Source organism: Macrotis lagotis, chromosome X (assembly GCF_037893015.1).
Source record: "Macrotis lagotis isolate mMagLag1 chromosome X, bilby.v1.9.chrom.fasta, whole genome shotgun sequence".
In the NCBI taxonomy this organism is placed as follows: domain Eukaryota; kingdom Metazoa; phylum Chordata; class Mammalia; order Peramelemorphia; family Peramelidae; genus Macrotis; species Macrotis lagotis.
The window spans coordinates 395,883,864-396,028,042 of record NC_133666.1 but is presented as its reverse complement, the minus strand read 5'-3'; the positions used below and the strand labels follow the sequence as shown (position 1 = coordinate 396,028,042).

At 34.8% G+C, this 144,179-nt stretch overlaps 1 long non-coding RNA gene across 1 annotated transcript; it reads left to right on the top strand.

Annotated features, from left to right (window-relative positions):
* Positions 1-57,464: 57,464 nt before the first annotated feature.
* Positions 57,465-121,027, top strand: LOC141498565 (uncharacterized). Its single transcript, XR_012471688.1, has 4 exons — positions 57,465-57,576; positions 81,058-81,221; positions 95,698-95,752; positions 120,993-121,027. It is a non-coding gene; the product is annotated as an uncharacterized LOC141498565 (long non-coding RNA).
* The last annotated feature ends 23,152 nt before the right edge of the window (positions 121,028-144,179 follow it).

Sequence of the window (144,179 nt, the reverse complement as noted above, 5' to 3'; positions counted from 1 at the left end):
AAAATAAAATCATTTTTGATGTCAAATGCTTCTCCAAATTAGACATTGTGTGATAACCCAGGAATTGACTAAAAAGTCAACTTCCAGTTCTCTTCCTACCCTGTGTTTCCTCAAAGCAGTTGCCAAGGAACTCTCAAGCAAGCAAACCTTTTTTTATAGATTTTTATATACCACACTTAAATATCCAAAAGAAGTTTCTTAATAGATATTCTTTGCAGCTGACTAGACATAGGAATGGAATGTTATTGACCTATAAATCTGAGTCCAGTTTGAGGTGTTGAAGTTTGCTATGGTGGTGGGGCAGGTCTAAAGATGGCCTCCCAGATTACACATTTTCCAAGAAAAGTTACATGTCTGAGCTATGTTAGAGGTGACCCTTCCTTTTTAGACATTCTAAGAAGGTGATTGATAAGAAAACAAAATATTTTGTGTGTGCTAATAGTTTCAGTTCTATAATTTAGGATTTTATAGCTTTCAATTAATTTAAGGAAATTGTCTTATGAAATTTGAATGTTTTCCAAGTGACTCTTTTCTATTTTGTCAGTTGCTATGGAGATATTTGGACCCAGATGGACCCAAACATATGAAGCTATAACTAGAGAAAGAGGAAGAGTTATTTTCAGCTTATTTTGAGGGTAAAGATAAAATAAAGAAGAAATGAATACTTATAGAACACTAATCAATTGCTTTGACCATGAATCTTCTCAGAGAGTTTTGACTTTTAAATGCTTGGTCACTGTTTGGAGAATGATATTGGGTTATTCTTTTAGAATGAGGATCCAATGCTTTAGAGGATTGCTTTTTCCCACTTGGGATTCTATGTATGAATACTAATTCAGATTATATAGAAAAGAGAGAATCAACTTTCAATGGATAAAGATATTAAAGAGGAAAACTTTTAATTAAAAGTACTAGATAGAAATTTGTGTGAGAAGTATATATTTTGTATATATGTTCTAATAAGCAGAATCAATATATTTACTTTTCCCAGGATGAAGACTAGTATTTACAAAATTCAGAAAAGCAAACATATCCTAATGCATACAATAAGAAAGGGCAGTAGAAACCATAAGTTAGGCAATATGAAATAAATAGGACAGTCATAAAGTCATAGCAGTCACAAGCATTCCAATAAATTCCTATTCATTGGATTCCACAATTTCTTTTATTTTTTTTTCTTAGTGGCCTTAGTGATTGAGGTAATTTAAACAAACAAAAACCCAGTAGCATAACAAAACAAAACAAAAAACTATTAGATAAAAATATTAGCTGCAGAGTTAGTATTACAGGGACGAACCCTTCTTTCTCTGTCATCTCCCCACCCCCACTTCCCTCCAACCAGTAGAAGGGGAGAAAGAATACAGAAAAAGGATTTGCCTACTTGAGAGTTCTTTCGCAAATGCTTTGAGGAAACATAGTCTTAGGGAGGGAACTGGAGTTGACTCTAATTAGTACATATCACCCTCATCTCTCTGTATAGAATTCTCTCCTAGTTGGTCCATTTTTTGTTCTGCTTTTCCTTGTCTTCTGTGCTGTAATGTTCCAAGACTTCACGAAGATCTCTATAAGAGGGATCTCATTTTACACTTTACTCTACCCCATCTGGCTGTAATAGCAACACTGCCTAGTAGATCGTTTAAGTAGCATAGAGGAAAAACTAAAGTGAAACAAATGGAGTACAGGTCCTCTTTTCTGCCTCAAGCCCTTGACATACAGCAGGAAGTTTTTTCAATGGTCAAAGAAATAGAAGTGAATGAATGAATTGAATGCAAAGTCTTCCAGTTGTGTTAAGAGTATCCAAGAACATTCTATTTCTTAGAAAATCTTCTCTCCAAGGACAGAACTCCAGGATGCTTCTTTTAACTTTCCTTTTGCATTCTTTTTTTACATTCTTTGGCAACCACCACCAAAATCTTGAGCAGCAATATGTAAGATTATGCTATAGCAAATTTGATAAGGAGAATACAGAAAATTTCAACCTTAGATGAATAAATGAGTGAGTGAATGAAAAAGCATTATGTTGTTCTTACCATGGACAGAATAGAGTGCATGGAAAAACAGCTTGAAGAAGAGTCATTGCTTATTTTCTCTCTGAATTAACATGCCTTTATTATATATATATATATATATATATATATATATATATATATATATATATATATATATATATATATATATATATTGGATTTCCAACATTCATCAATTTTCATATTCTTTCAGGGTTTTCCCCGGGTCATTTCCTCCACCTGAGTAGATATTTTTTGTTTTTCCACCTTCTGGAGAGTTTACCTTATGTTTTAAAAAATCTTGCTCGGTAGTCACACTACACTAGTCACTACTTTCCCATAGAAGCTATTCCTTTGTGTTTTAATGAAATACATTCACAAAATATAAAATTGCTTTGAAAAATAGCACATTTTCAGAGAAGAAGAGGCAATTATTTATTAATAGGCCCTAACTGGGGTTTTGTTTCTTGTCCCTAAGGTTGAGATTAAACATCACTATCCCTCTTTCCATAATTAAATGAAAAACTTATATCCAGCTTTTTTCCTTTTTTTCCCCTGAAATGTACCATAATGCCTCCTGGGATTTATAAGCTGTTTGTTGATGCAAACAGAAAGAAAATCTGCCAATATTTTAATAATTGCTTCCTACTTCCTGGCAAAGTCTTAGAGAAATACAATCGATGTTTACTTGAGAAAATATAAAGTAGAGCTGACCTTGATTTTTTCTTTTATGTACCCTATTTAGTTGGCAGCATCATCACCCTTCAAGGTTTTTCTTTCTGATTATGATCACAGAAAGGGAAAAAAATCCACTCAGTGTTAGTTTAATTAAATTCTAATTATGAAACAAAATTGTAGCATGGGAGCCTTGCAAACAAGTGAGATGTATCAAATGGTTGAATGAACCATACAAGTTGCTTCCTACTTGAGAAAGGCACCTGGATAGTTTGTCATTTGCTAAACTGTGCTGAAAAATAAATCCATTTACCTATACCAAGAGTCTTTGTCAGAGAAAGGTAGATGTTAATCATCTCCAGCTGGTCATGAAGAAGATATTGAAGAATTTCTTTGATTCATACTCATTTAGAAACATTCTAGGATCTTTACCCCAAAGTGCCAGAAATATCAGTGTCCCCCAAAATACTGTTCCTGTTTCTGCCTTGGTCCAGTAGCTATCATCTAGAGATTCAATTTTTGTGGAGAAAGGGCCTGTGAACTCTATCAGTACCAAAGCCAACTATATACTGACTGCTGCTGATGGACTGATAAGACCAAGAGCCCCAAGGAGTTTCTAGGTTTCTGAATCTACCTTTGTCAGCAGCTATTGTCCAAGTAAGCAACCTTTGTATTGCCACTGCTAAGACTTGTAAAAGTTCTTAATTCCCCAATACTTAACATTGACATGAACTTGAACATCAGAAATAGTGAGAATGGGAATGACACTAAAGAAGATACATGACTATCTGCTTTGCCACTCTGTAAGGGCAATTGGAGTTCTTTTAACTGGCAACTGAAATCTCTTATATGTACTGACTCTTCCACCCCTACCCACCTCTTCTTAGAATATGAGATTCTTGTTTACAGGGATTATCCTTTTTATTTGTATCCCTACACTTATCACAGTGCTTTGCATATGGCAAATATTAAAATATATGGTTTTTTATTCATTCATTAATTCAAGAGAATAAAAAGTAAGTGATTTTTGAAAAATGTGTTAATAATTGAATTCTTTAACTTGGTGGTTTTCAAAGTGGAGTTTGAGACTTGAGCTCATGGAGAATGTAATTAAATAATTTGAGGATGAGATGAGTCAAATTCTCCTCTGCTTTCATAGAAATCATGGGACTTACTTTCAACACAATCATTATTCTTATCCCTCAACCATCTCTCATTCCATCCTCTCCTCTCCTCTGCTAGCTTGATGTCAGCTTGTCAAAGCATTTCTAATTAAATCTCTGTTTAAGCACTCATAAAATTAGCTGTGTCCCACTCCTCATCCCTCTAGAACACCCAACTTTCCCCCAGATCACTAGGTGGATGATGCAAGTGGACCTCTGAATCTCTCTTTTTTTTTTTTTTTGTTTGGGGTAGGACAGATTATTACACAAGTTGTTATGGCATGGATGGAATTTGAGCTTCATCTTCTGACATCTTTTTCCTCAAACTAAGCTCACTTTAGACCCTCCAAGATATTATTATAGTCAATTGAACCCCATCCTTTCAGTCATCCAGATTCATAATTTGTAGTTATCCTACTTTCCTTACTCTCATTAAATAAAGTGCGTAGCATGGGGTCTGGCACCTAGGCCTTCATATTCCTTATTCTACATATACTATTAGTTGCCAAATTTTGTCATTGATTCTTCTATGACTTTTCTTACACATGTTCCCTTTTCTCTATTTGCATAGCCAGCACTCTATTTCATGTCTTTAGCACCTCTCTATTAGATTTTTACTGTCATCGTTTAACTGTCTTCTTACCTTAAGTATCTCTATTCTCAATTCTTCTTCCATGTAGGTGACAAAGTGATTTTCTTAAGGTACAGATTTGCCCATGTCAGTTCCCACAGTTTCTTCAACTCTAAGATGGTAGAAATAATGTTGCCATTTTTAAAAAGAATTGTTGACATCATGGGTGTTTTCTTGACTTGCACAGAATCACTAACCTCACTCTCTTTTCCAGAGTTATATGAAAGTCCAATAGCAAGACAAAAAGTCAAGATGACTGGCGATGGGCTAGGATGCATTGGATAACCTTGTAGTTTTCAATGCCTGACCAAACTCTAAGTAATCCACAGTATCTGCTTCAGTTGTCTTTCAGGGCCATTGGAATACTTTGTTTTGCTCTACCCATTTTGCTGGAGGAAGTCTTCATATGCTTGGGGTAGACATCCCTGTATTTTGCCAATGAGTTTGAAGTCTTCAGTTACCCTCAACCTGGTTTAGCCCATCTACCAAGATAGTTTTAGTGTAACTGCTGTGCATGCTACAATTTTTTGGAGCCACATGTCAAGAGTTTGGTAAAACCAGTCACTGTCTTTTAACTCTAAGGTCATTTCATCATCGTCTCATTCTTTTTAAATTTCTATCATATAAAATTTTAGTTATAATTATTTATATAGTTGTATCTTGTCCTTAGTTATCAAAGAAGACCAAAATGACATCACTATGTTTGAGACAAATTACAGTGTACCAGACTGTGGCTGATAAGACCACCAGGAGCTCAGAATGCTCTACCACAGGTTGGACACAAATAGTCCATGTGAACACCTGGGATGGGTACTCTAAACTTACTGATGGCATGTTTCCTTTGAGTTGCTTCAATTCTTCTTTCCTCATAGAATACAATACCCTCACTTATGAGGGCACACCATTTTGTGCATTCATGTGCTGGTGTCTCCTATGTTATACAATCAATTATAAAGTGTTTTGGTATTGCGTCTCACCCCCTTGTGAGTGCTTGCCCTGTGTGAGTACTCCATAAGTTTTTTTTTTGCAAGCATATGTCTGGCATTCTAACAATGTGTCCAGCCCATCATAGTTGTACTCTCTTTAGTAATGTTGGAATGCTTGGCAGTTTAGCTCAAGAAAAGACCTCAGTGACTGGTGTCTTCTCCTGCCCAAGTGATCTCCAGATTCCTCCTAAGACAATTTAAATGGAGGTGATTCAGTTTCCTGACATGGTGCTAGACTGTCCAGATTTCACAGGCACATAGCAGTCTGGTCAGCACAGTTCTTTCCTACTTGTGCTAATTTTGGTCTAACAATTAAAACCAAGAAAACACAGGTGCTCCATTAGCCAGCACCACAGCATCCATATGTGGAATCATCGATTACAGTAAATGGAGAAATTTTGAGTGCTGTGGACAAGTTCACTTACCTTGACAGTGTCCTTTCCAAGGAGGTACACATTGACAATTATTTATATAGTAGTACATGCATGTATAATATAAATGAATAAATAAGAACATTCTGGGGGACCATGCCCAAAATGTTTTACTGAGAGGAGAGGCATTTCAAAAATATTTGAAGTCATTGCTCTAGATTACAGAATTTTCAGGCAATCCATTCTTTTTACCATTTCTATTTATCTGCTTTATCTCCACCCACCCCTTTTAATTTGTTTTGAGTAAAAGTATTGAGAATTTTTTTTGTAGAATCTTCTAGATTCACCTGGAAAATGGGGAACAGAGTCACAGTAAAATATACCATCCTTAGCTTTTAAACTGAATGGGCACCTATAGTTCATGATCAGTGAATGTAGCTAATAGACCATAGAGAAATATTTTGGACAGTTTATTTGAACTAGATTCTTAGAGTATCTTTCATTGAAATGAATATGGTATTCATCTCTAGACCTGGCTAACTTTCATTAAAGTTTTTTTTTTAATTCTTTACCTAAAATTGATAGTTAAATAAATTCATGCCCTCATTAATTTTCATTTTCTTCTTCTTAAAAGCAATGTAGTCATTTTTGATATTAACAATTACAATCTTTTTCAGTTATTCCCACCAAGATCTACTAAATGCTATATAATGAAGGGAAAACACAAGAATAATCTGAAGATATGAGTTTATGGAAAAACCCTGAAAATTGAAGAAAATAAGGGAAACAAAAATTAACTATAATCTTATATTACTGCAGAATAATACTATACTTTCTATATTCCCCAAATCTAAGGTGATATAGTCAACAATGATTGAGCCAGAGTGACTTTCAGTATCAGCATAATGTGTCTCTCTAGAAAGGCAGGCAGAAAAGCAAGACCTTCTGGTAAGGAAAGGCCTACTAAGGTGAACAAATCAGCAACTGTTTTTGCTTTATACCTCAGACAGTTGCACAGCACACTGAATTGTGACTTTCCCAAGATCACCTAGTCAATATCAATGAGAAATTGCATTTAATTCAGGTCTCCCAGATTCTGGGATTGGATTTTTATTTATCATACTATATTGCCTCTTGGTATTTAAAAAAAATCTAAATTTGAGTTTTACCATCTTGAATTCAGAAGAATTAAAGAATGAAGTAGAAAAAGGGTTAAATGCACTAGCAAAAAAAATACTTTTAATCTGGAACCATAGGAGAGTAACCAGTAATGTGATGACTGTGTATCTCTACTGATGAAAAATGACCAACCGGTGAGGAGCAAATGTACTGGCAGAAAACAGAAAGCAGACACATAATTCACAAACCAGACAGTGAGAGAGATGCTACTGAATAAGAATAAGCGAGAGAGAGGGTATGCGTGTGAATGAGTACAGCCCTATGGGATGTGAAATGTCCACATCTTTGCTGTGAAAGGTTCATTTTAGTTATCAAAGAGTAACATAAAATGGACTTGTGCTTGTGTTCGGAGGGGGGGGAATGGAGATAGCAGATTTTGGAATGACTTCTAAGAAAAATAAAGACTAGGTGGCTAAAAACTATGCTATATAATATCTAAATGGGGGCATTTAGGTGGTGATGGGGATAAAGTCCTGGAGTCAGCAAGTTGTTATTATTATTATTTATCAGTTGGGTCTGACACTTCATTTTCACTTGAGGTTTTCTTGGCTAAGTTCCTGGAATGTTTGCCATTTCCTTCTCCAGTTCATTTTACAGATGAGGAAACTAAGGTAAACAGGGGCAAGTGGCTTGTCCAGGATCATAACTATTAAGTGTCTAAGATTGAATTTGAACTCAAGTCTTCCTGACTAGGGATGATAATAGAACCTACTTTGCAGGGTAGTTTTGGAGATAATGCTTGTAAAGTATCTAAGTGTTATATAAATATTTATTATGATTATTATTATTAGTCATCTAAGGTTCCTATATCTCAACTTCTTATACTTACACTCAAGGCTCTCTAGATATAATTCATAAAAGATATAACTGACTAATTCAAGATGCAAATTTATTCATTGATTCACCCTTGGGTTCAGATCCCACCCTATATTCTAGCCCAGATCACCCAATGTCCTTCCTCTTCAATCACTACATCTGTGAAAATGAGACTCTTGGGCTATATGGCCTCTGAGGTTCCTTCCATCTCTAAATATACTCTACTATCATGTAAAGTTCCTTTCCAGAGGAAGGTGCCACAGGGATAGGAATTATGGAGTAAACAAAAATGAATGAGTCACAGTTCTGGACCTTAAGGGTTTTATAATATTGGGGAAGAAATAAAAGATGTACATAAATAATTATTAGACAAATTGAATAATGAACTGAATGATGCAAAGGGGGAATTAGAGGTCAAAGAAGGGGGAAATTCACTCAGATGATGGGAAACAGTTCTTCAGATGAGGAGTTGTGGAAAGATTTCATGAAAAAAGTGGTGTTTTGAGCTGGATGCTAAAGGATAGCTGGTACATTAATAGGCAGAGAAGAGGAGGAGGACACATCAGGTGATGGGGGATGATCTGAGCTTAAACACAGTGGTGGTGAAAACAGAAGATGCATTGTAAGAAGCACAAAAATTCAGTCTAACTGAAGCAAAGAGGATTTGATGTAAAAAGGAAAATTAACCTGGAAAGGGAAGTTGAGAACAGATTGTATCAGTCTTTATATTGATTTAAGGAATTTGATCTTCCTAGGAAGATATATTTAGATCCACAAGGGACTTCAAATGTCACCTAGACCAGCTTTCTTATTTTATAAATAAGATCACAAGCCCAATGGAATGAGGTAATATAGACAAATATAGACAGGACATAAAGATGTCTACTGACTCTAGATTCTTTATCTCAAAAGAATTTTCAATTATTATCCATGATGTAAACCTGAAAATTCAGTCTGATTGACATTCTTAAGTCAGAATTTTGCCTTCTTTGTGAGTACTCAAATGGTCTATTTTGACAATGAAAACAAAATAAAAATGAAAAGGACTTGTGGGAATGATATGATTTGCCTGACTTTTGAAATGTAGCCAATTCAAAGACCAATTACCATTCCAGAGAACTGATGATGAAGCATACTACCCACTAGATGGTTCAAAAGTTGTGGACTCATGATGTTGAATGATACATATGTTTCTGGAGGTGGACAATGAAATAAATTGTTTTGTTTGATTTTGTTGTAAGGATTTTCTTTTTCTTTTCTTTTTCCAATGAGGGATGTGATGAGAGAGAAGATAGATTTTTATTAACTGAAAAAAATTAATCAAACAAAACTAAATTATCAGTGGAGTCACCATGTATTAAAGCTAAAATGGAACAACCTTTAAAAATAGGAGAAACATGTTTAAAATTTTAGACATATATATGTTTTAAATCATAAAGGCTAAGGCTGCACTGAACTAGGAGTCATAAAGACAGATTCAAACTCTTCTCTGACACAGAATAGCTTTGTTGTCTTGGGCAAATCCTATCATATTAACAATAAACACAATTATAGTTATAATAATAATAACAACTAGCATTTATATTGTGCTTACAGTTTTGCAGTGTCTTCAATATTTTTATTTGATTTTTGCAACATCTTTATAAGGTAGATATTATTTTCATTTAATAAATGAGAAATCTGAGGTTGATAGAGATTAATTAATTTGCAAACATTAAACCAACTTTTAAATGTTAGCTATTGCTAGTTACATCTTTAAAAATGAATAAATAACTACAAAATGATTTTTTCAAACAACTTGATGGCACAATATTTTTTCAATCAAACTGTTCAAATTTGACTGAGGATCCTTCAGTCTCTAGAGATAATGTTTGTAAAGTACTTTACAGACCTTAAAGTAATATATATGAATGTTGGATCTTATTATAATTAGCCATTTCATTATTATTAGTAGTAATGATTATGAGGATGCTGATGAAACCTTGTTCTAGTTTTCTGTTTTCATGGACTTCTTTGGGATATAGACCTAGTTGTGATACCACTGGGTCAAAGAGTATCAATTTTATAGCTCTTTGGGCATGGTTCCAAATGACTCTCCAATTTGTTTGGATCAGTTCACAAATCCAATATTAGTACAATAGTATCCCAGTTTTACAGAATAACTGTAATAGTTGTTATTCTCTATTTATGTCATATTAGTCAATTAACCTGGTACCTCAGAGTTGTTATAATTTATATTTCTCTAATTAATAGTAATTAATTTTGATTTGAAAATCAAATTTTTTATTCAGCTCTGGTCTTTTTTTTTAAATCATGAATGTGTGAAAGTCCTTCAATTCAATAAATATTTTTTTTTCCTTCTGAAGGATTATACTCAGTCATTCTAGCTCCTTTCCCTTCTGGAATATAATATTTTGAAACCTATTATATTGTAATGTAGAAACTGCTAAATCTTGTTTTATCCTAACCACAACTCCATGATATTTGAATTGTTTCTTTTTGTTGACTTGCAATCTTTTTTTTACTTTTCCTTGGAGCCCTGAAATTTGGTTATAATATTTCTGGGAGTTTTCATTTTGGATTCTCTTTCAGGAAATGATCAGTGCATCTTTTTCAATTTTTATTTTATTCTCTTTATTGATTAGTTTTCCTCAATAATTTATTGAAATATGAGGTCTAGATTTCTTTTGATCATCAATTTTGGGTAATTTGATAATTCTTATATTTTCTCTCATTAAGCAATTTTCCAGATCAATTGTTTTTCTGATGAGCATATCTTTCTCTATTTTTCATTCTTTTGATTTGCTTTATTATTTCCTGTCAGGACATGACCTGAAAGGTACTATCCTCCAAGTCTTCACTCTAGAATATGATTTGAAGCATTATTTTTAAAGTTGTTTGGAGGGGAATGCGGAAGAGTTCAGGTGAGTTTCTGCCTTTACTTTACTCTCTTGGTTCCACTTCAAGATGAAATTATAGTTATTAGCCACAACCTAAGATGGAGGATCATTTGCAAAGAAGACTCAAACATAACTTACTAAGTTATGAATGATAAAAGCATGTATTTCAGAACTGTGTTAAAGAAAATCTGTAGCTCTTTCTGTATACTATTTGCTGCTGGTTAAAATGAAAGCACAATTTGAGGCTAGAGTACTCTTCACTCCCTCTTCCTCAAAAAAAGATGGAATAGAAAGAATATGTGCTCTTTCATGATTTTTTCCTGAGGACAAAACTGAAAACAGGAAGCTATTTCTCTGTTTTGTTACCTATTATTTTTAAGAGATGGAAAAAGAAAAAAATCTTGTAAAGGAGAAAAGTTTGAGAGACTTTTTGTCCACTTATGGAATAAGAAAAATGTAGTACTTTAGTTGATGCCAACTAAACCTCAGTTGGAAGTGATGTACTCTACAGTTTCTATTGAGTAATACAGCAGCCCAGTGTAGAATATCAGAGTAGTTTTTGAAGTAGAGTATATGTTGTCAATATGTTGACTAAATGAAATATTGTTTCCCAGGCACTTCATTGATTAATTCAATTTAGCTATGGAAACATCTAAAGATCATAGTTACCTCCAAATACATGATTAGACCTAATGAAATTGCATATTAAAAAAAAATGTAACATTTGCATGCAGAAACATTATATATGAACTTTGTATAATAGCATGGTCATATTATGAACTAAAATGCTATGGATAGTATGAATACATATTTAAATATTGGTCACAGATCTATATACCAGGATTATATGGTAAAATATAATATCAGCATATATATATAGACACTTCATTCACATTAGTTAAGCATTGGTCCAAAGCAAACCTTCATTTGGCTGTTTGAACAACCAACCATCTCTCCAGTTTTTCTTGAATCATCATAAGAAAGACGGTTCACTGGCTAAAATCTCCTGGCAGACATGCATGAATTGATACTTGGTTGTGCTCTAATATTTGCTGTATCTATCTCAGTAATGTCCCTTTCAACTAGGCAAGTCTCTCTGTTGCAAAACACTATGATGGAGGAGAGAGAGATTCTCTTTTACTCATTCCCTGAAAAAGGTAAAGTGTTAGTTAGATTGACCAGAAGTAGGCATGCTAACTTTTAAGGACCATCACGGTCCTGGTTAATCTCTGTCCAACTAGTAGCCAGGATTCTCTTTCAATTTATTTAGAAGTTTTTCATACTTCCTAAAGAAAGGATAGTGTATTATCATGTTTTTTTCATTTAGTTTAGCATTTCATTTTCTCCACTTTATGTGATTATTACAAAAAAAGGATTAAATTGTTCTTTTTTTAGAAAATGTGGGTATTCTCTCACTTGATACTCAAACATTCACAGGAAGTAGATAGTTTTATTATCCCTATTTCTACAAATGAAGAAACTGACATAGATAAGCCAAATATAAGATTCTCTTGCTAGCATTCAAAATCCTTCAGAACTTTATCCCCTCCTTCCTTTACAGTTTTCATAACTCATTTCCCCCACCACATTTTCCCCACCACTCTTCATCCAGTGACAATGGCCTTCTGGGTGTTTCACCTATAGATATTATATCTCTTGACTCTGGTTGTTTTCCCTGGCTCCTCTCCAACCTGGAATGCTTGCCTTCCTCATCATTCCCTGATTCATAGTTCTTTTTTAAATTTTATTTATTTATTTTGAGTTTTACAATTTTTTCTCTAATCTCGCTCCCCCCCCCCCCCACAGAAGGCAATCATTTAGTTTTTACATTGTTTCCATGGTATACATTGATTCATAGTTCTTACAGTTTTTTAAGTTGTTTGTTTTAAACATATTGCTAGTATATAAATTGTTATATTGGCCCTGTTCATTTCATTCTTCATCAGTTAATTAAAGTCTTTGAATTATTCACTTTTGCAATATTGATGTTATGTTAAATCAAGTAGATGGTTTTGATTGCATAAAGTTAAAAGATTTTGTACAAGCAAATCCACAAAAGCAAAGATTAAAAGTGTAACAACTGAGGAAAATGTAATAAATTTTTCTAATAAAGGGCTAATTTCCAAGACATATAAGATGCTGATTCAGATTTATAAGGATAAAAGCTATTCTCCAACTACAAATGATCTAAAGCTATGAATAGGCAGTTCTTCAATAAAGACATGTATTTTCTAAATCATTAATAATTTGAGAGAGGCAATTCTCAGATTCTATCTTACATCTGTCAGATTATCAAAGATAGCAAAAAAAGGAGAATTATAAATATTAGAGGCACTATGGAAAATATTTACTTTGATGGACATTGGCAGACTTGAGAATGAAAAATTTTGGAAAGCATTTGTAATCATATGATAGAAATTATTTAAATGCATGACCTATTATCCAATTATATTGCTGTTTAACCAATATTCAAAAAAAAACCCCAACAAAAGAGGAAAAATCCCTTTATATGTAAAACTATTTATAGCAGTTCTTTTAAAGAGCTCTATTTTGGTTCTTTTGTAGAAACAAAAAATACATCCTCAAATGGTTGAATAAGTTGAGGCATTTGGATATGATAGAGTTTTATTGTGCTTTAAGAAGTGAGAACACAGATGATTTCAAAGAGATATAGAGATATTATATAAACTGATGCAGATAAAGTAAGCAGAATTAGAAAAAATCAACAAATTAATTAAATGCCCACTATATGCATGGGGGTGTACACAGTTGGGAGTTAAAAAACTAATCATTACCCCATCACTTTTGTCAAAGAGCTTATGCTCTAGATGGAGAGGGAATATGTATAACAGAAAATATATTTCAAATGCCACAATTTCCATAAAATGAGACACATTTGTGTCTATTGCAAAATAGCAATGAATACCATAAAAAGTGACAAATGAAGTCTTCTGGGTTTTCAGAGAAGTGATAGAAGGGTAAAAGATCAGAGAGAGGAGAGAGAGTTTAGGATAGAGGGGAAAGGAGTAAGCAAAGCATAGTTAATGGAAAACATAGAATTTATTTGGAAAACAATAAATAATTCAAATTGATTTAAGTATAAGACCGGTAATGGGAGACATTTAGGCTCAAAGTGTGGAAAAATCATGGATTAATTAATTCATGCATGCTTGCATGTATGTATTCAGCAAATGTTTATTGAATACATGCATAAAATTAATGATTATTTCAAAACCAGTACAATTATTATTTTAGGTGGCAATGTTTCCTTGTTGACACAGTTCTAGCTAGTTTCTTCTGATTTCTGCTGCTTATTTTTTTAAAATGGAAATTTTAAGTACCTTTTCCCCTCCATAGCATCATTATACGTAACTTGTTAATTTCAAGCAAATCCATTTCTCTGAGACCTGGAATAAAGAGAAATAAAGAAAAAAGAAACCATACAGTATATTCTACTTTCCTCTTTCAAAGGGATGATTTCTAAGGTTCCTGGGAAACAGAAAACCAGTAATTGTTCCTGGACACAAAATTTCTCTGATGTTTGCCCTCTTTTTCCTAAAAAAGTCTTCCTTTTTCAATGTTATTTCTATACCTCCATTTCTTTTCTCTAGAAAGACTGATTTAGGTCCTACACGTCTATAGCACTGACTACTCTCCCTTTAAAATTTTGCCTGGCACTCAGGACTACACACCAGGCATAATTAAGATAACCTGGTATGAAGGTTTATGAAGGAAATGTGAAGGGAGCAGGAAGGAAGTGGAGGCTCTAGTTTTAGATCTTCAAAGGGGAGCAAGAGGGAACTTGATTTTTTTTTTTTTTTGTATTTTAAATACTAAAACTTCAGATCAGTTGAATTTCTTTGGCCAAGAAGGATGTTCCCTCATTTACTGTTCTTCTGAATCATATCTATGACCTACCTTTTTTCAGCTTTTATGAATCCATAAGCCTATGAGTTCTGTGACCTGCAATGAATCTTTCTATATTAGAGATGTATTCTTATTATATGAGGAAAAAAGTCCTTACCAAAATCATCATGCTTTCTTATTCCGTTGCTTTCAGTTAGTCATAAAATTGATGGTATAATTAAGTGTCTTTATATTATATTTCTGCAGATTAGATTTTTGAATGTCAAAGAATAAAATTTGCATATAGTGATAGTTTTAATTTATGTGGTACCTTCTAGAAGCTCTGAACTTTATTTTAGAGATTAGGAATTTATAGCCACAGTTTTCATTTATTCTTCATTCATTCATTTGTTGGATAAATTTATTTAAAGTCTAATATGTGTTTAACACAATGCTAGGTGATGAGGGACATATAAAGATAAAACAGATCTGATTCCTTTCCTCAAAGATCATATAGTTTGGGAAATAAGAGAAATGGGCTAATTATATCACATAAAATAAAATGCAACATATATGGAGTTATATAATCCATGAGAGGTACAAGCATACTCAGGAATATTGAGAGAGGAGGTGGAGAATATTTTTGTTTGGGGGAGAGTGAAAGGCAAGGATCAAGGAAGACATTTTGAAAGCTTTGGTATTTGAAATATATCTTTAGGGATGGCTGAGAGGAAAGGGCATTTTAGCTTTGGAGAATGGTATGAATAAAGGCACTTATGAGGAAGGACAACTTATGTTGTATTTGAGGAAGCCTTTCATTGGAATCATTGATCTCAAGAGGAGCAATAAAAGAGAACAACAAAGTTGACTCTGAAAGGCATTTGCAAATAGGTTAAGAAATATAAAGGTGATTTGGTAGACAATGAGGAACAATATTTCCAGGCTGTGAAATAACATGATTAGAAATGATAATATAAAAAGATGTACAAATAAAGAGCACATAACATAAAATGCAATGTATTTGGATTTACATAATCCATGAGAGGTACAAGCATATTCATGAGTGTTGAGAGAAGAGAGAGAGAGAGGAGAGAGAGAGAGGAAGACTTTTGTTTGGGGCAGGGTGGAAGAAAAGGATCAAAGAAGGTTTCATGAAGATGCTGGCTCTTGAACTGGCCCTCAAGAGATAAAGGAAAAAATTACACAGGAGCAGTTCTTTGTGGGATGGCTTGGAGCAGGAAGACATTAATGGTGGTTAGAATAACTTTGGAATAGGATCATATATTTAGAATTGGAAAAGACCTTAGAAATAATTTCTTTAACTTGTTTTCATTTTATGGATGTGGAAGATAAAGTCCAGAGAGGTTTAAGAGATTTGAGCAAGATCACACATATAGTCAGGAGTATAATTAAATTCAGACCTTGTTTCCTTTCAATAGCACTTGAACAATCTAGGCAAGAGATGATGATGACCCAGTCTAAGGATAGAGACTTTGTAAATAAAGAGTGGACAGATGAGATGTTTTTGTTTTTGTTTTGAATATATACTCAATAGATAATTGAATAAAATTCTTTTGGTAGATCTGCCCAACAGTTATATCATATAGGGAATCTTATGTGACATTTACTTGCTATTGCCTCTAACTTTTTGGAAGAAAATCTTCAGGGCAATACTTTACTAGATGAAATCAAGCTATCTATCTAGCTGCCTATCATTGAATTGTTTATCCATCTGGTTATTGATTATTTGTTTCTGTCTATCTATCATCTCCATATCTCACTACAACTGCATCTATATCTAATTTATATCTATCTATCCATCTATCTATCTGTCTATATATCCATATATCTATTCTATCTATACTTATCTATCTATATTGCCATCTAATCTTATACATAAATATCAGTTTCTGTTTGTATTTATATCTAATCTAGCTCTCTATATTTCTAGCAAAAGCCATATGGAGTACTCCATAACATATGGGATTTGGAATGAAGAAGATTTGGTTTTGAATTCTCTTTAAACACTGATTGTGTGACTGAGCAATCTTAAATCTTTTTTAATTTTACTTGCCCCTTCTGTAAATAGAGATAGTTTCTAGAGATGGAAGAATTAAATGACATTATATAGCATGCTCTTTCAAACTTAAACCAATCTACAATTCTTAAATATTTATAATCCACAAGCATAAGCATTGTGAGATCTAGTATTCTCTGCATTTTTCAGTCATTTGTTTGACACAGATCTGATTATAACATGACTTACAAAAGCTTACCTACTCCTTATGCATCCTTTCATTCAAGATGCTCTTTGTACCAGAATTTTCAAGAGACATGTTAATTTTGATTTCCTAGTACTATTTTAATTGATTCCTCACTGAAGACCTGAATGAATGAAGGAGCTTATGGGAGACCATGGGAGACAAGAAAACTATTTCTAGTGTTCTACTTCCCAGAAAAGAAGGGTGATGATGATGATGATGACACCAACTAATATTTATACAGCACTTTACAATTATTTTCTCATTTAATCTTCACAATAACCCAGGAGGTAGATTCTATTACTATTTCATTTTACAGTTGAGGAAATAGAGGGAAACTTTTCAGAGTCACAGAACTTAGGGAGTATCTGAGACTAGATTTGAATGTGGGTCAATCTGACTCCAGGCCTGGGTTCTGTCCCCTGTGTAGTAGTCATTGCTAGTTCAAACCTCTGTTGGTGAATGTAATTTATCTCAGCTTGTCATTGGTTTCTGTGTATAGAACAGCTCTCAAACAGTCCAGGTCAGTCTATGTGGAGAGCAAAGAGTTTGCTGGCCCTTTGGTAATCAGGATTAAGTCTATATAGCCTTTTTCCCCTCTTATCTGTCAATTTATTTCCAAAGACTTTGTAGATTTCAAGTCCATTTTACCTTTCTTGCCTTTTTGTCTCTGGCTCTCTATATTCATTTTGTTATTGCCTAGGGCAACACCACTTTTCCAATCTTTAGGGTTCACAACTTACGAGTCATCCTTAATTCCTTAACACATTTTATCATTTATATTCAGTCTGCTACCAGGGTCTGTCAACTTTACCTTTGTAACATCTCTCCAATATGCCCTCTTCTCTTCTAATACATTGCCACCATTCTGGTGCAGGCCTTTCTCTCTTAATGTTTGGACTATTGCAACAGCCTGATTATGGTTCTGCCTGCCTTTCTTGCCCATCTTGCCCATCTTTCCCAACTGCTGAAATGATTTTCCCAAATCACTGATCTGATGATGACACTCCCCACTCAGCAAACTCTAGTGGTTTTCTATAGCCTCCAGGATATAATATAAAATCCTCTTGTTTGGCATTCAAAAATAACTCACTATCTACTCTCTTCTCCCCACCATAGCTCCTTTCCAAGTCTTCTTATATCTTATTATCTTTGATCCAGTGATATTGGCCTCCCTGCTGTTATAAACAAGACATTGAATTTATCAGCTTTAGACATTTTATCTGTCTTCCATGCTCAGAATGTTCTTTTCCCTTATCTCTACTTTCTGAATTTCCTGGCTTCCTTCAAATCTCAGCTAAAATTGTCATTTTCTCTAGGAAGCCTTTCTCAATTCCCCCTTAACTGTAATGCCTTCCTTTTGTTTTTGCCAGTGTATCCTGAAAATAGCTTGCTTATACAAACTTGTTTGTTTCTTTTCTCTCATATGAGATTTTGAGCTCTTTGAAGACAAGGACTGACTTTTTGCCTTCTTTTATATATCTAGTCCTTAGAAAAGTGTCTGGTCCCTGACTAATAAATGCTATTGAGTGATAAATGAGGTAACTTAATGATTTGGAAAGAACTTTGTAATTCTTACCAACCCATAATAATTATCATCAAATCCCCAAAATGTTCGTGACTGATTAGGAATGCTTTTGCTGTCTCTGATTCAGTGCTCACATTTGTTGGGGTCAAAAGTAACCCATGTAGTAAATGTGTATGTTCACCTGGGCTGATTGAATATAGATCTTGGGTTAACAGAAAAATATATTTAGGGAATCTGCCTACATTTATCTAAGGCAGACTTTGATTCCTTCCAAGAGAGGAACCTGAACAAAGGCCAGGAGGTGAGCGGTTCTGTTATCCTCAGAAAAAGGGTATCAGAATCGAATTATATCTGTCTCCCTAAATATTGCTACTCTAGGGAAAATGATTTTTTGCAAACTGAGTGGCTGGTTACTATCACATAAACAGGAAGACTTCAAACTTATTTTGGCAAGTTGGTTCCTTTTTAGAATATACTATTTATAGCAAACACCTTCACAAAGAATGGATAGCAAATAAACACATTTATCCAAGAAAACAGCAATCAGACAAGTTATGCAGATAATAACATACCAGTTTATATAAAAAGTAGATATATTCTTCCCTGGGATATCTCAAATCACCAAAAGAAAAGGTCCCTGATTTCACCCTGATTTCAATGAGAAATTCCCTGAAATCCTTGGGAGGCTAACTGGAAATGAGTGAATTGCTGAGGTGCCTGAAATTCTACATGTCTCTTGCTTTCCAAAATTTTTCTTTTTTATTTCTGGAATTCTCTCTGAATAGGGTCTCAAACTCTGTGTGTCCTATCAAAGGAGGACACTAAAATTTTCTCCTTCTTCAAGTTCTTATACAACTTCAGACAGCCACAGAATGAGTAATCTTTCTTTCCACCAACTTGGAAATGTGCTTAGGCAAGAATAAATAAAAACCATCCCTGGTCTATGTATTTTCCCATAAAACTTTAGAAACTAAGTATATATAGATCAGTAGATGTTACTTCCTATTTTTCTTTTAAAATATTTATATTATTAAAAATGTTTTCTATATCTTTGGTATTTTCTTTTCCTGGCATTTTCATAATCAATGCTCTTAAAATTGTGTTGCCTCCACCACGGTCCTCTGTTGTGTACACTTAGTTTAATTTATCAAATTTTCCCATCTTGTTCTTTTCAGAACAGGATTTCATAGTATAGGAGATGTGATATGCATGGCAAGAAGTGAAGAATGACTATTATATTTTGATAACTTGGAGAATAGAAGCGATTTACAGAAAGGAAAACTACCAGGAGAGATTCACAGGGAGAATGTTTTGGTTTGAATTGAGATTGAAGTAGGACATAGTTAAAATGATGTGTTTTTCTAGTTGTGCCTGGCTTCTCATGATTCCATTTGTGGATTTTTAAAATTTTTTTGTAAAGATACTAGAGCAGTTTGTCATTTCTTTCTCTAACTCATTTTACAGATATGGAAATTGAGGCAAAAAACCCAACCTTTGTTAAGTGACTTGCCCAGTAAGAATCTGAGGCCAGATTTGAGCTTAAGAAGATGAATTTTCCTGATTTCTAGGCCTGGCTCTTTATCTCCTATACTACTTACCTGCATTACAGGGATAATGAGAAGACATATGAAAATGGGAGAACAGGCCTTGTTATATCAGTAATTGAGATAGTCATATGCATAGATGTTATAATAGAACTATGAGAATGACTAAGATGCTCAAAACAGAGAGTGTAGAGAGAGAGCAAGAAGAAGAAAAGGGTCCAAAGGCCAGAACCTTAGAGAATGCCTACTCTTCAATGGACAAGAAGGTTAAAAGTCAGTGGAGAAAACCACCTCATATGATCCTAACTTTATTCTAGAAGTCTTTACTATTAGGACTTTTGGCAGAAACAGATGTGGTTTTCAAAGTTATTTAGGTTATTATCCTTACTCTTTTCCCATTTCAAACCTAGGTTTAGAATAATTAATACCAAGTTTATTTGCTGCCCAAAGTTGAAGCAGTTTCAATCTTTGTAGAATAAAATTCCTTTATAGAATAATTTCAGCACTGGTTATTTAATTTTTTTAGAATTTTATTAATATCTTGTTTTTACATTACCATTATTCCTACTGGCCAGTCTTTATAACAAAGAATAAATAAGAGTAAAAACAACAATTCAACAAGCCTAATCAACTCATCAACCAGATCCCGTATTATATTCAGAGTTCCATTATCAAAGGCTACCTTCTTAAATTATGGCAGCAAGCTTGGTCAGTGTAATGCTGCATCATTCAATTTTATTTGTTTTCTTGTCCTTTCTATTTACATAGTTATAGTCACTGGGAATATTGGTTTCCTGTTCATTTTCCATCAATTTATCCATGCTTCTCTATATTCATATTGCTCATTGTTTCTAATAATATGAAAATATTCTGTTCTATGTCTTGTAATTTGTTGAACATTCTCAGTTTATGGGTAGCTGGTATTTTTATAAAAAAATGTTTTTCAGTAATTCCACTCATGCCATTAGGGATTTTTTTTGACAAAGACTGGAGTGTATTGCTATTTCCCTCTCTAGCTCATTTTACAGAGGCAAACAGTATTATGTGACTTTCTCAGGGTCACACAACTGGTAAGTGTCTGAGATTTGAATTTAGTAAGATTAGTCTTTCTGATTCCAGCACACTATCCACTGTGTCACCTAGGTGTCACAGTATAAAAATGTAGTACTATAAAAAATTCATCCATATGAAACCTTTCATTCTACCCTTTCACCTTTTTGACCAAGGATATTTGTGGTGAAGGTCATTTATGGAGAAGATTGGTTCAGGAAAAGGAAAGTTTATTTAGTGGCCTCTTCTTACGTTTCTGCAAAACTTGCAGTGTAACATAAAATTTCTCTCATTTTTTTTCTCAGATTATATTGTACTTGGTTGACCAGTGAAATCATAAGGTAAGTTACATTGGTCAGGCTTTGCAGAAATATAAGAAAAAGCCACTTTCTAGAAAAGATATTGGGCTAGCAATAAATTCTGTTGCTCAAATGATACAGACATTTTATTCATTTTTTCAAATTACAAATTACTTTCCAGAAAAATTGTATCAATTAGTGACAACACCAATAGTTTTTAACAATTAGAATCTACGAATTCCAACAATGAGAAAAATGTCCAAGATGGGGAAAAGTAGAAATATTGTTTTACTTTTTAAACAAGTTTTATTCAAAGCATGAATTCAGTTACTTTATATTCAATTCTCTACTTACTCTTCCAAGGAAGTAGGAAAAAGTAATTTAAAGTGATAAAAGTGTCTAGTTCACAGTGGAAACTTTTTTAAATGTTCATATTTTATATAATACATATATATTAATACTACATGCTAATCATAAATATCTTAAAAATAATATCTGGCAGTATAATACTTTAGAATTTGTAAAGCTCTTTATATATAATTATCTAATTTGAGCTTCATATCTACCTTGTGAAATTACTACATGTGTTGGTTTTAAGTACTTATTCTGAAAGTTTAAATACAAAAATCGACTTTCATTATCTGAAAGGGAGTATTAGTGATGAATGATAGTGATAGAAAGAGTGTTTTAATTGACCTCTGACATAATTTAAATGGTGCTGGAGGACCCAACTCATAATAAATTACTTCATTTTGTAATCAGAAGAGGATGGTATAAGGACATTGGACCTAGAATCTGGGAAGACTTAGAGTTAATTTTACATTGTGACACTAATGAGGTCTTTTCAGTCTCCCAGGATTCCAGGTTTCTCATCTGAAAAATGAAGAGATTGAATTTGATACCTATAAGCTTTTTTCTTCTCTTTTTAGAGAATTATATATATATATATATATATATATATATATATATATATATTTATTTTTTTTAGAGAATTATATATATTTTATATGTGGTTTGAAAAATGATGAAATTATTGGTATACTTTAAGTATTTAGTGATGATGTATACATTTCTTGAAGGTAGATATAGTCCTATAATAATAGAACTAAGTGGAATTCAGGCATTGCCCATAATATACTGACTCAACATATTTATGGTAAAGATTGCTTCAGAAAAAGGAAGCTTTTCCACTCTCTGACCTCAGTTTATGTTGTACTTGGTTGGCCAATGAAATCACATTTTACGTTACACTGGTCAAGTTTTGCAGAAACATAAGAAGAGGCCGCTTTCTAAGATAGAATTTCATTAGGGATTTCAAGTGAGACGCCACAGAGCTATCTACAGCAGAAATCTCTGAGGCACTTTTCATTATGTCAGAATGTAACAGTCATAGTAATTGAATCTTTATCCTGAATAAAGATGAGATGGCTTCCTATCCAGGCATAGAGCACTGAAAAGCATGTCATGGTCAGCACAAACAGTAAAATTAGACAATCTGAGCAGGAAGCACAAACTAGCTTTATAAAGCTGAAATCCAATCTGTGGCTTTCAGAAAGTTAACACAAAGATCCACAAACTGGAGTGGTTAGAGTGATAATGCACATCATAAATATGATGTTATATTATTTGATATAAAACAATGCAACCAGAGACCCTAAAATGGAAAAGAAAAGTAATCTCACTAAATTGTTCATTCCTTAAATCCCTGGTGAAAATTAAATGGAAGTGAGGAACAAGGACTCAAAACAATTTTGAAAGGAATTAAACTAGTAATTCTTCTGATATGGCTTTGTCTTGCCACCAATAGTTGAAGTCAGTCTTTTCCCCTAGAGTCTTTATTATGTAATTGTAAAATGGCTATGGGATGAAAATTATTCATTTTCTCAGGTTCCTGTGGATATTGTCCTATAGTACTTTTTGGAGGATTTAAAAGTAACTTTAATATTTCTAGTTTTCCTAATTGAGGAAGCTTGATCTAGCTAAAGGATTAAAACTAGAGATGTCAAGAATAGTATTCTTGTGATAGCTATTATGGATCATTTTTATAAATTTTCTGTTTATTCTTTCTTTACAAATCCATGGGGTGATGGTTAGAGAACTGACTTTGAAACCAGAAAGCCCCAGAATCAAGTCCTGCCCTACAGAAATACTGGAGCAAGTCATAACTTCTCTATCTTGTTTCAGAGAAGGTTCATACATTAGTAGAGGGAATTTCCTCACTTGGCAATAGAAGTCTATTTTCTAGCCCTATCTAAAATGATAAATTTCATCTAAGGCAAAGTTGATTTAATGAAAATTCCATTCTAAATATTTGCTGTATATCTCTCTAGAGCACATTGAAAAGTGTCTGTGAATATAGTCAATGATATTTTACTGTTAAGATTTGGTTTTTAATTAAGAATCTCAAAATTAATTGACTTCTTATAGAATAAATCATACTACTTCTGGTAATGACCTTGGGAAATCATTTTTGACATTTATCATTTTGAGGACATCAAGAATACTGCATATGGTTTTACTTTCTATTCCCTACAGGTAGATCTATAAAGAAGACTGACCTCTTTCCCATCCAATTCTCATAGGGAAGAAATGTTTAAAATTAATAATGCTTTATCTTACCTGATGCTGTATCCTTTTCAAATTACTTTCATATCTATTATCTCATTTTATCCTCATAAGGTTCTGTAAACTCTTTTTTAGCATATAATTATTGACCAGGAAGGTTGAGTGAATTTCTATGGGTCATATAATTTGCAAATCAAAGCATCACAGAATATCAGAGTAGGAAGAGTTTTCATAGATGATCTAGTTGAACCCATGCCTATCCAGCACTCCCAATAAACAGTCATCCAGTCTTTGCTTGATCCTCCAGTGATTTTTAGACCATGTTGTTGATGATTATTAAAGATTTAGAGATTGAAGACAGATGAAGATGAAGGAATTTTCATGCTGTTTGGGAATTTAAAACTGCTCAGGATTTTATTGTAGCAAATTATTACAAATTATTTCAAATATACAGGTTAAAACTCCTAAAACTCCTAAAAAAGCAGTAACCATTTTTAAGAATAGGTTAGGTGAAGTTTGAGTGAAAGTAAGAAAGAGAAAGAGATAGAGAGAGAAAAAGGCAGGCATCCATGGGACTTGGCTTAATGACCACATGCCATGGGGGAGACCCATGGTGCTCCATGTGGCCTAAGAAAGAGCATGAGAAAAACCCATCCTGCTAGAGTCAAAAATGAAGGAAAGAAAGGGAAGAAGCAGCAATGCTTCCTGTTAAAGACTCTTTTGTGGTAGGTTGGGCAAGGGTTGGTGCTTGGGGAGTAGTCTTACATCTTGTGCCAAGTATCTTCCAATGGCAAATTACATACTGGTCCTTCCTGTCTCAAGGTAATCGACTCCCAAGTTCAAAATGTTATTTCCTGTCACACCAGCGACTACTGCCAAGGTTAGGTGAAGGGAAAATGGAGGACAAGATACAAAACAACAGGGTCAAGGAGTGATCGGATACATTCAACAATCAAGGTCAGTTTACATCTCAGGAGCAAACAACCTTCCACAATTAACAAGATTTTAACATCCTTAAAACTACTTTCATAATTTTCTTTATCAATGTGATCAGTAAGATGGAGGACTGTTCTCATTTTCTCATTAACTCTCAAAAGCTCCCTAAAAGAGCACTTCTGCACCAGAAGTAAAGCAATAATAACTATCTGAAAAGGTCAAGAAATTAAGAAATCTTATGACTTAACAGCAGAGAATGTTAATCTCTAATGCAGTCACTCAATACCACTACCTCTTCAGCATTCCCTATGCTATGGAAGGTGTGCACAACCTAAACCACTAACCCAACAATACATTGACTCATCAGCTTCTCCAGGATCCACTGATTTATTTCCATGCTGCTGCTGCAGTCTTTACTGTTCACCTCACCGAATTGTGGCAATAAGAATAACCTTCAGGGGCAGCTAGGTGGTGCAATGGATAGAGCACCAGTCCTGGAGTAAGGAGGACCTGGATTCAAATCTGACCTGAGACAATAATTATCTAGCTGTGTGACCTTGGGTAAGTCACCCAACCCCATTGCCTTAATAAAAGAAAAAAGAGAACCACCTTCAATTTTGCCCCACTGCCTGTAGACTATGAGACTTATAGGAATACTAAAGCATTCTCTTCCAGGGGTATTCAGCTAGAAAACTATAAACAAGAGGGACCTGGGACAGATTGACAGCCTACATTTGAGGAATATTAATTTCTCCAGAGGTCACACTTCTGACTCTCTGGACTTTCTTTTCCATGCCACAGAAACATCTTCATCCTGGAAGTTCACTTTGCTCCTGGACTTTTCTCTGCTCTTCATAGTTTCTCCCTCTGATTGGATATCCCTCCTGAAATGTTCAATTTAAGAAATGCACTCAGGTAAAAGACATCTACATTCCTGTCTGAGTTGTACAGATGACCCTCTGGATTTTCTCTACTATTCTGCTGTGGGCACCTTCACCTCTTCTTCCTCCCTCTCTCCATTTTTACAGATTCCTTTTTTGTGTTGTCTTCCTCCCTCTTCCCAAGTTCTGCCTCAGTCTTCTTTACCCCAAATCATTTGTGGCAAGGGCTGAGACTGGTGAATATTGAGTTGAGACAATTTTGAGATGCAGTTCGTTTGGAACCTGAAATCAAAGGCAAAAGAGTCAGAAAGTGAGCAAGAACAGTAGAGGGAAAAAAACACCAAAGACCTTAGGAGGAAGAAAACTTAGATGAAACCATACAACACAAGTAGATAAGTAATGAGGGAAGAGATTAAAGCAAAAAGAAATGGGGCAACCAAGATATCTAAACAATTGCAAATATCTTTAAGCAAATATTGCAAGATAAAGAAAATTGAGCCCAGAAATGATGAAATAGAAGACACTATGTATTCACAAGAGAGCATAGACCCACAGAAGGATGTTTTGGAATTATTCAAGGGAGAAACCACAATCTTGAAAGAAGTTAAAAGAAAACATATGACAGAAATTATGGCTTGGACAGCAGAAATAATTAGCAGAAAAAATAAAACAAAACTGGAACTCACAGTAGTGAGGTGCTTCAGTAAAAAGAAAACAACAACTGACTGAATATAGATACATAATGAAGTGAAAGACAGTCTGGGAGAATAGAAACAAAAAATAATTATAAAAAAGAACACACGACCTTTATAAAACAAAACACAATGATCTCAAGGATATGATGCATCAAGACAACTTTTGGATTATTGACCTCCCAGAAGAACTTGACAAGTCTTAAAAAACCTGAAGACATAGTGCAAAAAGTACTAAGAAATTCGGAATGCAGAGAACAAAGCAAAAATCAAAAGAACTCACAGATTGCCTCCAGATTTCCAATGAAATGGTACTTACTGCTCTCCAAGGCAGTTCATTTGTTTTTGGTTGCTCAGAACTTGTGCCCATCCTTTACACTTTCCAAGAAAGATGATGAGGATATGGTGGAAAGAATATTGGATTTGGAGGCAAGAGAGAAATAGTTTTCAACCCTGGCTTATACTTACCAGAACTTGGGTTTCTGAACAGCACTGTACTAATCAATAAAATGAAAATAATGTTACTTTTTTTTCTAATTACCTGCAAAGAATTTTCAACAGTTATCCTTTTGTAAGCTTTTGAATTCCACATTTTTTTTTTAGATTTTTCAAGGCAATGGGGTTAAGTGGCTTTCCCAAGGCCACACAGCTAGGTAATTACTAAGTGTCTGAGGTCAGATTTGAACTCAGGTACTCCTGACTCCAAGGCTGGTGCTCTATCCACTGTGCAACCTAGCTGCCCCAAGTTCCACATTTTTTTTAACACCCTCCCTTCCCTTCCCCCCCTCTCCATGTCAGTGCACAATCTGATATAGGTTGTGCATGTCAATTGTATTTAATATATTTTCATATTAGTAATAATAGCAGTATTTTTATTCATTGCCCCTTAGGACTATTGAAGGCAGTTTGCAAAATAATATCCTAAATAAATGTGAATTATGCCAAATACTTTTCTTGAAATCTAGATAAACTATATCCATAGTATTCCCCTAATCCATTAGTCTAGTAAATTAAGCTAATTGGAAAGTTATAATGACATTATCTGTTCTTAGTGAAGCAATATTGGTTCATGGGTTCATCTCTTTCTTTACTAGATGTGCTCAAATTATCACTGTAAAAAACACTTTACCAAATATCTAGATCGAATTCATTGGCCAATGGTTTTTTGTTTTTGTTTTTTGTTCTTGCAAGGCAATGACATTAAGTCACTTGTTAAGTGTCTGATGCTGGATATGAACTCAGGTCCTCCTGACTCTAGTGCTGGTGCTCTATCCACTGTGCATGGGCCTATGGTTTGCAGATCCCACCTTCCTTTTTTGAACATCAAAATAACAATAACCCAATACTATTGTACTTTCCCTTTCCCTTTCTTACTTTAGAGTCAGTTTGGGTTTCAATTGTCTTATATAATGTTTATTTCATATTTTCCAGTTCAAAGTTCGTTCTTCTTGGAAGAGTGGATAGTGATGGGGCCAGGATTAGAATTCAGTTCTCTTGACAGACTGACTTTTCACTCTACCATGCTATTATTCAGATGATGATAAAAATTCTGTGTTGCTTTTTGTTATCTGTATCTTGCATTCACCTTTATTTATTATTTACTTAACAAAGATTTAAAAATATGTAATCATTCTCTTTTTTTCAATATATCTATCATTAAACTACCGTCTTGCACCTATTAGTTTTTTCCTTCTATAAACTCATGTTTCGCATAGTATATGATGGTCTATTGTAATGTGTACATTACAAGGGGGGGTGGGGAGCAAGCCCTGTGGAACAGATAGAATACTAAGGGGGAACTCCCAAGAAAGTGGAGCAGATAGAATTTCAAGCCATGCAGCAAATAAGGGATGCTGCTGATGAGTAGGCAATTCCATATAGAGAGTTAGAACATAAATGATTCATTATTTCAAGCTTACCAGAAGACTTTGTATTGGTGATGTTGTGTATGATTGTATCCTAGAGAGATTAAAAAGAGGATTGTCGGAGAATCTATGTTTCTCTCAGTTAGTCAGGTTCTTCACTTTGCATGGAACACATTCGTACACATACCCTGCCACACACATCTGCACCCCCCCCCCCCAACACACACACACACTCTACTCTCTTTAAAAGCTACCATTTGGTAGCTTTTCTCCATAGGGAAAAAAAAGGAAGACAAGGGGTGAGAATAACTCACTAGAATCATGACCAGAACCAGAGCTAATTTTATTGTATTCTGTTTCACAACTGAATTCTTATCAGCTAAGTAATCCTTATTAGCTTTTATACTTAATGTTCATATTGGATGAGCAATTTATGTCTTCTGTATTTTTTTTTGTTTATTTGTGTGGGGCAATGGGGTTAAGTGACATACCCAAAGTAATATAGTTAGTATCAAGTGTCTAAAGCTGCATTTGAACTCAGATCCTCCTGATTCCAGGGTCAGTGCTCTACCCTCTGTCTCCTCACTTCCTCAGGCATTTGCTACTGATGCCAAAGGTGATGTAGGGAGCTCTGGGATCGGAGTCAGAAAGCTCTGAGTTCAAATTTGACTTCATAAACTTTCTTGCTGCGTGATCCTGAGTAAATCACTTTAATCTCAATTTGTCTGTTTCTTCAACTTTAATATGGTTTCTAATAGAACAATAATGTTCCATCACATACATATATAACAGTTTATTAAGCCATTCCCCAATTGATGGACATTCACTCAATTTCCATTTCTTTGCCACCACAAACAGGGATACTATGAATATTTTTGTACAAGTGATGTTTTTACCCTTTTTTATAATCTCTTCAGGGTATAGACCCAGTAGTGGTATTGCTGGATCAAAGGGTATGCACATTTTTGTTGCCCTTTGGGTATAATTTCAAATTGCTCTCCAGAAAGTTTGGATGAGTTCACAGCTCCACCAACAATGTATCAGTGTCCCTTCCAACATTGGTCATTGTCCTTTCTGGTCATAATAGCCAGTCCGAGAGGCCTGAGGTAGTATCTCAGAGATGCTTTAGAGCAATTTTTCATATGACTATGGATCTCTTTGATTTCCTCATTTATAAATTGCCTTTGCATATCCTTTGACCATTTGTCAATTGGGGAAGGGCTTTTTTTTTTTTAAATTTGACTCAGTTCTCTGTATATTTTAGAAATGTGTCCATTGTCAGAAGTATTAGTTGTAAAAATTGTTTCCCAATTTGTTACATTTCTTTTGATCTTGGTTACAGTGGTTTTGTCTGTGCAAAAGTTTTTAATTTAATGTAACTGAAATTATCTACTTTGTTTTTAATGATATTCTCCATCTCTTCCTTGGTCATAAACTGTTTCCCTTTCCATAGATCTGAGAGGTAAACTATTCCTTGATCTCCTAGTTTGCTTATAATATTGTCTTTTATGCCTAAATCCTGTATCCATTTTGATCTTATCTTGGTATAGGGTGTGAAGTGTTAGTATCCAAGTTTCTGCCATACTAACTTCCAATTTTCCCAAAAGTATTTTACCAAAGATAGAGGTTTTATCCCAATAGCTGGACTCTTTGCATTTATCAAATTATCAAAGCTTATTACTATAATCATTTCCTGCTATTGCACCTTCTCTATTCCACTGCTCCACCAGTTTGTTTCTCTGCCAATACCAGACAGTTTTGATGAATGATGCTTTATAATATAATTTTAGATCTGGTAAGGCGAAGCCACCTTCTTTTGCACTTTTTTTTCATTAAATCTCTGGAAATTCTTGACTTTTTATTTCTCCATATGAATTAACTTACAATTTTTTTCTAACTCATTAAAGTAATTTTTTTGATTGGTAGGGCACTAAATAAGTAGTTTAATATTAGTAGAATTGTCATTTCTAATTTATTATGTTAGCTCAGCCTATCCACGAGCAGTTGATATTTGCCCAGTTATTTAAATCTGATTTTGTTTGTGTGAAAAGTGTTTTGTAATTGTTTTCAAAAAGTTTCTGAGTCTGCCTTGGCAGGTAGACTCCCAGGTATTTTATATCATTTGAAATTACTTTTAATGGAATTTATCTTTCTAGCTCTTTCTGTTGCATCTTGCTAGTCATTGAGGATTTATGAGGGTTTATTTTATATCCTGCAACTTTGCTAAAGTTGCTAATTATTTCTAGTATTTTTTTTAGATGATTTCTTGGAATTCTCTAGATACACCATCATGTCATCTGCAAAGGGTGAGAGTTTTGTCTCTTCTTTCCCAATTCTAATTCCTTCAATTTCTTTTTTTCTTCTCTTATTGCTGACGCTAACATTTCTAATACAATATTGAATAGTAGTGGTGATAATTGGCATCCTTGTTTCACCCCGATCTTATTGGGAATGCTTCTAGCCTATCCCCATTGCATATAATGCTTGTTGATAACTTCAGATAGATACTGCTTATTATTCTGTGTAACAATCTTTTTATTCCCATGCTCTATAGTGTTTTTTTAGTAGAAATGGGTGCTGTATTTTGTCAAAAGCTTTTTCAGCATCTATTGATATAATAATATGATTTCTGATAGTTTTCTTAATATTGAACCAACCCTGCATTCCTGGGATAAATCCTACTTGGTCATAATGTATTATCCTAGTGATAACTTGTAGTTGTTTTGTTATGATTTTATTTACTATTTTTATAATCTATATTTGTTAGGGAAATTAGTCTATAATTTTCTTTCTTTATTTTGACTCTTCCTGGTTTAGGTATCAGGAAGTTATTGGTGTCATAGAAGGAAACAGGCAAAGTTCTGTCTTCACCTATTTTCCCAAAGAGTTTATATAGAATTGGAACCAATTTTCCTTAAATGTTTGATAGAATTCACTTGTGAATCCATCTGACCCTGGAGATTTTTTCTTAGGGAGTTCAATAATGGCTTGTTAAATTTCTTTTCCGAGATATGGTTATTTAGGTATTTAATTTTCTCTTCATTTAATTTGGGTAACTTATATTTTTGTAAATATACATCCATTTGACTTAGATTATCAAATTTATTGGCAGAGAACTGGGCAAAATAATTCCAAATTATTACTTTAATGTCCTCCTCATTGGTGGTGATTTCACCTTTTTCCTTTAAGATACTAGTGATTTGATTTTTTATTTTTAAATCAAATTAACCAGAGGTTTATTAATTTTATTGTTTTTTCATAAACCAACTCTTGGTTTTATTTATTCAATAGTTTTCTTCATTTTGATTTTGTTAATTTTTCCTTTCATTTTTAGAATTTCTAATTTGGTTCTTAATTGGAAGTTTTTAATTTGTCCTTTCTCTAATTTTTTTTTTTGGTGTATGTATAGTTCATTGATTATCTCTTTCTCTTTATTAATTAATGTAAGCATTTAAAGATATAATATATCCCCTTACAGCTGCCTTGGTTGTATCCCCTAAGTTTTGGTATGGTTTTTTCATTATTATTATTATCTAGGATGAAATAATTAATTCTTTTTATAATTTGTTGTTTGATCCACTCATTTTTTAAAATTAAGTTATTTAGTTTCTAATTTGTTTTAGGTCTATAACTCCCTGGTCCAATATTGCATGTGATTTTTATTGCATTATGATCTGAGAAAGATGTATCCACTATTTCTGCCTTTCTGCAATTGATTATTTGGTTTTTATGCCCTAGTACATGGTCAATTTTTGTGTAAGTGCCATGTACTGCAGAAAAAAGAAGTATATTCCTTTCTATCCCCATTCAGTTGCCTCCATAGGTCTATCATATCTAGGTTTTCTAACAATCTATTTACCTCTTTAACTTCCTTCTTGTTTATTTTTATGGTTAGATTTATCTAAATCTGAGAGTGGGAGGTTGAGGTGTTCCACCAGTAGAGCTTCACTGTCTATGTCTTACTGTAACTGCTTCAACTTCTCTTCTAAGAATTTGGATGCTATGCCTTTTGGTGCATATATATTTAGTATTGAAATCATTGTCTGTGGTACATTTTAGGAGGATATTATTTCCTTCCTTATCTCTTTTAATGATATATATTTTTACAGCTTCTTTGTCTGAGATAATGATTGCTACCCTTGCTTTTTTCATTTCAACTAAAGCAGAATATATTTTTCTCCAACCTCTTACCTTTACTTTATATGTATGCTGATTTTGTGGTTTTCTGCTATAAAGAACTGTTAGACACTACCATTAAAGGCTCTGCTGGTTGTCCTGCTAGCACCCCCACCTGTATGTATGCATTTCATTTCTCTCTTGAGCCAAACTAATCCTCCTGCTGGTCAGGGGATCCTATTATTTGATGCCCTTAATGTGTAGCAGGCACAAGGGGACTTGAAGACATCTGGAGGTTGAGTCTTTCAAGAGAAGAAACTCCCTTGTGGAGGAGCCATCAAAATTCCCAGAATGAACTCAGGGGTAAGGGGGAGGCTTGGTAGAAAGCCAAATATGACAAGGCTTTCTGTTTCATCTTTTCTGAGCTAGTACAGGGTGAAATAAAGAAGGAACTATATGAAGTAATAAAGAAGCCAGGGCAGGACATAAATATTTTCAAAAAACTGTCTAAAGAAAAGTGCTTAGGGGCAGCTAGGTGGCGCAGTGGATAAAACACTGGCCCTGGAGTCAGGAGTACCTGGGTTCAAATCTGGTCTCAGATACTTAATAATTACTTAGCTGTGTGGCCTTGGGCAAGCCACTTAACCCCATTTGCCTTGCAAATACCTAAAAAAATAATAAAGAAAGAAAAGTGCTTAGAAATTAATAATAATTCAAACAAATAGATACGTTTTTATAGACTGCTTATGATGTTCTCCATGGTTCCCAAGGCAAGTAGAATTGAACTTAGAAGGTACTTTGAATCCACATGATTGAAGAACAGTATGTGAACAGATAAATGAATATTAATATGATAAGATGCTATTGACTTTTTCCTCTTCCCCACTTCTTCATTGTGATTCTGCTAGAATGCTTCCCCCCCTCTTTCTACCTCTCTGTGACTTGTCCATTTGTAATTCTGTCTCTTGACCTTGAAGGTTTTTAGAAAAAGGACCAGCTAGAGAGAGGAAATTACTTCATGAATATTTGGATAAACAGGTGTTTTATTTGGAGTAAAAAGAATTTTATTTGGAGTTAAAAGAATCAGGGAAGACAGTTTCTATTACCAATTATGTTATATAAAGAAATGTTAAAAATAAATGCTATTTTTAATTTGAGAAAGTTTTGGGGAAAATATATTCTAGAAAGACAAGAGTCAGCATAATTCTAAAGTATATAATTTGGGTACTAAGTAATGTCAAAAATGAAAAAGAAGGGGAAACTAAATAGTTAATCTTTAACCAGAATGATATAATATTATAGCTTCAAGAGTTTATCAATATAGTTTCTGATAGTTATTAAAGGAAATCATAGGTCAAGTAAGGATTTGTGAACAGAAGATTCCATTCCCCTCCTAGAAAAGACTTAGGACTATCTCCTTAAGAATAATTTATTTGGTTTACTCTATTCAAAAAAGGGGGACAGGGGATATTGCAATTAGGCTGAGGGAGTTTTTGAGTTCTCAAAAGTTATACTAGTTAAAATCAAGAAGTGTTAAATATTAATACCTTTGTATGGAAAAATTTATTGTGTTATATTTAATGTTTTATGTATTTTCTCCAGTGTGAAAGCAAGGTGGAGGTATTCCCTGGAGGGGGCCCTATCTTGTTCAAAGGTGCTCTGATTCTGTTTGTTGTGTTTTATATGTGTTGGTTTTAAAATACAGGCAGAGGGAAGCTCTTAGCAATTTCTGCATGGTCAGGCCTGCTGTAATGTCTCTGTGTTCTGATTGGCCAATCCTCTTTCCTTTCTCTCTTTTCAAAATTGGATCTTTTTCTTTTTTCCCAAAAATTCATGATTTGGTGCCACAGGAGATTTTGCTGAAAATAAATCATGTTGTTTTTTGGGGGGAAAGAAGGGGTTCTATTATTTTTTTTTTAATTTCTATTGCTTGCTTTCTGGTCTGATTGTCTAATAGAGATTGTTTGTTTGTTTGTTTCTTTAGATTTTTTTTCAAGGCAATGGGGTTAAGTGGCTTGCCCAAGGCCACACAGCTAGGTCATTATTAAGTGTCTGAGGTTGGATTTGAACCCAGGTACTCCTGACTCCAAGGCTGGTGCTCTATCCACTGTACCACCTAGCCACCCCTCTAATAGAGTTTTACTTACTGATTTGGCAAATTATACTTATTGTCCCTAAAATTATTTTTCTTGACTGATCTTGATAAAAGAATTTATGGAAGAGAATAATGGAACAGTATATTAAGGGAATATATAAATAATTCAATCTGAGTAATGAGTTCTGAAAAGATTTGGATTAAGAGAAAAGGGTTGTAAGGAAATATGAAAAGGCCTATCAAGATTATTTGGGGTTTTTGAAACACTTGTGAAGTATGGAAGTTGGTTGAAGCTTATAGAAAATAGGAAGTAAATATGAAAGGTTTGACTTTTCATAAATAAGAGATGGATTTTGGGAACTTTGAAAAGTGATTTACAAATCAATGTAGTAAGAGAAGAAAGTGTAGAGAACTACAAGTCTATATGGAGATATATGTTTAAATGAAGTTGGGATAATCTGAAAATTGTATTAAACCACCACTTTTGCAATATCTGGCAGTGAATTGATTGGAAAAGTAATATACCCCATAAAGTGAAAAGTTTGATATGAAAGCAATTGCTATGTAAATATTAACTGTTTCTTCAAATTTGATAAATATATAATGTGTAATTCTGTGTACAAAGTTATCTGAAAATATATATAACTGAATTTAGGGGTTTGTAAAAAATAATATTGATTTTTTTGGTTATGATGTTTTTTGATTCCTCCAGAGTCATAGGAAGAAAAAAAACTAATGGGAATCCCCAAATAGATAGGGTCAGAATGGCCTTGATAGAGGTTGGCATTCTGCCAAAACTTTTGTTAGCCCAGACTTCTGAGTTATGTGCTCTTAATCAGCTTTATAATTACTAAAAACAGGGGTATAGTCCATGTATTTGAAAAACTTGGGGTGATTGAGGAATGATAAAAAGTATAGGTAAAGAATTAATACATACTGCTTTGATATCTCAAAATATGGGGAATCTCCAATTCCCAGAACATCATTTTGTCAGTGAGGATAGAAAGCTCTCATAAGTTAGAGTATTGAGAAATTAGAACAGCACTGATACAGAAAAGAAGAATTTGCAAACTTTTATATTTTGAATAGGAAAATAATTTTAAGGTGGTTTTGAATATGAGTTTTGGAATTTATAAGATTACTTTTTTTAGGTTTTTTCTAGGCAATGGGGTTAAGTGGCTTTCCCAAGGCCACACTGCTAGGTAATCATTAAGTGTCTGAGGCCGGATTTGAACTCAGGTACTCCGGACTTTAGGGCCGATGCTCTATCCGCTATGCCACCTAGCCACCCCAATTTATAAGATTATTAAGAGAACTATAAAGAAAATCTTGTTATCATGAAAATTTTTAGAAAATCTGGTCTTAAGAATTTTTTTTATTGCAAAAGGGAGTAAAGAAAATATACTTTAAATTGGAAATGTGTTATATATAATTAGTAAACTTTTTATAAGAACAGATTCAAAGGGGCGGCTAGGTGGCACAGTGGATAAAGCACTGGCCTGGAGTCAGGAGTACCTGGGTTCAAATCTGGTGTCACATATTTAATAATTACCTAGCTGTGTGGCCTTGGGCAAGCCACTTAACCCCATTTGCCTTGCAAAAAACAAAGAACAGATTCAAACAATTTTTTTGAAAATCTAGAATTGTGTTACAATAACAAAATATGAATGAATTAAAGTGTCATCCATTACCTTTGTAAAGATTTGTTATAAGAAAATTAGAGAATACTTTGTCAACAGGTTGTATCTCTCAAGGTCTTTTTTGGCCCACAGAGCTTGTGAAAAGCTTTGTTTTTCCATCTCATGTTTATGAAATCATATATGTATCTTGTAAAACTGGTTGTGGTAAAAAAAAAAACTTACATTAGGTTTTTAGTATTTATATGTGTATATATATATATGTATAAAAAACTATATTTATAGAGAATCATTATTTTTGGTAATTGGAATATATTTGGAATAAGAGGGAAATAAGCTTATAATACAGAGATATGAAAAAATTTGCTTGTGAAAAATATTCAGGTCTAAGGTTAACTTTAAGAGAACTTGTTTTATTTTTGCTTTAAGAGAATGAGATGTCAGCCTAGAGATCTTATGTTTCACATAGGTTAAGAGTTAAATGTTCAATTTTAAAGGAGTGAAATGGTAAACTCAGGAGAGTGTATAAGAGATTGGGAAGTATACCTTACCTGAAATTATTTCCAATAATATTGAATATATGTGAGGGACTTTGAAAAATGATTGGAAAATTGAAAATTATGTAGCCCATAGTTAGGTGATTTGTTGATGAGCAAGTTATTGAAAAAGTTATGTGATCTAGTTTTGTCGATATAAGATGTTTTACTGTAATAATATCTAAGCCTGGAATTAATGATTGATTGCTTTCTAGAGATAATGAGGGAAAATATCAGAAGTGATGACCCTCTGGCTTCCCTGAAATTTTTAAACAATATGATGGACCTTATTCGAAACCTGTAGCTCCAAACATATATACAATAACAGAAAAGAAAGTATATACTCCTCTTACATCAATACAAAAGAATGCATTATATGCTATATTATTAGTATTAAGAGAATGGTCACAACTCCTTAACATTTTTACATGTAGTAAATATGATTATCATGTGGTCAGACACATAGAAGCAGACTTTATTAATCATAGCGCTGATGTAGTATTATATCAACTCTTTTAAGAATTGCTAGAAGTTATTAGAAATAGACACAATTCCTTTAGGACTGATCAATCAACTCTTTTACTCTTTATAAACTTATAAACTTAGAAGAAGAGTAAACTAAACTGTCTCACAAAAAAATTCATCTGAATGCCTCTTTATTAAGGAAAGAATTTAAAATCACCCATGAGCAAGCTAGGAATATAGTAAAATCTTGTTCACAAATGAGTATTTGCGTACCCCTCCAAATTATTTTAAGAATTCTAGAAGCCAGACTCCTAATGAATTATGGCAGATGGATGTGACTCATTATGCATCTTTTGGAAAAATGAAATTTATTCATGTTACTGTAGGTATATTTAGTTCATATACTATGGCAATAGCACAAAGTTCAGAGGCTACTCAAGGTATGATTGATCATTTATCACATTGTTTTGTAGGGATACCAAAATCTATAAAAACAGATAATGGCCCAGACACACTTCTATGGAATTTATATAATTCTGTCTATATTACAATATAAAACATATTACAGGCATTCCTTATAATCTCATGGGTCAAGCCTATAGTTGAGAGGAAGAATAGGTTGTTAAAAATGTTCCTACATAAACATAAGAAGGGGAATGTGTGTGTGTGGGGGGAGCAAATACTGGATACACCTAAATAAAGCTTTGTATTCATTGATTATTTGACTTTGGATGATAAGAACAAAATCATGACTGGAAAAAAACTTTTGGTTACAAAATTACCACAGATAACATAATAAATACCCTAAAACATACTCATAGAGTAATGTAGAAGGATACAAAAGATGGACATTGGAAAGGACTTAATCAATTACTAACCTGGGTTCAAGGGTACATTTTTGTTTTATCCACAAATGGAGAAACTGTCTGGATGTCAGAAAGAAGTATCAGCCCATGAAGAAAAGATGATCAAAAAATACAGAAAATGAATAATTTACACTTAAGAAATCAAAAAAGAAAGTTAAGAGAAGGAAGGACAGACCTCTCAAAAGGAAAGCACAACAGAGACTTACAGAACAACTTGTGTTGCTTATATTAATCATGAACAATTTTGGGAACTGCAAAAGGAACTGAATATGGACTTATATTCAAAACTATACTATGGAGAGAAAAATGTGACTGAAGTTGTTTTGCTAGTGGAAGCTGAAAATTGGGACGTAACAAATTTACTATTGGAAATATCAAAGAAGAGATGATGAGAAGTTAGGTATAAGTTTTCTGGCTTAAATAGCATCACACTCCATATAGAGGAATTTATAGTCATTATTGAGAAAAAGAGAAGAAATAATATTAACTGTTACAATTTCATTGTAATATGTGTATGTAAAGAAGTTATGAATAAGGAAAAGATAGAAGGAAAATATACTCAAGAATTGTCAGAAAATGTTACTAGAACTTTTAAGACTCAGAAGAAGACTTTATGAAAGTCTTTATCATTTGATTAGTGCATTACAGACTTCTGTAATAAACAATTTGTGTTAAGGATGAAAATATAGATTTGAGTAAGAAATTGCATGATTGGTTGTCTTCTCCACCTGTAATTGGTACATGGTCACATGGTATTTTTGTTTTCAGTTTTGTTGTAATTATGATATTGAACATTTGTTGGATGCCTCTCAGTTTTAAAAACTATCTTTGCTCTAAGTAAGAGTGTGGGTTTCACATTCAAGATGTTAAAAACCAGAGGATGGTACAAATACAATGCTGATCATGTTTTTGTTGAATTTATTCAATGAGAGGAGAAGCTCCTATCTAGAAGGTTTAAGAGATATTAGTAGTTTTGTAGTTGGAGTTATATCTGTTATAACATCATCTGTATCACTTGCCCTGTCTATATCTTGTTTATTAAATGAAGTAGTTCAACTACATTATTTAGAGGAACTTAGTAAAAATGTAAGTTTGGGATTCCAAAAACAGTCAGATATTGATGAGCAGTTTTTACAAATGTTAGAGGGTTTGAAGAGGACAGTAGTTTCTATAGGAAATGAATTGAATATGGTAGAGTTTAGACAAATATTTAGTTGTGAATATGGCTACATGCGAATTTGTGTGAAAGCCTGGAGTATTAATAATATTCAATGGGAATGGAAAAAAGTTAGGAATCACCTTAATAGATTGTTTGGGAATTCTACCTTATATTTTGATATTGATGATTTGAATAAGTTGACTAAAGACATCCAGGAAACCTCCCAGTGAGACTTGATTCCTGAAAAGACAGCCAATAAGATTATTAAATGGTTTCATCATCCCACCTTCTTTGGGCATTGGACCCAGAGTATTATACAATTGTGTCTTATATTTATTCTCTTGATGTTTCTACTTTGCTGCTTTCCTAGTTTAATAAAAATATATTTTTTCTGTAACCAAAGCTACTATATTTGTTATCAATTGAATTCAGAATTGTATAACCCAGGTTGAACATCAGGTTGGGCAACTGTGAGCTTGTTGTGTAACAGAAAAGGGGGGAAGTGTTGATGGCTGCTCTAGCAAGTTTGGGTTAGAACGTCAGTTATGACTGAAAAACCTAAGCTCTGGTGACCCTCCAACTGAATGCTTTCCATGGAACACTGATTTGATAACACAACTGTGTCATTCGTGGCCTCACTTGTTGATAGCCCTGTTTCCGAACTTCTTGAGCTGGGTTACATCCTGCCATGTTACATCCTGCCCAAATTAGAGTTACATCATTGTTTTTATCCTGTATGCTAATTTTGTGATTTTAGGGTATAAAGACCTGTTTGATACTACCAATAAATGGCTCTGCTATTTGTCCTGCTAGCACCCCCACCTGTGTGTATGCATTGCACTTCTCTCTTGAGCCAAACTAATCCTCCTGCTGGTCTGGGGGTCCTATTAATATAATGAGATTTTCCCCATTCAGTGTGCTCCATCCTCCCATTTCTTTACTGTCCCCCTTTTTAAGGAGGTATTGCTTTTAAATCACTCTGAGTCACAGAAAAGTCATGAGGGTCCATCACTTCTGTGTAAGTATACTTTCCCTAATAGAGTTACAATTCTTTTTTTTAGTTTTAGTTTTTTTTTTGTAAGGCAATGGGGTTAAGTGGCTTGCCCAAGGCCACACAGCTAGGTAATTATAAAATCTCTGAGGTCATATTTGAACTCAGATTCTCCTGACTCCAAGGCCAGTGCTCTATCCACTGCGCCACCTAGCTGCCCCTAGAGTTACAATTCTTGAAAGTTATTAGTTTCTCCCAGGTAGGGATATAGCCAGTTTCATTTTATTGGATAACAGTTTTTTCTTTACCCTTTTTTAAACTTTTTAACCTTGGGTTTCCTCTTTGCAATCCAAATTTTTTATTAAACTTTGGTCTTTTCATCAGGAAAATTTGGAAGTCTCCTATTTCATTAAATGTCCATTTTTCCCCTGGAAGAGAAGGCTCAGTTTTGATGGATAGTGAATTCTTAGCTTCATTCCAAGCACCCTTGCTTTTTGGAATAACTCATTCCAGGCCCTTCAATCTCTAAATGTTGAAGCATCCAGGTCCTGTGTAATACTCACTGTGGTTCCTTTGGTATCTAAATTATTTCTTTTTGGCTGCTTGCTGGATTTTCTTCTTTATCTGATTGTTCTGGAATTTGGTAATATTCCTTGTTGTTTTCATTTTAGAAACCCTTTCTAGAGGGGATGAATATATTCTTTCAATAACTATTTTGCACTCTGGTTCCATGATGTCAGGGCAATTTTACATCACTAAATCCTGTAATAATAAGTCCAGGATTTTTTCTCTTCAGTATTTTCAGGAAGCCCAATGATTCTTAAGTTGTCTCTTCTCATTTTATTCTCAAGATAAGTGGTTTTGCTGATAAGGTATTTTACATTTTCTTCTATTTTTTCAATTTTTTTGGTTTTGTTTAACAGATTCCTATTGTCTCATGAAGTAATTAGTTTCTATGGACTCCATTCTTCTTTTTAGAGAAGAATTTTCTCCATTTACTTTTTGCAATTCCTTTTTCAATTGGTCAGTCCTGTTTTTGAAAGAGTTTTCCATTTGACCAATTGAGGTTTGGAGAGAATTATTTTCCTTTTACATTCATCCAATTGTATTTTCCAAGGATTTGTTTTCTTGTTGCAAGATATTAATTTCCTCTCCCAAATTTTCCAATTGATTTTTTTTTTGTTTTTGGAAGGCAATGGAGTTAAGCGGCTTGCCCAAGGCCACACAGCTAGGTAATTATTAAGTGTTTGGGGTCAGATTTGAACTCAGGTACTCCTTCCAATTGATTTTTAAACTCCTTCATGGTTTCTTCAAGGAAGTCTTTCTGTGCTGGAGACCAAATCATATTCTCCTCTGAGGTTCTAGATCTCTCTGAGTTAGGGTCTTTAATTCTAGGTAATTTACTATGGACCCCTGTTTCTGCTGGTCTTTCTTTATTTTCCTGAGATTTTTGTATTGCAGGAGGGGCTAGATTCCTAGAGGCTTTACTCATTGAATTTAATAACTCCAAGTGGACTAGATAGTAGAGGGTGCTTGAGGCTTTACTCACTGAGTTTAAAAACTCCAAGTGGGCCAGCCAATAGGGGCTGCTGATTGCTTTCTCTGGAGTGTATGTGACCTTGATTTGATGCCCTGTCCCTTGGCCTGGAGGTGGTGGGTGGTGTTGCACTGCTAGATGCTTTTATCCTTGAACAATATGCGCTATGCCCTGGGGCAAGGTAATTACTCTCCCTATTCAGCTGAGGGAGCTCTGCTGCCCAGGCCTGAGCCTGGAGGTGGGGGTAGGCCGCCATCTGTTACTGTGTTTGTTCTGAGAAAAGAACTCCACTGAAGTGAAAGTATGGAGTCTGAGCTATTCTAGACCAGAGCCCAGGGAATCAATGTCTCACCCATGATCCCCAAAGACAGACCTTGAAGTAGATGTTTTTCTAGCTTCTTTTTCTGGGTTTTGTCAATCAAATTTTTGTTAAGAGATTTGTTTTGTATTATATATGAGGGAAGATCAGGAGACCTTAGCACAGTGCCTGTCTTCTCTCCACCATCTTGGCCAGAAGTCCTCAGGGATTTTTCCTTAGGAAGCTCATTTATGGTTGTTTGATTTCCTTTTGTGATATGGGATCATTTATATATTTTATTTCCTCTTCTGTTAATCTGGGAAATTTATATTTTTGTAAATATTCATTCATCTCACTAAGCTTTTTAGATTTTTGGCATATATTTAGTTAAAATTGCTACAATTTATTGTAGGTCCTCTTTACTGGTGGTGAATTCCCTTTCAATTTTTGATATTGATAATTTGGTTTTCCTCTTTTTTTCAAAAAAACAAATTAACCAAATGTTTATCAATTGTTTTGTTTTCAAAAAGCCAACTCTATCCTTTATTAACTAGTTCAATAGTTTTCTTAGACTTTTATGAATCTTGTATTGATTTTCAGAATTCTAATTTGGTTTTTATGTGGGAATTTAAATGTTATTTTTCTAGATTTTTTCAGTTGTATGCCCATTTCATTGATCTTCTCTTTCTCCATTTTCTTCATGTAAGCATTTAGAGATATAAAATTTCCCCTGTAGACTGCTTTTGATGCATCCTATAAGTTTTTGTATGTTATTATTGTTATTCTCTTGGATGAAACATTATTTTTTATAGTTTGCTGTTTGACCCACTTATTATTTAGATTTCATTTTAATATTTCATTTATTTATTTTTCCAACTACATGTAAGGTAGTTTTCAACAATCATTTCTTTGCAAGGTTTTATGTTTTACAGTTTTCTCCTTCCCTCCCCTCCCCTGACAGAAACAAAACTAAATTAGGCTAGACCTGTATAACCACGTTAAACATATAATCAAAGTGCAAATGGAATAAAAAGACAGAGAGAAAATAAGGACATAATACATAAGCCAACTTTTAAGAACTGAAGATAGTAAGCTTTGGTCTGCATTTAAATTCCACAGTTTTTTCTTTTGATGTGGATAATATTTTCCATCACAAGTCTTTTAAAATTGTCTTTGATCATTATACTACTGAAATGAGCAGATCCATCATAGTTGATCATAACTCAATGTTGTTTTGTGTATAACATTCTTCTGGTTCTGCTCACTTCACTCAGCATCAGTTCACGCAAGTCTTTCCAAGCTATTCTGAAGTTGTGTTCCTCATGATTTCTTATAGAATAATAGTGTTGCATGACATTTATATACCACACTTTGTGCAATCATTCCCCAATTGATGCACATACCTTCAATTTCTAATTCTTTGCCACTATAAAAACTTCAACTTAAATATTTTTGTACTGGTGCATTTTTTACCCTTTTTCATGATTTCTTTGAGACAGAGATCTAGTAGGGTATACAAGATTTATTGCCTTTCGGACAAAGTTTCAAATTGCTCTGCAGAAAATTTGGATCAGTTCACAACTCCACCAACGATAGATTAGTGTCCCAGTTTTCTAACATCCTTTCCAATATTGATCAGTTTCCTTTTTAGTTATATTGGCCAATATGATAGGTATGAGGGGATAACTTAGAATTGTTTTAGTTTGCATTTCCCTAATCAATAATGTTTCAGATCATCTCCATATGACTTTAGATAGCTTTAATTTCTTCTGAGAATTTTTGAAGATTGCCTGTTCATATGCTTTGACAATTTTGGGCAAATGATCTGTAGTCTTATAAATTGGACTCAGTTCTCTATATATTTTAAAAATGAGTCCTTTGTCAGAAACACTAGTTGTAAAAATTGTTACCTAGTTTACTGTCTTCCTTTTATTCTAGGATGCAATAGTTTGGCTTGCAAAGCTTTTCAATTTAATGTAATAAAACTCATCTGTTTGCATTTTATCATGTATTCTATTTCTTCTTTGGTTATAAACTGTATCCCTTTTCATGGATCTGATAGCTAAACTATTCTTGGTTCTCCTAATTGACTTATGATATCATGTTTAAATCCTCTACCCATTTTGGCCTTATCTTGGTGTAAGGTGTGAAAAGTTGATCTATACTTAGTTTCTACCATACTATTTTCCAGTTCTCCCAGGAGTTTTAATCTAATATTGAGTTTTATCTCAGAAGTGGAATCTTTGGTTTTATTAAATAGTAGATTACTATAATAATTTCCTGTTGTTTGTTTTTCATCTAATGTATTTCACTGATCTACTACTCTATTTCTTAGCCAGTACCAGACAGTTTTGATGACTGATGATTTATAATATAGTTTTAGATCTAGTATGACTAGATCACCTTCCTTTGCATTTTTTTCATTAATTACCTTAATATTACTGACTTTTTATTCCTCCATATGAATCTAGTAAAAATATTTTCTAGCTCAATACAATAATTTTTTGGAAGTTTGGTTGGTTTGGTACTGAATAAGGAATTTAAGTAGAATGTCATTTGTGTGATATTGGTTTGGCCTACTCATGATCAATTGACATTTGCTCAGTTATTTAGATCTGATCCTATTTGTGTGAAAAGTATTTTATAATTATTTTTATATAGTTTCTGAATTTTCCTTCAAGTAGACTCCCAAGCATTTTATGGTGTCTATAGTTACTTTAAATGGAATATCTCCTTTCATCTTTTGGGTGCTGTGTCTGTTTAGTAATATAGGGCAATGGTAATGTTTTATGTGGGTTTATTTTATATCCTGCAATTTTGCTAAAGTTGATAATTGTTTCAATTAGTTTTTAAGATGATTTTCTAGGGTTCTTTAATTATGCCATATCTTCTATAAAGAATAAGAGTCTGGTTCTTCATTATCTATTCTAGAAATTCCTTCATTTTCTTTTTCTTCTCTTATTGCTAAAACTAACATTTCTGAATATTGAATGAGTGGTGATAACAGGCATCCTTGTTTCACGCATTACATATAATACTGTTGATGATCTTAGATATTGCTTATCATTTTAAGGATTCTCCATTTATTCCTATCTCTCTAGTGTTTTAATAGGAATCTGTGCTGTATTTTATCAAAAGCTTTTTTAAATTAGTGAAATAATCATAAGATTTCTTTTAGGTTTGTTATTGATATTGTCAATTATGCTGATAGTTTTCCTAATGATGAAGCAACCATGTCGTTCTGTTATAAATTGTACCTAATAATGTTAGTGATAACTTGCTATAACCACTTTGTTAATGTTTTGTTGAAATCTTTTTGCATCCATATTCATTAGGGGAATTGGTCTATAATTTTATTTCTTGGTTTTTGACTTTCTGCCTATCAGTACCATACTGGTGTCATAGAAGGAATTTGGCAGAACTCCTTCTTCACCTATTCTTTCAAATAGTTTATACAAATGTGGAATTAATTTTTCCTTGAATGTTTGGTAGAATTCACTTGTGAATCCATCTGACTCTGGAGATTTTTTTTCTTATGAAGTTTACTGAAGTTTTCTTCAATTTCTTTTCTTAGATGGGGTTAAGTATGTATTTTTTTCTTTTAATCTGGGTAGTTTATATTTTTGTAAATATTTATCTATTTCACTTAGATTGTCAAGTGATATTGGCATACAGTTGGGAAAAATAACTTCAGATTATGTACTCTAATTTCTTCCTCATTGGTAGTGAATTCACCTTTTTCATTTTTGATACTGGTAATTGGGTTTTCTTTTTTCTTTTGTTTAATCAAATTGACCAAACATCTATCTAATTTATTGTATTTTTTTTCTAAAACCTACTCTTATGAGTTGGTTCAAGAGTTTTATTATTAGTTCATTAGATTTCTTACTTGAATTTTATTAATTTCTCCTTTAATTTTCAAAATTTCTCATTTGGTACTAATTGGGAATATTTAATGTTATTTAACTAGCTTTTTTGTTGCAAGCTTAATTCCTTAACCTCCTCTTTATTTTGTTCATGTGAACATTTTGAGATATAATATTTCTTGTAATAAGTGCTTTGACTGTATCACATAAGTTTTGGTATGTTATCACTTTATTGTCATCATCTTGATTAAAATTATTATTTCTATAATTTGTGGTTTGGCCAACTCATTTTTTAAAAATTAGGTCATTTAGTTTCCAATTAATTTTAGATCTATCTCTCTATGATCCTTTATTGTACATGATTTTTATTGCATCATGATCTGAAAAGGATGTATTTAATATTTCTATCTTTCTCCATTTGATTATAAGGTTTTTAATCCCCTAATACATATTTGTGTAGGTGCAGAAAAAAGGTATATTCCTTTTCATCCCATTTAATTTTCTCCATTCTCTTAACTTTTGTAATATTCTATTCAAGTTCTTAACTTCCTTCTTGTTTATTTTTTGGTTAGAGTTATCTAATTTTGAGAGAGGGGATGTGGAATTAATTGTTCCTTAAATGTTTGGTAGAATTCATTTGTGAATCCATCTGACTGTGGAGATTTTTTTCTTATGAAGTTTACTGAGGTTTTCTTCAATTTCTTTTTCTTAGATGGGGTTGTTTAAGTATGTATTTCTTCTTATTTTAATCTGGGTAGTTTATAATTTTGTAAATATCTATCCATTTCACTTAGATTGCCAAATGTATTGGCATACAATTGACCTCCCCCACAAACATAATTTTGCTGGTTCTGTATTCTTATAGCTCATTTAGCTTCTCCTCTAAGAATCTGAATGCTATATCACTTGGTGCATACATGTTTAGTATTGAAATTGCTTCATTGGGGGAAGCTAGGTGGCACAGTGGATAGAGCAGTGGCCCTGGAGTCAGTAGTACCTGAATTCAAATCCAGCCTCAGACAATTACTAATTGCTGTGTGGCCTTGGGCAAACCACTTAACCCCATTTCCCTTGCAAAAACCTAAAAAAAAAGAAACTCTTTCATTATATATGGTACCTTTTAAGAGGATGTAGTTTCCTTCCTTATGCTTTTGAATGAAATCTATTTTTGATATGCTTTCTCTGGGATAAGGATTTTTACCTTTTTTTCCCTTTGCTGAAACATAATATATTCTGTTACAGTATTTCACCTTTGTTTTTATATCTCTGCTTCAGATATGTTTCTTTTAAGCAGCATATTGTAGGATTCTTGTTTTTAATACATTTTGCTATCTGCTTTTGTTTTTTTGGGAGAGCTTATCCCATTCACATTCACAGTTATAATTACTAAGCCTTTATTATCCTCCATGCTATCTCCCCTCCATTTGTACTCCCCCCCACACTTTCATCCTATCCCTCCTCACCAATGTTTTGCTTCTGAATACTGCCTCCTTCATTCTGTCACCTTTCAATCAGCCACTTCCTTTTCTTTCCTCTTTCCCTTTCCCCCTTCCTTCCTTCCCTTCTATCAATTCTTTCTTTCCTTCCCCTCTTTCCTCTCCTAATACTTGAAGACTAAGTTAAATTTCTAATCCCATTTATTCTGTTATCTCTCTTTTTCACTTTGTCCCTCCTTAAAAGTGTGTTGTGGGGCAGCCAAGTGGCACAGCTGGCAAAAGCACTGACCCTGGAGCCCAAATCTAGCCTCAGATGCTCAACAATCACCCACCTGACTATAGTGTCATATATTTGAGCTGTTTCTTTCTGGCTGCTTGTAATAATTTCTTTTTTGATTTGGCATTTCTGAAATTTGACTATAATATTCCTAGGAATTTTTTTTTTGGGGGGGATTTCTTTTAGGAGGTGATGGGTAGATTCCTTCAATTTTTATTTTATCCTCTGATCCTCTTCTTCTAGGATATCAGGACAATTTTACTGAAGAAATTCTTTAAAAATGAAGTCAAAGCTTTTTTCTGGTCATGACTTTCAGGTAGCCCAGTAAATTTTTAATTATATCTCTAGCATCTGTTTTCCAGGTCAGTTGTTTTGCCAGTGAGATATTTCATATTTTCTTCTAGTTTATCATTCTATTGGTTTTGTTTTATACTTTCTTGATTTTTCATAGTCATCAGCTTCCCTTATCTCCATTCTACATTTAAAAGAGTTTTCTTTAGAGAGTTTTATTATTTCCTTTACTAACAAACCAGTTATGCTTTATAAAGCATTCTTCTTCTCATTGGCCTTTTGGACTGCTTTTTCCATTTTACCTAAATTGGTTTTTAAGATGTTACTTTCTTTGACATTTTTTCATTTCTCCACCAAGCTGCTGACTTTGTCTTCATAATTTTCCTGCATTGCTCTCATTTCTCTTCCCAATTTTTCTTCTACCTCCCTTACTTGATTTTCAAAATCTTTTTTGAGTTCTTCCAAAAACTGAGACCAATTTCTACTTTTCTTGAAGGCTTTGGATACAGAAGTTTTAACTTTGTAATCTTCTTAGTGTGTATTTTGATCCTCTATGGGATCAAAGTAATTATATAGATTTTTTGTTTCTTCTGTTGGTTCCTCATTTCCCCAGACCATGACCTGATTTTTCATGTACTTCTGAAGTTTGTGAGTGTTTTGGGGATACCTACAGGGAGCTTAATTACTTCAAAGTCTTACAAGAGGTTCTACCTTCTCTCCTGGCCCATGTTCTCTAGTCTGTGGATGACCACAAGGACTCTCCTCTGACCTGGAGATGTGAGGAGGGTCCCTGATCCACTATGACAATATGGGGGCCCAGACTGAGACCTGGATCTGACCTTGGACAGAGGGATAGTGGATAGTACCCAAAGAATAGTGGAGAGACCTTGTCAATCTATCCTGACACCCCTTAACATCTATAGACTGAATGCTATGGAAATAGCTTCTGGGTGACTCTTTCTTTTAGTTCCTGGGGCCAAGTCTGCACTGAGTCCTGAGCTGCACTGGGTTCCATGCTCATTCTGGTGTTTTTTTCCTCCTGATCTTCCAAGTTGTCCTTGGTGTTTCATGCTGAGAGGTCTGGAAACCTCTCCCATTGCCAGGGACCCAGTCACCCCTAGGGACACAGTCTTCCTACTTGCTGTTTCTGGAAGATTGGAGCTGGTTTATTCTGGTGCAGTATGACCTAGGCTGTGCTGAGAGCCTTTCTAACCCTTGTGGAAAAAACCCTTCCCATAGTTTTTCCAAATTGTCTTGGGCTGGAAAATTGTTTCACTCAGTCTTTCTGTAGGTCCTGCCACTCTGGAATTTGGTTAGAGTCATAATTTTAAGGTAATTGGAATTTTCTAGAGGAGAACCTCTGGAAATTCCTGCCTCCAGGTTGCCATCTTGGCTCTGCCCTCCAGTCTTATTATTTTTGAATGGATATTAAAAGGGGAAAGATCTTTTCAAAATATAAATTTGCCTAATCATATCAATAACTGATAATGATCCTATTAAGGGATCAAAATATTCATCTAGGGGTACTCTGAATTAAGTACCTTCAGCAGGGAATTTCTGACTGTTTTAGTGTATCCCTCCCTCTCCTTCCTTCCTTCCTTCCTTCCTTCCTTCCTTCCTTCCTTCCTTCCTTCCTTCCTTCCTTCCTTCCTTCTTCCATTCTTGGATGAATCATTTATTCTTATGTGCTAGACACTGAACATGGTGCTGAAGATTCAAAGAATCATATGATCCCTACACTCAGGGTGCCTCAATTCTCTCTTTCATTCCTAGAGACCTTTGAGGTCATTTTTCATGATTTCCTTAGAAGCCTTGGTTCCCATGTGTGGTATAATATTTTAATTGATTTCTAGTTCAGGATCTATCAGAGATGAATTCATAGAAAACTTTTTATTTAAACATTATTATTTAAATATACTAGTTACCAGGCCAGGGGGAATTTTGGGAGGCAAGATTCTTGCAGTTAGACTATAGAGTGCCAATTTTGGAGGTCCCTGCATCATTGTGTAAATGCTATTCACCTTACATTTTGATCAGTGTTTATGACTGTATATGGTTATGTAGAAATCTGAAACAGTAATGTTGGAATGCTCATTATCTTTCAATAAGTATTTATCAGGCACTTACTATATATATATATATATATATATGTACATATATATATATATATGTATATATATTTTTATATATATACATATATATATATATATATATATATATATATATATATATATATATCAGGCACCAGGCTACAGAACAGATAGAATTTCATGTAGGAACTATTGAATTCTGTGGACCAATAGGTTCTGGTCAGTAGGATGTAGAACTATCTTCCATTGAAGCTCCTAAATTAGATTATGTTTTCTCGGCAGAAAGTATTGACTTTAGAAGACCTTCCTAACCAATTTTTTTATGATGATCAAATCAAACTGAATCCTAGGGGTACACAGGCTAAAGTAGTTAAATGACATATATTCCTGTTATTATGATTATTTGCCTGAAATCTTGAACTAGGTTTCCGGAGGGTGAGAAAATGCCTGAATAATTCAAGTTGTTCACAGGCCTTCATCATGAGTTATCTGCCCATAAAGGACTCCTATTAGGGGAAAATAATGTTGTGTTGCCAGAAACATTTAGCACATTATCTTGGCCAAACTACACACATTGTAGCACATCCTGTAAATGTTTGTATGAAAGCATTGACTAGAAGTTATGCTTCATGGCCCAAAATTTATTCTTATATCCAAAAAAACAATGAAATGTGTGGGGAAAAAAAAACACTGGGCATAACATCATGGGACCTGCTACCTATTATTTATGTGATCTTGGACAAGCCTTTTCATCTCTGAAGTCCTTTGTTTTGTAGAATAAAATGATGGGATTGGACAAGGTGACCTTTATAGTGGTCCCTTGTAATTCTAAGATATTGGAACTTTGTGACTAAAGTTTATCTAGCTTTAAATCCTTTGAACATAGGACTTGACAAGCTAAACAGACATAGTTCACTTAAGGCACTTTCTTATGAACAGACATATTGAAACCCTGGTTAGCATTTATCTTTTTTTTCCCTTAACATAGTTAAAGAGGCAGAATACTTCAATAGAAAGAACATAAAATTTTGAGTCAGAGGAACCTGGCTTTGAATCTTTGACATTGCCACTTACTACGCTGGGACATTGGGAAAATTAATTTCTGAAATGGATTATTGTGAAGAGAGAAAAACGAGACTTTACAGGCTGTTCATTGTAAAGAATAAGATTCTTCTCATGCTCTCCTCACAAGCCAAATGGAGAGATGAGGAACAGGTGATGGACTTTAATTACTTCACCTATAAAATGGGTTGGTAGGAGAGTCTTAAGAGATTATTTCCAGGGTCCTTTCCAGCAGTTAATCTTTTTAATCTTGTAATAATTTATCCTGGCAACTAGACTAGGAAATAAACTAGAGTTCTGTGCATCCTGTTTCCTCATCTGCAAAAGGAGGGAGTTGGACTAGATAGCTTCTAAAGTCCTTTCCAGCTTTCAGTCTATGATTTTTTTTCCAAATCACATATTTTCTGAACCTCTTCCACTCACTCTAATACTGATGCCTGTGTCAGGTTTCCACATTGCTTCCTTCTTCTTTGTGTGTGTGTGTGTGTGTGTGTGTGTGTGTGTGTGAGAGAGAGAGAGAGAGAGAGAGAGAGAGAGAGAGAGAGAGAGAGAGAAAGAGAGACTGACTGATTGACTGACTGTATAGGGGAAATGGAAACCTTTTTCTCTCCTCTGGCTCCTTTTGATTCTGAGCATTAGCTTCCTAACCTAAAGAATGTTCCCAGTCTCAGTATTTTCAAGAGAGAAATATAGGGATCTCCTTATCATTTATCTACAAAGCCATTTTGTCCAAATATTAGGGCCAGAGCTTGGACAATATAACTCAATGTCTGCAGGAGGCATTTATACAACCTCCAAAATGCTTCTTGCAACAGTTGAGTATCCAAGTTCGGAGCCCTAATATTCAGGCAGTATGCCTTTGTAGGTAAATGATGAGATCCCTGTGCTGCTCCTTTGAAAAAGCACTAAGAGTTTGGGAAAATTATTTACAGGGCTAATGCTCAGCATCAAATCTTATTGCTTTTCTCATAGCTATTTGAACTTAACAGTCCCCTTTAGTGATCTCACAGCAAACAATTCAGCAAAAGGAAGAAATGATCTAGGTTGTAGATTGGATTAATAACTAAAACCTAGCTAGCATTACTTTATAAAGATTTTTTTTTGTTTTTGTTTTTTGGCTTCTGTGTGCAGGTCCACCTGGATCAAAGGATAGAGAATCTTTTATGCATAATGTAAGAATGGGTGGACACAGAATGCATTTCAAAATTGTGACAAAGAGTTGTTTAACAAGCTAATGATTTTTGATACCACTCTGTTCCCCCTGTCCCCCCTCACAGATCATCTCTAAATACACTGTGGCATCTAAGTGAATGAAATTATCATGTGAGGTCTCCATCCAGCCCAGTTAAATTAGTGCCATTTCTTGTTTTTTCTCTATAATTGTCAAGAGACAGATTAATCTGGGCTATTTTCTAGTCTCATTACTGTCTTTGTTAGAGGAATGTAGGTTCTAAATCAAAATTCCATTTAGATCCCTGGAAATACACTATTGTGCTCTGGTCTTTCTGTTCTCTCCTCCTTACTCCCAGTTTCCTTTTTTTTTTCCTGTGGGTGATGATTTACTTCTCTTTTCCTGCCTGTATGACCTTTTGTCATTCTCTCCACAAGGATGAGGACTATAATATTTTCAGTCTCACTGTGAAGGATATAACAAACAAAATCCTACTAACCCTCTAATACTCACAGTCCCTGCTTTCCACACACCTAGTACAGAGGCAGGGAGCCAAAGAGCCTATAGATCATTGTGCAAATGATATCACTATGTTTTCTGGGTAATAACCCAATGCCTTTAAATCCCAGAAATTAGATATCCATGACCTGCTGGGTCACCTTGTCCATTTCTTGCTGCAGCTTAACCCAGTTCTCACAAAATGCAGCAAGCTTCTGCAGCAGCCCTGAGAAACTTCCACACTCTAGCACATCTCCTTATTAAAAGAATTTTACTGTTATTCAATCCAACATAATGCATATATATGTGCATGTGTGTTTGTGTGTGATTATGTGTGCATATATGTGTGTGAACGTATAGACATATACACAAAATATACATATGTATATACACATATCTGTACAAGTACATATAATATAAAATAGATGTTTTATATTTATGTTTTATACATATATATATATTTTACATACTATCACTTTGATATACTCCTTTAGAATCATCTTAAAACTTTCCTTTAACCCTTCCACCTATTGTTTATAGCCTTGCAACACTGCCATACTATTCTTTCTCATTATTTAAAACAAACTACGCATATGCTCCTTTTGAAATATTAGCTCATAAATCAATTCCTGTAACTGGTCTTCATACTTCCCTAAAAGGGGTTGGCTCGTTGTGGGCTATGATTTATGCACTGCATGTCTTGTAATTTTATTTTACTTGATTTATAGAACTGAGCAGCAGTGCTGTTTCCTCTAAGTCTTAAGTTCTTCACAGGAGGAGGTAACTGAGGTAACCTCAGGTCAAGTTAAGACAACACTTTGATAGATATCCTAGCATTGGAGAAGTGTTGTCAACTCCTCCAAACTATGCTTATTTTCTTAGAGCCAGATAGCTGAGTCAGCATGATTCAGTCAAGAAATCAATGAATCTTCAGGCAAGAGTCATGAACTTTAGTTCAGCCTCAGATACTTTAATATCACCTGGACCATCACCACCACCATCACTGCTACTACTGCTGCTGCTGCTGCTACTACTACCACTGCAGCTAACTAGAATTTATACAGTTCTTTAAAGTTTGTAGAATGTGTTACTAATGTTATCTCATTTTATCTTCACAGCAATCCTGGGAGGTAGGAGCTATTATTCTATTTTATACATGTGTTAACTGAGATCGCAGAGGTTAATTGACTTGGCCAGTAACACAAAGCTAGTAAGGAGTGTGAGAATGGATTTAAATTGAGAACTATCTAACTTCAGTTCCAGCAGTCTCTGCTTCTGAACCAACTATTGGCCACCTTGGGCCATTTCATCTCATATCTAAGAGCTTATTTTGTCATTGGGAAAATAGGGATAATTCTAACTATATAAATTACTTCATTTTTTAAAATAAAAAAACACTATATAAACATTAGTCATTATTAGATTAATGTGGATCTTTTGTGATGTGAAGGAATTTCTGGGCATGTCTCTGTTTTCTGGTAGCTAAAGAACTAGGCCAAGAATAATAAGACCCTGTTTCTTCTTACTTTGTGGATCTGGACATACTATTTAATCTGTCCAAAGTCTCAAATGCTCATCTATCATGATCCTATGCCTGTCCCTGTGGGGAGATGTGAAAAGATTTAAAAAATAGAGGTGAAAGTGCTTAAGTGTTTTTTCGGTCTGGGTTTTTTTTTTTCTCCCTAGTATGAAAGTCTCAATATAAATTCAAAGAATGTTTATCACTTCTGTTTTAAGACCTCAAGAAGAAGAGAGGTAATAGGCACTTTGGGGGTTGTATGCAATCTATAGCCTGGAGGAAATTCAGTGGGGTTTAGTTGATGGGATGTTGGATCTGGATTCTATTCTTTTCTCTTCCATTTATTTAAAGGGTCACCTTGATCAAATAATGAGGTTATCGCAGCTTGTTCAGCTATAAAACAAGGTTAGCAATGTTTCTCATTGAGCAATGGTAAGGATAGTGTAAGGATTAATAAGATGATAATGTTGGTAAAGGGTTCTGATCTCCTTTGAGGAGCAGAGCTATAAAACTTTATTTTATTATTATTGTTACCATTATTATTGCAGCTCAGTGAATGTTTTAGTGTTATGACTGGTACAACTCTTATTACTCTCATTTATTTCATTAAAATGAAATGTGCTAAAAATAATAGCATCCAGATTAATGGAATTGGATACCTGGCAGGGATCTTCCATAGTATCAGTGTAAATTCCTTATGAGGAAAGAAAGGCCCTAAGTAGTTTAGAGATTTGTCCAAGGTCATGAAGCATAGTGGGAATAGAGTTAGGACTTGAATACATTATTCAATCAACAAACAGGCATTTAATAAGTGCCTAGTGTGTTCCAAGCATTGTACTAGACACTAGGAATACAAAAACAAAAAGAAAAATTTCTCTGTGTGAAATGACCTGCCATTTTATAAGATTAGAGAGAACTTGAACATAGAGAAGTATAACCTGAATATATATACCAGAACCCAGTTCATTGATCTAACAATTTCTATTCTTTATTTCTCCTAGTTATTGCAAGGGACAAGTTAAGGCAATGTTTAGTTAACCCAAGGACTTTATAATTGTGAAAGAAAGAATTTTGCAAACATCCTTTCTCTACTTGTTTGCTTAAAGGCCAATGGGATCAATTGACACTATTTACTTTTCCAGGATAGAAAGAAATGTAAGTCATTTTATTTTTCCATCTATTGAGAAACAAAGTCATGCCAATTATGAAGGGATTCTTTTTTTTAAAGGATTTATTTAGGTTCACTCTAGTCCATGCAAAAGCCTAACTGATCTACTCATTGATCTTGCATATATGCATTTATTTAGATCTTTGTCATTTTTATACTGTTCCTCAACTAAAATCATCTCCAGAGTCTATTTTGCTTTTATTTGTAAACTCTCTCTCTCTCTCCACACACACACACACACACACACACACACACACACACACACGTGCACACACAGACACACAGTGAGTCCTTCATATGGAAATTACTTATTATTTAGTGAAATGTATTGAATTAAATTTATATATTATTCCTTAAAATTATTAAAATGTCTTATCCTTTAACTAGACTGTAAGCTACTTGGACTATGTTTTTATAAACTTTATACTCTTTTTTCATACAAAGGAAGTATTTAATATCTGTTGGTCATATTTGTATGTTACTTATAGTTAGCAAAAAAGAATATGGCTTAATGGAAAGCATATTCGATTTGGAGTTGAGGATTTGAAGCCATGCTCTCTTACACATTTATCTGTATGAGACCTTGGCCAAGTCATTTCAACTCTGGGCTTAATTTTCCTCCTCTGTATCATGAAGGGAAGGAGTATATCTATAAGGACCCTCATGCTTTAGAGCCTCTGAGTTAGATAAGCAAAATAGAGTTTTAAAAAATCCTATAATCTATGATAAACAAAACATAAAGTTGAAGTGTTTTTTGTTTTGTACATTTTAATTAATGCCTTGGCATTAGAATTCCCAAGAGTCATTGTGATTTATTGGATATTATGCTGGACCTAGAGTCAAGAAGACCCCAGTTTGATTCTAGCTCCTAAACCTTAATCCTTCCTTAATGGGGAATTAGTGAAGATTTTAGAACCCATTTTCTCATTTGTTAAATGAGTCTAATTATATTTGTAGCAGCATCTATCTCTCTATGTGAAAGTCAGATGACATAATACATATAAAATACTTTGCAAACTTGAAAGCATTATAAAATATTATTATTATTATTGTTATTATTATTATTATTATTATTATTATTATTATCTGAGTTCAAACCTCCCTTCTGACAATACTTGAACAAAAGTTATGTTCCCTGAATGTTTTCTTTTGACAATATATCGAAGCTTCCTTTTTCATAGGATTACTTTATGAGATTCAAATGAGAGGAAATCTGTGGAAGCACTTTGTAAACATAAAACTTTCTATAGATATTAGCATAAAGTGCCCTAAGTCTATCTATTCTTAAATAATAACCATAAATGTCCATGAATACACATGGGGAGGTAGAATGTGGTCTGAGTTACATAAGTAACAGTTAAAATGAATTTTAATCACCTTATTTTCATTCCATCGAGGTATTACATTATATTTAAAATTCTCAATTGACAGGAAAATAGAAATTCTCTTTGTTTAATCAAGAGTTTAGGGATGGAGGTAAGTAGATAGGTAAGATAAGTTAAAGCTATGGACACCTCACAGGATATAAAAACCTATACTTTGTAGGACAATGGAAGGAGCTAGAAATAATCCCACTGAGGTAAATAATGGTTCATTTGGGCATTATTCTGCCATCAATCTGAATTTTATATTCCAGATGCATACCTTCAACTATAGTCTTCACTTGCCATGGTATGAAAGGTAAAAACCCATGACATCATGTTCTCAGACCTGGGGAACTATGAAATTGCTTATTTCATTACTTCACAGTATTGCTGTTCCCAGAGATTTGGAAATTTCTTTATCTGTAGTGATTAAAAATTATCCTGGTTGGAATTTTCCATGACCTTTATCTTAAATAGAGAGTTTATTCAAAACCTGGGGTCCTTAGAAACTTCTGCCAGTTTTATATCAACTTATTAGTCATTGGTTAAAAATCTCAAATTTGGAAACCAGTAGTTAGGCTAATATTTCTAGATTTTCTAAAAGATCTGAATTGATAGTAATATTGTGTAAGGTCAGGAATTGAAACTATTCTCCTACTAATGGATATACAACTGCATCAATCAATAGTTAAAAGTTAAACTGGGTGTGAACAAATACTCAATCAATTAGGGAGGAATGAAGTGTTTGAAGTCAATAGATGAGAGCAGAAAATATCATATAGTAAATGTTTTGTGGTTCCTTGAAGAGCAGTCATGCTCTGTGGACTATGGATGAAACAAGCCACTTGAGGATCCTATATTCCCACATCGGAAAAGTCTAGATGTGGAACAGCTCCAGTCAAGCCTCTAAGAGGAAATATCTTAGGGGGATGAGGGAAGGGTAAGTCTCTCATGCCTCATTACCCAGACAACTATTTAAGACTCCTTCAGAGATATTCTATTGTTGGTCAAATATAGTAGTGGCTTCCTTAGAGTCTGAAGGAGCTGCTATGTTAGGGTCACCCCGAGTTCAAATTAGACATCTCAAGGAAAAGTAGCTTCAAGACTGATATAAGGATGCAGATCCTCATTGCTTATCAGAGAGATATCCCTAAGGGTCATTTCATAAGGATTCCATGAAAGAAGAAAATGACAGGAGACAGTAACAATGAGTTACTCTTTCACCATATATATTCTCTGAACATATATTTTAATAATAGTGTACTTTAAGTTTATACCAACTCTCTTCATTTATGAGAAAGTATGTACTCTTTTAGGAGATTGACTTTTATACTACCTGCTCTTCCTATATTATGTCATTAGATAAATATGGTTGGTTGATAATACATGAAGAGAACACCAGATGGGGGCTTATGATTAACATGTCCAGAAAACCCTTAGTCCATTAAGAGGTTTCTCTAGAACCCTCAGGAGAGGAATAGTTGGTGATCCATCTTCTGGAGACTTAATCTGTGAGAGTTTACTAAGTAGCCTTATAGGAGATGTTAGATTTAAATTGTATGAGGATAAAACAAGATAATATATTAAGTACTTTGTAAACTAATTCCTATGTTCATAGGAATTATTATTATTAACATTTCAGTTTTTAAAATTCATTATCAAAAAATTCATCTTTTAGTAGCCAGAATCCTTGTGCTGAATATATTAAGTTGGTTGTCCAAAAGCATGCGTAAAAACTTTGTTCTAAGGCTGTATCTGAAACCTTAATAACCTAATAAAGATTCTGCTCTACTGATATAACCTTTAAAATCATCAAGAAGTTTGATTTTCCAATACCAAAATAAGTACAAGAATAAAAGATCAACTCACAAATCATGGGCAACTGTCTGATTTTCTCTTCAGATTGTTTGTTCTTGAGTTTTATAGTTCCTCTTTCTCAAAATAGCTTAGACATTTTCAAACTCTATGCTAGAGTTAAGGATCAGTGGATATGTGAACAGAATCTGCCTCTTTTCCAGTTTCCTGCTTTTTTTAAGGTATAAAATCAATGGAATAACTATAGAATATAGGGTGCCACTTTTCTCTCCTTATTCATTTTTTGGGAGATTTAATCATCCCCTTGTTATAACAATTAGCTCACTTTTTAGTCAGTGGACATTATGATGACAGGTCCACAGGGTCTCTTCATTTGCTGTTTCATGGAGCTTATAACAGATAAAAAAAAATTGCAAGTAGGTTTACAATAGCTCAGAGATTCCAGTAAGAAATTTTTTTGAATTTTAGGTTTTTGCAAGGCAGTGAGGTTAAGTGGCTTGCCCAAGACCACACAGCTAGGTAATTATTAAGGATTTGAACTCAGGGCCTCCTGACTCCAGGGCCAGTGCTCTATCCACTGTGCCACCTAGCCACCCCAAGAAATATTCTTAACATTTACACAGAGATTTTTCTGTCTGCTTTAATTTAATTTTGTTTATCTGTGGTTGCCCTGTGGCCTCTTCATGTTTGAGGTAAAAAAAATCAGGATATAGAAAATATTTAAGCAAAAGAAGTGAGAATAATAGTGTCTGTTACTGGACAGACTTGAGGACAGGGAATTGGTGATTGAACAGATCTATTATTGGGAAATTTATCTTATTCCTTGAAGAAGTGGGTATTCAGTCTGGGTTTTCTGCTTTAAGCTTTCTATCAGGGCAGGTAGGTAGTACAGTAGATAGAGCCACTGGGCCTGGGATCAAAAAGATCATCTTCAAGAGATCCAAACCAGCCTCAGCAGCTTACTAGCTTTGAGACTCTGAGCAAGTCACTTAATCTTGTTTGCCTTAGTTTTCCAATTAATAAAAAGAGCTGGAGAGGAAATAGCAAATCACCCCAGTATCCCTGCAAGAAAATCTCAAATGTGATCTTGAAGAATCAGACATGATTGAAAGGACACAACAAAAAAAATCTAGTCAATTCTCTACTACAACTCATTTCTTCATTGCCTTTCTCCTTTTAGTCTCCCTTTTCAGTTTTCTTTTTTCCTGGCATTCTTATATCACTAATTCTTGTAGGTCCTCCTCTCCTGGGTAAGCGTGGGAACTACTTCCCAATGCAAATATTTATCTTTAGACATCTCAAGTCTTTTTTTTTCTTTCTCACAGTCACATGTTTTCCTTTCAAGAGTTGCTGGGCTGAGAGGTAATACCTGTCTCTGAATTGAAAATTTCAGGTTGCCAATAAAGTTTCAAACCCCTCTTATAAAGGGATGACTTCATTTATTCAGTGAACAAATATTCAATAAATTTTCTATGAACTAGGTTATGCTACATATTGGGAATGTATTAAAAAATTCTTTCTGTCCCTGACGAGTTTACATCATAATTTGAAGTTAACATATACATTAATAGGTATAAAGATGGCTTTGTACAGTAGATGGAAGGTAACTGTAGTTCCAAGGGATCAGGAAAGGTATCTTGTTGGAAATACAATTTGAGCTAAGTCTACGAAAAAAGCTAGAGATTCTAAGAGGCTTTAGTGAGGAGGGAGGGAAAGCTTTTGGGGCATGGAATATAATCCTATAAAATAATTTTTCATGACAAAAAGACATTTATTCTCCAGGAGGTCCAAACCTCTTAACAATGGAAACCTTTCTACTTAACCCAATGCATGATTGATTCCATCTGATACTGAGTGAGGAAGAGCTGACAAGGACCAGAAGATAACAAGTTATCAATTGATATTACCAAAGATGACTCAATAGTCAAACTCCCAGAAAAACCTGATTTCTCAGAATTGTGTTCATTTTAGAAATTTTTTATCCATTTCTGAAATTGTCATGATATTAACTGCTGTCTTTTTTTCTTTATAAGTAAAGGAAATTGAAGGTTAATATGGAAATATGCAAATGATTATTTTTGTCAAAATACTACATTTTTTCTTATTTAAAAGGAACTTTTTAGACACTGAAGAAGTAATCTTTAGAACTATTGTTAGATCCAAAATAGTCACTTTCATAAGTATAAACAAGAGAATAAATTCAGTAAATCAATTTAATGTCTTCTCTTTTCTGATACACTGCTACATGTAGATGATAATTTTGTAGATCATCTGATACCCAGATCCTAGAAGTCTTTTCTTACAGTTTCTAATATCTTGCTCTGTATTCCTTAAAAAAAACTCAAACAACAACCTATGTTTTTAACCCAACGCTTTTAAAATAAAACAAAGAAACAAAAAATGGCAGGATTAGTTCTCTTTTATTATGTTTTAAAAAAAATGTCCCCATTTATTTCTTACATCCTAAGTCAAACTGACCAATTTTCTGTTCTTCAGCCTCACAATTCCCTTTCCCAATTCCATGTCTCTGTTCAGGTTGTCACCCTATTCCTGCAATATACTCCATTCTCATCTCCACATTTTAGAATCTTTAGCTTCCTTCAAGGCTTGACTTAGATGTCATCTGAGTCTGTCTGGAGTCTACCTTTTCTCTCTTAAAAATAGTCATGGATTTATCTGTGTATATTCTATATATTCAGAGTAGAGTGCAATTTCCTGGATGCTAGTGACTATTTTTTTGTCAGTATCCTGAGCTCATACACAGTAATCACATAAATACTTGTAATTTTTGCTGAAGGTTAGTACAGGTTCCATTGGATAAAAAGGACATAGACATTCCTTTTTGTCCTTCTCTCCTGCTTTGCTTCCTATCCTTTCTCTAGTGAATGTTGTGAAGGTTGCATGTTCACTCTTAATCCAGGAGCCCACTGACTCCTAGTAGGGGGTGTCTCTCTGCTGATGCTCTATGACTTGGAAGAAGAGAAAAATATGGAGAATTTTTGTTCTGTCTTAGAGACTACCAAACCTGGGGTTCTCAGACTAAAGAAAACTTCTTGAACCCCACAGAAACAATCTGTTTTCTATTTTACTATGGTGTTATAAGCATGTGCTTACCATTCTCATTGGATAATAAGATACTGCATCTCCTCATAAAACAGAGGTCAAATGTGGTGGTATGATGAAAAGAAAGCAGAATACCTGGATTTATGTCCCATATCTGTCACCTACATAGTGTCCTCAAACAGCTCCCAGAATCTCTATGAGTCTCATTTTCCCCCTGAGAACAAAAATTATCTGAGGATCTGTTGAAATGTATTGCTCCAATTATACAATCAATAATTCAGAAATATGGAAGTTTACTATGTTCACAGCATAGACTTGCTATATGTAAAAATCAGCAAATCCTTAGCAGGAATTTTAGACTATATAATATAGATTTTGGTTACCTAGGTAGGGTGATACAGTGGAATTTTACAGAAGGTATAAAAGGAAGATAATGATTTATGCATCAAAGAACAGATGGCAGAAGAGGAAGAGCTATACTAAGTCAAACCAGAAACTGATCATTAAACATATAATTTAATATCTCAAACTAGAATTTATAAACTAATGAGTTAATAATGAGTCTATAGTTTGATGTCTTAGATTGATTTTGTAATCTTAAACTAGTTAAGTGATCTGCTCATCTTAAAAAGATTTTAACACATTTGAGCCATATATTCTCTTATCACAATCCCTGCTTTTGGCCATAGATTATATAATATTCTCATCTCAACCACATTCTAAATTTTTTTAGTACACTCTTTTTGAGAAGCATTTCTACAGGAAGATAAAAGTATCGGGAAGTATAATCAAACTTAATCATAATCAAATAAATCCCTAATTGTAATAAAAATAAAGCAAAATCATTGTAATAACAATTATTAGTATTCTATAACATCCATTTTTCAGGGTCACATAGTTTTGATACAGTGTCAACTTTGAACTCAGGAAAGCTTCTGATTCCAGACTATCTACTGCTCTTCCTACATCCCCTTATAACAGTTATACCTGAATTCAAACTCAGAGCAAAGCAGATTTCATAGCAACTAACTGTATATCATGAATGAATATAACCCACATATAGCTATAACCTTCTATTAGTCCTTCAAGGACAGAATTTTTGTTATGTTCTACTTGAATAATTCCTTGTTGCAAACTCATGTCTGTTGCAAAGTTCTAATCTTTACAAGTTAAAACAGGATAACATCAGTTTTTCATGTTGTAATAGCAGTTACTTAACAATAAATAATAAATACACTTATCTTCAATACATATTTACATACAAAAATACATCAGTTTATTTATCTTGTGTAAACATATCCTGATACATTTAAGAAAACCGTATTGTTAACATAAATTTACATTCTGTAGTTTTATGTGTAAGGTGAATTAATTACAATCCACTCAAAAACTCAGAAAAATAACAACAAAAATGCTGGCCATTATCAGTCTAGGTGTATTATTTAGGTTACTTCTAAAGTAAAAAAAGAAAAAATCCTTTTTAATCGGTTCCTGTTGATACTAAGTATCAACAAACAGGGTAACTTTAATACATGTTTTTCCAAACATCATTTCATAATTTTCATAATTGATAAGTCAGTTCACCATAAAAATCACTTCTCTATAGTAAGCAAACAAGTCATTCATTACTATGACTCTGAGATGGAGAAAGGCTTAGTACCTCTGTTAGATCAAGTCTTGAATTCCTGCTAGTCTTTATGGAAGCACTGTAATTCAACAGAACTGATCAGATTTTTTTTTTGAATAAATGGAGTGTTCCTAAAAACAATAAGCAGTATCTATCTTAAACTTTTTTTAATTTAAAGATTTTATTTATTTTGAGTTTTACAATTTTTCCCCTAATCTTAATCCCTCCCCACCCCACAGGGAAGGCAATTTTCCAGTTGCAATTATTTCCATGGTATACAACTGATCCAAATTGAGTGTGATGAGAGAGAAATCATATCCTTAAGGAAGAAACGTAAAGTATAAGAGATAGCAAGATCAGACAATAAGATGTTAGATTTTTGCTAAATTAAAGGTAATAGTCCTTGGTCTTTGTTCAAACTCCACAGTTGCTTCTCTGGATACAGATGGTATTCTCCATTGCAGACAGCCCCAAATTGTCCCTCATTGTTGCACTGAAGGAATGAGTGAGTCCATCAAGGTTGATCATTGCCCGTATGATGCTGTTAGGGTGTACAGTGTTTTTCTGGGTCTGCTCATCTCACTCAGCATCAGTTCATGCCAATTTCTCTAGGCTTCTCTGAATTCCCATCCCTCCTGGTTTCTAAGAGAGCAATAGTGTTCCATCACACACACACACACACACAAACACACACACATACACACACACAAACAAATACACGGTAAGTCATTCTCCAATTGAAGAAGGACATTTACTTGATTTCCAATTCTTTGCCACCACAACAGGGCTGCTATGAATAATTTTGTACAAGTGATATTTTTACCTTTTTTCATATCTTAAACTTTCAACAAACACTATACGTAATGAGGATAAGCTAGAAACATTTCCAATAAGATCAGTGGTGAAACAAGAATGCCTGTTATCCCCACTATTCTTAAATATTGTATTAGAAACATTACCTTTAGCAATAAGAGAAGAAAAAGAAATTGCAGGAATTAGACTAGATAATGAAATATCAAAACTCTCACTCTGCAGATAATAAGCTGATATATTTAGAGAACCTTAGAAAAATCATGTAAAATTACTTGAAACCATTAGCAACTTTAACAAAGTTATAGGATATAAAATAAACCCACATAAATCATCAGCATTTCTATATATTGATAAGATGACAGTAGCAAAAGGTAGTAAGTAAAATTCCTTTTAAAGTAACTGTAGATAAACTACTTGGGAATCTACTTGCCAAGGCAAACTCAGAAACTATATTAAAACAACTAAAAATACTTTTCACACAAATAAAATCAGGTCTAAATAACTGGGTAAATGTCAATTGCTTATGAGTAGGCAGTGTTAATATAATAAAAATGGCAATTCTACCTAAATTAAATCACTTAAGTACCATATCATTCAAACTTCCAAAAAATTACTTTATTGAACTAAATGTTCCTTGAATGGTTGGTAGAATTCACTTGTGAATTCATCTGGTCCTGATCTTTTTCTGAAATAGGATTAAATATTTAATTTCTTTATCTTGTAACCTGAGCAGTTTATATTTTTTGGTAAATATTCATTAATTTCACTTAGATCATCAAATTTACTGACCATACAGTCAGGCAAAAAAAGCTCTGAATTATTACTTTGATTTTTCTCCTCATTGTTGGTGAATTCACCTTTTTTTCATTTTTTTTTTTTGATCCTTGTAATTTGGTTATCTTTTTTTTACTCAAATAACTAAAAGCTTATGTATTTTGTTGTTTTTTTTGTAAAACCAATTCAATTTATTTTTAGTTCAATAGTTTTCTTACTTTTGACTTTATTGATTTCTCCTTTAAATTTAAGAATTTCTAATTTGGTATTTTAGTGGAAATTTTTATTGCTCTTTCTCTAGCTTTTTTAGTTGCATGTCCTATTCATTGATCTTTTCTTTATTTTATTCACAGAAGCATTTAGAGATATAATATTTCTTTAGTTGTATCCCTCAAGTTTTGGTATGTTGTCTCCTTATTTTTATTGACTTGGATGATTTTTTTTATTTTTATGATTTGTTGTTTGGCCCACTTATTCTTTAAAATTAGGTTATTTAGCTTTCAATTTTAGATCTATCTCTCTGTGGTTCTTCATTGCACATGATTTTTAATGTATCATGATCTGAAAAGGATACTAACAACAAGTAAATAAACCATAGTAAATCCATTTAGATATTTGAAACAATCTTTAATGAGAAAGGTTAAGAGTTGAATGTTATAAAATTACTGTATTCAGTTTGAAAGAGGAATCCACCTCCAACAAATAATGCTCTAGGAATCATATCTCAACAGCACTTCTCATATAGTGGTTTCTTAAAATCAAAATCAAGAACTTAAGCATAAACTAACAAAAAAACTAATGAACACTGCAATGTAAATGATATTCATCTAAATTTCTGATTATATTGCAGGAAGAAAGAGCATTTCATTCATTTCTCAATTTAGGTATTCTGTATTAGTTGCATTCAGATTCCAGTATAGAGATATTAAAATCCAGTTGTTTTTATAGTTAAATGAGATGGTATCACAATTTGGTTCAGGACAAAACTTGATCAAATCAAATCTGAATTTATAATTATACATAGTATCATATGTAATCTGAATCGATGAAAGGCCAATCACTATTAGAACGTTAAATTATAGGTCCTACAATCTTCATTAAGTCTACTGCAAAAGATTAACAGTATAGTCCTGCATTTTCATCTCAGGTTTGACCTATATCTTCAACTCTTCAAATACTTGAGAATTGCAAACATAACCTCTTTTATGAAGAAATGAGATCATAAGTGTCTATGCCCACATAAAGATTAGAATATATGCTTCAATTCATCCTCCAAGAACAGAATTTTAGTCTGTTCCCCTCAAATAATACTATGTTACAAATTTATTTCTATATTATCTAATTGATAAATGTTGTAAGTGAATATTTGGAATTTTAAATTTATAATTTTAAATCATACTATATAATTCAAGTTGTCTTTTTAAAATATCAGCAAGAATATCTAAATAGCTGAAATAAAAGTGAGAGATCATAAGATACCTCTAAGAAAGCACTTCTCCAAATAATGTTTAACAATTTATAGGCACAGAATCTTTCCATTCTCCTCTTATTTCATTGATATAAAAACTTTTTTTTATTTTTTAGATTTTTCAAGGCAGTGGGGTTAAGTGTCTTGCCTAAGGCCACACAGCTAGGTGTTGAGGCTGGATTTGAACTCCGGTACTCCTGACTCCAAGGCCAGTGGTCTATCCACTGCACCACCTAGCTGCCCTGATATACAAAACTTTAAAAAAATTTTTTCCCCTCTTTTTCCTATGGATTTAGATTTGAAACCTATTACCTCTTCCCCTACATTTAACTTTACTACTTTCCTAGTTCCTCATATCTTTATATTTTCCAACTAATTTTCTTTATTCTACCGAGTCTCCCCTTTTTCAAATTAATGCAATAGCAATTAATTGCTAAACTTGTACTGTTATCAAAATATAAATTTTCTGTGACTTCAGAGACCTTAGAAATCAGAAAAACAGTTACAATATTGAATAAATAGGGACTACCCTTATTCCATAGTTTATTCAACAAAAACAATATTCATACCACTTTAAGAGAATTCCTGCCTCATTTTGGTATTCTGAAGCAATAAATTAGAGAATGTTTGCCCCAAGTACCTGATCTTTATAATTCCAGAGACCTCAAAAATATTTTGCTTCTAATTTAGGTTCTTAAGAGCTTAAAGAAACCAAGGTTGTTCCAATTCCTTTTAGGTGATTTTGATTCTAATTTATCTCAGCATTAAAGTTCTGTTAAATCGTTTAGAGAAGAAATGCAGCAATAAGATAAAATTCTTCTTCTAGAATTAAATGCTTTTTTCTTTACAATAAATATGCCCATTTCTTTACATGATGGAGAAAAAAATATTAAGCAATAGATAAAATTTTAAAGTTGTAAAAATATTTTTTCTTTCTTTCCTTTCTCTGGAGAATCCTGTAGGAGAATTTCTCTTAAATTTGCTAGAAACTGGTTTCAGTTTTGTTTAAAAACAAATCATTTTATCACTTTCCAGAAAAGAAAGAGTGGCAGAGAGGTGTTTCATGGGGGTGGGAAAGGTCTCTTTATCTCCCCAAAACATTAGGGTATTTCAGTGTGTTTGATAACATTCAACCCACCTTTTCATCAACATTTTGATGAAATGGTAAATATATTTTCTTTCAGTTAATAAATTTATTCTCTAGTTTCAATGTTATAAATTTTTGCAAAGGATGAGGATATTTCCCTCTCATCTCATTTTCTTCTTTTTTTTGCATTCCTGACCTGGGCATAATTGGGAATACAAAAATGAGTTTATATCAACCAATCGATCAATTAATACACATTTGTTAAGTGACAAGCACTGTTTGAAAGCAGAAAATGACTACGTCTTTTCTTTCAGATTCACAAATGTGACTTAGCTACTCTTATCAATACAATGACAAAAGACAATTCTGAAGACTCATGATGAAAAATGTTATCTACTTTCAGAAGGAGAACTGATGAACTTTTAAGTTCAGATTCAAGTATATTTTTTCTTTCTCTTGCTTTTTTGGAAACAATGGCTAATAAGGAAATGTTTTACATGTACAATTGATATCATTGATATCACTTTGCCTTCTTAATAATTGGGGAGGGTCTGGAAGAAAGAATAGATTTGTTCCTCAAAATATTTAAAAAAATAATGTTAAGGGGCGGCTAGGTGGTACAGTGGATAGAGCACTGGCCCTGGAGTCAGGAGGACCTGAGTTCAAATCTGGACTCAGACACTTAATAATTACCTAGCTGTGTGGCCTTGGGTGAGCCAATTAACCCCATTTGCCTTGCAAAAGCCTAAAAAAATTGAAGTTAAAATGACTAATAAATTTAAAAAAATAAACAGCTCCAACTGAAAATTTAATCAAGGAATCAATGGAAGTTTCTGTTTTTTTTCAGGAAGATGAGTTTAGCATTAGAAATGTGATAATTGGGTAAGTTAGGTGATACAATGGATAGAGCACTGCCCTTGGAGTCAGGAAGACCTGAGTTCAAATCTGACCTCAGACATTTATTACTTAGCTGTGTGACCTTGGGGAAGTTATTTAACTCTATTGGCTTAAAAAAAAAAGAAATGGAATAATTATAGGACAGCTGATTTGGGTATTAATTATCAGCATTTTACTTAAGGACTTCCAACCAAGCTGACAGAGAGGAGCCAGAAACTGTCTTAAACCCTCCTGGCTCTCCTTCAGAATTAACATGAACTAAGCTTCTTAACAGAATTTAGATCCACAGAATTCAGAGAAGAACCTAGGAGAACATCGGGCAGCAAAGTCTGTCACAGGGGAATGTGGGTGAGATGGGAACAGAGAGCAGAGAGCCAGCACAAGGGAGGCAAATTGAAGCCTGGTGAATAACCTGAGAACAGTGGCAGAAGCTTTGGCTGCATGCCTGATTGGGGGGGAGAGCTCCAGAGATGCGGCTAGATGTCTATCTGGTCAGTTTGGTTAGTCTGAAAGATTAGGATTCCAAGGCTTTCAGCGAAGTCCATCATGTTTACAGTTGAGTCCTATCTCCCCATTTGTGTCAGAGAAAGTAACTTCCCAGAACAAACAGTAACACCCCCTCCCCGCCCATTAGTGGGCAGCAGATCTCCCCCCCCATTGAGGACTAAGTAGATTAACTATGTGGCCCAAGAACCCAGTCCACATTATTCCAGCATAACCCAGATCCTGCTGTCCCCCCCCCCCATAAAAAACCTCCCCAGGCCTAGGGAATGGGCCACTAATCAAGGTCATAGACACTTCAGAGAAAATTTCTGGAATCCCCTACTGGCTGCCCTACTTGGTATTCCTAAATTTAGTGAGGAAAAGCCTCTACGGAACTCAACACCGAAGGTCTTTTAACCAGTCCCTCCCCCCAACATGAGATCCTTGGAAAAGGACCCCAAAATGAACCAAAAGCAACAGAAAGTTGGCTCCATTGAATGTTACCTTGAAGACAAGGATCCTAAATCAGAGAGGACTAAAACTTCAGGGAAGAATATGAATTGGTTTCTAGCCCAGAAAGACTTATTAGAAGAGATCAGGAAGGAGTTTAAAAAGCAAATGGAAAAACTGGGAAAAGAAACACAAGAGAATATTAATACTATGCAGGAGAAAAATCGATATCTTGCAACAAGAAAATAAATCCTTCAAAATTCAATGTTACAAGTGCAAAAAGAAAATAATTCTCTCAAAAATACAATTGAATTAAAACAACAATGAGGTATCACCTCACAACCATCTGATTGGCCAAGATGAGAAAAAGGGAAAATTATCAATGTTGGAGAGGCTGTGGGAGGATTGGGACACTGATGCAAGGCTGGTGAAGTTGTGAATGGATCCAACCATTCTGGAAAGCAATATGGAATTATGCTTAAAGAGCAAGAAAACTGTTCATACCCTTTGAACTAGTAATTCCAATTCTTGTTCTATATCCAGAAGAAGTTATAAAAATAGAAAAGTCATCATGTTCCAAAATATTAATAGCAGCTCTTTTTGTAGTGGCAAAATATTGGAAATTGAGGACATGCCCATCAATTGGGGAATGACTAAATAAGTTATGTTACATGAATGCTATGAAATATTACTCTTCTATAAGAAATTATAAATGGTCGGACTCTAGAGAAGTATGGAATGACTTATAGGATTTGATGATAAGAGAAGGGGGGTAGAACCAAGAGAACAATGTACACATTAACAACAATATTGTAAGATGATCAACCTTAATGGAAGCAGCTCCTCTCAGCAGTTCAGATAACTAGGAAAACTGTATTAGATCATCTGTGGACAATATTATCCCCATCCAGAGGAAGAAAATCAAAACAAAACACATACACATAAATGAAAAATAAACCCTTCAGAGTATGATGAACACTTTATAAAAAATATCTCTTCTGTATCCCTTTCCCTTAATCCTAATTCCTCATATTTAAAATGACTATTATGTATGTTTATTCAAAACATGAATGTACAATGCTAACCTGACTATTCATCACTGAGGGGAAGGGGGTGGGAAGGGAGGGTGGAAGGAAATTTTATAATTTGAAAATATATGTGTGCATATGAAGAAAAATAAATAAATAAATGAATTCAAAAATAACACAATTGGGCAAATGGAAAACTTCAAAAAAAATGACCAAATGGAAAAGGAGTTGCAAAAGGTAAATAAAGAAAATTTTTCTCTAAAAAAAAAGATCGGAATTTGTGGAAACTAATGACTTTAAGAAGACACCAATAATCTGTCAAAGAAAATAAAAAAATGAAACAATAGAACAAAATTTAAAATACCTCACTGGCAAAACAACTGACCTGGAGAATAGATCCAAGATCTAAGAATCATAAGCCTTTTTTGAAAACTTTGAGGAGATAAAAGGCCTGGATTCATATTTCAGGATATAATGAAGGAGAATTGCTCTGTTATCATGGAACCAGATAGCAAAATGGTTATTGAAAGAATACATCAATTACCTCCTGAAAGGGATCCCAAAATGAAAACACCAAGGAATATTGTGGCCACTCTTGAATTATTAGATAAAGGGGAAAATCCTGCAAGAAGTCAGAAAGAAACAATTCAAATACTAAGGAGCCACAGTAAGGATTTCACAGGACCTGTCTGCATCAACATTAAGGGATGAAAGGGCCTGGAATATGACATTCTAAACATCAAGGGAGCTTGGAATGCATCCAAGAATTGACTGTGCAGCAAAACTGAGCCTTGTCTTCTAGAGGAAAAGATGAGCACTTAATGAAATAGTAGACTTTCAACTTTTCCTGATGAAAAGACCAGAGCTAAATAGAAAATGTAGACTTCAAATAGGAGTCTCAAGAGATACTTGAAAAGGTAAAAAGGGGAAAGGGAAAAAACTATTATCCAAAAAGATGAAACTGGCTATATCCACCTGGATGAAAGATTCTCTTGACTCTTGAGACTTGTAACTATATTAGAGGGAATATATTTAGCTAGAAGTAATGGACACTTATGACTCGGATTGAAAGATACAAAAATAATGCTTCCTTAAAAAGGGGGGGACAGTAAAGACACAGTAAGATGGAGGAGATTGAATGGGGTAAATTATATCACATGAAGAAGTGCAAAGGACCTATTGTACTAGAAGGGAAGAAGGGAGAAGGTGAGAACTGCATGAATCTTACTCTCATCATATTTGACTCAAAGAGGGATTAACACACACACACACATACACACAGTTAACTTTGTAAACTTACTTTTCAAGTATTAAGAGGGAAAATGGGGAGGGGGAGGAAAAAAGAAACTGACAGAAGGAAGAGGAAGAAATGGCAAAGGGAAAGGGGAAAGAAAGGAAAGGTGGTTGATTTAAGGGGGGAAACACAATGAAGGAGGTATTATTCAGAAGCAAAATAGTGGAGAATGTGGATAACATACAAAAAGGGAAAACAGGGTGACTAGGTGGCCCTGGAGTCAGGAGTACCTGAGTTCAAATCAGCCTCAGACAATTATTACCTAGCTGTGTGGCCTTGGGCAAGTCACTTAACCACATTTGCCTTGCAAAAACTTAAAAAAAGGGAAAACATACAAAAGGAGGGAAAATAGCATGGAGGATAATAAAGGATTAGTATTTATAACTTTGAATGTGAATGGCCTGAACTCTCCCATAAAACATAGGGGGATAGCAGAATAGATTAAAAACCAGAAACCTTACTTATTAGAGAAATGCAAATTAAAGCATCTTTTGAGGTACCACCTCACACCTATCAGAGTGGCCAATATGTCCAGAAATGACAGTGATCAATGTTAGAAAGGATGTGGTAAATCTTGGACACTTGGACACATTGTTGTGGAGTTGAGCTCATTTAACCTTTCTGGAGAACAATTTGGAATTATGCCCAAGGGGCAATAAAAATGTGCATACTCTTTGACCCACTCCTGGGTCTATACCCTGAAGAGATCATGAAAAAAGGGTAAAAACAGCACTTGTACAAAACTATTCACAGCAGCTCTGTTTGTGGTACCAAAGAATTGGAAATTGAGTGAATGTCCATCAATTGGGGAATGGCTGAAAACATTCTGATATGGAACACTTATTATTCTATTAGAAATCAGGAGGGATGGAAATTCAGAGAAGCCTGGAAGGATTTGCATGAACTGATCCTGAGCAAGATGAGCAGAATAATAGCAACATGGGATTGGTGATCCATCTTAATGGACTTGCTCATTCCATCAGTTCAAAAATCAGGGACAATTTGGGGGTATCTACGATAGAGAATACCATCTATATCCAGAAAAATAATTGTGGAGTTTGAACAAAGATGAAAGACTACTACCTTTAATTAAAAATAGTTATCTTATTTTGTAATTTTGCTATCTCTTATATTTTATTTTTTTTCCCTTAAGGATATACTTTCTCTCTGTTGACACATTCAACTTAGATAGAGGTATAGCATGGAAACAATGTAAAGACTAACAGACTGCCTTCTGTGGGGAGTGGGGTGGGGAAGCTAGATTAGGGGGAAAACTGTAAAATTCAAAAGCAAACAAACAGGGGTGGCTAGGTGGCACAGAGGATAAAGCACAGGCCCTGGAGTCAGGAATACCTGGGTTCAAATCTGGTCTCAGACACTTAATAATTACCTAGCTGTGTGGCCTTGGGCAAGTCACTTAACCCCATTTGCTATGAAATAAACCTTAAAACCCCCCCAAAACCAAAAACAAACAAATAAAAAGAAAGGCATTATAGACTTCCTGTACTCTACAATCCTTTGACTTCTTTAAAATTTGTCTTATTTTTTTCCCTATCTTACTTTGTGTTACCTTTTCTCTGAAGTCACTGAGCATTAAAATATGTATTGATTAAAAAAAAACAAACAAATCCAGAATCCTAGAATATGCTGCTAACAAGAAACTCATTTGGAGCATAGAGATACATACAGAGTAAAGGTTAAAGGTTGGGGCAGAATATATTATTGTTTCAGCTGAAGTGAAAAAGGCAGGAGTAGTAAACCTTATCTCAGACAAAGCAGCTGCAAAAAATAGATCTTATTAAAAGAGAAAAGTAAGGAAACTATATCCTCCTAAAAGGTACTAGATAATTAAGTAACTTTAATATTAAATGTATATGCACCAAATTGTTAACAGGAGAAGCTGAATGAGTTACAGAAAGACATAGACAGCAAAACTTTACTGGTGGGAGACCTCAACCTTCCTCTCTCAGAATTAAATAAATCTAACCATAAAATAAACAAGAAGAAAGTTAAGGAGATAAATAAAATTCTAGAAAATCTAGACATGATAGAACTTTGGAGAAAATTGAATGGAGATAGGAAGGAATTATACCTTTTTTTCTGCAGTGCATGTCACATCCACAAAAATTGACCATTTACTAAGGCATAAAAAGCTTATAATCAAATGCAGAAAAGCAGAAATAGTGAATATTTTTCAGACCAAAATGCAATAAAAATAACATCCAATAATAGGTCATGGAGAGATATATCTAAAACTAATTGCTAACTAATTAACCTCAGTTTAAAGAATGAGTGAATCAAACAAAAAATTACATTTAGAATTAATGATTTCATTCTTGATAATGACAATAATGAGACATATCAAAATTTATGGGATACAGTCAAAGCAGTTATTAGGGGGATATATTATATATCGCTAAATCTTTACATGAGTAAAATAGAGAAAAAGGAAAGCATGCCACTAAGAAACTTAGAGAAAGAACAAATTAACCCCCCCTAATTAAATATTAAATTAGAAATTCTAAAAAGAAAAAGAAAAAGTAATAAAACTGAAAACAAGAAAACTATTGAATTAATAAATAAAACCAAGAGTTGATTTTCTGAAAAACCCCAATAACATAGATATACCTTTGATTTATTTGATTAAAAAAAGAAATAAGAAAGCCAATTACTATCAAAAATGAAAAAATGTGAACTTACCACTAATGAAGAGAAAATTAAAGTAATAATTTGGAACTATTTTGCACAACTGTATGCCAATAAATTTGATAATCTAAGTCAAATGGATGTATATTTACAGCAATATACGTTACCATGGTTAAATGAAGAGGAAATTAAAAACATAAATAACCCTATCTCAGGAAAAAGAAATTCATCAAGCCATCAATGAACATACTTAGAAAAAATTTTTGGGTCCAATTAGGTTCACAAGTGAATTCTATCAATCATTTACAGAACAATTGTTTCAAATTCTATATAAAAGATTCAGAAAAGTAGGTGAAGACAGAACTCTGCTTATTTCCTTCTGTGACACCAACATGCTACTGATTCTATACCAGGAAGAGTAAAAATAAAGAAAGAAAAGTTTAGACTAATTTCCCTAATAAATATGAATGTAAAAATCTTAAAATCTTTGCAAAGTGAATATGGTAAGTTATCACTAGGATAATATACTATGACCAAGTAGGATTTATTTAAGGAAGGCAGGACTGGTTCCATAGTAGGAAAATTGTCAGCATAATTGATTATATTAATAACAAACCTAATAGAAATCATATGATTATCTCAATAGATGCTAAAAAAGCCTCTGACAAAATAGAACACCCATTCCTACTAAAAACACTACAAAGAATAAGAATAAATGGATTGCTCCTTAGAATGATAAACAGTACCTATTTGAAACCATCAACAAGCATTATATGCAATGGGGATAGGCTAGAGGCATTCCCAATAAGATCTGGGGGAAGAAACAAGGATGCCCATTATCAACACCACTGTTCAATATTGTATCAGAAATGTTAGCTTCAACATTAAGAGAAGAAAAAGAAACTGAAGGAATTAGAATTGGGAAAGAAGAGACAAAACTCTCACTCTTTGTAGATAACATGATGGTATACCTAGAGAACCCTAAAAATTATCTAAAAATCTACTGGAAACAATTAGCAAATTTTGCAAAATCATAGGATGTAAAATAAACCCACATAAATCTTTAGCATTTATATATATATATATATATATATATATATATATATATATATATATATATATGTATATTACCAATAAAGACACAGCAGCCAAGAGATAGAAAGAGAAATACCATTTTAAAATAACTTCAGACAACATAAAATACTTGGGAATCTACCTGCCAAGGCAGACTCAGAAACTCTTTGAAAATAACTGTGAAATACTTTTTACCCAGATAAAATCAGATCTGAGCAAATATCAACTGCTCATGGATTGACTAATAAAAAACACAATTCTACCTAAATTAAACTACCTTATTTAGTAGTTCCAATCAATTGGTAGTTCCAATTCCAATCACATTTCCAAAAATTTACTTTAGTGATTTAGAGAAAACTGTAACTAAATTCATATGGAGAAACAAAAAGTCAAGCATATCAAGGTTTTTAATAAAAAATGCAGCAGAATGTGACTTCACCTCAGCAGGTTTAAGATTATATTATAAAGTATCGTCATCAAAGCTGTCTGCTAATGGCTAAGAAATGGAATGGAATAGATAGCTGCAAAAGAGACAGCAGGAAATGAGTATAATAATCTGCTGTTTGATAAATTCAGTGTCCAATTTCTGGGAAAAGAATTGTCTTTGATAAAACCTGCTGGGAAAACTGGAAGATAGTATGGTAGAAACTTGGATTAGACCAACATCTCACACTCTATACCAAAATAAGAGCAAAATGGATGCAGGATTTAGACATTTAAGACAATATTATTATTATAAGCAAACTAGGAGAACAAGGAATAGTTTACCTGTCAGACCTATGGAAAGGGGAGCAGTTTTTGACTAAGGAAATGATAAGAGAAATTATAAAAAAACAAACTGGACAATTTTGATTACATTAATTACAAAGCTTTTGCACAAACAAAACCACTCTAATCAAGATCAAAAGAAATGTAAATTGGGAAATAATTTTTACAACTAAGTTTCTGAGAAAGGACTCATTTCTAAAATACATAGAGAACTGAGAAATTTATATATGTGTGTGTGTGTGTGTGTGTGTGTGTGTGTGTCTGTGCTTGTGTGTGTGTGTGTATGTAAATCAAAAACAAGCTATCCCCCAATTGACAAATGGTCCTAAGCAATTTTCAAATGAGGAAGTCAAAGCTATTCTATAGTCAAGAAAAATTGCTCTTAATCATCACTGGTTAGAGAAATGCAAATTAAAGCATCTCTGAAGTACCATCTCACACCTTTCAGATTGACCAATATGACCTGAAAGGAAAATGATCAATGCTGGAAGGGATGTAGGAGATCTGGAACACTAATGCACTGTTGGTGGAGCTGTGAATTGGTCCAACCTTTCTGGAGAGCAATTTGGAATTATGCCCAAAGGACAATAAAAATATGCATACCCTGTGGTCCAGCAATACTACTACTGGGTCTATATCCTGACGAAATCATGAAAAAGGCTAAAAATATCATTTGTACAAAAATATTCATAGCAACTGTATCTGTAATGGCAAAGATGGGGAAATCAAGGGGATGTCCATCAATTGGGGAATGGCTGAACAAACAGTGTTATATGTATGTGATGGAATACTCTTGTTCACTTAGAAACCATGAAGGATGGGATTTCAAAGAATCATGGAAAAACTTGTGTGAATTGATGCTGAATGCGATGAGAAAAACCAAAACATTGTACAACCTAACAGCAGTGTGGGGATGATAATCAACTTTAATGGACTTTCTCACTCCAGCAGTACAAAAATCAGGGACAATTTTAGGGTATCTGTGATAGAGAATACCATCTGTATCCAGAGAAAGAACTGTGGAATTTAAACAAAGAGCAAAGATTATTATCTTCAATTTTTTTTTAAAAAAGCTGTCTTATGTACTACATAATTTTGCTAACTCTAATATTTTATTTCTTCTTCAAGGATAAGTTTTTTGCTCTCAGCACATTCAATTTTGATTAATCCATATCATGGAAAAAAATGTGAAGGTTATCAGATTGCCTTCTGTTTAGGGGAGGAGAAAAACTGTAAATTCAAAACTTTACAAAAAATGATTGATAGAAACTACTATTGTTGTATATAATTGGGAAAGAGATAAAATATTTATTATATTATTAAAAAATTTTACTCAAGCATTAAGTAATTATTTCAACATTTCAATTTAGAAAGTGCTTCCCTGGTGTCAAAGATGTCTAGTTTCAGGAGATATTTTCATGCAGAGATATCTTCATAGTAAAAACTAGATTTAAATAGACTGGGTTCTTTTGAAAGGGATGTTTCCTACTTATCCAGGAGAAGATCCCAAGGTGCAACCTTGGGATGTGAGTAGCTCCGAATCTACACGTAGTTTGTTACAGAGCAGAATTTCCAAGGTGATTGTTAAATTTCAAGCCTCAATTGAGATTTGTGTTACATATCATTTGTGATAAGGATGCTTTTCTGAATACTTGTTTTATGTTAAACTAGATCAGGAATACACAAGAATTTTGACAGGGAGAATAACCAAAGCAGTACAGTAATTATAATTTACAGTCAATAAACAAAGAGTGTCTTTTTTATTGTTTGTGGAAAACAAGATACAAAGGAACAATATTTGGACAAATCTTAGTCCTATGCAAAGTATTCATCCAGGAAAAAAAAGAAGAGAGATGAAACCCTCCCGATAAGACCCTTAAGTTTCTCAGTCCAGTGTTTGCTTTCAGTTTCTGAATTACAGGCCAAGCTCATCAGAAAAAAATTGGCATGGCTACTAGTCTGAACACTCTGGAATCCAATAGTTTATGTATAGTATTTTGTTTACATGCAGGAAGTAAACAGACAATGCAAACAAGTGCACAGAAAATTAACATAACTCTGCTAATTGAAATGCTTTAATAGAAGAATCTTGAGTGAGAAATGCTATAAAATTTTATTTATAATCGTTAGATAAGCTTGAGCAAAAAAGAAAAAAAGAAATTATCATGAGAACCTCAGGGAAACCATGTATTTTGATGCCTTGTCCAAAATATTGTGGCATACTATCATTATGTGGTGGTAGCATAAGGAACAGTATTCTGGCAAAAGTTAACTTTCTTGAACTCCAGGTTGCCATGAAAGTCATGTCTCTGTACTTAGTCTTCTATATATTGACCTAATTTAGTAATAGGTCCAATTAGGTCATTTTCCTACTCAATAAAGTCCAGTAGTTCCCGACTGCCTTCAAGAACAAATATAAAACACTCAATTTGTCATTCAGTGCTCTTCAAAACCTAGCCACCACCTACCTTTCCAGTCTCCCTGTACCTTACATCTTAACACATATACTTCAAACTCTGTGTGTAGCCTTCTGCTTATTTTTTGAGTAAGACTCTCCATCTTCACTCTGGGAATTTTCACTGACAATATCCCTATATTTGGAATGCTCTCTCTCCTTCACTATAACTATTAAATTCTCTGACTTCTTTAAGTCTCAGCTAAAATTACATCTTTTTATAAGAAGGCCTTCTCAAACCTCTTTTCCCTCTTATTTCCTATTTACCCTAAATATAGCTTGCTTTGTATGTATTTGCTGCATATTGTCTGCCATATCTGATTATAAATTTGTTATATATACCTCTTTTTGCATCTGCTATTACTTAGCACACTGTCTGATGTTACACAATAGGTACTTAAATATTTATCAACCAATTTTTAATTTTGGGGGGAAAGTGTGCCTAATGGGTTTCTAAGAAAATTCTGCTTCAGGTGATAGTGTGGTTCCTCCCTGCCCCTCAAGGTTTTTAAAGAAAGATCACTTGTTCAAGTACATGGCTGGATAGGATGGCTTCTGATACACTTCCGAACTTAAAATTCTGAGATAATCTATTGAAATATAGAAGTCTCATAAGCATCATCAAAGACAAACTTGGCAACATAAAACTGGCTTTTGTTCATTTTGCTCTGTTATAATAAAAATGTTGGAAGATAGGAATGTGAAAAGCATACTTTTTGGCATCCCTGCCACTAAGGAGACTGAAGGTGGAACATTTTGTTTGAATTTGAGAATTCTGAGTTGCAGATATGATTTCCTTACTAAGTCAGTTACTAATATGATGAGCCAGTTGGAATGGTGCACCAGCTGTCTGCTTTAGAAGGGGTGAAGTGGCACACCTGAAAAAAACAAAACAAAACAAAACAAAGCAAATTAAAGTTGCCAGGTCAATTTCAGTAGAATAAAACCTATGAGAGGATTCATACTATATTTCAGCCTGGTAATAGGGAGATAGAGGTAGTCTCAAAAGAAAAAAAAAAGGAAGAATAGATTTGAAGTCAATGGAGCTGAATAAGAATTCCATTGGGATACCTTGGGCAAGCCACTTCCTCTCTTTAAATCTATTCCTCATATGTAAAATATGGATGCATGAAAGATATAATTTCTACCTCATAAGGTTGTTGTGTGAAAATTGAATCAGATAATGTATGCAAAGTGCTTTTCAAATCCCTGTGTCCATGTCAGCTATTATTATTATTTTTAGAAACATTGTAGCATATTCTTTCTTGATGAAAGCTAGTTGAATTGAGTTGCTGTTCTCTAAGCAAAATTCTCTGGTAACACCAGCAAAGAAATGTCAAGATTCATTATTGTTAACATACATTATTAGCTGCTGACATGAAAATTGCATCTCATTAGTTCTGAGACAGCACTGTCCCTTTTAACACTCCTTTCCAAGTAGTCAACCACTTTCTAATGAATTGAATTTTTCCTTGAATAGGTACAGTTACCATCTCAACTTTCTGGATGAATATTTTTAAGCGCTTTGTAAAATATGCTGAAAGGTTCCATGGATAAAACCCTGGAATCTTTGAGTGGTTTGAGAATTCTGGGAGGTTCTACTCAGTTTTACCAACCTTTGAATAATAGAGACTGTAGTGTACTTGTCATTTGCAGACCAGCCTTGCTAAGTTTAATTTTTTTTTTAAATTAAAATTTTTTTTTTTTGCTAGGTAGTGGGGTTAAGTGGCTTTCCCAGGGCCACACAGCTAGGTAATTACTAAATGTCTGAGGCTGGACTTGAACTCAGGCACTCCCGACTCTAGGGCTGATGCTCTATCCACTGCACCACTCAACTGCTCCTAGTCTTGTTAAGTGTAGAACATTGACTACTAGAAAAAAAATGTTTCGGACCCCTAACAACTCATAAAGACTGCTTATTGAGGTATAGGAATGAAGCAATCCATGTGGAGGGACACCTGCAAACAACTTAGGAAGTTATAGGGTAGAGAGCTAAGAGTGCTGGACTTAGAGAAAGAAGGCTTGAATTCTAGTTCTTTCATTTTCAATTTTTTTGTTTTGTTTTTGCAAGGCAATTGGGTTAAATGACTTGCCCAAGGTCACACAATTAGGTAATTATTAAATGTCTGAGGCAGGATTTGAACTCAGGCCCTCCTGACCCCAGAGCCAGTACTCTATCCACTCTACACCACCTAGTTTGCTGCTGATTTTCCTATTTTTGGACCAGTTCCTTTTTTGCTGACGTTGTGTTTCAGCTCAATTGGCTTACCTATTGTTTACCAAAATTTATAATCTATTATTTGCCTCCACTTCTCTGCCCTATCTGTAATATATAATTGGAACGTTGTCATTTCTCACCTTCATCTCTTAGAATTCCTAACCTCTTTCAAGGTTCAATCATTTTCTGATCCTCTTAGTTTGTAATGCTCTTTCCTTCTTCCTTAAATTATTAACTTAAGGATATGAGTACTAGACTTACCCCATAAAGAGATCAAAGGAAGGGACCAATGTTGCAAAAATGTTAAAAAAGTGTGTTTATATATGTCTATGTTTATGTACATATGTTTATATATATATATATATTCATATACACACATATGTATATTTATATACACTCCAAAGAATTGTAACCAAAAGTATGTTCATTGATGCTTGTTTTTTTTTTTTCTTTTTGGCAAGGCAATGGAGTTAAGCGACTTGCCCAAGGTCACACAGCTAGGTAATTATTTAGTGTCTGAGGCCGGATTTGCACTCAGATCCTCCTGACTCCAGGGATGTGCTCTCTTCACTGCACCACTTAGCTGCCTCTCTTGCCTTATTCTTGAAGAAGACCATGATCTCAGGTAAGTTCAGTGGTCAGATATGAATCAGGACAACTGGATGTGAGGCAATCAGGGTTAAGTGACTTGCCCAAGGTCACAAGCTAGTACATAACAAGTATCTGAGGCTGGATTTGAACTGCTGACCTCCTGACTCTAAGGCCAGGGCTCTATTCACTGCATCATCTGAAATGATGAATGGGGCAATTTCAGAGAAACCTGGGAAGACATTTATGAAGTGATATAGGATGAAGCGAACAGCATTAGAACAATTTATATAACAGTATTTTAAATAAATCAAAAAATAAAATTTAAAAAGATTTTATTTTAAGAACCCTTATTAGTACCGTTATCAGTCTTAATTCTGAGGGACCAAAGATGAAGCAGGGCACCCACCTTGAATAGAGAGGTAATAAACACCAGGTATAGAACATATCATATACCTTCTGGGATGATCAATATATGAGTTTGTTTTACTTGATTATGCTTATTTATTATAAAGGTTTTTCTTTTTCTCTCAATAGAGATAAAAGATGTTATATGGTGGGGGGAGAGTGATTACATTGCTAAAAAAAGGAAAGAAAAATGAAAGAAAAGCAGATCACTGAAGCAATTAAAATACAAAGAAGAGAATAGAAGGAAGGTAAGAAAGAAACACTGAGAAACAGGATAGATTTGAAAGTTACACATTGAACATATTACAAAGAAAAGCAATTGTTCATAATAGAGATTTATAGGATCATGGATATTCCTCTTTTTCCTCTTTTTATATGAAAATTACAATTAAGTATGTGTTAAGTTCAGAATAATTTTAAAAATTATATTCATACTCATCTTTTATGTTGCAGAAACTAAGTTTTGTAAGGGCATGAACTCTTTCATTTTGTCTTTACATATCCAAAACTTACTAAAGTGTCTTGTTTATAGTAGACAATTAAGTGTTAGTTTGAAGTTTTTGATTGGATCACAATTTTTTTCTTCATTTGAAAAGTGAGGGGACTGATGTGAAAATATTTGATATTCTATGATATTTTGAAGTAAAATATCTTAACCAAAAGCCACTGTAACCATAATTTCAATGGAATACCTTCAGTATTAAAAATGTGGATTGCTACTGACTTAAAACAAAACAGATTGGAAAATGATTGTTTAACGATATCAAATCCTATTAGCTTTTTGAGTTTGTTACTGTACAACTTAGTTACATATCTTTCATCTATCATGGGACTCTATAATTAAATTGTATAAAATAGTTAGACAGTACTAGTTTCATCCCTAACAAAACTCAGTCTAATACAGACACTACCATTGTGTTTCATATATAGTCACAGTAGGCTAGAGCTAAATAAATTTATTCAAAGTAGTGAACTGGAGCATACTAGAAAGTAACATTTTTATCAAATTAGGAACATGTTAGTAAAAATAATCAGTTAAAATAGGAAACCATCAGATGATGGGTTGCCTTTACTCTGGAGTAATACTCCTGGGGTATTCTTCAGAAAACTGGTCCTTACAGCTACTGCCATAGGATGGTGTCTTGGTGTTTTTCCCTACCAACTGAATTTCTTATTAAAAGTTGATTTTACTTTTGATACCAAGATAGTAGATTGAGGAAGGAATCCTCTGAAGTCCTCCCAAATTCCTTTCTAAACAACTAGGAAAAAATATCTCAGAACTGACCAAGAAGAGGGGATCAGATTGCCAGCACAGTAGGAAAGGTCAGTCTCACTGGGGTGAAAATGGAATGAGGTCCAAGAGCAGCAGTAGCAGCCAGCCCCATTTCAGGGTACTTCTGCAAGGGTCCAAACCTAGGCCAATTCTTCAGTAAGACTCTACCCCTCTGCAAAATAGCAGCCTCGTAGGTAAATGAGCAGTCTGTGCAGGACATCAAGGTTTCAGCAAAAACTATGAGGGAGGTCTTTATCTCGTTGTTGAGTCAAAAGTGAAGCTCCAACCTAGGGGTAGCTAGTTTCAAGACCTCATCCCCAGGGGCCTATCAGCAGAAAGACCCAGTAAAGCATTATCCCTGGATCTGACTAGCCTCAAGATCCATCCTCTAGGACAGTCATCAGAAAGACTGTTACCATAGCAACACAACAGCAAGGCCCTATTCCTGGAGCAGGCCAGCAGTTAAACCCTATACCCATAGGAACCCAAAAGAGAGAACCCATCCTTCAGTACCAGCTAGAAGAGAAACCTACACTCCAGTGAAAGCTAACAGCTAAGCCTGTTAATCCAATGAAAGATTGCAGTAAGACTCAGAGACTGAGTACCAAATGCTTGAGACAGTGCAGGACCAAAGTTAACTTTCACATCAAAACACCAAGTCACAAAAAATGGAAAAATAATAAAAACAACCAAAAAAGAGATTATTAATAATAGAAAGTTATTATAGTGATATGGAGGATAAAGGCATAACATCAGAAGAGGACAATAATGTCAAAATGGCTACATGTGAAATTCCAAAGAAAAATGTAATTTGATCTAAGGCCAAAAGAATTCCTGGAAGAACTTAAAAAGATTTGGAAAAAAGCAAATTAAAGAAATAGAAATAAAATGGAAAAGGAAATGAGAGTAATGCAAGGCTCATGAAGAAAGCAATAACATTGGAAATATATGTAAAAATTTTTTCAGAAGAAAATAATGGCTTAAAATCTAGAATTGCTGAAATGGAAAAGGAAGGACAAAACTAGAGAAGTCATATCCTTAAAATTAAAATTCAACAAGTAGAAATTAATAACTCCATGAGACATAAAGGTATAATAAAACCAAAACAAAATTTCAAAAACAGAAGAAAATATGAATTTCTCATTGGAAAAACAATTGACCTAGAAATATATCCAGGAAAGATAATATAAGAATTGTTGGATGATGATTAAATTAAAAAACCTGGTCATCTTTCAAGAAATCATGAGATTGTCCTAATTTATTAGAAGCAGGGGGCAAAATAGCAATATAAAGAACTTATTGATCATCACCTGAAAAAATCCCCAAATGAAAATTCCCAGGAACATCATAGCCAAATCTCAGAACTCATAGAACAAGGAGAAAATATTGTAAGCACCAAAAAAGAAACATTATAAATATGAAGCTACAGGATTTTGCAGCTTCCAAATTAAAGAAATGGTGACTTATAATATTATATATATAAGAAGGCAAAAGAGTTAGAATTACAACTAAGAATCCCCTATTGAGCAAAACTGAATAAAATATTTCAGGGCATTTAAGAAAATAGTGGACTTTCAAGCATTTCTAATTAAAAGACTAAAACTGAATTTAAAAAAATATCTAAAATTTCATTGCTCAAATTGAAGCATAAAAATGGTAAAAAAAAGAAACAAGAAAGAGGAAAAATAAGAAATTAAAGATGAACTGTTTATATTTCTTTTTTATTTCTTTTGAATTTTACAATTTCTCCCACTCTTGCTCCCCCCCTCCACTCCCCACAGAAGGCAGTCTGTTAGTCTTTACATTGTTTCCATGTTATACCTTGATCTAAGTTGAATTTGAGGAGAAGAAATCATACCCTTAAGGAAGAAAAAGAAAATATAAGAGATAGCAAAATTACATAATAAAATAACTTTTTTTTAAAATTAAAGGTAATAGTCTTTGTTTTTTGTTTAAACTCCACAATTCTTTCTCTGGATACAGATGATATTCTGCATCACAGAAACCCCCAAATTGTGCCTGATTATTTATTTCACTGATGAAATGAGCAAGTCCATTAAAGTTCATCATCACCCCCATGTTTCTGTTAGGGTATACAATATTCTGGTTCTGCTCATCTCACTCAGCATCAGTTCATGCAAATCCTTCCAGGCTTTCCTGAATTTCCATCCCTCCTGGTTTCTAATAGAACAATAGTGTTCCATCACATACATGTATCACATAAACTGTTTCTACTTCTATATGGCAAAATAATATTTGTAATTCTTAACAACTTTACTATTATGAGAGCAATTAGAAGAAGGATATATAGATGGAGGATATGGATATAAGATGACTTTGATGGCATGATATCCCAAAATCAAAATAAAGAGATGAGAAAATTGTACTGGAAGAAAAATAAGAGATTGAATAGGAAAAATTATTTGCCATAAAGAGGAAAGAAGGAGCTATTATAAGGAAGAACAAGATACAGGGGAAGGGGTAAAGCAAATCTTACTATCATCAAAAGTGATTCAAAGAAGGAATAACAAGCACTTAGTTTGATACAGAAATCAATATTGCCCTATAAGGAAGTAAAAAGGAATGAGGATAATAGGAAGAGGGGAAGAGACAATAAAAGGGAGGATATATTGGGGAAGGTAATGATTGGGAGTAAAATCCTTATGAGAAGGGGGTAGGGGGTAAGAGAAAAAGGGATAAACATGCTAAAATTGGCTTGAAGGAAATACACAGTTATCATAACTACAAATGTAAATGTGGTGAACTTGTCCTCAAAGTCTATACAATGAAAGGAGATAGTGTACATTAAAAAAATCAAAATAGGTTAAAGCAAAAATATCAGAGATAGAAATAATGACCTTGGAAAAGCAAAAAGCAAAAATAGATCTAATTAAGAAAGATAAGAGAACAAACTATTTTGCTGAAAGACCACAAAGAAAATGAAGCCATAGTGATACAAAACATATATATATATCAAATGGTATAGCATCTAAATTTCTGAAGGGTAAATTAAATGAGTTACAGGAGGAAATTAAAAAAAACAACTTTATAATAATAGAGTACCTCAACTTTATGTTCTCAGAACCAGATAAATCCAATCAAATAATAAAGAAAGAATTAGTTAAGGAGGTAAATAAAATTGTGCAAAAGTTACATATGATAGAACACTGGAGAAAATTGAATGGTTATAGAAAGGGATATACACAAAATCTGATTATGTATTAAGTCATAAAAATCTCAAATGCGGAAAAGCAGAAATAGTAAATGCATCCTTTTCAGATTATAATGCAATAAATATTACATTCAATAATGGACAATGGAAAGATTAAAATTAAATACAATTTAAATAATTTTAAAAAGTGGATAAAAAATGAATCATAGAAACAATGAATAATTTGCTTAGAGAAAATGACAACAGTGAGACACATACCAAAATTTAAGGGATGCAACCTAAATAGAATTTAGGGGGAAAAATTATATTTCTAATTGATTATATAAATAAAATAGAGAAAAATGAATCACTGAATTGGGCATGCAACTAAAAAAATTAGAAAAAGAACAAATTAAAAATCTCCAATCAAATACCAAATTGGAAATCCTGAAAATCAAAGGAGAGATTAATAAAATTGAAAGTAATAGAACCTTTGAACAAATAAATAAAACTTGAAGCTGGTATTAAGAAAAAGGCAATAAAATAGACAAGCCATTGGTTATTTTAATTTTACAAAGGAAAGAAGAAAACCAAGTTAATAGTATTCAAAATGAAAGGAGTGAATTCACCACCAATGAAGAGGAAATTGAAACAATTATTAGGAGCTATTTTGACCAAATAAATGACAACAAATTTGACAATCTAAAGAAACGGATGAATATTTACAAAAATATAAATTAGTAGATTAGTAGAAGAAATAAAATACTTAAATGACTTAATCTTAGAAAAGGAAAATGTACAAGCTATCAATGAACTTTCTATGAAATTCCCAGGACAAGGTGAATTGACAAGTGAATTCTACAAAATATGTAAAGAACAATTAATTTTAATACTAAATGAATTGTTTGAAAAAATAGGTAAAGGAGTACTACCAAATTCCTTTTACAACCTACATATGGTACAGATACCAAAACCAGGAAGAGGCACAACAGAGAAAGAAAATTATACACCGATTTTCCTAATGAATAATGATATAAAAATCTTGAATAAAATTTTAGCTAATGAATACAAGCATTATTTCTCAAGGATCATATACTACAGCCAGATGAGATTTATAACAGGAATGCAGGGTTTGTTTAACATTAAGAAAATTGTACATCTCTCTCACAAAACCCACAGAAAAAATGTGATCATGGCAGTAGGTGGTGAAAAGCCTTTGACAAAGCTAGCACCCATTCTTATTAAAAACAGTAAAGAACATGGGAATAAATGGAATTTACCTTAAAATGATAAGTAATATTTGTATAAAACAATCAGCAAGCATTATCTATAATGAGGATGGAAGTCTTACCTATATAATTGGGGTGAATCGGGGATACCCACTATCACCACTATTCTTTAATACTAGAAATATTAGCTTTCAAATAAGAGATGAAAAAGAAATTAAAATAATTATAATAGGCAATGAAGAAATAAAACTACTACTCTTTTCAGATGATATGATGTTATACTTAGAAAATCTAGAGAATCAACTAAAAACATTGCTTGAAATTATTAACAACTCTAACAAAGTTTAAGGATAATAGATAAACCAATACACATAATCAGTACTTCTCTGTATGACCAACAAAGTTCAGCAAGAACTAGAAAGAAAAATTCCATTTAAAGTAACTGTAGACAATATAAAATACTTGGGAGTATATCTACTAAGACAAACCTAGGAACTAAACTATAGCACACTTTTCACACAAATCAAGTTAGATTTAACCAATTGGAAAATTTTAGTTGTTCATGAGTAGGCCAAACCAATAAAATAAAATGATGATTCTACCAAAATTAATTTATTTCTTCAGTGTCATACCAAACTATTAAAAAATAATTTTCTAGAGATAGAAAAAAATAGTAACACAATTGACTTGGAAGAGTAAAAAGTCAAGGATATAAAGAGAATCATTAACAAAAATGCAAAATAAGGTCATCTAAATGTTCCAGTTCTCAAGCTGTAATAAAAAGACATGAAAAGTAATTATCAAAACAATTTGCAATATAATAGTGGATGTGTGGAATTTATTAGGCACAAATTGCATTATAGTCAATGACCATAAAAATCTAGAATAGGATAAATGCCAAAATCTAAGCTTTTAGAACAAAAAACTCATTATTTGACAAAAACTGGTGGGAAAACTAGAAAATTATGACTGAAATGATAAGATCAAAATAAGTATATAATTTAAACCTAAAGGGTAATACCATAAAGAAATTAAGAGAGCATAGAATTGTTTATCAGTGAAATTTATGGAAAAGGGAAGAATTTAGCACCAAAGAAAATATAAATTATAATAATTTAGATTATATAAAATTAAAATATTTTTTGCAAAAACAAAACCAATGCAAACAAAATTATAAGAAAAGCAGATAATGATGGGGCAAAATTTACCATAAATATTTTTGACAAAGGCCTCATTTCTCAAATAATTAGAGAAATGCATCAAATGTGTAAGAATATAAATCATTCATTCCTCATTAAATCATCAAGGATATGAATAGGCAGTTTTCAGACAAAGAAATCAAAACTATCTATCAGCATGAAAAACAATCTTTTAAAACAATTTGAGAACTGGAACCTCTAGATATCCTTCTTTTGCATTTTTGTTATTGATTCTCTTGATATCCTTGTTTTTTATTCTTCCAGGTGAATTTTGTTACCTTTTTTCTATCTGTAGAATACCTCTAAATCACTATTGCTTAGAGAAATGCTAAGCAATACAACTCTGAGGTGCCACCTCACACTTCTCAGATTGACTAATATGACAAAAATAGGAAAATGTTTAATATTACATGGTGTAGAAGGGATATGGGAACAGAATTTGGAACTCAAAACTTTAAATAAAAATGTTAAAATTTTTAAAAATTCATTTGATGGCCTGTTATGTGCTACATTAGGGGCAACTAAGTGGCACAATGGATAGAGCTGGACCTGGAGTCAGGAGGACTCATCTTTGATAATTCAAATCTGGTCTGAGATATTTACTAACTGTTACCCTGGGCAAGTCACTGAACCACATTTATCTCAGTTTCCACTGTGAAATGAACTGGAGAAGGAAATGGCAAAGTACTACAGGAACTTTGCCCAAAAAACTCTAAATGGAGGTCACAAAGGTGAACACAACTGAAAAATGACAGCAAAATGCTAATCATCGACCCAAGAAGCTTCTCATTAGTGGGAGTCAAAGATCCTCTTTGTAAAATATAGCCTGTGATCCCAGTGATCTCATCAAATCCAGGTAGTTCCATCCTACTATTTGAAAAGACCTAGCCTTTTCAGCATGTCAACTCACTACTCCTGTTGGGTAGAATTACAATTATTTTTCATTAGTATGAATTAAAAAATAGAAAAAAATATTGCTTTGCATAATGAAGTCCCAGGAAACGTGAAAAATTATCTAAAAATACTCAAAGAATATCCCCAAGCCTCCTTTATGTCTTGGTCTCACTCCCATCCAACCTCCAAGAACAATGTGATCACCCATCAAATTACCATTAAAATTCAGTCAGCAAAGCAGACAGAAGCTTCACTTTTCAAATTTAGCTGTCATTGGAAATATGTTAAAAGCATTTTTTTTACAGCAAACTGTCATTTCTGCTAGTGTCAGGCTTACAGATATGCTATGCTCCACAAACTCTTTAATTTGACTCATAATGAAGAATCTGTCACTAGCTAAGACCTTGGAGCTGATGCCAGACAGATCTTGCTGTTTTTTCGTTATTGTTTTATCCCTTGCCTCTCCTCAATAGCCCCTCTTTTTAAAGTCGCTCTAATATGACTTGTTATGTCATTTTATTCCTGTTTTCTTTCTGACAGAAAGCAAAGAATTGTGTGTAGTTCACATAACAAGGTAGTAGTTAATAGATGCACAACTGAAGGTTCCTCTCTACTCAGAGAAAGTCATGAATTTCCTTATATTTCTATGCTAAATGAGCATTAATATGTCAGTAAAAGGCTTGCATGTAGAAAGTTCAGAGAAAATCCTCAGAATCTGGAGATTCAATGAAATCTATGGGCTCAAGAGGTCCCTCACTCTCATTTCTCTTCCCAATTTTTCCTGTACCTTTCTTACTTGATTTTCATAATTCTTTTTTTTTATTTTACCCAATTCTTTTTTGAGTTCTTCCATGGTCTGAATCCAATCCATATTTTTCTTGGAGCCTTTGATTGTAGGAATTTTGACTTTGTTATCCTCTTTTGAGTCCATGTTTTGATCTTTCCTCATCACCATAATAGCTATTTTTGGTTAGAATTTTTTCCCTTATTTGTTTGCTTATTTCTCCAGATTTTAATGTTCTTTTAACTATTTGTTGAGATAGGATGCAGTTTTCTCAAACTTTGGGGCTTTTTTGCAGCTGTTTTCTGAGATACTTTTAGTATCTTAAGCACTTGCAAGTTTTCAGTTCTTCCAAGGTCGTATGATCTAAGGAGAGGTTTTTAGGGTGACCAAAAGTACTGCTTTATGATTTGAAACCATGAGGAGGGTTCCCCTGCTGCCTCTGCCCCACATTCTCTGTTGTGCCACGGCTCATCCTCTTCCTAGGATTGCAACCCAGACCTGGGACCCTGATCTGAATATGGGCAAAGCAGCAATACTCTGGTCAGTGACAGCGAAGAGACTCCTGTAATCTCTTTCCAATTCCTTTACTGTCTATGAACTGAGAGGACTAGAAGCAGCTGCTACTGCTGATTCAATGCCCCCCCACCCAAAGACTGCTTCTGGTTCCCTGGGGTTAGATCTGTGCTGTTGACATCTGTGTTGGACTGTGCTCCATTCACACCTTGGTGTGACAGGTTGTTCTTGACAGTCTCTGGGCTGAGAGATCTGGAAATTGCCAAAGCTGCATCTGACCAGTTGTCTATCTTCCTGCTCCTGGATTGCTGTGATCTCTCTGCTCCAGCATGGCCTTCACTGCTCTCCTCTCCTTTCTCACCTTGGTGCAACAGACCATTCCTTCTGATTTCCTAAAGTTGTCTTGGGCTGAAAAATTGAATCATTCTTTTTATGAGGCTTTTTCCTCACCAGAATTTGTTTAGAGTCATTATTTAATGGTGTTTGGAGATGTTTGGGAAAGAGCTCAGGTGAATCCCTGACTTTATCACCTCCCCCAAAACTTTTCTCTAAACATTTAACAAATGACTTTTTATTCTATAGTAGTGTTATCTTAAATTATTCTAACAGATTAGGTCTAAGGTGGAGTTGTGTATCAACTGCAAAAGTAGTTTACTTCTTTAAACTCCTAAATTTATACTATAAGGTTGGATCTATATATGTTTCTCTGGATTAAAGTTTAATTCAGGGATACTGTATTGACCCTAGAAAGTTAATCACTAAATTTTTAGTGCTTGCATTTACACCTTGGAAAATGGCAAATGTTACAAACTGGGGCTTGATTCATAAGTTTTGTTGCTTCTCTAGACTTAAGAAACTAATTGACAAAAAGTTAATACTTTTTGCTTTGCATATCTATTATTATAGCTATGGCTATATATCATTTTCCTTTTCCACCACAGGGAACCAGTTCAACATTTACTAGTACTACCCTAGATGAATGTAATGTAATTTTTTAAATTAATTTTTATTAAAGATATTATTTGAGTTTTACAATTCCTCCCATCTTCCCCCCCCCCCCCAGGGAAAGCAATCTGTCAGTCTTTACTTTGTTTCCATGTTGTACCTTGATCCAAATTGGGTGTGATGAGAGAGAAATCATATCTTTAGAGAAGAGACAAGAACTCTAAGAGGTGACAAGAATTCTAAGAGGTAACAAGATCAGACAATAAGATATCTTTTTTTTTCTAAATTACAGGGAATAGTCCTTGAACTTTGTTCAAACTCCACAGCTCCTTAACTGGATACAGATGGCACTCTCCTTTGCAGACAGCCCAAAATTACTCCCCATTGTTGCACTGATGGAAAGAGCAAGTCCTTCAAAGTTGATCATCACTCCCATGCTGCTGTTAGGGTATACAGTGGTTTTCTGGTTCTGCTCATCGCACTCAGCATCAGTTCATGCAAATCCCTCCAGGCATCCCTGAAATCCGGTCCCTCCTGGTTTCTAATAGAACAATAAGTATTCCATGACATACATATACCACAGTTTGCTTGAATGTAATGTAATATTGAGGGATTCCTAAGCTTAATTTTTTTAAGAAAGCTTCAATATTCAATAATATATGTTTGAATTACTTTTTGACTCTTTTATAGGTCAAAAATGGAACCCACTGAAATTTTTAGTATTGTTTATCTAACAACTCTAAAAATGTGTTTCTCTTTTCAGAGAAGTTTGAATTTTTTTGGTATTATTATAAATTTGGGCATTAGCACCAATTTCCATAATAAAAGGGAGAGTTCCCATAATGTTGAGAGTTTGCCTGAAAGTAACCTCAAGTTTATTTTACTTTCAATAGGTTGAAACTGTACAGTGAATCAGAACTGTAAAATCCTAGGCAGTGGTAAGATTCACTGGAGAGAGCCATATTGATTATTTGTGAGTTATTTTGAGCTCCTTAAGTGCTTTCTATAATTTCTTTGGTGTACAATAAATACTGTCCTGAGTTTGGTTTGAATTGATTAATGCAAGGGACCTGGAAAACTCTTTTACTCACATCTATGTAGAAACACAATCGAGATATATAGCATCTTGAAATTTTTAGAGGAAACTCTGGGTGAGAGCAAAGCAATTCAAGGAAATAAAGTTTGGAGGGAGGATGCCCCAAGATTGACTCTGGCTGATTTAGGTCCAGAACGTGGAGAACTAAACTATGCGTTATATAAAATCTAACACTTAGATTCAAACAATCAGCTTCACAAAAACAAAGTAGGAGGGGCATGGTTAGCAAACAGCTTATAAGAAAAATATTTAGAAGGTTAAAGTGATTGAAAGTTCTATTTAGCTATATAGTGTGATATGATAGCCATGTAAACTAACACAAGTAGACAGGTGTTCAGGCTGGTGTTTCTTTTTTTTAAGGTTTTTGCATGGGAATGGGGTTAAGTGGATTGCCCAAGGCCACACAGCTAGGTAATTATTATGTATCTGAGGTCGGATTTGAACTCAGGTCCTCATGACTCCAGGATAAGTGCTCTACCCACTGCGCAACCTAGCCGCCTCAGGCAGGTTTTCTTCTAGGAATAAGAAGGTGATAGTCTCACTATCCTCAGTCCTGGTCAGCCCACATACGAAATATATTGTTTAAGTCTGGACAACAAATTTTAAGAAGGGTATTGAGAAGCTGCAGTGTATCTTCTTTTTCACTCATTTTCAATTATGTTCAACTCTTCATGAATCCATTTGGGGTTTTCTTGGCAAAGATACTACAGTGAACAAGATGAATATGTTTAAGCAAGTAAATTGGTCATAAATCTGCATTGTAATGTTTTTATAACCAGCAATGTGATTTCAGGAAATAAAGTCTGAAAAAATTGAGAAATATACCTTACCCCTTTATTTTGCTTACTTCTTGATTATTGATCACATTTCACACAAAGAAGTTTCCCAATAGCTGAATTATGAATAAGTAAAAGATTGTTTTACATCCCTTATATACTAATCCTCCATATATTATATCATAGCTATTTGTAATTCTCTTTTTATATAAGACTAGGGACTACTTGAGGTCAGGACTGTGTATCATTCTCTCTCTCTCTCTCTCTCTCTCTCTCTCTCTCTCTCTCTCTCTCTCTCTCTCCCCCTAATTGCCTAACATTGTACCTTGCACATAGTAAGTTTTTGCTGAACGTCTCTATTCCCAAGACAGTATGGTGAAATGACATAATCCCTGAGGATCCTAGGATTTTTAGAGACCCGGGTCTCCTGAGGTGACCTTGCCACTGGTGTGATTTATTTTGAACAATTTTAAATTTTATTTGGTTTTCACTTCCTTGTCAAATGATTATAAATAGCAATACTAGAAAATTATAAATGTTATAGTTTACAAAACATTTTTATTTACCATTCTCTTGAAAGATGTAGTTTAAGTACTCTGACTATTGTGCCTATTTAATGAATATGTGAAAGAACCTCAGAAACTTTCTTAAGGTAATACAACTAGAAAATGGTTCACATATGACTTGAACCCTAATTTTAAGTCTAATCTTTTTCCATGTTCTATGAGTAAATGTTCTCTCAGTTCTAATATATCGTTATCCTAGTGTTATTTACACTATTTAAAGAAAATTGGCAAAGAGTATAGCCATATTCTTAACTCATTGCCCTACTACACTAATGACCTGTGAGATTTTGACATATCTCATTTAAGTCCAGAGAGGAAAAAAAAAGCAGAGTTTTTCATTTCCTTAATACCCTCAGTGATTCTATGTACCCTTTCCATTATGGCAAATTACTTCTGAAGCATTCAGATCCAAACAATTCAGCACCTTAATACAAAATCAGCAGAGCACTTCAGAAATACCAAAAGGACTTCCATATTAGGAAATCTAGGCTTAAGTCTAAGGTAAGGGCTTTAGAAGTTTTGTAGTCTGACATAAATCATTTAATTTCTCAGAACTCCACTCTCCATTCTCTCTACCTATAAAATGGGAGATAATAATATTTGTGCAATTTACCTCCAAGATTATAGTAAAAACATGCTTTAAAAATTGAGTATATATATATATATGTGTGTGTATATATATATATATATATATATATATATGTATGTATCTATATTTCTATCTATATAATTATCTCTCTGTTAGGTAGCATTGGATAGAATGTAGGACTTGGAGTCAAGAAGACCTAAATTTAAATGTTGCCTCAAACACTTAGTAGCTGTGCAATTTCTCTCAGCTTCAGTTTCCTCATCAACAAAATGGGGAAAAATAATGCTTATCTCCTAAGGTCACTATTAGACTCAAAGAAGATAATATTTGTAAAGTGCTTTGCAACCTGAAAGAGTTATATAAGTGCTATTATTGCCACTCGGTCTTTATATGCACCTATTTCTCTGTCTATAAAATATGTATGATACTTGAAGTAAATACCTTAATGAGGTATACAATGTAATAGTAAATGCTATGAAAATTTGAGTAAAAATAAGACTTCTTTCCTCCAGCTCCATCACTTTGTCCCAGAACTAAGTCCTGATTAATAGGAATAATAAATTCTGTGAAATGGTCAAATGTAACTTAATTCATACCATTCAAAGCTATAATTACTTAAAATATGGCAGTTGGTTCCAGTCCAATGCGTTGTTAATTCAAATGGACAGCCACTTCATTAATGGGATCCATATTATCATAAAATCTGATGAGACCACATAAGATATTCTAAGTCTAGAACAAAATAATTTTTATAGGGAAGGGAAGAGAATTTTAGTAGATAATTTTTAGATAGAACGAATCCTTTTTTTTGGAACAAACAATGTCAGACATGGACTTTTTACATGTGTGCATTTTAGATCATTGTCCATATCATAAAATTATGTCTTTTTTTCTTCTAATAGTTGAGAAGACTGGACTTAACTATAGGAGAATGACTAATACCAAGGGATTTATTACTGTGGGTTATCACTGCCCCTGCAATCCTGAGGAACATTTTATTATCATTTCTTTGCTGTATTTTATTTACTTTTGGTAAAAATCCATGGTCACATATTCAGAACTCTTTTGTTTATTTGTTTTCATTTTACAGGAAGCTACCCTGAAAGAATACTTTTGAATTATTATCTCATGCCAAGATTATACAGGTGACATCTTTTTTTATTCACATTGAGGGGTCAACCCAAGCTTAGTGAGGTCACTCTGACTGTGGTCCATTGTGGGAATATACTTCAGATGCTTCCTTTGCTTCCTGTTTGTGAAACCCAGCTGTGCAGAGTTGGCCTGCCAGTGGGCTCTATAGCCTCATTTAGTATTTGGGCATGGTCAAGGGTCTATTTAATGGTATTTATTTTTCACATGTTTTGTACAAATTTGGCAATTCATCCTGGCATGTGGTCTTTCCTACCCTGAAAACAAAATTCTTTTATTATGACTCTTTTTGTCTTTTCTATTTTTCTTTTGCTCTCTTTCTTAATGGATATAGTTCTCTAACTCATTTTTAAATCATGCTTTAGGTTTAGTGTTTCCAGAGGTTGGGGGAGACAAATTATATAAAAGAAATCAACCCATTGGCATAAATCTCAGAGTTTCTTGAAGAATATGAGGCTTTTAGGGGAGAGGAAGTCATATCATTACTGACAGTTGTAGGTGCCATTTACAGTCTTCTTTCTCATTCTGTTCAAAACTCATGTAGGCATGATATGCTAACTGATTAGACTGGTCTTTCAATCTCTCACAATATCTATTTTATTAATATTTTGCTAGTTACAAATCCTGTATATAGGAAAATATCCTGTGTTTTCTGTTTTTAAAATCTTAATAGTATTTTCCCAATTATATGTAAAATAGTTTATGACATTAATTTTTATAAAATTTTACATTGCAAAATATTCTCCCTCTCTCTCTTCCTTCTTTTCCCCTCCCTAAGGCAGCAAGTAATTTGATAGAGGCTATCCATATACAGTTATGTTAAATCTATTTTCATATCAGTCATGATATATGAGAAAGAAAAAAGAAACAAACAAAAAGTGAAATGGAATACTCTGATCTGTTCCCTCTCTTTCTATCATGAGTCTTTTGGAATTGTCTTGGACAATTGTAGTGATGAGAAGAACTGTCATTCACAAATGTTGCTGTAACTGTGCATAGTGTTCTCCTGGTTCTTCTCATTTCATTCAGCATCAGTTCATGTGAATTTTTTCTAGTTTTTCTAAAATCCATCTGCTCATTGTTTCAGATCGAAAAATAACATTCCAACGTGTTCATATACTACAACTTGTTTAGTTATTCCCAACGTGATAAGCATTCCTGAAATTTCGAATCCTTTGCTACCACAAAAAGACTTGCTATAAATATATTTTTTGTACATGTGGGTAATTTCCCCTTTTTATGATCTCTTTGGGATACAAACCTAATAGTGGTATTTCTGTATCAAAAAGTATGAACAGTCTTATAACCTTTGGTTATAGTTCAAAATTGCTCACCAGAATGGTTGGATCAGTTCACTACTCCACCAATAATGCATTAGTGTTCCAATTTTTTCACATCTTATCCAACATTTATCAGTTTCCTTCAATGTTATATTATCTAATTTTACAGATGTGAGGTGGTGTCTCAGAGTTGTTTTAATTTTTATTTCTCTAATCAATAATTATTTAGAGGGGGGCAGAGCCAAGATGGTGCTCTCTGATAAAACTTGAAACTAAGGACTCTAACTAAACTTTCAAGAGACAGAACCCACAGAGGGACCCAATGAGGCAGTTCCCCTACTCAAGGTAACCTGGAAAAGAGCAGAAAGGCTCTACTCCCTGGGGTCAGAGGGGCGGCCCGCCAGAGGGGTGGCCCACCAGAGCCAAAGAACTTCAGCCTCCTGGAGGCAGCACCAGGGCGCTGAGAGACACAGCTTACAGCAGCGGGGGAATCTCCTGAGCTGCACCCCGGAGAACACCAGGCACAAAGTGGGGGAACAACAAGGGGACCTCTGCCAGAGCAAGCACTTGGAGCCCAACCTTCAGGGCACACAACAAGCAGCTTGGTCTTTCTGCAGCCCAGATAAGGAAACAGAATCAGGCAGAGCTGGTAAGCAGGAGCCCCCAGGGCATGAGCCCATTGAGCTGAGGGAGGGGAGTGAAGAGAGACTTCAGAGCTCTGTCCTCTGCCTCTGGAACAGGACTTTGGGTTTCTGACCACATTCAGGTCCTGATTGCAGTCTAGGCCCCCCCCCCCCCCATAGAACAGCAGGCCCCCCCCCCCCACTCAGCCCTGTGGCAGAGGGGGGCACTTATGGTCATTCACAGAACAGGAGGGAGGACAGAGCCTCACACACTGAGACCCTTGTGGGAGTGTCCCAAAAACTCAGGAAGCACTCCAAAACCAGGCTCAGGCTGGGAAAATCAGCAAGCAGAGAAACAAAAGGAAGACTATTGAGAAATATTTTGCAAATGAGCCCAAGAAGGATCAAAATACTCAGTCTAAAGATGAGGGAACACAAGCTCCTGCATCTAAAGACTCCAAGAAAAACAGAAATTGGGCTCAGGCTATGACAGAGCTCAAAAAAGACTTTGAAAATCAAATGAAGGAGTTGGAAGAAAAACTGGAAAAAGAAAGGAGAGAGATGCAGGAAAAACATGAAAATGAAGTCAGCAGCTTAGTCAAGGAAATCCAAAAAAATTCTGAAGAAAATAACATGCTAAAAACCAGCTTAGGTCAAATGGATAAAACAGTTCAAAAAGTTATTGAGGAGAACAATGCTTTAAAAAGCAAAATCGGCCAGATGGAAAAAGACATAAGAAAACTCTCTGAGGAGAACAAATCCTTCAGACAAAAAATAGAATTCAGGAAGATTGATGAATTTACCAGAAAACAGGAATCAATACTTCAAAGCCAAAAAAATGAAAAATTAGAAGAAAATGTTAAATATCTCATTGAAAAAACAACTGATATGGAAAACAGACTTAGGAAAGATAAATTAAAAATTATTGGAATACCTGAAAGTCATGATCAGGAAAAGAGCCTTGACATCATTTTCAAAGAATTACTACAGGAAAATTGCCCTGATATTCTAGAAGCAGAGTGCAAAACAGAAATGGAGAGAATCCACCGATCCCCCCCCACCCGAGAAAGAGATCCTAAAAAACCAACCCCTAGGAATATTATAGCCAAGTTCCAGAACTCCCAAGTCAAAGAGAAAATATAACAAGCAGCCAGAAGGACACAGTTCAAATATCGTGGAGCTGCAGTCAGGATCACACAGGACTTAGCAGCAACTACATTGGAAGCTCATAGGGCTTGGAATACAATATACCGGAAGGCAAAAGAGCTTAGAATGCAGCCAAGAATGAATTACCCAGCAATGCTGAATGTCCTCTTCCAGGGAAAAAGATGGACTTTCAATGAATCAGGGGAATTTCAAATGTTTCTTTTGGAACGGGCAGAGCTGAACAGAAGGTTTGATCTTCAGATACAGGACTCAGGTGAAGCATGGAGATTGGAGGAGAAGGGGGGAAATATGAGGGCCTTAATGAGGCTGAACTGCACGTAATCCTGCATAGAAAAATGACACTGATAATACTCATATGAACCTTATCAGTTAATAGAGCAGGTAGAGGGAGCTTTTATAGTTGAAGCACAGGAGAAAGCTGAATTTGAAGATAAAATATGGTGTAAAAATGGAGTCAATAGAAAAAAAGGGAAATGCAATGGGAGAAAGAAAAAGGAGAGGGGGAATAGTCCAAGATATTTCACATAATAAGATTTTTTTATTGCAATGAGCTATATTGCAATATATATATATATTGCAATGATATGGAACGTGGGGCAAGGGGGAATGAAGTAACCCTTGCTCTCATCAGAGGTGGCTAGGAGAGGAAACAGCATATATACTCAATGGGGTATAGACATCTGGAGTAAGAAGGAGCCGGGAGCAGGGGGAAGGGGTGGGGATGTGAATAAAGGAGGAGAGGTTGGACCATGGGGAGAGAGTGGTTAGTTATAACACATTTTCTTTTTTTACTTCTAGAAAGGGGCTGGGATTGGAAGGCCTGCCCAGGACCATAGGGCCAGGTGGATTCTGGGCCTAAGGGGTGGTATGGGGGCTCAGGGCTTCTTGGCCCCAGGACCAGGGATCTGTCTGCTGCGCCACTCAGCTACCCTACAGGAGAGTCAGAGTGAAAGGAGAGAGAAAATATAGTACGTGGTAGTGGAGAAATACGAAAGGAGGGAGTTGCGATCAGCAATGGCAACGGTGGAAAGATATGGAAGTAACTTTTGTGATGGACTTATCATAAAGAATGTGATCCACCCATGACAGAGTTGCTGGTGTTGTAACAAAGACTGAAGCACATTTATTATTATTATTATTATTATTATTGGGGTGGGGGTGCAGGGCAGATGGGGCTGGGTGGCCTGCCTGGGGCCGCATAGCAGGGTGATCTTTGAGTGTCTGAGGCCGGATTTGCACCCGGGTGCTCCTGGCTCAAGGGCCAATGCTCTGTCTGCCACCCGGCCACCCCTACTATTATTACTATTTTGTTTTATTTTGGGTCTTTTTTTTCCTTCTTTTTGGTTTTTGCAGGGCAGTGGGGATCGGGTGGCTCGCATGTCACACGGCTGGGTGATTGTTGGGTCTATGGGGCCGGATGTGGGCTCCGGTGCTCGTGGCTCCAGGGCTGGTGCTTAGTCCATTGCGCCACCTGGCCATACCTACAATTACTACTATTATTTTTTTTAATTTTAATTTTTTTTCCTCTCCCCTTTACTTTATTCGCCCAAGCAAGTCTATCTATATTCATGGGGGGAGGGGTATTTTGTCTACTTGTAAACAAGAATATTTTATTAATGTAAAAAAAAACATTTGTACATAATGAGAATAAAAAAGTCAGTGCTCTTCAAAAATAGTTATTTAGAGTATTTTTCATATGATTATAGATAACTTTAATTTCTTCATCTGAAAACTGTTTCTTCATATCCATTGACCTTTTATCAACTGGGAAATGACTTTTTTTTTTAAAAAAATTGACTCAGGGCTCTAAATTTGAGAAATGATGCCTTTATCAGAAACACTGACTATAAAAATTATTTTCATATTTTTGTTTTCCTTTTAATCTTGGTTGCAAGACCTTTTGTTTTTGCTTGTGCAAAACTTTTTAATTTAATATAATCAAAATTTCCCATTTTGTATTTTATAATATTTTCTATCTTTTGTTAAGGTTATAAATTTTTCCCTTCTTCATAGCTCTGACAGGTAAACTATTCCTTACTCTCTTAATTTTCTTATGGTATCACTATTTATGTCCAAATCTGGTACCCATTTGGAGCTTATGTTGTTATAGAGTATTAGATGTTAGACTATGTCTATTTTTCAATTTTCTCAGCAGTTTTTGTCAAAAGTGAGTTCTTATTCTCAAAGCTAGAGTCTTTGATTTCATCAAGCAGCAAATTGCTATAGTCATTTACAACTGTTTCTTTTGTACTTAATCTATTCCAGTGATAGATCACTCTTTTTCTTAGCCAGTACCAATAGTTTTGTTGATTGTTGTTTTATAATATTTAGATCTGATACACCTAGGACACCTTTCTTTACCATTTTTTTCATTAATTCCCTTGATGTTCTTGACCTTTTGTCCTTCCAAGTAAATTTCATTATTAGTTTTTCTAGTTCTATAAAATAATTTATTTGGTAGTTCGATTGATATGGCATTGAACAAATAAACTGATTTAGGTAGAATTGTCATTTCTATTATTAGCTTGGCCTACCCATGAGCAACTGATATTTTTAACTCTGACTTATTTGTTTGAAAAGTGTTTTGTAATTGTGTTCATATAGTTCTTGTGGTTTTTTGGCAGGTAGTTTACCAAATTATATTGTCTACAGGTATTTTAAATAGAATTTCTCTATCCCTTGCTGTTGGGTTTCATTAGTAATATAAAGAAAGCTGATGATTTAAGTGAGTTTATTTTATTCCTACAAAATATATACACTTTGCTGAAGTAGTTGATTCTTTCAAAAAAATTTTTTATTTGATTCTGTCAGATTCTCAATGCCATCATATCATCTGCAAAGAGTGAGAGTTTTGTTTTCTCATTACCTATTCTAATTCCTTCAATTTCTTTTTCTTCTCATTGCTAAAGCTAACATTTCTAGTACAATATTGAACAATAGTGCTGTCAGTAGGGATCCTTGTTTCACTCTTGTTCTTACAAGGAATATTTCTAGTATATTAAATATTGCTGATGGTTTTAGAAACTGCTTAAAATTTTAAGGAAAACTCAAATTATTTCTTTTTTCCATTTTTATTAAAGATATTATTTGAGTTTTACAATTTTCCCCCAATCTTGCTTCCCTCCCCCCACCCCCACCCCACAGATAGCACTCAGTCAGTCTTTAGTTTGTTTCTATGTTGTACCTTGATTCAAATTGGGTGTGATGAGAGAGAAATCATATCCTTAAAGAGAACAGAATTCTCAGAGGTAACCAGATCAAACAATAAGACAACTGGTTTTTTTTCCAAATTAAAGGGAATAGTCCTTGTACTTTGATCAAACTCCACAGCCCCTCATCTGGATACAGATGGCACTCTCCTTTGCAGACAGCCCAAAATTGTTCCCAATTGTTGCACTGATGGAATGAGCAAGTCCTTCAAGGTTGAACATCACTCCCATGTTGCTGTTAGGGTGTACAGTGTTTTTCTGGTTCTGCTCATCTCACTCAGCATCAGTTCATGCAAATCCCTCCAGGTTTCCCTGAAATCCCATCCCTCCTGGATTCTAATAGAACAATAGTGTTCCATGACATACATATACCACAGTTTGCTAAACCATTCCCCAATTGAAGGACATTTACTGGATTTCCAATGCTTTGCCACCACAAACAGGGCTGCTATAAATATTTTTGTACAAGTAATTTTTTTTACCCTTTTTCCTCATCTCTTCAGGGTATAGACCCAGTAGTAGTATTGCTGGGTCAAAGGGTATGCACATTTTTGTTGCCCTTTGGGCATAGTTCCAAATAGCTCTCCAGAAGGGTTGGATGAGTTCACAGCTCCACCAACAGTGTGATAGTGTCCCAGATTTCCCACATCCCTTCCAACAATGATCAATATCCTTCCTGGTCATACTGGCCATTCTGAGAGGTGTGAGGTGGTACCTCAGAGAAGCTTTAATTTGCATTTTTCTAATAATTAATGAATTAGAGCATTTTTTCATATGGCTATGGATTGCTTTGCTCTCCTCATCTGTAAATTGCCTTTGCATATCCTTTGACCATTTGTCAATTGGGGAATGGCTTTTTGTTTTAAAAATATGTCTCAGTTCTCTGTATATTTTAGAAATGAGTCCTTTGTCAGAATCATTAGTTGTAAAGATTGTTTCCCAATTTACTACTTTTCTTTTGATCTTAATTACATTGGTTTTATCTGTGCAAAAACTTTTTAATTTAATGTAATCGAAATCATCTAATTGGTTTTTAGTGATGGTCTCCAAATCTTGCTTAGTCATAAACTGTTCCCCTTTCCATAGATCTGATAGGTAGACTAGTCCTTGATCTTCTTATTTGCTTATAGTATTGTTTTTTATGTCTATGTCCTGTAACCATTTGGATCTTATCTTGGTAAAGGGTGTGAGGTGTTGGTCTAATCTAAGTTTCTTCCATACTAACTTCCAATTATCCCAGCAGTTTTTATCAAAGAGGTAGTTTTTATCCCTGACTCTTTGGGTTTATCAAACAGCAGATTACTATAATCCTCTCCTGCTTTTACACCTAGTCTATTCCACTGGTCCACCACTCTATTTCTTAGCCAATACCAAACAGTTTTGATGACTGATGCTTTATAATATAATTTTAGATAGGGTAGTGCTAAGCCACCTTCATTTGCATTTTTTTCATTAAGCTCCTGGCAATTCTTGACTTTTTATTTCTCCATATGAATTTACTTACAATTTTTTCTAACTCATTAAAGTAATTTTTTGGAATTTTCATTGGTAGGGCACTAAACAGATAGTTTAGTTTTGGTAGAATTGTCATTTTTATTGTATTAGCTCTGCCTATCCATGAGCAGTTGATATTTGCCCAGTTATTTAAATCTGATTTAATTTGTGTGAGAAGTGTTTTATAATTGTTTTCAAAAAGATTCTGAGTCTGTCTTGGCAAATATACTCCCAAGTATTTTACACTGTCTGAGGTTACTTTGAATGGGATTTCTCTTTCTAGCTCTTCCTGCTGTTTCTTGCTAGTCATATATAGGAAAGTTGAAGATTTATGGGGGTTTATTTTATAACTTGCAACTTTGCTAAAATTGCTAATTGTTTCCAGTAGTTTTTTAGATGATTTCTTGGGATTCTCTAGGTAGACCATCATGTCATCTGTGAATAGTGAGAGTTTTGTCTCTTCCTTCCCAATTCTAATTCCTTTAATTTCTTTTTCTTCTCTAATTGCTGATGCTAACATTTCTACTACAATATTGAATAGTAGTGGTGATAATGGGCACCCTTGTTTGACCCCTGATCTTATTGGGAATGCTTCTAGCCTCTCCCCATTGAGTATAATGCTTGTTGATGGTTTCAGATAGATACTGCTAATTATTTTAAGGAACAGTCCATTTATTCCTACACTCTCTAGTGTTTTTAATAGGAATGGATGCTATATCTTGTCAAAAGCTTTTTCAGCATCTATTGATATGATCATACGGTTTCTGATAGGTTTGTTATTGATATAATTGAGTATACTATCAGTGAAAAACTCAAATTATTTCAAAGCTTTCCAGTGGTTTTTAATAGTAATGGTTGTTGAATTTTGTGAAAAGCTGTTTTTCCATATGTATTAAGATAGTCATATGATTTCTATTAGTTTTTTTATTGATATGGTTAGCTATACTGATAATTTTTTTTTAATATTGAGCCATCTACATATCTACATTCCCGGTCAGATGTGAGGTGGTGTCTCACCTGGTCAGAGTATTATGTCCTCTAGTAAATTGCTGCACTATCTTTGCTAATATTTTACTTAAAATTTTTGCATCAATATTCATTAGGGAAATTTTTTATAATTAACTTTCTCTGCTTTTGCTTCTTCATGGATTATATATCAGCGCCATATTTGGGTCCTGAAAGGAATTTGGCAATATTCCCTCTTCACCTATTTTTCCCAATACTTTACATAGAATTGGAATTAATTGTTTTTTTAAATATTGTATAGAATTCACTTTTAAATCAGGCCTTGGAGATTTCTTAAAAGGATGGTGTTTTCAATTTCTTTTTCTAAATTGAAACTGTTTAAATATTTTATTTCCTCTTCTGTTAGTCTGGGCAGTTTGTATTTTTGTAAATATTCGTTTTTACTTATAGTGTCCATTTTACTTAGATTGCCAGATTTATATGAATACAGTTGGATAAAGTAGATTGAAATTACTTATTTTAATTAACTCTTCATTGGTGGTGAATTCACCTTTTTCATTTTTGATATTGGTAATTTGGTTTTCTTTTTTTTAAAAAAAATAATTAAAGGTTCATGTATTTTCCCCTACAAAACCAGTTCTTAATTTTCTTACATTCAATTTTTATTAATCTCTCCATTGATTTTTCAGAATTTCTAATTTGGTGTTTAACTGTGAATTTAAGGTTTTCAATAGCTTTTTAAAATGCTTGCCTAATTCAGTGATCTCCTCTTTATTTTTTCATATAAACATTTAGTAATATAAAATTTCCTTAAAGAATTCCTTTGACTGCATCTAATAAACTTTGGTATGTTGCCTCATTATTGTCATTTTCATGGATGAAATGTTTGATTGCTTGTATGATTTGTTGTTTGATCAATTCATTGTTTAAAATGAGGCTATTTTGTTTCCACTTAGTTTTTTTGTTTGTTTACAAAGCTTTTTATTACATTTAATTTTTATTATATTTTGATCTTAAAATGCTGTATTTCATATTTCTGATTTTTTTTCATTTGATTGAGTTTTTCATGCTCTAAGGTCCATTTTTGTGTAGATGCCATGTACCACTAAGAAGAACTTTTAATCCTTTCTAGTGCCATTCAGTTTTCTCCAGAGGTCTATCATATCTAAATTTTAAAAACTTCTATTCACTTAACTACTTTCTTGTTTAGTTTGTGAGAAGGGGAGGTTGAGGTGCTTCCCTACTATAGTTTTGCTGTCTGTGTCTTCCTGTAACTCACTTAATTTCTCCTCTAAGAATTTGTATGCTAAACACGTGTTATTCATATACGTAGTATTGCAATTTTCTAATAATAGTATTGTATATTATCTAATGTACCTTTTAGCAAAATATAGTTTCCTTCATTCTTTCTTTTTTTTTTTTTTTAGATTTTTGCAAGGCAAATGGGGTTAAGTGGCTTGCCCAAGGCCACACAGCTAGGTAATTATTGTCTGAGACCGGATTTGAATCCAGGTACTCCTGACTCCAGGGCCAATGCTTTATCCACTGCGCCACCTAGCCACCCCCTTCATTATTTCTTAATTAGACTAATATTTGCTTTTGCTTTGTCTAAGATCGAGATTGCTACCACTTTTTTTAACCTCAGTTGAAGCATAATATATTCTGTTCCAGTCTTTTACCTTTACTCTGTAGGTGTCTCTCTCCTTCAAATGTGTTTTTTTAAAAAACATATTGTAGTATTCTGGTTTTTTAATTCACTCTGCTATCTGTTTCTATTTTATGGAAGAGTTCATCCCATTCACCATTCACAATTATGATTACTAATTGTGTGTCCCTCTAACCTAGTTTCTCCCTGATTATGCTGTTTTTTCTCCTTGCACCCTTTACTTTCTCACCAGTGGTTTGCTTCTTACCAACACATTCCTTAATGTGCCCTCCCTTCTATCAGCCTGCCTTTTCTTTCCCCTTCCTCCTTTCTCCTTCCTCCTCCTACTTTTGTGTTTCTTCTGTCAGACCCTCTTTTCCTTTTGTTTCCTTTTTCCTTTTCTACTTCTCTACAGAGCAAGCTAAATTTCTGTACCCCACTGAATGAGTATGATATTCCTTCTTTCAGTGAAATCTAATGAGAGAAAGGATTACCCAATGCTCACCCTTTCCCTTCTTTCTCTCTTGTGTAACACATCTGTTCAACCTCTTCATATGATAGAATTTGCTCTATTCTACCTTGTTTCCTCTTAATGCAACTCTGCTTTTCACCCCTTAATTTCATATGAGCACATCAAAATGAACATATCCACACCTTCTGTCTATGTATAACTTCTCTTAAGGACATATAGTTCTCAAGGGCTTCAAGCATCATATTCCCAATTAAGAATATAAACAGTTTAATCTTGTTAATGATGTTTAATCATAGTTTTTTCTTTTGTGTTTAACCTTTTATGCTTCTCTTGAGTCTTGTATTTGAAGATCTAATTTTCTCTTCATCTCAGTTTTTTTCATCAGAAAAGTTTAAAAGTCCCCTATTTCATTTCTATCTTTTCCCCCTAAAGGATTACACACAATTTTACTGGGTAGTTAATTCTTGGTTGTTATTCAAACTTCTTTGCCTTTTGGAATATCATATTCCACGTCCTTGAATCCCTTAAAGTAGAAGTTGTTAAGTCCAGTGTAATTCTGATTGTGACACCTTGATATTTAAATTGTTTTTCCTTACAGCCTTGTAGTATTTTCTCCTTGACCTGAAAATTCTGGAATTTGACTATAATATTCCTTGGAGTTTTTATTTTGGGATCTGTTTCAGGAGATGATCAGTTGATTCTTTCAATGACTTTTTACCCTCTGGTTCTAGGATATCAGGGCAGTTTTCTTTGATTATTTCTTGAAAGATCCTAACTGGGTTCCTTTTTTGAAAATAGCTTTCAGGTAATCCAATAACTCTTAAATTATCTCTTCTGGATCTATTTTGCAAGTCAATATCTTTTCCATTGAGTTATTTTATGCTTTCTTTTATATTTTATGGTTTTGATTTTGTTTGACTGATTCTTGATGTCTTATAGAATCTTTTTCTTTCACTAACCCAACCCTTATTTTTAAGCAATTATTTTCTTCAGTTAGCTTTTGTACCTCTTTTGCTATTCATTTATATTTTTTTGGTTTATTTCTTTTATATTATTTCAATAATCTTGTTGTGACAGTAAACAATAAATGTCTACACCCCCCAAAAAGATGAGAAACCTTGAAAATAGTGAAAGAGAAAAAAATGTACTTCAGTCTGTTTTCATATTCCAATTGTTCTGTTTCTGGGATGAATTGCTTTCTTTATCATGAGTCCACCAAAGAAGTTGCTTTGATAATTTTCCCACAGTTGCTATCACTAGTTGCATTTCCCTCCACTCTATTCCTTCTGACTCTCATTTAATCTATTCTAACTCTCTTTTCACCCTGTCCATCTTCAGAAGTGTGTTGTATATAAGTACCCTCTCCCACAATCTTCCCTCTCTTCTATCACTTAGTCTACCCTTCCCTCCCTCTGTTCCCCCTAATCCCATCCCTTTCCTCTCATTTTCTCTAGAGTAAGAAAGACTTCTATACCATATTAAGTATATATATTTCCTTTCTGATGAGAATGAAGGTTCACTCATTCCCCCTCACCTTCCCCCATTCCACTCCATTGAAAAAACTTTTTCTTGACTCTTATGTGAAGTATCTTAACCCCTTCTTCCTCTCCTTTCCCTTGTTCCCAGTACTTTCCTTTATCACACGTTGACTCCATCTTTTCACTATATTATGCCATTACATTAAGTTCCTTTCTGTGTCTCGTCTATATATGCTCCTTCTGTCTGTTCTTATAAATGAGAAATTTCATATGAGTTGTCAGTATATTCTGCCCATGAATACAAACAGTTCAATAGCATTAAGTTCCTCATAGTTAGTCCTTCTCGTCTGCCCTCTCTATGCTTGACCTGAGTCCTGTACTTGGAGATCAAACTTTCTGTTCAGCTCTGGTTATTTCAATAGGAAATTCTGAAAGTCCTCTGTTTCATTGAAAATCCATCTTTTCCCCTGAAAGAAATGTTCACTTTGATTAAGTTGTTGATTCTGGGTTGTAAACCAAGATCTTTTGCTTTCTGGAATACCATATTCCAAGCCCTATGAGCCCTTAATGTAGATGCTGCCATATCCTGTGTAATCCTGATGAAAGTAGTTGAATTGTTTGTTTCCTGGCAGCTTTTAGTATTTTTTCCTTTGATTTGGGAGTTTTGGATTTTGTCTATAATACTCCAGGGAGTTTTTCTATTGGGATCTCTTTCAAGAGGTGATTGGTGAATTCCCTCAATTTCTACTTTAGCCTCTGCTTCTAGGATCTCAGGGCAATTGCAGAAGTCTAGGCTCTTTTACTGGTTATAATTTTTATATTATAATTTTTAAATTATTTCTCCTGGATCTGTTTTTGAGGTGGGTTTTTTCCAATGAGATATTTCACATTATCTTCAAATTTGGGTCTTTTTGGGGGGGAATAGTTTTATTTCTTCTTGATTTCTTGAAAAATCATTGACTTCCTTTAGTTCCATTCTGCATTTGAAGGAGTTATTTTCTTCAGAGAATTTTTTAATCTCCTTTTCCAGCTGACCAGTTCTTCTTTTTAAGGCATGCTTTTCCTCATATGCCTTTTGGCTGCTTTTTCTATTTGGCTTAAACTGGTTTTTAACATGTTATTTTCTTCAGTATTTTTTTGTATTTCTTTCACCAAACTTCTGATTTGGTTTTCATGATTCATCTGCATCACTCTCATTTCTCCTCCCATTTTTCCTCTTTCTCTCTCCTTTAATTGCTTTTCAAAGTCTTTTTGGAGCTCATCCATAGCCTGAGCCCATTTTCTATTTCTCTTGGAGGTTTTGGGTACAGAAACTTCGATTTTGTCATCTTTGGAATCTTTCATGGGACCAAAATAATTTTTCTTTTGTTTGCTCATTTACTCAGCCTGTGATTGATTTATTGCACTTCCAAAGCTTTGATGGATTTTGGAGACAACCCATAGGGACCTTAATCCCTCAAGGTCTTATGAGAGGTTTTGACTGCTCTCTTGCCTGTGCTTTGGTATGTACATGACAACATGACCTCCCCTCTGCTCTGGAGCTGTAAGGAGAGTCCCTGATTGGCTATGGTGGTATGGGAACCCAAACTGAAACCTGGATTTCAGTGTAGGCAAACAGCTGAGTCCTGTCCCAGGGAGAACAGAGAGAGATCTCTTCAGTATCCCCTGACCCCCTTACTGTCTGTGGGCTGCTCTCTGGAGGAGCAGGCTGGCTTCCTTGATTCCTGCTGCAGGTTCCCACAGGCCTGTTTTGAGGCAGGCACTTGCTCTGCACTCATTCTGGTGTGACAGAGTTCTCTCACCACCCCTTCAAGCTCTTCCCAGTGATCCCTAGGCCAGGAGAGGCAGAAACTGCCCCTGCCATGGACCCAGGCATCCCCAGGGGTCTAGGCACTTGGCCTAGCTCTGTTCACAGGGCTTATTCCAACCCCTGGTCCAGGTGAAACAGACCTTTCCCATGGAACTTCTGAGTTGTGTTGGACTGGGAAAATGTATCACCCAGTCTTTCTGTGGGTTCTGCCAATCTAAATTTTGACTGGAGTCATAATTTGACAGTGTTTGGGCATGTTTGGGGAATGAATTTCCTGGAATTCTTAACTTCACACCACCATCTTGGCTCCACCTCCCTCATTTTTATTTTTAAAGGTGTGTTTTCTTCAGTGAGTTTTTCTCATTTGATTCTATTTTTTAAAGACTTGCTTTCTTCAGTAATTTTTGTGCTTCCTTTCCCAAACAACTTTACCTTTTTGTCAAAATTTTGCAGTATAACTCTCATTTCCTTTCCCAAATTTTCTTCCACCCTCTTCCTTGATTTTTAAAAGTATTTATTTTTAAATTTGTTTTTAATTTATTTACACATTGCTAAAATATTTTAAGAGTTAACTACTATCCCCTCCCCCAACAAAAATATAAAACTTCATGAGAAATATAGTGAAAGAAAGAGAAAAAAACACATGTTTCAGTCTGTGTTCTGATACCATCAGCTCTGTCTCGGGTGGATCTCCTTCTTTATCATAAGGTCCATCATAGAAGTTACTTCCATATTTTTCCACAGTTGCTGTTGCTGACTGTAATTCCCTCCATCCATTCCTCCCTACTACCATCTATTATATTTTCTCTCTTCTTTCACCCTGTCCCTCTTCTAAAATGTGCTGTAGGGCAGCTGAGTGGTGTAGTGGACAGAGCACCGACCCTGGAGCCAAAAGACCACAAACCTACATCCCACTCCAGAGAACCAGAAACCACCTGACCTGACTTTCCTGGAAGGCCATCTAATCCTACCACCTTGAAAAATGTAAAAAAGAAAATGCATTATATCTGACTATCCTCTCCTATGATCTACCCTCTCCTCTATGATCCACATAACCCCTCCTCTCCCCCTGTCCACGTCTATCCCTTTTCTTCTAGATGTCTATATCCTATTGAGTGTGTATGCTGTTTCTTCTTGGAGCCATTTCTGCTGAGAATGAAGGCTCCCTCATTCCCCCTCAACTTCCTCCCTTCAATACCTTTGCAAAAGCTATTTCTTGACTCTTTTACACAAAATATCTTAGCCTATTCTATCTCTTCTTTCTCTTACTCCAGGTACATTTCCCTTTCACTCATTGACTCCATTTTTACAATATATTATACTCTCAAATTCAGCTCTCTGCTGTGTCTCATCTATAAAGTTTCTTTCTACCTGCTGTAATAAATAAGATGGTTCATATGAGTATTAGCAGCAGCATCTTTCCATGCAGGAATTCATGTAGTTCATCATCATTAAATCTCTCATAATTTACCCTTCTTGTCTACCCTCTCTATGCCTCACCTGAGTCCTGTACTTGAAAATCAAACTTTCTGTTCAGCTCTGGCTATTTTAACAGGAACATTTGAAATTCCCGTTTCATTGGAAGTCCATCTATTCCCTTGGAAGTGGATGTTCAATTTTGCTGGGCAGTTGATTTTTGAATGCATTCCAAGCTCTTTTGTCTTCCAGAATATTGCATTACAAGTCCTATGAGCCCTTAATGTAGTTGCTGCTAAGTCATGTGTAATCCTGATTGTAGCTCCATGATATTTAAATTCTGTCATTCAGGCTGCTTGTAATATTTTCTCTTTGATTTGGGAGTTCTGTAACTTAGCTATTATATTCCTAGGGGTTGTTTTCTTTGGATCTCTTTCAGTAGGAGATTAGTGCATTCTCTCAATTCATATTTTACCCCCTGTTTCTAGGATATCAGGGCAATTTTCTGTAAAAAGTCTTTAAAAATGAAGTCAAAACTCTTTTCTTGAATATGAATTTCAGGTAGCTCAATAATTTTTAAATTATCTCTCTTGGATTTGTTTTCCAGATCATTTGTTTTTTGAATGAGTTATTTCACATTTTCTTCTAGTTTTTCATTCTTTTGGTATTGAATTATTGTGTCTTGATTTCCCACAAAGACATCAACTTTAGCTCCATAGTACAATTGAACGATTTGTTTTCCTCAGAGAGCTTTCTTATCTCCTTTTCCATCTGGCCAGTTCTGCTTTTTAAAGCATTCTTCTCTTCATTAACTTTTTGAACTACTTTATCCATTTTACCTAAACGGGTTTTTAATGTTATTTTCTTCAGCATTTTTTGGATTGCCTTGACTTTGTTTTCATGTTTTTTTACTGTATCTCTTTCATTTCCCTTACCAATTTTTACTCTACTTCCCTTACATGATTTTCAAAATCATTTTTGAGCTTTGTCATAGCCTGGGCCAAACTGTAACTTTCTCATCTTCTGAGTGTATGTTTTGATCTTCCATGGGACCAAAGTAATTGTCTATGATCAGGTTTCTTTTTTTTTTCAGTTTACTCATTCCTCCAACTTGTGCCTGGTTTGGGGTGCTTCCTGAGCTTTTGACTATTATTGGAACATCCTTGCAAGGACTTCAGTTCTTTCAAGGTCTTATGGGAGGCTCTGAATAATCTCCTGCCTGTGCTCTGGTCTGTGGATGATCATAAGCACACCCCTCTGCCATTATGAGGAGGGTCCCTGCTCTATGTGGGCCCCAGACTGTGAATGGGGTGGGCAAAGTACAAGAGTCTTGTCCCAGGGACAGAGAACAGATCTTGGCAGTCTCCCTCCACTCCCTTACCTTCCTTGGGTTGAGCACTTAGGAAGCTGGTGCCTGTGGTACCTTGCTGGGCAGCTCCACAGGGCTACTTCTGTTTCCTGGGATCTGGGCTTCATGCTTGACCTGGCAGAGGTCTCTGTGCTGATCTTCCAAGTTTTCTTTGGTGTTTCCTGAGGTGGCAGGTCAGGAAGCTGCTTCTGCTGCCAGGAGCCAGGCTCCCAGGTACCCAGGGGCTGTTCTCAGAAGGTTCAAGCTCCTTTGCTCAGGTGTGCTGCCACCCCCTCCAACCCCATGAAACAGAGCCTTTCCACTATTTTCCAGGTTACCTTGGGATGGAGAATTACCTCACTGGATCTCTCAAAAAATTAGTTAAGAGACATGATTTTAAGGTTTTTGAAATATTTTGGGGAAAGCTCCTAAGAAAGGCTGTTCTCCTTCCACCCTCTTGGCTCTTCCATCTTATTGATTTTTAACATTTGCTTTTTTAATTTATTTTTTATTCTCATTTTGTACAAATTTTTTTTTACATTAATAAAATATTATTGTTTACAAGTAAACAAAATACCCCTCCCCCCATGAATATGGATAGACTTGCTTGGGCAAAAAAAGTAAAGGGGAGAGAAAAAAAATTAAAATAAAAAAATAATAGTAATAATTATAGGTATTGTTGGGGGCTGCCGACCAAGGTTGGTTGGGTAAATCCCTGCCCTCTCACTTACCTTTATCCATGGTAAGTCTTTGGTCGTCACCGGCCTCCAAAGAGGAATAACCAGACAGAGCACCCGAGGTATCGAAGTGGTGTTTATTCAAGAGTGATCACATCTCTCCCCCCCCCCCCCCCCCCCCCCCCCCCCCCCCCCCCCGGTCGTGCCACAATCTATATACCTGAGGCCACACCTCCTCCCACCCTCTAACCCAATAATACATAAGTCTTCTGAAAATCTCATTATAAGGTACTTCATACAGCCAAGCTAGCCACATCCCTTAGTCCCTCCCCCAACATCTCCCCCTTTTTGTTTAAACAATGGGAAATCCCCACGGTAGGCCTTGAAGCGCTGCGTTGCAAGCTTAGAATCTTTCGCAGGTGGCCGTGGGAGCGGGAGCATCCTGTCTTAGGTCATCTCCTCAACCCTGAACCTTACCCGTCCTAGGAACCCGACACCCTCGGGCCCTGTCTTAGGCGGCCGGGGCGGGAGAGGTTGCCCGTCATCAGACGCTCCCGTCTTATTCCCGGGGTGTCACATGTCATCCATGGAGGCAAGCCAAACCTGCGGGTCGGCTCCAGTCTCTAGGGCCATGATGGCCTTCTGGGTCAAGAGCCTATATCCATATTGTTGGTGGCGAAGTCGGTAGAGGCACCATACAAGGAAGCATATTATCAGAAGTGTCACGGCACAGGAGGCCCCAAGGCCCCCCCATGAAGCGAACCACCTACCGACTCCCGCAAACCAATTACTTAATCCCTGTTGAATGTCAAAATCAATCTGTGTATTATTGAGACTGTTAACAGCGAGCCGCAGCTCCCAAATCAGCTGATCAAAGTCATTATTCCACTCATCAGTCAGGAGGGAAGACAGGTTGTGTGACAATTCAGTGGCAAACGAGTGATTCTGATAAGGATGGGATGTCACGCAAAGCCCGGGAAAGTTGTACCTGCACCCCACAGAGAGTGCTCCCCACATATTATCCATCTGATCCTGTAATAAATCAACTCTTTGATTAAGGATCAGAATCCCTCCTCTCAACTGAGCGTTTAGAGCCATCTGTGTGTCAAGGGCAGCCGCGGTCTGATGGGACACATTAACCAAAAACGGCCGCTGTCTGGGCCTGCCCTTGCATAGCTACCACCGCTGTTGCAATCGCAGCAGTGCTGGCAGCAGCTGCAATGGCAATAGCAAGAGAAATCCCAAAGTCCCTGGGCCGTCGATAACTCCAAGGAACGGGGTTGTTCAGAGCTGGGATAGGAACAGAAGTGGGGATACGGGCAATAATAGCCCTGCTATGCCTCGTTCCGTTCCAGCATTGGCTAAGCACACAAGTCTCTTGAGCACACAAGAGGGTCCCATTAGTAGTATTGGTCAAGATGAACAAGAAAGGGGGCCATACACACACTGGGGTAGCTGGAACCGATACATTGCTCCTGGGAATGATGTGAGCAGAAGCATTCTCAGTGTAATTGACCTCACCAAATTCAACCATTCCCCCCTCTGCCACAAATGCAAGTGGATTCAGAAGGGTACAACCCCCCCCCCCCCCGTCCCACAAAGCAGCCAGTCTTTGAAGGGGTCTTCAATAAGGGTCGTACTGCCATTAAGGGTCCAGTCCAATCCTGCAAATACAAGTCCTTTTCCCCCTTCTCCTTGTAAGGGATACCCCCCAGCCATTTGGCATTGCCGCCAAGGAAATGGCGGTTCTAGCGTAACCTGGGACTCACAAGGTGGAGACCACCGCGGCATTGAGAAGTCTCTAGTGGCTGTTATATTCACTAAAGGTCGCCAGGCCGTGAGTCCTCTAACTTGTTGGCCTTTCTGTGATGATGGGGATGCTGTTTGTTGTAAAAATAAACCTACACATGGGTCAGTATCGCTCGTGTGGTACGAGATCTCATTCTGCCCCGTAAGATTGTATTGCCAATCCCAATGGAAGCACAATGTGTCTATTAATTTGAAAGCCAGGGAGGTGTTAAGAGGGGACTCTGTCTGATCGACGTACGCTGTGGGTAGCCCCTGGCTTGCGTTGGTACTTAAGAACTGGGGAAAGATTCTGGCGTTCCTGGACACGGGTAACACCGTTGGGAGGGCATGCAGTATCCCCCATACTTGTTCTTCGCTTCCAAGATCCACCCCTTGTCCCATCTGCAGGAGGGTAGCAGCCACGACGACCATCAAGGTACCTAAAAATATAAAGAAAGAGCTTCTCAACCCGTTAGTGGGGCTGGGTCATGATGAGGCAACTCTCTTACTCGATGAAGGGGAATCCATTTTTCTGGAACTCCCTGCTCATCTTTAGGATGGAAGGAGAGGCATCCTTGTTTTCTATTAACTACTCTAACAGGTCCATGCCACTTCCCTTGTCTGCTTGTCTTGGCGCGCTGACGCCCCAGTGGTTCCGGGTTCTCTTCCGGTAATCCATGGGTGGGGCGGTAGCAGCGGCGCCATCTGTTGTCCTACCACCTCCCATCTACCGGGTTTTATACCCTTATGCTGAACCCAAGGGCAAACATCCCAAATATGCTCAATGAAGACCCTGCACGTCTTCAGAGGGACTTTAAGGCCGCTCTTAGCACACAGTTTATAAAGTTGGGCGGCAACCACCCCTTTTTCCTCGGGCATAAACGCAGGGACACTTCCCTGCGCACCCATTTCACCCTCCCAGCAACTCTCTGTTACTGAGGCTGTCTGGAGAGTCTCGTAACAGACTCAGGCAGTCCCACCGAACCTCCCTTGGGGTCGGCCCTGTGTCCCTGTTCGGGCGCCAGAAAATGTTGGGGGCCGCCGACCAAGGTTGGTTGGGTAAATCCCTGCCCTCTCACTTACCTTTATCCATGGTAAGTCTTCGGTCGTCACCGGCCTCCAAAGAGGAATAACCAGACAGAGCACCCGAGGTATCGAAGTGGTGTTTATTCAAGAGTGATCACATCTCTCTCTCCCCCCCCCCCCCCCCCCCCCCCCCCCGTCGTGCCACAATCTATATACCTGAGGCCACACCTCCTCCCAGCCTCTAACCCAATAATACATAGGTCTTCTGAAAATCTCCTTATAAGGTACTTCATACAGCCAAGCTAGCCACATCCCTTAGTCCCTCCCCCAACAGGTATGGCCAGGTGGCACAATGGACAAAGCACCAGCCCTGGAGCCACGAGCACCTGAGTCCATATCCAGCCTCGTAAACCCAACAGTCACCCAGCCATGTGACATGCAAGCCACCCGATCACCACTGCCCTGCAAAAACCAAAAAGAAAAGGAAAAAAGAAAGACCCAAAATAAAATAAAATAGTAATAATAGTAGGGGTGGCTGGGTGGCAGACAGAGCATTGGCCCTTGAGCCAGGAGCACCTGGGTCCAAATATGGCCCCAGACACCCAAAGATCACCCTGCTATGTGACCCCAGGCAGGCCACCTAGGCCTACTTGCCCTGCACCCTCCCCCAAAAAATAATAACAAAACATGTGCTTCAGTCTTTGTTCCAACACCAGCAACTCTTTCACGGGGGATCACATTCTTTATGATAAGTCCATCACAAAAGCTACTTCCATATTTTCCTTCCTTTCTTATTTCTCCACTACCATGTACTATATTTTCTCTCTCCTTTCGCTCCGACTCTGCTGTAGGGTCGCTGAATGGTGCAGCAGACAGATTCCTGGTCCTGGGGCCAAGAAACCCTGAGCCCCCATACCACCCCTTAGGCCCAGAATCCACCTGGCCCTATGGTCCTGGGCAGGCCTTCCAATCCCAGTCCCTTGCAAGAAGTAAAAAAGAAAATGTATTATATCTGACCACTCTCCCCCCATGGTCCATCCTCTCCTCCTTTATTCACATCCCCACCCCTTCCCCCTGCTCCCCCCTCCTTCTTACTCCAGATGTCTATACCCCATTGAGTATATATGCTGTTTCCTCTCCTAGCCACCTCTGATGAGAGCAAAGATTCCCTCATTACCCCTTGCCTCCCCCCTTCCATATCATTGCAATAGCTCATTGTAATAAAAAAATCTTATTATGTGAAATATCTTAGACTATTCCCCCCTCTCCTTTTTCTTTCTCCTATTCCATTTCCCTTTTTTCTATTGACTCCATTTTTACACCATATTTTATCTTCAAATTCAGCTTTCTCCTGTGCTTCAACTATAAAAGCTCCCTCTACCTGCTCTATTAACTGAGAAGGTTCATATGAATTTTATCTATCATTTTTCTATACATGCAGTTCATCCACATTAAGTCCCTCATATTTCCCCCCTCTCGTCCAATCTCCATGCTTCACCTGAATCCTGTATCTGAAGATCATATCTTCTGTTCAGCTCTGGCCATTCCAAAAGGAACATTTGAAATTCCCCTGATTCATTGAAAGTCCATCTTTTTCCCTGGAAGAGGACATTCAGCCTTGCTGGGTAGTTCATTCTTGGCTACATTCTAAGCTCATTTGCCTTCCGGTATATTGTATTCCAAGCCCTATGAGCTTCCAATGTAGTTGCTGCTAAGTCCTGTGTGATCCTGACTGCAGCTCCATGATATTTGAACTTTGTCCTTCTGGCTGCTTATAATATTTTCTCTTTGACTTGGGAGTTCTGGAACTTGGCTATAATATTCCTAGGGTTTGGTTTTTTAGGATCTCTTTCTCGGGGGGGGGGGGATCGGTGGATTCTCTCCATTTCTATTTTGCCCTCTGCTTCTAGAATATCAGGGCAATTTTCCTGTAGTAATTCTTTGAAAATGATGTCAAGGCTCTTTTCCTGATCATGACTTTCAGGTATTCCAATAATTTTTAAATTATCTTTCCTAAGTCTGTTTTCCATATCAGTTGTTTTTTCAATGAGATATTTAACATTTTCTTCTAATTTTCCATTTTTTTGGCTTTGAAGTATTGATTCCTGATTTCTGTTAAATTCATCAATCTCCCTGAATTCTATTAGTCTGAAGGATTTGTTCTTAGAGAGTTTTCTTGTGTCTTTTTCCATCTGGCCAATTTTGCTTTTTAAAGCATTCTTCTCCTCAATAACTTTTTGAACTGTTTTATCCATTTGACCTAAGCTGGTTTTTAGCATGCATTTAGCATTTTTTTGCATTTCCTTGACTAAGCTGCTGACTTCATTTTCATGTTTTTCCTGCATCTCTTTCATTTCTTTTCCCAGTTTTTCTTCCAACTCCCTCATTTGATTTTCAAAGTCTTTTTTGAGCTCTGTCATAGCCTGAGCCCAATTTCTGTTTTTTCTTGGAGTCTTTAGATGCAGGAGCTTGTGCTTCCTCATCTGCAGACTGAGTATTTTGATCCTTTTTGGGCTCATTTGGAAAATATTTCTCAATAGTCTTCCTTTTGTTTCTCTGCTTGCTGATTTTCCCAGCCTGAGCCTGGTTTTGGGGTGCTTTCTGAGCTTTTGGGGCACTCCCACAAGGGTCTCAGTGTGTGAGGCTCTGTCCTCCCTCCTGGTCTGTTAATGACCATAAGCTCCCCCCTCTGCCATGGGGCCGAGGTGGGGGGGGCCTGCTGTTCTATGGGGTGGCCTAGACTGCGATCAGGATTTGAATGTGGTCAGAAACCCAAAATCCTCTTCCAGAGGCAGAGGACAGAACTCTGAAGTCTCTCTTCACTCCCCTCCCTCAGCTCAATGGACTCATGCCCTGGGGCCTCCTGCTTACCAGCTCTGCCTGCTTCTGTTTCCTTATCTGGGCGGCAGAAAAACCAAGCTGTTTGCTGTGTGCCCTGAGGGCTGGGCTCCATGGGCTAGCTCTGGCAGAGGTCCCCCGCTGTTCTCCCACTTTGTGCCCGGTGCCCCCCGGGGGGTGCAGCTCAGGAGACTCCCCTGCTGCTCTGAGCTGCGGCTCCCAGAGCCCTAGGCCTGCCTCCGGGAGGCTGAAGTTCTTTGGCTCTGGGGGGCCACCCCTCTGGCGAGCAGCCCCTCTGACCCCAGGGAGTAGAGCCTTTCTGCTCTTTTCCAGGTTCCCTTGAGTAGGAGAACTGCCTCACTTGGTCCCTTTGTGGGTTCTGTCTCTCTAAAGTTTAGTTAGAGTCCTTAGCTTATGAGTTTTATCAGAGAGCTCCTAAGACTTGATCCCTTCATGTTGCCATCTTTGCTCCGCCCCCCCCCCTCCCATTTTTAACATCTTTTTCAAATTCTTCCAAGAGGACTTTTTGTGTTTGGGGCCAATTCATATTCATTGGAAAAAATTTTCCAGAGTACTTCTAGACACTTTTAAATTCAGTAATGAAATTATTTATTTTAATTGATTAGTTTTGCACATTGCATTAGTATACAATTCACATGTAATACTCCTTGAAATCCAAATTTATTGGAGAAATAGTGGTTAGAGAGTAGGCCTTGGATTGAGGAAGATCTGTGTCTAAAACTTGCTTCTGAGTTACAGAGAAAATAGAACTTATCTTGCTAGAGGGATCTTCCTTTCTCATATAGAAATAAAATCATGGGTTCCATCCCTTTCTTGTTTAGTTGTATAAAACGTTTTGGGATGTCTTTAACTGTATATGATCAATGTGACCAATATCATATGGAGGCATTGCCTACGTGAGATAATTTAAAGAATAAATCCATAACTATGGAAACATGTAGCTCTATATATTCCACGTAGTTAAAAAAGTCTATAAATCTGATTAAGCATGATGAAGATAATGAAGATAATGATCTTACCTCTGAATTTAGCTGTGACTCTGAACCCCTGCCCCCTGCATTCTTCAGTTCATGTGAATTGGAGAGTTAAGTGATTTTGATACTGAAAAACTCAATTTAAATTTATAGCCTCTGGTAATTTCTTTTTTCCTTCCTTCCTTCCTTCCTTCCTTCCTTCCTTCCTTCCTTCCTTCCTTCCTTCCTTCCTTCCTTCCTTCCTCTCTCTCCCTCCCTCTCTCTCTCTCTGTTTGTTTGTTCATTCGTTTGTTTGTTGTTTCTCTTTTCCCTTTGTCTCTTTCCTATTACCTTTCTTTCTCCCTTCCTTCCTTTCTTTCTTCTTTTTCTTTTCTTTTCTTTTCTTTTCTCTTCTTTTCTCTTCTTTTCTTTTCTTTTCTTTTCTTTTCTTTTCTTTTCTTTTCTTTTCTTTTCTTTTCTTTTCTTTTCTTTTCTTTTCTTTTCTTTCCTTTCCTTTTCTTTTCTTTTTCCTTTTCCTTTCCTTTCCTTTCCTTTCCTTTCCTTTCCTTTCCTTTCCTTTCCTTTCCTTTCCTTTCCTTTCCTTTCCTTTCCTGTCCTTTCCTTTCCTTTCCTTTCCTGTCCTTTCCTCTTTCTTTCTTTCTTTCTTTCTTTCTTTCTTTCTTTCTTTCTTTCTTTCTTTCTTTCTTTCTTTCTTTCTTTTTCTTTTCCCCACAACTTCCTTTGCTTGTATAATGACTAAATGTAGTCCAAGCATTTGGAGTTTATAACAAGAAGGATTAGGAATGCAATCCCTAGGTTTGAATAAGGACCATGGTAGAGAGATTCAATCTCTCAGATCAGAAAGTTTGTTTAACAGATATATTAAACCAGAGTACACTACCTAGATAACTAGGAATGTTTCTGCTTGGTGTTCTAATGAGTTTGATAACTTTGGGTATTTTGGACCTTTAAAAGAGAATTATTGAATTTTTTTCTTATGGGTAATGGAAAGCATTATATTCCAGGACTCTACTGAAAGCCAGGAACTAGAAGAACAGAGGAGTTTATGCTTGGTGATAACCAGGGGACCAGTGGGGCAGCATCTGGCATAGATAATATATTCATGAGAGATAAACACCATGAAACTATCAGAGGTCAAGAGGAAGCAAGCCGATCAAGATAAGTATGATGATATTAGCAGAAGCAACTAGGGACCTCACAGCATTAGAGAAATGAATTTATTCTCCCTCCATAATCCCTGAACATACCCATGTTCTCGTCTATTCATTTTCCCTGGTCACGTGCATTTTCTATGTTTGTACTTCTCCACGTATATTCTCTATATTTTTCTATTCTTTCCATTGCTTTCATGTGTGATTGTGGAAGAATGAAAAAAACTAGTATGAATAAAATGAATAAAATGTTTCAGTTCTGTTTCTTATTGTTCATTACTATTTGATTAAATGCCAGTGATTTGAACTAATTTTGTTCTCTGGCTCATCAATGAAGAAAAACAAATTAGGGGCAGATGGAGGGGCACTGTGAGCAGTGTTTTTGTATGATGAAGTGGCAGACAGAATGCCTTGAACCTAGGATCTTTGTCTGAAGGGCAAGTTTGGAGGTGTCCAGAAGTTACAAGGGAACTGTCTATATCCTAAATTAATCACACAAGTATTAAATAATATTTGAGACAGAGCAAATATTTAATAAATGTTTTAGATTGTTAAACATTAATTGTTTTTGTTTTAAGTAGGACTGAAGAAATAGAGAAAAAAACCTAAATAACTCCTACCCTCAACAAGATACATGCTTATGTTTTATATAAGCAGAATATATACAAACAAGAAGACACAGATCCTGGGAATGGATGTGGTAAGGTCCAGGAACAACTTCTTGAAGGTACTTCATCTGAATCTTAAAGGAGGGCAAGAATTCTAAGACTAAAAAGTTAGATTGGAGCACATTTCAGGATTTGGGGTCAGCCAGGACAAAGATAGAGAGATGGAGTTTGGAGAACTGTGTGGGAGAAGCAGTAAGCACCAATATAGACATACTGAAAGATGCATGAATTAAAAACACTGGAAAGGAGTTTACATTTGATCCTAGAGATAACAGGGGGCCATAGGAGTTTATTAGGAGGTGGGAATACATCATCAGACTGTACTTTAGGAAAGTTATTTTGGCGGCTGTGTAAGAAGTGAACTAGAGGGGAGGCTAGGTGGTGCAGTGGATAGAACACTGGCCCTGGAGTCACGAGTAACTGAGTTCAAATCTGGCCTCAGAAACTTAATAATTACCTAGCTGTGTGGTGTTGGGCAAGCCACTTAGCCCCATTGCCTTGCAAAAAATATCCCAGAAAGAAAGTGAACTATAATGAAAAAACTCTTGAAACAACAATTCCAATTAGCAGGTTTTTTCCAGAGTCAAGGTGAGAGGTACTGTGGGCCTATACCTGGGTGGTGGTTATGAAAACACTTGGAGAACATAATGGGAAGGTAAGGCAAATGACTGGATATGAAGAAATAGTGAGAGTGAAGATATGATGATGACATTGAGGTTGCAAACTTATGACTGAGATGATTGCAGTGCCCTCAACAACAATAAGAAGATCTGAAGGAGAATGATTGGGAAATGGGAAAGATAATGCGTTATATTTTGGATAAGTGAAATGTAAGATATTTTTGGAACATCCAGTTCAAAATGTCTACTATATATTTGTTAATGATTTAGAATTAAAGCTACTAGGCTTGAGTACAAAAATCTATGAGTCATCTGCAAAGAGATGTTCATTGAAATTCATGACAGTTGATGAGTTTTCCAAGTGAAAGAATGTAGAGAAAGAACAAGAATCTGGCAAAAAGCAGCCCCTTAAGGGATATTAATGTTTCATAGTTGTGATATGGATGAAAAACCAGCAAAGAAGATAGAAGGAGGAGGGGAAGGGGGATCAAGGGAGAACAGTGTCACAAAAATAAAGTATTATTTGGATTCTTACCTGCAGAGAGGTCAAGAAGGGTTAGGATTGAAAAAAGGCTATGGGAACCGCTAGGTGGCAGTGCATAAAACACTGCCCCTGGGGTCAGGAGTACCTGGGTTCAAATCCAATCTCAGACATTTAATAATTACCTAGCCGTGTGGCCTTGGGCAAGCCACTTAACCCTGGTTGCCTTGCAAAAACCTAAAAAAAAGGCTATGAGAAAAGGTAACTGGGAGATCATTAATAACTTCGGTCAAGGAAATTTCCATTGAAGTATAATGTTAGCTAAATTGCAGAAGACTTGGAAGCAAATGAAAGGAAATAAAGTAGAGACAACTGTTAAACACAACTTACTTCAGAAATTTAGCTTTAAAATAGAGGAGAGATGTAGGATGATAGATAGTGGGAATCTAGTAAAGGGTATTTTTAAAGGGTAGAGGAGACATGATGAATGTGGATAAACATAAAGACAAGAATCAGAAATTTGAAAATTAAAAAAGAGGGAAAATGAAAGTGGAGGAAATCTGATGGAAAAGTCAGGAAAAGACAGCAGCAATGAGAAGGTTCATTAGATGCTGGAATAAAAGAACACATAGTGGAAGATAGTATTTGAAGAATGTGAGGATGAGAAGAGGATGTTCAGTATAAATGTTCTTAATTTCCTACCCATCTGTATGGGTAGCTTGGGAAAAGTGTAGGAACAGGTTATGAGAATTAAGTAGATTGAAGGGTTGGAAAATTGTGGCATCTGAGTGATTATTATCATATATGTTTAAGTTTCTTGATATGGGGGAAGATTTGAGGTGGGAAGGAAATTTGAACTAATTGAAAATAGACGGAATATTCTGGAGGCTATGAGGGTCTGTACTATGTGAAAAATTTAGATAGTATGAATGTCAAAGGAAGAGAAGTTTGTGGGTGATTTTGATGGAGAAGCTTGGAGGGATAATGGGCAGTTAAGAATATTCTGATACCCTTATAAATGAGTTTGAGGTGGAGAGGCAGTGCCATTTGCATGGAGTTAGCTATTTCTCAAGGAGAGCCAAAAGATGAAAGGCTCAAGAGAAAAAGAGAAATAAAATTAAAAGTATTTTAATTAGGGGTGGCTAGGTGGCTCAGTGAATAAAGCACCGGCCCTGGAGTCAGGAGTACCTGGGTTCAAATCCGACCTCAGACACTTAATAATTACCTAGCCGTGTGGCCTTGGGCTAGCCACTTAACCCCATTGCCTTGAAAAAAATCTAAAAAAAGGAAAAAAATAGAAAAGTATTTTAATTATAGAGTGAGAATTCCAGCGGGAATTCCACTATGGAAGTGGCAGGCTAATCTGGAATGATCGATGTACTGAAGGGATTTGGGCAATCTCTCTATCAACAATGTCCTTAACTAAGATTGACTAAATTATCTAGAGGGGTTTATTTCTGAATGAGAAGATAAAAAAAGAAAATATTAATCTCTCTTTTTTTTAAGCTTTTGCAAGGCAAATGGGGTTAAGTGGCTTGCCCAAGGCCACACGGCTAAGCGATTATTAAGTGTCTCAGACTGGATTTGAACCCAGGTACTCCTGACTCCAGGGCCGGTGCTTTATTCACTATGCCACCTAGCCGCCCCTAGAAAATATTAATCTCAATTAATAATCACCACAATGTATTTCTACTATTGATTTTTAAAATATTATTTAAACACTATTTTTCTTTTTATTTCATAGCAAAGGAGCACAATTACTTCACAGAAATGGTAATTCACATTTCTATAGCATTTTAAGTCTACAAGACACTTTCCTTACAGTTATCTTAAGATTGTTAAGGTTTATAAATAAAGAAACTAAGGCACAGAATATAGATAAGTGATTTGTAATTAAGTAACCCCATGTATAGGGCTCTTTGCTACTATAACATTTGAGTTCTCTTTCTATCTTGTTCTAGAACTTTATTCTTTTACTGAATTAGCAAGCATTTATCAGGTGCTTTCTATGTGCAAATCACCATCATCATCATCATCATCATCATCATTTATTTATTTATTATTATTATTATCCTTATGCTCAGTACTGGGAATGCATAAAAAGGCAAAAAAAGTCCTTTCTCTAAAATAGTAAATGTCTTTCAAAATATTAGTTGAAAATCACAACATATAATTGAATACTCTGATATTTTATGAACGATTAATGATGGTATCAAACTTAGATTCCTTTGTTTCAGTAATTGCAGAAAGTGTCTTATGGAAGGGGGTAGAGAAGCCAAGAATTATATATTGGTCTCTTTGCTGCCACCTATTGCCTTATAAGGAATGTTGCTCATATGTAGCTTTTTCCCTTTTGAAAAATCCTTGTTTTCTTTTTTTACCAGAACATTTATTTAAAATTAAAAGAAATTTTAATGAAGTATCTAATAGAAATATTTATTTGTGTATATAAAATCAACAAATGAGATTTTTAATATTATAACATAAATAAACAAAAGACTTAATGTTTCCTCCAAGCAAGGACATAATTTAATGGGAAGTAGTCTATTCTAATTCCCCACAAAATGCATCAAGACAAATGTGTTTTATAGTAGAGTCTATAGACAAGGAAAAAATGTTCTTACTTTTCCCCTGGATTTAGCATATTCCAACTTGCTTTTCCAGTGACAGATCACTAGCACAAGGTTACATTCAAACTCAAAATCCTATGGGTAACAATACTGAGGAGGAATATACTTCCCCTTCTCACTACTATAATAATTAAATACTCATTCCAGTGTGTTTTATGTCTCTTCAACTAACTAGTTATAACAATAATACTTTTGCATATTGAATACAGTTTAATAATAAAATAAATAATGCTATTTCTTACATTAATATTTTAAATTAAATGCTTATGTAATAATAATGTAAATAAATATGTATAAAATAGCATGTAGATATAAAGCTAGCCCAGACTCCTCCATCAATGAACTCAGTAGTTAAAGGGAAGATTGATAAACTTAGAGAAACCTGACAAGGAAACGCATGAGGGAGGACAGTTACATGTTTACGGTAACTAAACTCTGTTCTTATTGCTCAATCTTATCTGATTCTTCATGATCTTCTCTGATGTTCTCTTGGCAAAGAGACTGGGGGAGTGATTTATTTTCTTCTCCAGTTCTTTTCTGAGGAAAACAGGATTAACTGACTTGTCCAGGGTGACACAGCTAGTAAGTGTCTGAGTTGAGATTTTTGAACTCATAAAGATGAATCTTCCTTAACCAGGTCTATTATACTCTCTCCACTATGTCACCTACTTGCCCCAACTCTTTGATGCAAATTTCAATTCATTGGTCTATTCAGGAATATCCACAGCATCCCAAACTGCTTCTTTACTAATACCTTGACTGTTCATCTTTACCATTCTTCAGTGGTGAAATCTTCTCTTCTGGACTTGAACATATAGCCTTTACAAGCTCTTTAAGTTAACCATAACTCTTAAAGGTATGTTTAGAAAGTGTTTGTTCTTAATGTAAATAACAATTCTCTTTAAGTCAAAAAACTACAAAACTCATCAAACTCTTTTAGGCTATAAGGATCCAGTTGTTCATTTCCTTAGATATTGTATTGTCTAATTAGAATAAAGTTTATAGCAGCACCATTCCTTCCATCAACCTTACTATAGTAGTTGGTAGAGTTTCTTTATGCTTTTTCTTTTCAAGTCAGAAGTGGTAGAAGTGAGTAAGTTTTCATGAAGAACTTCATCACTTTTTAAATTTACATGGTGCTGAAAGACCATAGCCATTACTGGAAGACTTGATAAAATAAAATCAGCTAACTCTAGATAATAATCACTGAGCTGAAGCCTGCTCTCAGCTGGCAAAGCTGATTGAACAGCTCTTTCAGCTCCAGATGCTGTATTTTCATTTCTTTTGATATTCTTCTTCCTCTGTCCTGTCCTTTCCATATCTTTTGCTTTGTTGTCCAAAGGCTTTAATAAGAGCCTTCTCACTCAATGACTCCTCTTTTACTTAAAAAGTCACAACTTCCCTATGAAATTTATAGCCCTTTTAAACTCATACAGCATTGTCCAAATATTTTTGTGATTTTCCATTTTCTTAGTCTTCCTCTCTTCAGTATTAGCAATATACAATCAGTGAAAGTGCTCTTCTCAGTTCTGGATTTCTGATGTTTCTTTTTTTTCATCTCTTTGATGTCCTTTATATTATTTCTTTGCAATCATATTTCTCTGGTTTTTAGTAAATAAAAAATCTTTTCCTACTTTGTATGATATTTAACTGTCTCCGCAACACCCAAGACATTACCATGCATTGTTAACAAAGTTATCCAAATCTTTTAATCTCTACCACAGGTAATATTTTCCCTCTAAAACAAGTGCAAATGCTGTCTGAAGGATATATGATTTTGAATGGCTTTAAAAGTCAAACAGAACTGAATGAGCTACATGCTGTGACACAGAATCCAAATGGGAAATCATATGTGACTTTCAGGAGGCCATCCAGACCCTACATATGTGTCCTATAAGCAGTCTCACTAACATGGTATTTTAAGTTTGTGATCATTCTTTTCATGATTTGATATGTATTTGTGAATGGGATCCAGGTTTCTATGGATAGAATTTTTCTGTAGTTATTGTTTTGCTGTGTGCCATCTCCATTTATGCCTTTACTGTGAATTAACTGTAATTATTAGATGACTATTAAAAGAAAGCACAGCAGTTGTATGATCTACAACTTTATCAGTACAGACTCAAAGACAACCCCATAACCTGGGCAAAGCAGCTGACCTCTGGGACACAACTTGCTAGGACAAGGGAAAACTGGAAAGTAGAACTTTAGAAGATGAAGTCAGAGCAACTAGACTCACCCAGAAATAAGTGCTGTCATAAATGACTATGTTCTCTCACTATCATAAAAATATTTATGAGAAAGATATGTGCATTTCTAATGGAAATGTGGAATCAAGACTCTAAGTGTGTTCAGTTGTAATTATGTTGGCATTACTACAAAAGAAAGACTGAAGGATTGATTACAGAAAAATTACTTTCCTGAGAGGGGACATTTTTGTTTTCAAAGAACAATAGGAATTCTAATTTAATTTGCCAAAATTAATTATATATGAATATCTTGTTATTTTTCTCAGAATATTTTAAAAACACACTCAGCCACTGTGCTTCACCAACTCTACATTGTATACCTCTGTAATCTTCCAATATCATCTACTTACCTTCATTTTACTTCTAAATTTGTACTTCTAAATTTACTTCTAACTTTGCATTCTCAAATGATGTTTTGCATCTCCAAAGTCAAAAATACTTCAGTTTTGCTTTAACTTGGTAAAGATATCTTTTAGGAAACCAAAATTCCATGTTTGTATTTGAATGTGTCTTCTTTTGATCTGTAAGAAATCACAAATTCATTGCCAAATAAGAAAACACAGAGTACTGAATTAGTTCTTAAATAGAAAATAAAATATGGGAAGAGGCAAAGTTTTAAAGTTGATGGCAGATTTTATGACAGAAATGTTGAAAACATAAAATCTCATTGTGTGTGCTTCATTTTTTAAAAAAGATTTTCACTTTGTTGCAGAAAATATAGTGTTGATGACTCTCTTCAGGAGAGGCATCTCCCACATATAAATTCAAATTATATGAGATACAAAGACAAAAGAATGTCCAGGTCACATGATCAACAAGATAGAAAACCAGGTACTTTCTCCTATCTTTACAAATTCTCAAAACTCCTCTCAAATAAGAATTATGCATGAGGTAAAGCAATTGTAGCAACCTTTACAGTTTAAGGTACTAAGAAACCTAATAACCTTATGAATTTATAGCAGGGAACATTAATCCCTAATAGTTCCCTCAGCACATTCTCAACTATAACAAAAAAGATTTTTTTAACAAAATCCAATATTATTCCTATTAAAACAGACAACATAGGAATAAGTAAACTCTTCCTTAATATATTACATAATGTCCACTAAAAACTCTGTAAGCATTATATGAAATGGTGAAAAATTTTAGATCCCATAAGATCAGTAGCAGAATAAGAATATCTATTTTTTTCACTATTATTTATCATATTACTAGAAGTATAGAAGTAAGTAGTAAGAAGAGAAAAAATCGAGGGAATAAATATAGAGTTCCTCAAAAGAAAGAACCACAAAAAATGAAGATCATCTTAAAAGCAATGGAACTGGTACTTAAGTGAGGTAAGAATGATGCAGCAGTTTAATAATGATGATTTCACTGGAAATAATTTAAAAGATATGACCAGGGACATACATGAGTAGAAAAGAAAGTGAGCTGTTCACGTAATGAGAGCAAGTCTAATGGGTGCACAGTCTCAATGGTGAGTTGATAGCCTCAAAGAATTGGGTCTATGAAGGACTTATAAGGGCAGGAACAAGAATTATACAGAATAAGCAGACAAGTAAAAGTTTCAATTTGCAATATTAGAGGAAGTATCCATACTGATGAAGTTTTAACTCCATCAAAACATTGAATAATTGTATCACTATTTATATTTAGAGTTTGCAAAACTCTTTAAGTGTGTTAAGTCATTTGCTTCTTGCAACCTTCTGAAGTAGCTACTATAATTATCCTCATTTTACAGATTAGGAAATAGAGATACAAAGAGGCAAAGTTTGTAAAGTGTCTGAGATAGAACTTGAATTCACACCATTCTGACTCCAAGACCACCTAGATACCTCATTGAATATCGAATGAAGAATTACTAATTCAATTATTGCTGTAGTGATATATTTGTCCTTGATATGATATTTGTCCTTTGTTCTCTAAGAAGACCATGACATCAGAGAGGTGATGCCAGGACAAGCACGTGAATTGGATTTGAGTGAGTGAGTGCTGAGCAAAGTCACCAGCCTCACTTTCTCCTCCAGAGACATCTGGATACAGTGTCTTATTGGAGTACTATGGTAAAATCAACAGGTTAGTGAAAAATTTAATTAGGGTTCCAGAAATCTCAGATTCTTGCTTCTGATAGACTTTTTTTTCAAATAGGGCCTAAGTAGAAATTTCCTTTTTAATAAGTAACCTCTATTTCTTCTTTTGATGAATAACTGGTACTTATTTGATCTCAAACCAAAGCACAAAAGACAAGACAGAAAAAAGTGGCACTGCTGGGTTAGCCTTGTACTATTACATTTATTACATTTTGAATTCACCTAGACTGCTGAAGACAGTCATAAAATTGGTTTTCTTGGGTTGTAGCAACTTGTATTTCTTTAGGGGCTAAAGGTCATAAAGCCTTGATTTTTATAAAGGATATGCTGGTGTGTTGGAGACATTCCATTTCATTCATAGAATCATAGATTTAGGAAGGAACTAGTCAAGATCATTGATTGGGTTCAGTGTTCTCCTTTTGTAGATGGAAAAACTGAGACATACAGAGGTTAAACAACTTGCAGAGGGGCACAGAGCTAGGAAGTGTCAAGGACAACATTTGAACTCTGGTCTTTCTGACTCCAAATCCAACATCTTATCCATTACTCCATAAAAATCCCTCCCCCTCCCCCTGCTTTTCAAAGGAAATGATTGGTATAGACTTATTCATTGTTCATTATTCATATTCATTGCTCTTATTCTCCTTTTGCTCTCTAAATTAAGATCCCTTCAAGGACCACTTCTTCTTCATTATCATCCCCTTTATTTGCCACTCCTTCACTCCCCTATGTGTAAGCCACATTTAAAGTTACCCATAAACAAGGATGCTAGGCACACCCTCCAAGTCTTCATATGTGATTTTAGTCTTCATCAGTTCAGTCACATTGAATACAATCCTACAATCTTTACATATTGAACTCCTTTTCCTGCATATGCCACTATAAACATACAGCAGCTGTTCATGTTGATGTGCCCCACCTCAGTCAAAATTGGGCAACTTCAAAGGAATGTTTTGAGACTGAGTAGTCAACAGATCTGTGAATCTAAGTAACAGCTGTGGCCAGCTGCAGGACCCTAACTACCTTCCTCACATTTAGAAATGCAAATGACTACAGAAACCGTACTCTGAACAATGATTCAGTACATCTAATAGATTCCCTTGTTTTTGTTTTGAATGCAATGTATAAATTCAATATTGTTGCTCATATTTGAGGAAATTATCCATTTGTTTCATTAATAAATTACTTAAATTATTGATTAGTTATAATAATTATCATAATTATGATAATAATTAAAATTATTAAGTATCTACTTGTATTAATTACTGAGGATATAAAAAAATGTCAAAAATACATCAATGCACTCATTATCTAACATACCTATACTTTCTGGAAAGGCTTTTCTCAGTGGCACACCACAGACATGGAATTAATATATTCAATCAATGGCAGTCATGGCTATAAATTGCCATCTGCAGTCACTTCTCTAGCTCAGTTGGTCTATGCCTTCTTTTGATTCATACACATAAACTTGCATTTCCTTGATTACACAGTTCACCTGAAATGTTCACTTTCTTCACTTCTGTTCCTTGGATCCTCTAGCCCATTTCAAGATTTAGCTCAAGAACTACCTCCTATATCTCCATTTCTTTATTTCCCAGATGCTAGAACACTACCCTATTATTTCTTTACTTTGAATGCGCTATACATAAGTGTTAGAAGTGGTTTTAGGGGACCATTTTCATTTTGTCTATCTTTATTACTCAGTAAAATGACTGGCACATAGTAGGAGTTTAATAAGTGCTCAATCTATGGATTACCCTGGAATAATCCTTAAAGTACTTTGACCTCTAAACATAAAATAACTTCTTCATGAGTGAGAATTGTACTTTTAAAAAATCATTTTATTACACTCCCATTAATATAACAACAGGCACACCCAGTCAATCTGTCATATGGAACAAATGAAAATCAGAAGCATTTTTGCATGTTCTCATCTTTCCAGATCAGCAATTAAGAAATGAGACCTATTTTTGTTGCCTGAATATTTTCTTTTGCCCAGAAAGGTTTCCAGATTGTAAGACAGGACACTCAGCAGCAGGCCATAATTTCTATTTCAAAATATACTGTGTGCTCACTGTCAATTTTTTCTATAGTTTAGCATATCAGTGATATTGGAAATGGAGAGAATGGTAATGCTTTGAATGCTTTTTATTTTGTTCTTTTCTTAAATATTAGTACTCCATTAGTCAGTTTGCATCCCTTTATTACTAAATAACACCCTTGCAATCAATTAATAATTAGTATTTAGTGAACAACAAATATATAATTAATACAGTACAAATGCTGTCTCCTAATATCTTTTCAGTTGATACCTTGTTATTTCAATTTAACATGAAATATTAAACGTTTATTATGTGGAAACCATGAGAAGCAGAATAGATTAGTGAATAGAGGCCATTTTAAAAGAGGGGAAGACCAGGATTCAAGTCCTGCTTCTGACATATTTTAGGAGAGTGATCCTATGCAAGTCCTTTAACTTTGGAGGTCTAGGCAACTTAATAAATGACTAAAACTTTCTAGGAAGATATCTACCTGAATTGGGATAGAGAGAGAGAGAGAGAGAGAGAGAGAGAGAGAGAGAGAGAGAGAGAGAGAGAGAGAGAGAGATTCCGTAGCTAGGAGCTCTTTATATTAGTGAATTTGGATAGAAAGATAAATAGAAAGATAAAAACGAGTCCTGCTCCTTTAAGGAGCTTACATTACATATTCCCTTCTAGCTATTTAGAAGTTAGGAGGATTAATATTTACCCTCTTCCTGCCTGCCAACTTAGCAGTAGTCAATATAATGTCTTCAACCAATCTTATGACTAGATTGAAAACCCAGACTTTTCCTGCTAACAGAGAGAACTAATTTGAATAAAAAGTGATCTGGCTATTGAAAGAGGATGGCACGTCCACTGAAGCTCAGATTAGATTGTAGAAGTAAGATTTTTGATTCAACTCTCAGACTTGTATCTGAATTGTAAACCACATAGACTCTAGCAAGAAAGGAGATAATTACACTTGATTCTTGCCATTTAGTGGCTGTGTAATTCCAGGCAAGTCACTCAGTCCTGACTGACTCACATCCAGAGCCATCACCAGGCATCTTGATCCATATCTGACCACTGGATTCAGATGACTCCGGAGGAGAAAGTGAGGCTGTTGATTTAGCACTGCATTGCTTTCACTCAAATTCAATTCATGTGTTTGTGATAGGATCTCCTCCCTGATGTCATGGTCTTCAAGAATGAAGGACAAACAACAACAATAATTTTAAGTTATTGAACTTCATCATCATCTTATGTCAAGAATAACTATCTTCAGTCACTTATTCATTTCATCAATTTATTTACTATTATATAATCTTCATTTGATTCCTTCACTATTTATTAAGATTTATTGTCTTGAAAAAATAATTACCTTTATAATGATAGTATTTGATAGGTGGATATTATTCACTGTGAGTCTTTAATAACCAAAGGAGAAATAGAATTTCCATTTTACATTTCTAGTAATTTTATATGCTTTGTTTTAAGAAAGTATTAGGTTATTGAAGAACTTTGGAAATGATTGTATAGCATGGGAGTCACTGGTACAGGACTATCCTTCATGGCATGCCCTCATCAGTGAAGATACTGCACACTATGAGGAAGGCAGAATTGAAGCAGCTCAAAGACAATGTGAAATTCATAAGTTTAGAGTACCCATCTCAGGTGTACACATGGACTATATGTGCTCAATCTGTGGTAGAGCATCCCAAGCTCATATTGGTCTGATCAGCCACAGTGGGACACACTGTAATTTGTCTCAAACATAGTGATGTCATTTTGGTAAAAAGGACAAGAACCACCCTTATTGTTCATATGATTTTCTCCCCTCTTCTTTTCCATCAGGTTGATGAAAATATTTATCAATTTTCTTAGACTTTGCAAAGAACCAGGTTTTTGTTGTGCTTATCACTTCTATAGTTTTTCTGCTCCCAATTTACCAATTTGAATTTTCTAATGTTTTTATGCTTATTTTTAGATTTAATTATTGAGTTTTTAATTATTTTTATTCAAGTTATTAATCCTCTTGTTCTAGTTTCTTACTGAGATTTTCCATATAATTTTTCCATATTTCATTAGTATTTTCATGATGTTCCAAAAATCTTATTTCTGCTGAGTATATTAAGACTTTTGGAACATCTTGTATAAATATCAGTCACTATCTTTTGCTTTATCCTTCCTATATTATTTGTGGTTCACAAAAGATTCAGTATTTCTGTTTTTATATTTATTAATAATTTTCTGTGTGATCATTCAAAATATTGATTATAACCATCATATTTTTTGGTCTTCCTAAATAATAATGACTGGGGCTAGTAAATACTTAATACATGGTTTTTTTCCCCATGCATCCATTAACTTAATAAATACTTTAAGAAATGTTTTTTGATTGCTGTCAGAAAAATAAATAATTCCTGGATGGTCCAGCAAAAAAAGTATTAGGTTAGGAGTTTTCTCCTGTCCCTGAAGAATATGAAGCAAGACTTCTCAACAATATTTACAATAACTACTTTACTTTTAAAGAACATTTCATATGATGATAAAAGAATATCAAATGCTTGCTGCTGACAATTATATCAACTCTGATGTTATTCAATCATGTACACAACGACTAAAATATGGAAGAAGAATTAGATATTTGGGTGATGGAGTATAGTGTCAAGGAATAAGGATGAATATGCATATGATACATGTAATCTCTTATACCCAGAAGATAAATTGGACTAAAGCTACATTCAAGGGAGGTAAAGTCTGGAAACTATGTAAGTGTCCCACACTAAAATTGGAGAAAAATTCATTCTGTTTGTTTCGAAATATATCCATTTAGCTAGTAGACATAACAGTGCGGATTCCATAAGATATTTTGGTAAATTCATTATTCCTCTTTATTAGGGCTACTGGAACTGTCCAACCCAGCCAATTCAGCAATTCTAGGAACTTTTTCAGGATAAATTAATTAAATATTTGACCCAATGAAGCAGGCTTGTTTTTAAGTTGATAATGTTGTACAACCCAAGAATGATATTATATACATATATATATATATATATATATATATATATATATGTATATATATCTCCAAATGTCCCTAGACAGAAAAAGGTTGCACACTTCTGCTCTATAAAATTTACATTCTGTGATCCTATGAATACTTCTAAGCCCATAAAGGTATGATCACAACAGATTAATATATCTATTTATCTATCTATCTATCTATCTATCTATCTATCTATCTATCTATTTATTTATTTATTAGGTTTTTTGCAAGGCAAATGGGGTTAAGTGGCTTGCCCAAGGCCACACAGCTAGGTAATTTTGAAGCCAGGTACTCCTGACTCCAAGGCCGTTGCTTTATACATTATGCCACCTAGCAGCCCCTTAATATCTTTTTTAAAAAAAAAATTCCGCATAGTATTCAGTATATATTTAGTTTTTGTATATATCTGATTTATTGTGTATAATTTGATATAGATTTACTATAGCCTAAAATAAAAATATTCTGGATTTTTGCTTATTTTTTTTTGAGATTTGGAAAGATTATCTTGTTAACAGTGCAGGTAATGGCTTAGAGTGCCCTAGTAGAATACTACTAGCAATTTTATTCTTGACCTTTTATGATTGCTTAGATGTAAAAAACCAAAACAAAACACTTATTACCTATCAACAGAAGGGTAATATTTTTTGTCCTTCATTTTCTTTTTTTTTTTTTTTTTTACATGGAAGTTTTTATTTTATTTTATGTTTTTCAGTGAAGGATCTAGATTAATTTATTTTATATTATTACAATAATTTTTTTTGGGGGGGAACCCCACTGGGACCTTTATTCCTCCAAGTTCTTCTGCTCTCCTGCCTGTACTTTGATATATAGATGACCATAGCACTTCCTTCTGCCCTGGAGTTGTAAGGAGAGCCCTGTTTGCCTATCTTAGTATAGGAAGCCCAAACTGCAACCTGGATCTGAGTGTGGGCAAACTGCAGAGTCTTGCCCCCAGGGAAAGCAGAGAAATTTCTACAGTCTCCCCTAGCACCTTACCATCTGTGGGCTGTGCTCTGGAGGTGCAGGCTGGTTTCTCCTAATTCTTGCTGCAGGATCTGCAGTCAGTGCTCCTCACTCCACACTCATTCTGGTTGAGCAGAATTCTTTCACCAGCCCTTCAAGCTGTTTCTGGGTTGTGCTTGACCAGGGCTTTTTCCAGTTCCTGGTCCTGATGAAACACATATTTCTTGCAGAACTTTTAAGTTATCTTGGACAGGGAAAATATATTACTCAGTTTTTCTGTGGGTTCTGCCCCTCTAAATTTTGGCTAGAATCATAATTTGATGGCTTTTGGAGTTTTTGGGGAAAGGAGTTCCTGGCAAATGCTACCTTCATGCAGTCATCTTGGTTCCCCCCCCCCCCCCCCACACACTTCATTTTCTTTTCTTTTTTTCTCAGGTATTTTTTGCAAGGCAATGGGGTTAAGTGGCCACACAGCTAGGTAATTGTTAAGTGTCTGAGGTCAGATTTGGATTCAGGTACTCCTGAATCCATGGCCAGTGCTCTATCCACTGAGCTACTTAGCCGACCCACCCTACTTCATTTTCAAATAATACCATGCCATTAGGGAGGGGATGCCATGATAAGCACATGAATCGGATTTGAATTGGGGGGGGGTGCTGTACTAAGTTACCAATCTCACTTTCTCCTCCATAGTCGTCTGGGTCCAGTGTTAAGATATGAATCAGGACAATTGGGATAGCCCTGGATATGAGGCAATCAGTATCAGTGTTACGTGGATTCTGAACCACAAATCTCTTACTGTCATCTGTAAGAATTATTTTTTTTAGAAAATATATTTTTTTACCTTAATAAAAACCAGAAAATCACTTGGCTTGGGATATTTTTTACCTCAATTTTATTAGTGCAAATTCTTTTGAGGGAGGGATTTGCTTATTAAATGATTTATTTTGAACAACTTTAAATGACAATCAGTTAAACTTACATTACCACTGTTTACAATTAAATATGGAAACTAAAAGTAATTCTCATAACACATTGCTATTACTCCCTCCATATGGTTATAGTATGGTTTTACTTCTTCCCCCCATTTGGTTTTGTATTATTTCATCATCTGTTTGTATATTACTTTCTTTTCTCTATGCTAGTACCTATAACAAAATTATTAAGTATAGCTACATATATATTTGTATATATGATATATAACATATGAATTATATTTAATGGAATGATATATATGTGTATATGCATATGCAAAACAAATCTACACACATTCACAATACAAATACATAATATACATACATATATACACATATACACTGATATATATATGAAATGCACACATACACACATAAACACAAAATTGTCTGTCTATTAAAACATTTTTGTATTATTAATTATATATAGTTATACATAAAAATAAATCATCAATTCACTAAATAATTGGGTTATTAAATTAAAATGATTGGGTGGGTATGAATAAACATTTAAGCTATTTTCAGTTTTTAAGAACTATTTCTTAAATGACTCATGGAGTCTATAGTTTCTACTTGTTGAATTATTAAAGAAATTTTAATGGAAATTTTTTAAATTTGGGAATGGCTTAACAAACTGAGTTATATGTATGTGATGAACAATATTGTTCTATTAGAACCCATGAGGGATGGGAATTCAAGGAAGCCTGGAAGGATTTTCATGAGTTGAAGCTGAGCGAGGTGAGCAGAACATGAAGAACACTGCACACCCTAACAGCAACATGGGAGTAATAATCAACCTTAATGGATTTGCTCATATCCAAAGGGCAACAATCAGGCACAATTTTGGGGTATCTGTGACAAAGTCTGCTATCTGTATCCTGAGAAAGAATTGTGGAGTTTGAACAAAGACCAATGATTATTACCTTTAATTAAAAAAAAAAAGTTGTTTTATTATGTAATTCTGCTATGTCTCATACTATATGTTTCTTCCTTAAGGATATGATTTCTCTCTCATCACATTCAACTTAGATCATTCCATACTATTGGAATGATGTAAAGACTAGCAAACTACCTCCAGTGAAGGGGGAGGGGAAGCCAGATTAAGGGGAAAGTTGCAAAACTCAAAATAAATAAAACCTTTCTAAAATTTAATGATAATTTTAATGGCATATTTACTCATCACATCTACCAAAAATATTTCAATAATTTGTTTTTATTTTCTTTTAACTATATATTTTCTTTTAATTAATTTTCTTTTGACTATTTCAGCACAATCAAGAACTTTTTTGTGTCCTAGAAAATATCTTCTATCCACAATTAAAATGCATTATTATATACCCTTTTCATTTTAGTTTTAAAAAAAATTTTGTGTTTTATGGATTTTAATTGTATCTCACTGAGACATATGGCAGGAAATATGGATATACATATAACCAATATATATCTAATAAATAATAATACTTTCCCCAATTTTTATTTATTTGGATTAATCAATCATTAATTAGATAGCTATAGCTAAAGCTATAGATATTGAGTTAGTGGCTCTTATTTTTATTCAAATGTTTTTTCTTATTTTTTTTTACTAGTAATAGATAGTCAAGAATAAGAACTTTGTAATATATTTAAAGTCTGATAATACAAACTACCATTAATTTCCTTTTATTTTTTTTCCGTGCTCCTTGAATGTTATTGCATTTTGGACAGTACTGAACAAGAAGTCAAAAAGAATTTCATTTAAATTTAACCTTAATGTGCTTTAATTGTACTCAGGGCTCAAATATTACTTGCGTAAGATTCTCCCTATTAGAAGAGATTAATGACTTACATATTCTTAGCTAGGAGGGATGAGGTTTGTGTGGGTCTTCTCTCACATAAAGGGAAATATCCTCTAAGATTCTTGATTAGCAATTAAGGATATGGATGTGGTTGAAGAACAACTCTTCTACATGTTGGTTTCTTTCTCAAGTCGTTCTCTCTCTTCAGGAATTTTTCCCTGAAAAGAATCTGGAAGTGTTTATCTTCTCTCAAAACTTGGAACCAGAAGAAGGATCCTTTGTCACCCAAAATTTCTATAACTCCACTCCTGGCACAGACATAGAGTACCAGAAAATTGATTAATATTCATCAATTAGAAGAGTTTTACCTAAATGGAACTGTTTTTGTTGTTGTCATTGTTGATTTCTGTTGTTTTACTGTTTCGATTGTGTCAGACTCTTCAAGACCCATTTGGGGTTTTCTTGGCCAAGAATCTGCAGTGGTTTGCCATTTCCTTTTCCAGCTTACTTTATAGATGAGAAATTGAAGCAGATAGGGTTAAGTGATTTACAAGGGTTGCACAATTAGTAAGTTTCTGAAGTCAGATTTGAACTCAGGAAGCTTAATCTTCCTGACTTCAGGTCTAGCAGTCTATCCACTGGGCTACCTAACTGCCTCAGGAGGAACAATTTACTGATTAGTTAATTAATATTCCTATTTTATAGTGTTTTAAAAAACAAACAAATAGTATAATTTATCAAAGATTTTATGAATGCATTGGTAAAATCATGATTGTTAAAAAGCTTTTTATGCTTATAATGATTAAATTTATGATGTTGAAGTAATTTTTCAATATGAAGTATAAAGTCTACTTGCTTTTTAATATATTTTAAACATGTTGTATTGTTAACCAATGAGCAGCTACATGGCACAGTGGATAGAGCAGTGGACTTGGAATCAGGAAGAAATACCTTCATTAGTTTCAATCTGGCCTTAGACACTTATTAGCTCTGTGTTTCTGGGCAAGTCACTTAATGATGTTTGGTTAGATACTCAACTGGAAAATGAGTTGGAAAAGAAAATGGCAAATCATTCCAGTATCCTTGCCAAGGAAACCCCAAAGGGTATCACGAATAATAGAGCACAACAGAAACAACTGAACAATAATTGTTACTCAGTATTTTATTTGTATTCTTTTGAAAAATTGATATTTTAACCCTTTTTTACTGTTGGATTTATCAGGTCTTAAAATCACTATTTGTCTACAAAATAAGATATTGGGTAGTATTCCTTCCTTTTATACATTATTGAATATCCAACTTATATAGGCTTATTGGTTTTTGAAGGATTTTCATGAACTCACTTGTGAATTGATACGGGCCATAAATTTTTGTTGTTATTGTTGATAAATTCTTTTATGATGTCTTAATTTTTCTAGTAGGAATTTAAATGCATAATTTTCCATTGTGTCATTTTTGATAATGTATTTTTCCTTTTTTAAAAATTTTATTTATTTAAGGCAATGGGGTTAAGTGACTTGCTCAAGGTCACACAGCTAGGTAATTATTAAGTGTCTGGGCCAGTATTTGAATTCAGTTCCTCTGGACTCAAGAACCAGTAGTCTATCTACTATACCACCTAGCTGTCCCTGATAATGTATTTTTTGAAGATAATCATTAATTTCCTTTAATTTGCCTTGTGCTTTAGATCATAGATATTTGTGATATTCCCCAAAGTAAAAAAAAAATGTTTATTATGATTTCTTTTTTCCTTTGGTAATTTTGCTCATTTGTATTGTTTATTTTCTTTTAAATTCTAAGCTTTGTGAGTTTTATTTGTATTTCCAAAGAGATTAAATCTACTTAAATCAATTGTTTTATTTTTCTTTTAAACATTAAACATTTTACTCTTTTTAAATTTAATTCAGACTATCACTTGTTGGAGCAAGTTCAATTTAATTGTGATATATATGTGTATGGAGTGTGTTCAAGGAAAACTAGTACCTTGGTGTGAGGGCTGCCAAGCCCTTTTCAGGTCTGCTTTCCACCTTCAATATCCATCTGACTCACCTAACTCTCACCTGTAGCTTCAAGAAACTGTGGCATGCACAGAGGCCACACCCTAGTAAACCATTTTGGCAGATGTGTTAAAACAGGTTGAGGGTATCTGAGGGATTCTCAAACTCATCTGTGAGCTGGGGGAGGTGTAGACCTCAAGCATGTGAAGTCTTCCACTAGTGGAATGGGTTGATGAGAACTCTTCATTCCAAGGTTCATGAAAGCAGCTGAAGCAGGTACTGTGGAGGCTTAGAGCTTGGTTAGACATCAAAGACACCAAGGTCATCCACTGCATCTACAACCATCACCAGCAGAACCATCATGCCATGCTACCTCACTTAAATTTAATTTATGCACTAATCAAAAGTGCAAACCACTTTACCATTCCTATCTCAAAGTCCTATGGTGACAGGCAAGTGATGAAGCAGCAACTGCAGATACACTGGGATGTGTAGTCTCAACCCTGCACATGTGTATTGTAGGCCATAGGATTATTTCCCCACTGAAAGCAGCAGGGGGATTCAGCAGCCCCTGGGTGTTTGAGCAGCCCTTTTAAAGATGGAACCGCTCACCTCCTGGTGTGAAGGAGGGGCTAGAAAAGGTATCCTAAAAATTGTCTGCTAGGATGGCTAGGTGGTGCAGTGGATAGAGCACTGGCCCTGGAGTCAGGAGTAACTGAGTTCAAACTCAACCTCAGACAATTAATAATTACCTAGCTGTGTGGCCTTGGGCAAGTCACTTAACCCCATTTGCCTTGCAAAAACCTAAAAGAAAATAAAAAAAATATTGTTTGCTTACCCAACCCTGATTACTTCAGCAGGCAGGGATCTCACTCTGGAGTTGAAATACACCAAAAAATGTACAAAAAATTGTTCAAAGAAGATTCCACTCACCATTGATACATGGAATGTGTGCACACTCATAGATAAGATCCAATAGACCTGAAAGATGAACAGTTCATCACAAGATAACTCAGGAGGTATTATATCTAAGTAGCCCTGTGTGAAACAGGCCAGATTACTGAAGTTGGAACTGGATACACATTTTTATGGAGTGGTCACAGTCAAGGAGAGCTCTGTGAAGATGGGCTAGGTTTTACAATCAAAACTAAATAAGCTTGAATGCCTACCAAAAGAAGTGAATGGTCTAATGACAATAGGAGTGCCAATTACAGGAAAATGCCACACTAGTATTAGTGCCTATGTTCCCACCATGATGAACCCCTCATAAAGTCAAAAGTTTTTTGAAGACATGGAGACCCTTATCATTAATTTACTAAAAGAGGACAAATTTATAATTCTAGGTGACTTTAATGTTGGAGTAGGCTCAGATTACCAGACATGGTAGGGAGTCCTTGGGAGGAATGGAACTTCAGCAACAGCAACAGCACTGAAATCTTGTGCATCTCATGACCTAATCACAAACACTGTCTTCCATTTCCCTAAATTTGGTAAAACTTCCTGCATACACAGGCAAACAGTAACATCTAATAGACTATGTGATTCTAAGGAAAGGGAAAGAAAAGATGTGAGAGTGACAAAGGCAATGTGTGGTACAGAGTGCTGGACTGATCACAGATTCATCCTTTCCAATTTAAACATTCCCATTCAAATGAAATGGTATACCCAAAACAAAATGACTAACAGAAGAATTAATGTCAAGAGATTAGAGTGCCTCTCTGAGTAGGAAGAACTTGTTGCTAACTAGAGGGAAAGGTGAGTCAACATATTGTTGGCAACAGTGGAGAAAAAGAATGCATAGCTTTCAGAGACTTGGGGTACAGTATTGCATTTGCTCATCTGGGTCAGAACATTCATAAACATCAAGACTGGTTTGATGAAAATTGTGGGGAAATACAGAAGCTGTTAAATGAAAAATTGGAATTCCACAAGATTTATCACCAGGATAGTTCTTCCATTTCTAAGAAGTCAGCATTTAATTCTATCAAAAATGAAGTACAAGTGTGGCTTAGAGAGAAGCAGGACTCTTGCATAAGTAGGAAGGTAGATGGAATTCAGTTTTATGTAGATGGTATCCAATCCAAAGTGCTTTTATGATGCCCTGAAGATTATTTATAGGCAAAAGACCTATGGTGCATCTCAACTACTCAATGCCTATGTGGGACATAATCCTAGAAAGATGGGCTGAACATTCCCATAGTATTCTTAATAGAACAACATCAATTAATGCAGAAATCAATGACTGCCTATCTCGAGTTGATGTCAATCTATTTGAAGAAAAGGTTTTGAATGCCATTAGGCTCCTTTCATCTGGCAAAGCACCTGGTGCTGATTCTTTTCCAGCTAAAATTCAGAAGGGGTCTGTGTCCATTGCCAAAAACTGACTGAAATTTTTAATAAATTTGTTTCCTATTTGATATTGTCATTATAACTTTTTCTCATATTTAAAAATTATTTTTGCATTGTCATATGAAGATAAACTTTGTTGACTTTCTAGCTTTTTAAATTAATAAAAAGCTTTAAATAAAATTTGTCCATTACCTAATATAGGATCAATTTTTTGAGTTTTGAATATGTACTTTCTTTATAGCTATTAATTTAAAATTATTAAATGATATCCTTAGGACCATGAAGTGATATCTTCTATTAATTTTTTATCAGTTCCTGCTTGTATCACCTTTTAAAAAATAAATTTTATTGATATGTTTTGCTGTTTTGATCACCTGGATTTCCCTTATATTCTTGCATTTTATTTTCCCCTTCCATAGAGTCATACTTTTTAATGCAGATTTCTTTGAGTAAAAAGAAGAAAAGGCAGAAGAGATTTCAAAAACAAATCTATCTATCTATCTACCTATACTTAGGATATAAGCAAAGTTCTGTATCTATGGGCCACTCATCTCTGCAAAAGAGCAGTGGGAAATATTTTCTCTTACCTCTTCTTTGGGGCCAGGAATGATGCTTATAACTTCCCACATTCATTTTTGATTCTTTTGTGTTTGTTCTCTCCTATTTGGAGATTGTCATATCCATTTGGGGATATTTATGTCTTGGTTTTTCATACTGATCTTTACATCAGTTCACGTAAATCATTTCAGTGTTTAAAATATTTTTCAATTCTTACAGCACAGTAACATTTCATGATATACACCAAATTTATTTATTTATTTTAAATTTATTTTTTAAAATTAATATTTATTCTCATTTTGTACAAATAATGTTTTTGTACATTAAGAAAATATACTTGTTTAAGAGTAAATGAAATACCCCCATAAATATAGACTCACTTGAGTGATAAAGGGGAGAGAAAAAAATTAATATTTAAAAAAATAATAGTAATAATTGTAGGTATGGCCAGGTGGCGCAATGGATGGAGCACCAGTCCTGGAGCCATGAGCACTCGAGCCCACATCCGTCCCCGTACACCCAACAATCACCCAGTCGTGTGACATGCAAGCCACCCGAACCCCACTGCCTTGCAAAAAAACAAAATAAGGAAAAAAAGACCCAAAATAAAATAAAA